Source organism: Larimichthys crocea, chromosome XIII (genome assembly GCF_000972845.2).
Source record: "Larimichthys crocea isolate SSNF chromosome XIII, L_crocea_2.0, whole genome shotgun sequence".
NCBI classification, from domain to species: Eukaryota; Metazoa; Chordata; class Actinopteri; family Sciaenidae; genus Larimichthys; species Larimichthys crocea.
This window is the reverse complement of record NC_040023.1, coordinates 3,464,179-3,608,357: the sequence shown is the minus strand read 5'-3', so window position 1 is coordinate 3,608,357 and position 144,179 is coordinate 3,464,179. Positions and strand designations below refer to the sequence as shown.

General features: G+C 40.2%; 3 protein-coding genes across 9 annotated transcripts in view; 2 read left to right on the top strand and 1 right to left on the bottom strand.

Moving 5' to 3' along the window:
* ctdp1 (CTD (carboxy-terminal domain, RNA polymerase II, polypeptide A) phosphatase, subunit 1) overlaps positions 1 to 42,289 on the top strand; it is a 59,259-nt gene extending 16,970 nt beyond the window's left edge. For 2 of the 3 annotated variants that reach the window (XM_010740970.3, XM_010740971.3), the window contains exons 12-13: positions 11,904 to 12,211; positions 40,049 to 42,289. In XM_010740970.3, the coding sequence (XP_010739272.3) occupies positions 11,904 to 12,211; positions 40,049 to 40,238 (498 nt within the window). In that variant the 3' untranslated portion in view covers positions 40,239 to 42,289. Of the gene's footprint in view, positions 1 to 11,903; positions 12,212 to 12,403; positions 12,925 to 40,048 lie in introns of those variants that run through there. The other variant, XM_027286846.1, reaches the window with a different exon arrangement.
* Positions 42,290 to 61,314: 19,025 nt separating this feature from the next.
* On the top strand, positions 61,315 to 86,342 carry kcng2 (potassium voltage-gated channel, subfamily G, member 2). 2 transcript variants are annotated; one of them, XM_010740981.3, is made up of 3 exons: positions 61,315 to 61,880; positions 69,419 to 70,317; positions 83,763 to 86,342. In XM_010740981.3, exons 2-3 carry the CDS (start codon positions 69,529 to 69,531, stop codon positions 84,588 to 84,590), a joined length of 1,617 nt encoding a protein of 538 aa, XP_010739283.1. In that variant the 5' UTR covers positions 61,315 to 61,880; positions 69,419 to 69,528; the 3' UTR covers positions 84,591 to 86,342. The 2 variants fall into 2 exon arrangements, with proteins under 2 accessions (XP_010739283.1, XP_019115324.1); XM_019259779.2 differs by lacking the exon at positions 61,315 to 61,880 and adding an exon at positions 62,786 to 62,850.
* Positions 86,343 to 89,069: 2,727 nt separating this feature from the next.
* Positions 89,070 to 133,552, bottom strand: slc66a2 (solute carrier family 66 member 2). Of its 4 annotated transcripts, none has more exons than XM_010740973.3 (6): positions 133,441 to 133,552; positions 132,694 to 133,345; positions 131,789 to 131,922; positions 129,186 to 129,236; positions 120,307 to 120,523; positions 89,070 to 91,656 (listed from the first exon to the last, which is right to left on the bottom strand). In XM_010740973.3, exons 2-6 carry the CDS (start codon positions 132,894 to 132,896, stop codon positions 91,446 to 91,448), a joined length of 816 nt encoding a protein of 271 aa, XP_010739275.1. In that variant the 5' UTR covers positions 132,897 to 133,345; positions 133,441 to 133,552; the 3' UTR covers positions 89,070 to 91,445. The 4 variants fall into 4 exon arrangements, with proteins under 4 accessions (XP_010739275.1, XP_019115338.1, XP_019115337.1 ...); XM_019259793.2 differs by having other exon boundaries at positions 133,416 to 133,521; XM_019259792.2 differs by having other exon boundaries at positions 132,694 to 133,473.
* Positions 133,553 to 144,179: the final 10,627 nt, after the last annotated feature.

Sequence of the window (144,179 nt, the reverse complement as noted above, 5' to 3'; positions counted from 1 at the left end):
TATTGAACTAGGATCAATTACATTTACTGCATATGGGAGCAATGCTTAGTGACTGTTGATGGAGCTAAAAGGCAAAAACAGTTTCCCAAAGAGCCTTTTGCCTTTTTATACGAAGAATGCACACAGTGGATTTGGGTGAATATCAATAAAGGAAAAACATTTTTGTAGCTGTGTGGTCTTCTCTTCCTAAACCTTTAGATTTAACACTGGTTTAAAACCCTGCAAGGAAATGGGACTAGTTAAATTTAACTGAATGAGACGGATGTCAGTGTGATTGGTCATGCTTTAAATGACGTACGGACTTCTGTTTCTGGGATGCAAAACAGTCTGCCCGGTTATTAACGCAGTTGAATTCGGAGGTTAAGTAACTCTGTAGCTGCAGGCGACGGCTCAGTCTGAGAACTGAGCCATGCTTTTCTGGAAATAGATTTTCTTCTCCTTTTTCCTCCTGCACTTTGTGTGTTTTTGAAGAAGGCTGAATCCCATCATATCCCTTTTTTATTTTATGTCCATATATCCAAGGATGATAAAAAATTCTTTTGTGTATTTGAGGAAGGTGCTAAGACATAATCTATTGTTTTTTCCATATGTGGTAACTTGTAAAAATAAAGACTAGTTTGTCTAATGCTGAAGCTTCTTTGGGTGGAGGTGCGCAATGTTATCTGCCATAGAGTCTTTTTTTGGTTCTACTACTAGAGGGCGCTATACCTGTCAAGCTTACTGTTCTCATATGGGACATACGCAATTTACAATGATGAAACCTAAGAATTCATAGGTAGATAAAAGCAAGTTGCATTTGCACTTAATGGCCACATACAAATCGTTTAGACTAAAAAAAGTCACAAACTTCACCAGTTGATAATCCATAATTAAGAAATGGTTATATAGAAATAGCTTGTTCAAATTACAGTGGAAATGCATGTTCTACAGTCGACATCACAGTATTTATTACTCTATATCTCCCAGTGGCACCATAACATTATTAAACAAGACCACCATTAGCTACAATGATAATGCTGTCACTCCATTTCAGTTACTTTTTTAGTTACGAGTACTGTTTACACTTTATGTTAGAGTAGAACCAATCTAATCCATAATTAGATCCTAATCCATAATTAATCCTTCCATTTTACACTTTTTTTTGGTTTTGGAAAGTCTAAAAAAGAAAGCACCACCCTCCAAACTCTTTAAATACTGCCTGTGGCTTGCTAGAACCCTTTGTACACCGCTTGGATATGCTGACAAATCCAAAGTTTGACAGGCCTGCCATGCTTAGTTTCAGTTGCTACGATAAGATTGGACAATTACTAGTTGGGAGACGCGTATGGCGAGCCGATAATTGCTGAGTGAAAGAAAACCTAAAATAGAAAGTCATTTTTAAAATCTGGAATGTATATTTTATCAAAACGTCATGGTATTTGAACACGGGTCCTCCTCTTCTCAACGAGAGATGTAACCATCATCCTAAATTGTTCCTGGTAGAGCTCATATACAATAGCTATGGCAAAAGCAGGACATATATTCAAAGATGACGTCTGTGTTTGTGCCTATTAGACATCATGATGACTGCAGCAGGAAGCAACCTGGAAATTGTGTTTCTATTATTAATCTGGAAATGGTACATTATGTCAGTAGTTGGGTCAGGCCTTCTGTATGATTGCGTTTGAGCTGAGGTGGTTAGACTGAAAAATGTTCTCTGTGCCTCATTTTATTGGAGAATGTGGGGTAATTTAAAAGGAGAGAATGTGGCATATTCGTCAAGATTATTGGACAGAATGCAAATGTTCACAATATATATTGTGAACTTTGCAAATGACTGGTTGATTGATTCATTGTTTTAGGGTTTTTTCATCAGAGAGGATCAGTTATTTGCCCCCACTTATAACTTACGTTGTTTTATGCCATCCAAGGGTTACCCTCTTGTGATGATTTGCCAGTTCACAAAGTTGAGAATTGATGCCACTAATGTGGTAATCATTTACCTTCTGTGCACTACTAGGGAGACGAGATGTATGTATCTAACCTTCATAATCACCCCAAGAACTACTTAATTTATCTCTTCTTGGAACCACAAAGGCCAAAGCACTGTGCTTTTATGCTTTTGTTAATTAGAACCATAAAACAATAAAACTTCATGGTAGCATGGACTTAACATTAATTTTCAATCTTAAAATTAAAGGCCAGCCTCTTTGCTAATGTAGAACTAACATAGTTGAAGATCGAATTGGTTAATGATGTGTTAAGCGCCAGGCATTGTTCCCAAAACACCATCAGCACTTATTGTGTAAATGTGACCTTTTAGATTGCTTGAGCTTAAAGTTGAGTGAAGTTCACCAGTAAGTGGAGAAGATGTGATCACGGTTTGTCCCATCAGGTTGCCTTTTTTACGTAAAATGGCACTATCCCCATCTATTTAAAAGCTCAATCTCTTCGTCATGTTTACCATACCTTGTAATATATCCAAAATAAAATCTCAGGCATATTTTCAGCCGCTCATTTTTAACGTATTATAGGTTCTGCATGGGCCTAATAGTGAAACACAAACTTATCTGCGTCTTTAAGATTCAACCTGAATAAAGATGTGTAGTCCATAAACCAACCAAACACCAGAGCTAAAACATCTACTTTATTTTACCAGGCTCTGTATGCCTCTTTCCATTACATTTAGGAGAGAAAATGGTTCATGAATTTGGGACTCAGAAGCTTCTGTCCGTCTATCATCATTTAGAAGTAGGACTATTTTCTTCTTGCAAACACAACATATTTTGCACTGTCGATAAAGTAAAACATTTGACTCATAGGGAGGCTCCTTTGTAGATACACTGCATTTCAAATGTCATCTTCCTCGGGCTGCCTTAGCTAAAGGGCAGTCTGTGACGTTCTTAAACGCTCTGGTTCTTCAGGGCAAAGGGAAAGAATCAGTCTTAATTGGCTGGAGCAAGGTACACATCTGAGTCAGATAGACAGCCTCACATTTAAATGTCACCAGTGGTTACATGGTGGTATGTGTCAGTTTACCTGGAGCATCATGTGCAGAGTTGCCCAGCAAAAGAACAGCAGTGTACCAACTAGGTGACCTTTCTTTGGAATTGCTGTTCCCTTGTTGGCTTTGTGATGACTGGTTTTGGCTGGAGTCTCTTTCATCTGCTGCTTTCAGTAACATGATAATGCACCACATGCACTACCAGTCCTTTGTTAGATATCATTATTCAGGAAAGGTTGCCCTGTGTAGTAGTCTGACAGTCTCTATGACTGTCACTCCAATTACTTCTTCACACATCTGAACATACCCAGCATTGTCTAATCCAAAACTAGATTGTCATATTCACATCTTTCTGTTCATTTACAAAATTAACTGTTTTGGTGGTCTATTCTTAACCATACAATAGTTATACAGAAGTGACAACTGCACCAAGGAATACTTTGAGACTCACCATACTGTAATGACAGTGAGTCATTTGGTGAAATGTTAATAATCAAAAGTACTGCATTCTTTTGCCTTTACTTCTTTTAGACGTGAACCATGTAAGAGCAACAGCTTTTCGTTTAAGTAAAAAATCGCACTCGCCTATACAGTATGAGCTTAGATGATTAATGATGCGTTTTACTCAAAAGACAATATTGCCTTGTGGGTTTATTGCCTTGTGGGCAACAGCTTTTATAATGATGGATTTCTCCCTGTGTATTTGCATTTAACACAAGTACCAAGGGATGTAAAGAAGCAAAATGGAAACCTATAAAAAACAGTGTCTAAGATGGATATTAAATATATTATGAGCAAACTCTAAGTTAGTAATAATGAAAAGTAAGAACTAAACCACCAAAAGATGTGTGTTAAATATATATTGATTAACCTGTGATATGGCAGGCTTTTGCAAGAGGCTGTAATGTCTGAGAGTATATCATGTGATTTCACATCTTTGCCTGCACTTTTGATGTTTGCATATTAATCACTTAAAACTCTTGAATTTGTCATTGTGTTTCTGTTTCTGCCAAAATTTAAATATTCCTCTTGTTGCTCATTACTTGGGGGGGAAATAAACTAATATTGTGGGCTGTAAAACTAAAACACTGAGCAGAAAGATGATTCAATTCTCCATGGAGTTGAGGGCAACTGCAGAGTCAGGTGATGGGTGTGTTTGGAACATTGTGCAATAACACTATTGAGGGCAGGCGACAGAGTAAGGTGAACGCAGGGATGAGACTCGAGAATAGGTTTCAAGTTGTCCAATCAATCGGGTTCATGTGCCTCTGAGCTTATTGATTCTTTTTTATCAATGTGTGCATGTTTTTCTTACAATTGCACATTGAGAAACAACTATGTCAAACATTTATTTTTATTCTGCTGGAGGCTTGCAATAAAAAGTCAAAGAGGAAGAAACAATTCAAATGGTGGTGCTTGTTGAAACATCTTTTAAAATGACCACGTGAATGAAAGTAAGGGTGAAAACATCTAAAAACATCTTTCCATGTGACATGGGCTTCAATTCCAACAATGTATTTGACACTACACGAGAGTGCCATTTCAGTGTTATAATAAAATAGTTGCATTGATGCTGACATTCTGCATAGGCCTACTTTTTTCCATACAGAATATTGATCAAGAGTCAATAAGAGAATCAATGAAGGACAGCACCACTAAACAGAATCTATAATGACACTGGAATCAATAAAATCACCCATGAGTCAACCTCATTGGTATTCTTGCAGTGGACCGATTATTACATATTATAGTACATACATATATTATTACAAGATAAAGAAAAGATGATTGCAGCAAGCACTTGATTGCTCCATGGACAGTATAATAAAAAATGTAAGAATTTCTCTTCATCAAAAAGAAAATGTTCTGATAAAGAAGATAAAGGGCCTTGTTCATATCAACATTTTATTATAGCAGGAAAATCACAGGTTTCATTTCCACTAAAGTATGTGCAACCCTGTAAATAGATCACAGCCGTATATAATGTAAAAACCTAAAACCATATATAAACATCTGCTGGATTTGAAGTCCTGCTGGACTTAATATTGTAGCTGTCTTCGTTCCAGTAGAACGGTAGATCAACGCGTTTCAACAGCTCACGGCTACACGGGTGAATGATTTTTATACAGGTGAAGATTTAGACACAGGTCAATGTTGGTGTGACATGTGTGACGCCACAGGGCCATTTGGAGGTAAGGCTCATTAAGTCTGGGATCATAGGAGATCTACCACAGTCATAAGTCACAGTGATCCCATGCTCTCCTTCCACCTGCAGGTATCGATCTCCCACATTGTTGGTGAGATATAATCCTTTGGAGGCTTATTAGGGAATGTTTGTCATATTATTAAGATGGATATAGCATCACAGATGACTTTCCTTGTGTCTTTGCTTCTTTCTTAGTTGTGTTTCTTCTGTCCAGTCCAGACAATTTTTTTTTTTTATAGCTGGTGTTGCGCCCTGCCACGGCTAAAACGTATAAAAAGAGTCAAGAAATCCAGAATGCACTATATGGAAGTCTTTATTGTTCTGGGGCAACAGATTTGTAATTACAGCTTCAGAGTGAAGAGTTGCAGCAATCCCAACAAAGCTTCCACACATTGCTTGAAGGATTTGACTCGGCTGATAAAGCGATTTCTGTTGATTTAAAAGCTTCATTTAATTTTTTAAAGCCCCATGTTTACTCTATTGTGATGCTCTGTCTCAGCTGACCACTCTGCCCGGGCCTGATATGAGCATATGAGTGCAACTTGTCAACATAATGCTTCACAGACCGTATCAACACAAAGCACCAAGCTCTGATAAGATGCGAAGGCCATGGCATGTGGAAATGCTCGGATGATAATTGCATTTGTTTGGCGTGAGGTCCGCAGAGATTGAACATGGCAATTGATGCTTTTTATAGGCCTTGCAGAGCAGATGTGTAGGAGGTGTTATGATGTGACCATTCCATGTCATTTGGACTGTCCGATCAAATGGTGTCAAGTGTATATTCCATCAATATGTTGGGAACGAGAACACTTCCAATAGTGGGCAATGATATGGCTGAAAGTAGTCGTCATATAAACCACTGTGTAACCTTTAGGAGAATCTTTTGGCAGAAATTGACACACTTAAAAAGCGAGAGTGAGGTGAGGGGTATTGAGGTAGTTGTAAACTCCAGCCTCACAGCTAGATGCCACTGTATCTCACACACTTTTATATGTTACTTTAGGCTGTCTAAGGCTGTACCTACTGATTATCTCATTATTAATGTAAAATATCTTTTACTAAGTTTTCTAACTTCTGACGTGGTGTGTGCACGTTCTGCCCGAATTTGCATGGCTTCTTTCCGGGTACTCTCTTGGTCCATGATATTTCAGAATTTAATAAGAAATGGCCCAAACTTCACAAGTTCCTAAGGCAATATGTATTGTATCGTCCAACCAACCCAAATATATTTTAATGAAAAACAAACATGTTCACCTCAGTGAATACCTGCCGTTTTGTTTTTGTTTTTTACAGAAAAATTGAAATAACCAGTCTGTGGTGCTGTCCTTGGTCCTCAAACTGTCCACCATACATAAGACTGTGTTTTACTGCCACATTTTAAAAAGCCCGTGTGAGTTACAACATATCGGACCAGTTCACAACCTGCAAATTACTGCTCTCAGGCAAGCCACTCCATCATCCAAACCAGACTCTATCGTCTGCCCTTAAACCTGGAGCACTATGAATATTCCCCCTTCTCTTCTTTCCATTTGGTCACAGTCTTTGGCAGCCTGACAGAAATATCTTCAGTCATCTGACTGTGACAAGAATGTCCAGTTTTGGTCCTCTTCCATCTGTTCTACTTGGTGTAATTTGGTCAGGATTTTTTCTTTCTTAACCATAGAGGTTTAGAAAAGAACAGAATTAGTATAGAAATCTTTGAATTAACTGAGTTTGAACATGTTCGACCGCAAAGTCATGTTTTCAGCTTGGCCTTTATATTACTACCCTTCAGCCGCAGTGTAGTACATCTTTCTGAGATCATGGGGAGAAAAAAAAAAGAAGCCAATATTTTTCTGTTTGCAGAGTCTCTCAAGGATCTCTGTCTTGAAAAGATGCTTGTATCTTCTACATTTGACTGTTTCTTCATGTAGGTGTAGGCAGCAATGGAGAAAAGAACTCCTGTTATGATTGTTTCCACCATAATGGGACTTGACCTTGACTCAGTAGCTGTATGGCATTTGGCCCTTGGTGCAACCCTGAATGAACATCTCAGATGAATTATGGTTATGAACAGGAGGTGGTTGAGGTTTTTATGCTCTTGAATCAACGCTCCCACCATTGACTAGTAACACACCATGTTCCCATGTCTACCTCCCTCCTTATACATTTGCATTCATTTCCTCCTTCGCTGGACCTCAGGTGAGATTTTCTCTATTAATACAAAGCCCCCTCTCTCTGCGCCCACATTAAATGACCCGTCAACGGCCTTACTCCACTCAGCAATCAACTGTCTGCCCCATTACCACCTCTGACTACCTTTCACAGAGGGAGACAGTAATTTTGGCTGGGAATAAAGCTTGTTATAAACCCCCTTCAGTGGGAATTGGCTATTTTTTATTTCTCCCAATGCAGTCCTCTGTCTTGTACAATAACACGGTGCAAACAGAAACTGGTCTGGACAATGAGCGCTGATTGACTGGCTGCATGGAAATGTGTTGAGCTTTCACTGTGGGTCTCTCCTTCACCTATTCTGCTGCTGATTTTAACAGACAGGTATGCTATTGTTTCTATGTTAATGTACCAAGACTAAGTCAGACCTCAGGTGAAGCTGTGCTCTTCATAAACTTTGAAATAAAAAACAATAAACTCCTTTGCATGCTTGAAATTTCGTCATTGCAGGTGTTGACTGTGCAGCTGATTGCTATGACAGCTGGCAATGCCTACTGCAGGTTTTCACTTGTTTGTCTTCAACTTTTGATGAAAATGTGTTTGTCTTTTCTTTGCTTTACTCACATTTTACTCAAGTTTTGTTTGTAGCTTGAGACAGTTTAGGCTTGTGAAATGCAAGTCGTTTTTGTCACACTTTTTACTCTGGCTGTTGTGCTCCTCTCTGTTGTTTACTATCACACCGAACTGTTCTGTCTTAAAGAGTCTGTGTGATCATTCAGAGGCTGTATTCACTCCCTTGTTAGCTGTCTGGGCTCGAGATCAACAGCTAAAACATCCAATATTAGTATTATACTTGAACTTTTCCCTTACAGTAGCAGATAAACTATTTTTTTTCTACCTTTATACCTTGTTGCAGCAATCCAGCTGCTTTCTCCTAGATGTGTCTAGGACATCACTGATGGGTGTGGTTACAGATGCAATAAAGCATCTCTCTGTCCACATGCAACCACACTAATATGATAAAATGTCAGTGATGCTGGTTGTTTTCAGAGGTAAAACAGTGTTACTCTTTAATGTTCACTCATCTTTATATAAATGTCTCCATGCTTTCATGGCCAGGCTGCTCCAGCTTCTTGTCCAATAAACCAAATGATTAATCGATTAAGTAAATCAGGATCAAATTACAAACACTAATAGACTTCAAGGCTCCAAACTGTCAAACCTTATGTGATGGCTAATTTTCTTTCTCAAGTTGGCCTGAGCTCCAGCTGAAAGTCATTGCTGTGGGCAACAGCAGTTCGCTGCTCCCACAGTAACAGCTACTGCTAATTGCCGGCTTCCATTTAAAATGAATGACTGTCAGCTTCTTTTGCTGCGCATTAATCTTTTAGTGTGAGTAACACCTCAGGCCAGATTTGAGTCTGAAGTTAAAATATCTATGTCCAGAGTTTAGAAGTAAAATCTTAATAGCTTTAGTGGACAGGAAACACAAGTAATTGTTTTATCGTTAAAAAAAAAAAGTTTTGATGTGTAAAATCAACCCCATTATATTATGTCTATTATGCAAAAAAGGCATGCGATGAAAAGATAATAAACATCTTTTCGAGTGCCCATGGCCAAAAAACATCTGGTACATCTTCTCCCAAGCAGAGAAATCATTACAGTAAACCACAGGGTAGTTACAAACCGTGCCGATCACAATAACAACAAAGCCTTGAGCCAAAAATGAATTCCATGCCTTAGAATTAAACTTGTGCAAAACTCTATTTGCAGCTTGCAGTGATAAGACAGTACCCTGACGGTAAACTTTCTTTGAGGGGGGGTGCCGTGCTGTGCTTTCAAAAGTTTCATGGTGGGCTCTTTGCTTGGCCTTTGATTGCAGCCAGGAGAAGGATGCCGTGGGAAGTCTGCCACGCTGTTTGTGGGGATCGGTAATCCTTTCATTTCTGCTAAGGTTATAAGACCATTTCTGACATAGTGAACTGGAAATTGGTTTTTAAAGGGTCATGATCAGAATGGGATACGACTGCACTGACCATATACTGTATAGTGCCTCGTTTGATTCATACATAGAATATGGAAGTTTTTGATCTTATATTTTATTTATTTTGTGCTCAGAAACCACTGCATGGTGTCAGGGAATCAGACCAAAACCAAATGCTTTCCTTTCATCTTTCGGTATAAAGTCCTGCTTGCTCAAAAGTATGACAAAATAGTATTCTTAACAATCGAAACTATCATGATCTACTCCTTAAAGTCAAATTGGAATATGAATTCTCTTCCCCTTTTGTTGAATAAAATATAATCCATGATACTCATACTGTGGGGATTTTTCCATTTTCCAAAAGAACTATTTTTGGAAATGTTAGTGTTAACGCTGTCAAAGCTTCAGGGTTCTGGCTGGCTGTGTCCCATGGCTTTGGTGGACTCTCAGTTGAGAGGTGCGAGATACGCTGTCTACTTATGTGACACATTACTGACTAAAGCACATCATAGCTTTGTATAGAAAAAAAACCCCAATTGATAATGTTCCAGTCCGCATAGTGTTGGTTATGTAACATTAGCAATTTAAGACTTTCTTAAATAAGTCTCAGTGTACCCCGCTGCCTTACATTTGTCTATATCCAGTACTCTTTTATATGGTCACTATACTGACAGAAAAATAAAACTCAGCTTTGAAATCATTTAACATTTATCAGCTGTCACAAAGGCACTCTTTGGCTGTCCACATAACCATCAACAAAGGTTGTAATGAGCCCGGCTTGATGCCAGTAATGATCCAAGCCCCAATAGAGTCCCACTACATTAATCCCAGCTTTCCCCCAGCTACTAATGAAACCATGGAAGAGATGATACATGTTTGTTGTGGCAATATTCACCTCAGACTTCCATTGATCTAATGATTACCAATTGGTTAACATGCTCTAATTGGTCAGTAACCTTGGGGCAGTATAAAGTATGAGCTGCTCAAGGAATACAAAACTGATGAGCTGGCAGGATATCTAACACTGTCAGATCTATTTGGCTTATTTTTGTACAACACAACATTATGTATTGCTTTTTTCCAAGATCATTTCCTCATGGTCGAAATTTGATGTTGATGTGATGAGTTTATTACCCTTTCTCAAACATGATTCTGTTTGCGGTGGCGGGTGGACAAAATCAATCAACTGCTGTTCAATGCGCTCTGCGTTATAATAAAGACAAAAGAATTGACTCCTACTAACGTTTGGTCTGAGTTTAGACAGTCTTGCACACGCCTAGAGTGTTTGTTATTCCAGATTCTACTTGTATAACTTTACTGACATTGTGTCTCTGGGACTACTTGTTTAACGTCACTAAGATTACCATTTTGTCAATGACAATTACAACATAAGTTGAGTCCAATTGCCAACTTATCGTTAACATTATTTTCTTTATTGTAAGATCATGTTAGCAAGGCTAATACTGTCATAGCCACAACGTAATTATACAATTTGCAAATGGATTTCCCATACTGTATTTAGTTATACTGTTGCCCAAATCAAATGTCCCTTTGGGGACAGAGTGTACTTTTTCTTATCTTAAATAGTTTATATAAAATTACCACCTGGAAAGGCCCATTTCTTGTTACATTTTACAATGGTATGTAAAGTTGCAGCAGAAGTCATTATCTTCTTCTGTCTTTGTGATCCTATCCTGTATGATATGCTGCAAGGGAAAGCTCTCTGTACTGTTTGACATGATTGTTGTCAAACAGCTGTTTCTAATTTTTGTGCTAAGCTAACCAGCTGCTGGCTGTAGATGTACTGACATAAGACATGAGAGTGTCTCATGTCTCAAATTAATTCTCAGAAAGGAAGCCAATTAGAGTATTTCCCAAATTTCTAACTATCTCCCTCCCTTATCCATTAGTTTTATCTTGTGTACTTGTGCAAAAAAAAGGTTGGCTTTGAACTCTCAAACATCATACGGGATCAGTATTAAAAATCTTTTATCGTCAGTCAGTCTCTAGTTTCGTAAATGAGACTCTTAACTGTTAGCTTCAAGTTTAATCACCTTCCCAGATTACAGTACAGTATGTAACCCAATTATTTCTAGAAGGAAAATCCACTTCACAGATATAATTAGATGCATAATTGGAATCTGCAATGCATCAAGGGATTGGCCTAATTCACGTGATTCCTCTTTATGACACTTTAAGCAGACATTATTCAATGAATTTATTTGTAGGTAATCATTAAAAATAAATAATTACAAGTTTTCATTAATTATTTTTAATGATTACCTACAAATAAATATTAATTCATGTAATTTGCCAAAAGCTATCTTATAGTTTTGCTCTGATTTTTCCACAAAATAATGAAAGCTTATCGGCATTCAGTGGAAGTAGAGAATGTAATTAATCTTATCCACACTTGAGAGTAGGCCATATGCAAAGATGCCATGCAGTATATGAATCAAAGCTGAAAATGTTACATAAACTACAAACAAAACTGAAAGTAGAGAGAGAATTTGACTGCCCCAGTCCAAAGCCTAAAACAGTATCTCACAGAAGTGTCTGTTTCTTTTTCAAAACAGGTGGACGACATCTTAGGCGAGGAGAGCGACAACGAAAGTGAGGGCCGAGGGAAGGAGAAGCCAGGTAATGAGGAAGTTGAGGATGAAGAGGAAGAGCAGCAGCAGCAGCAACAGCAACACCAACAACAGCAGCAACACCAACAACAGCAGCAACACCAACAAAAACAGCAACAGCAACAGCAGCAGCAGCAGCCGCCACCAGGAGCTGGACAGATAGCAAGAGGAGGGCCCGGTCCTCAGGTGCTTGGCATGGAGGAGAGGATCCAGACACCATCCAGTGAGGCCACTCTGCCGGTTAGCGTGCCAAGGTGAGACACTTCATGGCAAAATCCACCTTTCTATCTAGTGTAGCCATTCACCTTTTGCGTCTTTTCTACTTTCTCTGGTCCTTTTTTATGTCTGTGTTACTACTTCAGCATCTTTAGTAAGTAAAGTGGTATATAGATATAATATAGCTCTCTTCAGCCCAAATATGTACGATCAAATGTTTCTCTCTTCAGTTCCTCAGTGGCATTACTGTTGGCAAGCTCCTCTTTCACTGCTCATCCTCTGCATCTTGCATAAACACCTCTGGGCGAGAAGGATGCTTAACTTAAACTGCACTTGGCAAGAATCGAACTCCATTGAGAAATGCTCTGAGAAATTGCAAATGCACTGTATATTTTCAGGTCCTGCTTCTCCAATGACTATTATCATAACACAGCACTTAATCAGCGTGGCCATGCTGAAGCCAGACGGTCTTGTCCGTTGCCATGGAGACAAATTTCAAACAGACAGCAGGCAGTCGAAAGGGTTCAGAACAGATGAGAGCGTTTTAGTGCTGAAAGCAGAGCCTGGGTTGAGCCGAGCTGTTAGATTCAGGCTCTACTGGCAGATTGTTTTGCTGTTGTTGTTGATTATTTTGTTTCTAAGATTTGTCCGTACATTCATTTTATGTCTCCTGTAACACAGTGTGCATTTCTACAGTTACTAACATGTGCATTTCATTCATCATTAAATATGGCACACCTGACATCTGTGGACATCAGTGCTTTAGTGTTGTCTGGAGAGGCAAGATATAACGTGTTGCTCTCTGAGTGGAAGACAAAGTGGCATGGCCAACGTTTTATTTCCTATTATTTATAAGTGAAGGGTGCTGAAAATATCAAAAAAGTCTCTGCACACCTAAATATGTGAAAGGAACATCGGAGGAAAGCACAACTTGAATTAGAAACGAGAAGAAACACACTGTCTCGCTTACTGCTGGTATACTGAATTTACACGGTTTCAGCATTTGTTGGTATATGGGCAACAGATATTTATTAATTTATTTTTATTTATTTATTTATTTATTTATTTACAATACGAGGACAACAGAACTTAGATCAACCAGTGAATGAAGCACACACTCACCTTGCCATCTAGGTTAGTAAAAAAGTACTGTAGTAAAGATTATAACATCATACCTAAAACATTACAGCACCATTAATATAGTATCATAAAACAGATATCAGATATCTAGAAAATCCATGATATCTATAACTATATCAGTGGTTTCCTTATTTTGTCATCCATCAATAATTAAAGCTGAAAAACTTTCACAGCCGATTTACAGCACCAACGCTGGAGAACCCAGTAACACAAGGAGCCAAAGGGAGACAAACATAATCAAGAACATGGGCTGCATGTTTCTTTTATTACGAATGTTTCTCATTAGTTTGTGGTGTGTACATGAAAAATCAAAATCAAAATTTTCTCAAACCACCAAATCTTTTACACATAAAGACACAAGATGTGTTCCCTCGTTATACAGAAATTAAACTCAAGAGTGAGATGGGCTTTTCTTGTTACTTTCAGGCATGTGCTGGATGAGCATCGTAAGTTTCTCTTTTCTTCACTTGCAACACTCTAAATTAGCATTTTGAGTCTTGATAGACTTGCTTGCATCTCGTTTCTTTATTGTTCCCGAATGAATCAGATTCTAACGATGTCTCTAAAATCCCTCGCCACTTTCATTTTGTAGCAGATGCTCAATAATTTACTCTACAGTGGGCAAAGAAAATTGCAATTTTAACTTTCAGACTTTTTGTTTCATTGTTAGAATTTATGAGAGTACTCTGTACTTCTAACTGAAAAATCAGATGTACTTGTCATAGCAGGAAAAGCACCGGTGAAACTGATTACATAATGGTTCTAGCAACTATCGCAGTGCAGCAAGTGATAATGTTATTAGTTACAGTGTTTAACCAGTCCAAATGTCTGCTAGGAAAATTATCTATTCACTCCAAGTTTCAAGGGAGCCATCACACTTTGGTTGGCCAAGCAAAAAAACACAGCCTGTAGTCTTGAGCTCCACTCTGATTAACCTAATGTTGGATTACTGCACCTCTTCTTCCAGACTTGGTTTTCCTGTCCCTGTTCACGCTCACTGCTCTTATTGTAAGAAAAAAAAAACATGTGTGGGGTGTTTTTTTCCACACCAGTAATTCTTTCAGAAACATATTTTTCCTGGATGGTTGTGGCTCAGTATCCATGGCTACCCAGGCGTCAGTAGGCAGCAGCATGATTCCTCCTCGCTTCCCTCTTTTGGATATGTCAGTCCGTCTGTCACCTGATCTGACACCTGCTGGTAATGAGTCAAGCCTGAAATACACCGTCCGCCGTGTTGTTTAGTCGTTAGGTGTTGTTGAAAACTCTGGAAGTCCAACTCAAGTTGGTGCAGGGGTGCAGGGGAGCGGTACACAATGAGACAGCCTGATGCACAAGGAGAACAATGTTTGTTGATTCAGGAAGTATTGTCCTTTCAAATAAGGAGAAATACAGCAGGGACATAGTCTCATAAAATGACAGCTCACCTCTGTGTTTCTCTTTTCTTTATATTTTTAACAACAATGATGCCCCAACAACTATTTTCTGGTTGTAACTCACATTTAATAGTCTTTCTGTTAAAAAACAAGAAATTGCTTTGTTCTGCGCTAACTCACTTTACTATAGCAGCCCTGTATAAATAAATGAACTACAAAAAGAACTGAAGTCCTTTCATACTGTGAAAGCAACATAAAAATTAAAGATTTAAAAGCAGGAAAGAAAGACATGATTGTAAGATACTTTGTACAAGACGAACCACTATGTTTTCCTAAAGGAATACTCAAACTAAAAATATAATTTCTTCAACAATTATGCATCCTCTTCCAGCCTGGAATGAAGGACAGATGAGTTTTGTATTAATACTTATATTTTGTGTTATAATGTATTACATTTCTTCAAAGAACATAGAGCATATATAATAATGTTACACTTCTGAAAAGTGGAGGGAACTCACAAGAGACAGATTTTTAAAAAGAATGGTCAAAATTGAAGCAGCACAGTCCAAACTTTTAGGCTGGATCCTACATTTCCCATCATTCCACCTCATAGTGTTTTTCTTCACAGTGTTTCTTGCCTCCTATATGCCCACTTCTTTCAAATCCCTCACCCAGAGTTTGTAACGCAGGCTACATGTTCCCTCATCAAGGTTAATGTATGATGATCTTTAATGTGTAAAAGTGCCCCTTTTAACAACAGCAAAATAATATTAAAATATCATAAAAACAAGAAGTATTAATATGTTGGCATGTGTAAGAATATGTAAGTCACCATTTGTGTGTTAAAAGTACATTTCCGAACACATTTTCACATCAGAACATTCATCAAATGTTGAAGAAGAGAAGTTTAAAACTTTACCTGACTCAAGTGAGAGCGTACCTTAAATTCACAATGACAAGTACGAGTACATCGTATATTCTCTCAGTATTAACAGTGTGATTTTCCTGTCTCACAGAGAAAAGCATTTCTTTACTGTTGCCCTGTAGGCCATTAGAGGCTATTTAAGATTCATACAGGAAACCATATAGCCACTTCTTGATTTAGTCATGACTCTGTGGGACCTTCACTCCCTCAGGAGCTGGCTTAATAGTTGCCGTTCTGTCAGTCCCCGTCGCTGGCTTCACCACTTTCTTATATTTGGCACGAAATAGACATACATCCGTTGCTAAGATACTGTAGTGATGTGAACGTCTCTGTTTTGTTCTCACCATCATTCAGTATCCGGCTCCTGGCTTTCTCTCTCGTGTCCGTCTGAAGTGAAAACAACGGTGCTCTTATTTATGTTCTTTTCAAGCTTTCCACTGTAATCCATTTACAGACACAAAGGAAGCAGTGGAAATGCAGCCATATCCACGTTCACATGATGGATTAGTTACCTTGTATGCATCTCGGATACAGTCAGGCAACTAAACATGCTTGCAAATAATCACGTCTTGGTTATATTTAATTATCTTTTTTTTGTCCCAATTGAGACCTATCTTGCTAAACATAGAGGAATTTACACCCACACTGTCAGATTAAAGCAAGGAACAATCTGGTTTTCTAAAAAATTAAGCAGCAGTGTGCGTCCCACAGTTAGCCAAATCAAATAATTAGGCGTATTTGAACCCAGCCCCGGTAAGGATTCAGCCCTCATATGTGGTGTGCGCTCTACCCAGCGAACTCCTTGTGAGCCCCACAAATCATTTTACTTGAATAATTACATGCTGTCTTTTTGAAAGCCATGAACACACGCTGGGTTAACAAGAATCTGCCTTGGGCTGATGTTTTGTTTGTTTGTTATTTTAAAATTCTTTATTTTGATAAATCAGTTTTCTGCCTCATTGCACACTCCAGGCATCAAGTGTGTGGCACATACAAGGGTATCAGCGGACCCTAAAGTCTTTAAAGGTCTTCAATCTGAGGTCATAAAATGTCTTAAAGTCTTATTTTAATGATGTCTCACATTTCGAGATGATTCCCAGACTGATGAGAATCTACAGGATTTAACGTTGCGTATTTAAAGTTAAAATTTATTGTTCTGCAGTCAGCAAGGCCATTTTTGTCCTCATTTTATAATCTTCTCAATTAGAAGCAAAGGACACCAAACATTTTGTCACGATGCAGTGTTATTTTCTGATCTTGTGTTGTGTGTAACATTATATTGGCGATTTAAGAGGAGATCATTGAAGCAAACAAGCTTTTTGGATGTAGTATTTGTGCAAGCTGAACCTAATCAATTAATTTTATAAAGTGAATGCTCTTAAGATGATTCATTATTTTAGAAGAGGCAGGAACGTATCTTATTTTGATAGATGGAGAATAATGTGGCAAACATCTTAAGTGTACATCCTGGGAGGACTTAGTCTTTAAAGGTCAAAGGCCAATCAGGTAAAGAGAAATAGGCCATTATCAAAAACATTCAGTGTACCTCCCGCTGCCTCATTATGATATATTCAACTCTGCAATAATGTGATTATAAGGGTAACTGTGTCTTTAACATTGGAATGGCACCATTTTTGTTCATCTTGTTGTTGAGTGTCACTCTCATCTTGGATCTGTCTCGTGTTCAGTCTAAACCCACAGAGGTGTATTAAACATTTTGATTTTTATTATAATAAAATCGAAAATGATTACAGAAGCCCCATTGTGCATTCGTTTCATCTGGAACGTGTATCACCCTTTCTTTGTTGAGGTCTTAAAAAACCTTGACATCCAGGAGACAAGATTAAACTCGATTGTCAGTAGGTACGTGTACAACTAAATACAGTTTTATGTTTTGAAAAGAACTCGCTTCCAGCTCAATAGTTACAGACCGTATCCACAAAAATGGTTTTATCCTTTTGAAAAAGAAAAATATGCACAGCAGCTGCAGTGGCCTTATAATTTGTATGGTCAGGTCAATGTTCTATAGCTGTAATAACCTCACACACAGTTGAAGATTTGTCATGATGTATTCAACAGGGTCGGCTTTGACGTACAGGCAGCACAGAACAAAGACACAAAGAACAAAGTTCCTTGCCACACCATTTTTCACTTTAATTTCAACTAAATAACTTTCAAATTTTTTTAATGTATTCTTTGGATGCGTCTTGAGCTAATACATCATTGTTTGTTGAACCTCACAAAGCTCTCGTGGCACATAAAAACAATGAGTGTATTTGGGAATTAGGTATGATGCAGTGCAGAGTCATTGCTAATGTGTTTTAATGCCTTCCATTACTGTCGCCTCTAAGTAGCCGCTGAACAAAAGGAACCGCTTACTGACCTTGTTTAATCAACAGCATCCTTGAATTGTCTCTTCCCCAAACCGTCTCAACTTTCTGCCTATTGTGCTGCTGCTTGTGCTTTTTGACATTGAATTGCTTTAATACAAATTTGACGTATCTGTGTGACTCAGAAATGAGGTAGATTGCCAGCAAGCTGGCCTACTTGTGGATGTGTTGGTATTCATTAGCTGTTAGTCTGGATTGATGTGAATAATTTATGGTGAGCAGTGGCACTTAGGGCTCTAACAAATTTTAAGATTTAACAAGGAGGTTTGCAAAGTGGATGAACTTTTATCTCCCATCAGCTCACAGAAACTCTCCTCGCATCGCAGTTGAGGCGGTGCAGTCGCAGTTCCAGGCCATTGCTGTAGTGCGCTTGTCAGGTTGAAGTGGTTTGATGTGCCTTACTTTTAAAAGTTTCTCACATTACAGACATTTAGACATTTTCTATGTTTCATTGTGTGTCTCATACATCAGGCATCGGACAGTAGAAGTATTTAACTTAAGTTTTCTCAAATTAAGTTATTCTTATAGTAATATGGACAGTATGAATAACTGATAATCTTCCCTGCTAGGAACCGCGACACTGAATGGCACATCGAACAAGGCATATGTAGGCTTTTAACCAAGGCTGGGGTCACCTGGAGAGACATTTCCCCCTCTATTCTTGTTTTTAATAAAGCTTACTGACAGATAAACATGTCCAGCCTTATTTTCTTGGACACGCAGGCATGGTAACAATGTTTACTGTACATTCGCTTTACAAGTTTAAACTGTCGTGCTCAAATCATACCCGAGGCACTGAGACAATGACGACCTTTAAAGCAGAAAACCTTCCTGCACCCTGAAACTAAGGGTGAAATCAATACTGGTAACAGGCTTTGTATAATACAGATGATTTTAGATGATATCTGATATCTTCAGCTTCAATTCCAACTCGCCAACAGTTTCACTGTGTATTTGTCCACTTATGGTAATAATGACAGTCACCACTTAAAACAAAAATCATTTTTATGTGCATTATAAAAGGCGTGTATAATTTCAGTACTATTTTTGTAGCACTCATCGGTGCAGAGTTTTCACAATATTTTTTTTATTGTCCCCCTTGGATGGAGAAGTGACCCTCAGAAAAGTACTAATGGATCCATTTGGCCTCCTTCCAGACAGTCCTGGCTCAAACACGGATTCTGATGTCTTTGTAAAGTGGTTTAAAATGTCACCCAAGATTGGGTCTTATCCAGGGTGGATTATGCGTCTTTAATGAAGTGATTAAGTTTATGTATTTATTCCATTGGCTTTGGCTCTAGTTGCTCCCATTTGTCTTATGTGTGTATTATAAAAAGTAGTTTTACATTGCGAGGGATTGCACAGCACTAAACTCCGGTTCAGACAGACTAATTATGGAGTTGAAGCCAAACAACAAACAAAGGCTTCCAGTTGAGGATTAGAGTGTGTGGATCTTTTTTTTTGGTGCCAAGTGATGCGCAACTCGGGGGATTTACTCCTAAGTACCGCTTCTCTTTGACTAGCAAGATAATCACGAATGAATGTGTCTACAGATGCGCACTCGCTGTGCATGTAGTGGAAGGCAGTGTCCTAGTCAACTGGTTCAACTGATTTGATTTAGCTTAGTCAACAGAACATGTAGAAATACTTTAGAAATGGTTCGCTGCCATGCTTTCTTCGAGACAGTTGAAATGACGTTCAAATAAATTTCAATTATGTTTGCCCTGCCTTGACTGCACGGTTAGGTTCGTGTTGTTTGTCTGCTGATGTCGAGTTGCTGAGATGTTAACTGTACAATATAGCAGTATAGGTTTACAAAGCTTTCATTATTTTACTGTCTTTTCATCTCACCATTAACCATTGTTTTCCTTCCAATACGATTGCCAAACATTTCACATCACATTTTATGTCATGACTTTTACAGCGATTGGACCCCATTCACTGCTCAGACACATCTGCCGTTATCAGCTCTCCTCACTTTTAATTTCCTGTGTTTGGAGCTGACACACATTCAGATGCTCCGTCACTCCTTCTTTCCTGCGCCATGTACCTCTGGAGTGTATTTATTTATTTCTCGAGTGAAAATGAAAGTGTGAAACGTGTCAGCTTGAGTAAGCATGTCATTATAACATCGCAAGAGCGGGGGTGATGCATGAGGCAAATGAGTTGTAAAGTTTTCCATTCAGGTTGTCAGTCAGCAAAGTGTGAAATTTAAAATATGTTTTATCTTCTTTCACATTGTTCAAGGTGGCCTGATTTGTTTTCGGCACTTCATGCATGATCAAACCTGTATTTCTTATGTGTAAAGCTGCTTGTACAACAGCCACACACATAGTATTTGTCGATAGACAAACCTGTGTTCCAAGTGTCAGCCTGGGAAGATTGATAAAAATTCTCAAATCTTAAAAAAGAAACCTTTACTGTAAAACAGTGCAGATTTTTTAAACTTCTGCTCTAGTGGAAAACATTTATACATATATGCAGTGCTTCTCCACAGACGGTCTAAGGCTGCAATCAGCCGACAATCAGACGATCACAACGGTCAAACATGTCCACAGTCAGCCTGAAATGTCTCTGAAACTGAGCGTGATCCAGGTGGATTCATGGACTAAACTCTTGATACTCTACCTGTTGTGTTCTGGCTTTGTTTATTTCATGTAAAGTGAGTCTGTTATGTCACAGTTATGTTGCAAAATGTTGACACGAAGAAGTTGGTTTGTGTCCGATGGTTTGAGAAAGAGATGGAGAGAGAAAGCATCGGTTGAGAGACATATACAGTGAATGAGAGTGAGGGATGGGCACATATAGACACACACCCAGCAGTCGCCTCTCACACCCCCCACACCACCGGACAACTCTGCAGTGATTCGACACAGCGCCTGATCCTTTCTGAAATAAGAACTGGTCTTCTCTGACTTTTTTTAGTGATTTAATTGTGCCCTCTAATTAATCAAAGGATAGATGTGCAGCGGGGGCAGCAGAGCATGAAGTATTGCCTTTTTTTTCTCTTTTCTTTTTTCTGACTGCAATCCACTGTGCGATATCAAAGAGGTGCTTCGGTCTGAGAGCCGATTAAACATGAATAAAACACAGAAGCAGGAAAACGCCCCTGACCTACCAAGAAGCTGTCACTATTTCATTTAAACCTTTCAAATTAATTTTTGACTCCAGTGACGGATAAAAGCTGATGATGCTCTAATTTACTCTTATAAAATAGTTAAGGTCAGGCGTACCGGTTAGCTCACCATGTGTGCCGCATGTACAAAGACGCAGTCCTTGCCGCTGCAGCCCAGGGTTCGATTCCGACCTGTGGACTTTTGTTGACCCATGTCACTCTTCAGCTGCCAGTAGTTCCAGTTGGACTGAACTTAGTCATTAACTGCTCAGTCACAGGCCTGTAGGCTGTTGGATGAGCTGATGAGGAGAAAACTCCTGATAATGAAGCAAGCTTTCTCTCCTACGACGGAGATGACACAGAGCGATTTACTGCCTGTTGCAGTATCTCTCTCATTCTCCATCGTTCCCTGCTGCAGATTCCCCCTCAGGGATAAATAAAACTAATTTGGCCTGTAATATTTTCTCAAATTCTTCAGTATTAGAAATGGCCCAACTGTGAAATAAGATTTAGTTTTGAGGATTGGGCTGCAACCGGCAATAATTTTCATTATAAAGTTGATTTCTTTTATGCTTTTTATTAATTGTTTAATTGTGTAGTCTGTAAATTGCTTCTCACATTTTGGAAACTGGAACCAGTTTTGTGTGATAAATTACTAAAACATATTGTTGTATTTTTGAGTAAGTAAATTGAGTAATTGTATGTTGATCAACTAATTGATTAATAGTTTCATTGTTTCTCTTAAGATTATGCGTTAACTGACTAAATTTGCAAGCACCAGTTGTGAATGTAGCCTGAAGGTCAGCGACTTCACTTCTCACAGCTTGTTAAGACATTAAGTCACTTCAAATAGAAAAAATAAATAGTCCAAGTTAATTTTAATTCAATTGAAAGTGGCACATCCAGCTCTGGTGTGAAATCCACTTGCAGTTTTACTGATAACTCTCGCTTCGGCAAGTAGACGTAGAGGCTGTTCTTAAGTAACATGTTGTATGTGGGTAACGGGCGCCCTGGGAAATATTTCATATAATGGTGCATGTCTACTTTATCTCAGTCGAAGTTCTTGGTTCCACAGCAATATACCTGAGGCGCATTTTAGAAATGGGTTCAAACAAACGGGCCACTGCTGTTTAAACTAAAGGGAACACAGCACAGCGTGGGACGTATTCTGCCTGCGGCACCATAACCGACCGTGAACAGCGCTCCTCTGCGCACTGTTGTGCTGATTTAGCAGTATTTGTTACATGGCAGTTTTCAATTAATTCTCAAAGCTTTCACATCAGTGTTTTGACATACAGTGAGGGGTTCCCTTGTGCCTTCGTATGTGGTCATGAGATTTCATATGGCCCTATTTTTTCATTACATTAGACACATTAACATGCTTGGAAATCGGTGCAACACTCTGCAGTGTCATTCCAAGTCGAGTGTTCTGGGCCTTTTACTTTTCTCTCTGATTAGCCTGATCCGGAGACCATATGCACCTTTGAACGCCTATGCTCTGGATACCTCTAAAAGTATGCTGTAGGCTCAGCGGAGGCTGCTGAATTGTTCTACAAAGCAAACCATTCGTGTAAATTTCACTGTATGTTGACTCAGCTTCTAATATAAATCAGTGGTCAGACTTGGTGCCTCCTACGAGTATAAAAAGAGTCCATATCTTATTGCAGCTGGTGTGCCATGGTGCACACATGGGAGGTCATGGTGAGGATATATTACAGGCTGTGTAACGCAGGACACCTTGATGAATGGGGCCCATGGTGTGAAATAAATTTTACTATTCTGTATCTCTCAAAACCATTCACTCCCACCACTTGTCATCTCTTTCTTGCTGGCATCATTACTAAATTTCTTGGGAAGTGTATATTTCCAAGAGCAAGTACAGCCTGTTGTTCCTGGCACCCGAGATTCATTAGAGTAAAATTGCTTGTAACGTTGGGCAGTTTGTCAGGAGCATCAAGAAAATCACACTCATTACTGCTGAAAAAATGCAGTCCCCTTGTATTGCATGTAAGCTGTTCTTGCTCACAGAAGAGGCATTAGTTGGTTGAATCTGTTCGTTTTTTTCGTGTTTTCCTGGAAGATGATCCCTGATTTCTCACTTTCTCGTGGCCTTGAGCTAAAGGCAAAGCAGTCCAATCCAAACCCCCGAGACAAAAACTCATTTAGAGCCAAATACACCTTATCACTCAGCACTGCTTTCATATGTCCCCTGGTTCCAAAGAAAAAGCATTTCATTCTCTGTGCAACACTTTGATAAGGTGCAGATTTTCTTCTTGGGTAAAATGTTTGACTTCTATATTCTCCTGACAGCTCAGGATATCTAGACTTCACACACATTGATCCTGGTGAAGTTTTAGACCTGGGCTGATGTGTTGATTGCACCATTGTCTCGTCAGGACTCCACAAAATTGATTTGCAGAGCTTTAAACTGGTTGATCCCAAGTGGCACCAAGAAAAGTTCAACATCATTTCCAAAATGTATCCAGTGTGACGTTAGTGAGCTGAAAACAGTGTGCCTGCCAACTCAGTATGTCTGTAATGCCGGACAGAACTTTGTCTTGTTTTCCGTACAAGGGACAGTTTGCACAGCATTTATGTATTCTCTACATGTGGATCCAGAGTTATTTCTGATCAAATTAGGTAAATCTACAGGATCTCAGGGTGGAATAGAATAATTTACCGGCTACACTCCATAAAACATGAAGTTACCTATCTCATAACATTCATATCGCCACCATCCTACTGTCGTTCATTTACATTTTTACCATCATATCATACATTAGCAGCATAATGATTTTTTTAGAAAGCTGTTACCGTTGCCGATCTTATCCATCCATTAACATCATTGATCCATTGACATGGGGGTCCCATGGGTCACAGAGATGTTGTTTGGCCTGACATGATTCATGGTGCCCTACTTAAATATTCAGCGTTTGGGGCAGGCCAGTGTTAGATGTAGCTATTATGGAAGCCAGTCTGCTTTGGTGGCGGTTAGTACCTGACAGTGTTAACTTGGTCAATTGACAGCAGCTTGTTAGTTTCACGGAGACAGCTGACACGCTTTCTCAAAGCCTGTTCTTTGCTGAAGAATGAAGACGATGTTGGCTTACTTGATTGGTCTGTTAGCCAGGCGTTCGCATTGGCAATCGGAAGAAACACAGAAGATGTCCAATTATAGCAGAAAGTTGAGTTTTAATGAAGCTGCGTCAATCTCTTTAATGGAGAAGGTTTACGGCCTTGATGTGGGTGTCACGCTTTATAGCCAGTTGGCTTAAGCAATAATGTAGAGGCCTCTGATGCTGAGAGAGCATTCATCATATTAAGACACTAAAACAAATGTACATAACATTTACATGTATATGTATATGTTGTATTGTTGCAACCCTTACGCTTGTTGCAAAGGCTGATTCTTTCTCAGTTTTTTGTAATTCATACAGGGCCAGTATATATATATCCACTCAGGCATAATCAGCAGTATAATGAGCTGTGTTATAAAAGTGAATTCAAAGCCCCTTTCAAGCTAATGATAGAGATATTACAGTACTACCATCAGTTCCACGGGGCAGTTTTGTCTTCAGTGCTTTCATTACACTTGCATGGAATTATGCAAAAAGGGTCTAAATGTTAATTAGAAGTCAATCTGGTACGTCTGAAATTGATGTTTTACTCAGTCAGTTTGCTGAAATGTGTTTCTCTACCTCTGATAGACACACAGTGTTCAGGTGGTGTTTCAAAATGATATAACACTTGCCTACTCTACAGTTTACTATATCTAAATGCTGTTTTGATCCCATAAAACGAAATGTTAGTACACATTGTGAACCTATATCACTGTATTGATGCCCACTCCCTGTGTCTTACTGTAAACTGTCTGCCAGCGATGGCTTGTTTGTTTGCAATGAACGCTGACCACCCACCAGAACTCAAATTTCCCTTAATTAAATAATAGATGCTTTCACACCGTGGAAGTTCTCCAGTGTCAACTTTTTCTCAGTAAACAGTGTGTGCAGTTGCAGTAAATTACCATTCTTGACATCACCTCATCAAATTGCAATGCAACTGCCCCCTCACGGCTCAGCCAACACGACTTCAGTTGATTTTTGTTGTGGCCTGAACATAAGTGGTACTTAGAAAAATAAGATTAAATGAGCTTTCCGCATTCAGTGTGTTTTATTGTTTGAAAAATGTATAAATGTACACCTTTACGCACACATACCATGACTGCTGGTGCTGGTATTCCTGGTGTTTACAGCTGCCGTGCGTTTTTGAAAACACCTCAGCCTTGGTAGTGGCATGCTCACATAACATTTTTTCACTCCACATCTATGAGTAAACATTCATAAAGTATGATTATCTTATCACATGTCACCTTGATCTTAAAACGCTTAATATGCCGTCGTTTTGGAGTAAAAAAAAGAAATGTAGAATCACTGAAAAACCTGATTATCTAAATCTCTAAGCTCATCTTCCTCCTCACCAAACAACACGAGCTGAAACACTGTCGGGCTGGTTGGTCTCATCAGCATTTACCACCTTTTGTTCCGTGTGTGCTTTGACCGAGACGAACGGAAAAAAAACAAAAATACAGCCCATCTTGGCTTGTACTGTGAATTGGATTCTCTCACTTCTCTTCCTCTCACTCTCTGTCTCTGTCTTGTCTTGCTCTTTTCTCCCACCCCAGTACTTCTTTATTCTTCAGGCTATAGTTCTGTGCGGAGCTGGCTATCTAGTCTGGCACTTTGCCTTTATCCTGGGGATTAACAGAAAGCCTTGTATATGGACTACATGTTCTTATGAAACGTCTGTCCTTGTTCTTCTGTTTTTAATCATTCAGTGTGAAATCTCAATTCCTTCACAGAGCCGGTTATATAATTATTGCTGGTCTTCATTATTCCCATCTTGCTTAGGTTATTTGTGGGCATTATAGAATAAGCAGTATAGCATTTATCTACAGTATGAAAGCTTAAATAAATTCTAATGTCCTAAATATTCCACTTTTTTGGCTTTCTTTGAGGTGTTTGTTTTTGTTTTGTTTTTATCAGAATTATTGGGTAAAATGTGCAACAGCCTACACATCCAGTCTTATGTATTCTGTGACAAATGAGTAAGAGATGCAATTTTGTAAAGGCCAGTAAAACCTTCTTCCCACAGTGACTGCTCCATTTTAAATGAACAGTGCATGCAGATAAACAGCCAGGGCTTTCTGCAAGTTAATATTGGAGCTGTTGGCTGAGATGCACAACTGATATGCATCTTTTCTGTGCCTTCTTTGACTGCTTTCCTCTCTGCCCGAATGTGTTTTGGCCTTAACACAACAGACACGAATCCAGAGTGAATAAGTCAGCCCCAAAGAATAAAGAATGTCTTTATTCATGGTAGTTTTTAAACTGTATTTTTAATCAGAGTTTTGTCTCTGAGGCTAAATAAAGGCTGCATTATCTTCTTGGTGGAGGTTGTTGGGGCTAGCACGACACAGAACTGAAAAAAGTGCGTGCGCTTGTAGTAGTGCGAACACATTATTGTTACTCTTATTTACAGTTTACATACATGCAGCTGTTTTGTTTTTTTTTGCTTTTTTGGTCTGGTTTTACTGAATACAAAGACAAGCAACTGAGATTCATGTCATGAGGACGAGCGTGGGCAGACTAAGAATTAAAGACAATGGGATGATGTTTTTAGTTGTGGCATGTGTCTTTGAGTTTTGAATGAAGTTTTCCCAAACTTTCAATACAGTCTAAATTTATTTTTATTTTTAATATGCGAGGGGAAAGTCAAGAATCGGATTTCTGAAGCTGCACTGCACATTTCTTTCTGTTAAATATAGATGATCAGTGTAATTTTTTAATTTATCTGTCGGTCATTAGTCGTTTGATCCATAAAATATCCGAAAATTATAAAACATGCTCTTACCCAAAGCCTCAATCGATTATAGTTGCATTCATTTAATATTTAGTTGCTAGCTCAATATCTGATCATTGCAGCTCTGCTGTCAGTTCTTTCAGATCGGTGTTTGGGCATGCAGCGCATGAACCTTGTTAACACGGTTAAATGTAAAGCAATAGCTCCTAAACACTGAGGATCACCATGATGTTCATTACATTTGAATAGCTGATGTTTGGGAATGCTTGAGGGGGGTGTAAATGGGAAAATAAGGCTGTTATCTTCGTGCCTCTATTGTAAGTTAAGAGTCCATGAGCTTTCCAATTAGAACGTCTGCACCCGAGGGTCCTGTTGTGGGTAATTGTTTTTAAGGATCGACTGCTCTATGGTACTGTATCTCTCCGGTACGTCCAAATGATTCTGTTAACATTGATGGAAGCTGTTGTCTTCAGCTCATAGATAGACTTTTTAGAAGTGAGAGCCTTCTTCTCCATCCTGTCCTCTGCTGCAGGGCGCGGTGATTGCTTGCTGCAGATTCATTAAATGTCTACCATTATAGCTGGAATTTATGTCGGTCTGACTTCCAGGTTGAGAGTGAAACAAACAGACTAATTGAATTTAGCTTGTCACTGGAAAAAAATTTCCAGTCTGACACGCAGTCAGAGTTGCTTCCGTTAGACCGTCCTCTGTGATTATGTGATTTGTCAGATGCGAAAAACTCTTGGGCAGCGCAGTGAACAGAACCTCTGTTTCCTTCTCAGGGTATCCGCGGGGTATTAAAGTCTAAAAAGGTAGTAAATCAACTTAGTAAAAATAAAGGCCTCAAAAAGTATTAAATGTCTGATTGCAAGGTTTTTATTTTTTTTAAAGAATAGCACGTGATTTTTTTTTAAAGTTCGCCAGAATTTATTACATAGACTGTACAGTAGACCGATTTTCCATAGCGCACAGCAGTAGACTCAGGATTGTTCTGTGTTCTTCATGCATTAGAGTCTGTTGCTATTTCCATCATTTAGAGTTCACAGAGGCCATTTATGAGATCAATGGTATATGATGTTTTTATTGGCACATCGTCACACAGCCAGTGGTATTGTTTACAGCGTGCGTGTGACTCATTTATTGATCCTGTTTTTGCTATATGACTAGTTGTGTTGAGGTTTTAAAAACATATTTAAAAGGTATTAAATGGTATTAAATTTTACCTCAGGATTCCTGCATGAACCCTGCTTCTGCTACATGTATGCTGCTTGTGGTTTCTATTCAAACTCAACTCTAGACAAACTGCTGCAGGAAAGGTGAGTAAGAGTGCTGGAGTCACTATAAGGTCAGCTGTCAGATTAGTTGTGGAGGTAAGATGTGAGAGGATGTGCACAGTGCTTTCAATAGACATTTATTGTTACCGGATCGTACTGTCGGGTGCTGAATGGTAGAAACTCGTAACTGTGCTGCAGCAGCTTTTTCCTATATGTTCCTATCAAAGCCATGCCAATACATCTCCATGGCCTATATCATAGTCAGTAAGAATAAATATGTGTTTGGAGTTTGTCAGACCAAAAAAGAAAGTGAAATTTTATCGACAAGTTTATAAGGTTAGGTCAGGTTGGCCTCAGCGTGTCATCGAGCCACCCTTTAAGGACGGCCCACAAAATCCAGGACTGAAAACTGGTGAAAAACTGTTTTAATCTCTAACTCCACATTTCAGTAATATATCGTTCTTTTCATGTTTTCAGCGACTATTTTCCAACATATTTAATGTATTTTGAAATAAATCTCAGAATGCTGAATGCAGAGTCATAGCCTTAGTATAATTTGTAGGATTAATGGTGTTGTTTTCATTTCAATGTGTTGATAGCTGAGGATTTTTTTTGTAAATAATGGAGGGGTCGCATTGCAGCTGTTGACAGGTGGGGACTAGGGTTCAAGTATTTGCAATTTGTTTTTTATGAAAGGAATTAAGCCTCCCTCATTACCTCCACTGAGATGCCCTGGAGCAAAACACTTAATTCCCAACTGCTCCAATGGAGGAGCACTTCATGTGGCCCACAGATAATGTAATGAGAATAATAAATATTATCTTTCAAATTATGAATAATTACTTACAATAAGGCAATTATAGATAAGACTAGTTGGGCAGTTGGGTGTCAATTCATGCATCATAGAATTGGTGTTAGCGAACCTAAATCCCTTAATGCTGAGCATAAGGTTTCCTGTAGTAGTACGAACCTTATTAGTGACATGATATATCACCTACGTTCATTTGAAGATGCATTAAATGAAATTAGAAGAGACTGTACAGTAGATATTCTTAAAGGAAGTCCATTGGTCCTTATATAGTTGGATAAATGACCATACATTTTCTTAAATGGACATTTGGAGCTATAGTTATATATTGGTACACACTGAAAATACTGCTCCTTGTGCTCTTCAGTTGTTGTTTCTTCCTCTGATGTTGTGTTTTCCTGACAGTACCTAAATATGTTAGTCACATAAAATAACAACATATACGTGACAGCCCATTGAAGCTGACAATATTAGTGCTCCATTGCATAGCCGAGTCAGTCAGTATTTGACAGTGATTGTCGTCTTTACTGGTTTTCTCAGTGGCGTGGAATACGGAAACTAAAAGCCATCAAGTGTGCATTTACATCACTGCGTGAATGTGCTGTGAGGGGATAATTTGAAAGCCTTGTCTCGCCTCATGGAGTCGATCAGATCCATCAATCTGGCCCACGGGATATTTTGTCAAGTAACACCCAGCTGTCTTGTCTGTCTGACAATGAAACCCGACACCTGAATCCCAAAGGTGCTTTGAAAGATGCCACGTGCAGGAAGGGAGGATTATGAATGTAACACAGGTTACGCTGAAACCCGGCAGTACGTGTTTCTCAGTGGAGCAGAGCGAAGAAAACAGCACAGTGATCCCCCGTGCTCCCTGTACCCAATAAACACAGCCCAGCAACGCGAGAGAGAGAGAGGTTAGGTTGCGAGGAATAGCAATGCTTACTCAGGCTTTTCACATATATGAAGCGGGGAGGAAGGATGAATACGTAAGTAGGAAAAGCAAACTGCAAGTAATCTGACCCAGTTTTTCATTTTTTTCCACTCCGCTCGTGGCTCCAAGCTGGTGATGCAAGCAGTTTTTCTATTTATGCTCTTGGATTCGGATTGATCTCACTATGAAGCAAAGAGATGCATCTCAGGGGGAAGGCTGGCCTGCTAATAGCTATTGTTTATCACTACCCATACACACATATCAAAGTTTATACAGTATGTTTTTCTGCATGAGCAAAAGGAGCTTTTGCTATGCTTGTGAGGATCTTCCATAGATTTTATATTTAACTTAAATCACAAACCTTTATCTCTTTTACTGGGAGGTTTTACCAGGTGCATGTACAGTGCATATAAAGGGTTATTTTGTGAGAAAATGTTGAATTTATTTTTGTCGTCTTTGCTCTTTCCGTCAGCCTCACTCACATACTTCTACTGTTAAATCATGATTGACACTTTACCCAGAATAATTTTCAGCATTTTCAGAGAACCAGCGACTTTCAGATGTACTGTAGGTATGTGGAAAGAGTAACCGCAAGAGCACGTTTTTACTTTTTTATCTTTTATTTTAATCAAGAAAAATCCAGAAACGCGCCCCACATTTTTATCTACAAGTGTGATGTCCAAGGAAACTGGGCTTGGTTTATTTTCCTGAAGGCGTTATCCAAAAGGCTTTTGACTGACCTGAATGGATAGGGAGAGTTCAAATATGTTGAACTTCAACCTGTGAATTTAAACTACTGATCTAATAGCAAGCTGTCTGACCTTTTAAAGGATGGAGAGTTGGAGGGTTCAAAATCGAGTAAGCTGCGGTACAGCAGTACTTTTGTCTGATTTTCTTTTTTTCCTTGGACCAGCCAAAAGAAGCTAATATAATCAAAAAAGACTCACATCAATATCAAGTATTGAAATTCAAAATCTCAAACCTTTTTTCACAACTTAATAAAAAAATATAGGCTTCCAAGCTTAAACCACGGCCAGTGTGGTCTCTGCGTAGGGCTCAGCATTCGTCAGTGGACAGCTGCCAACAATGGATGTGTGAAGAGAAGAGTACCTCATTAGGAGCCACCTCGTCATGGTGGGGGCAATTAGACGGCTTGGGAGGAAATGCTTTGAGCTCAGACACTGCTCAGTGCTCTCCACCCACTGCATGGACTGATGAGGAGAACATAGGCGGTGGGAAGGTGGGAGTAACAAAGTAGTCATGGTTTAAAGGCTGTTCTGTAGCTTTGTTGTAAAACCTCCATGTTAGGGTTAAAAAAAAACATTTAAACCTGAACCATGATTTCATTTTATTTGAATGCTGATATTATATTTGTCAGTGTTCATAGCACAGTGCACCTTATCTTAAGTAGCCTCAGTCAGGTAAACCTCATTCAAGATCATTTATTTTGGCATCTCTAGACCACTACCATTTTTCTTCTTGAATGAGATGTTTAAAGTTCAGTTTGATGTCCCATCAAACAACATCCATCTGGGCTTTATGCCACAGCAGGTGTCCTGCTTCAGACAAAGTGGAAGAGATCATTTTATTAAAGCTATAAATCAACATCATAATTACCTCAAACCCCTTGTATGAGCTGATGGGGTCTCAGCCAATGCTCTCAATACATTTCAAGTTTTTAAAGAAACATTTTTCACTCATGCTCATGTTGATATAGTACAGTTGATGATGGAGTCTGATCATCCCCATTTCAGTACATTTGCTCACACCCAACACTCTAGAAATAATAGACAGTTTGGAAAATACAAGTATTTGCTTTCGATACTATTGTCATTTCTGCTGGATAAATACAAATCTGGGGCTAAGGGACAGTACCGGAAACAGTTCTGGTCTGTGCAGAGGTAACAGACAAGCACCTGACCAATAGCACAACAAATCATCTTCAAAAGTTGTTTTTTGTAAGAATTAAAAAAAAGTTAGTAGGAAAGGAAGTTAGAAATGTTGAATTCAATGTTTTGGGACTTTGAGACCAAAAGAATATCTTAAGCTGAGCTGCTTCAATTTAACGCTTGTTTCCTAAATGTGTCATTTTTAATTCGCCCAGCATTTTTAAAGTGCAGAACTAAATCACTGGGGTGCCCTTTTAAATATTCCAGTCACACAAAGTCCTTCCAACATAATGTTTTGGTGACTGGGTTCTTGACACCTCGCCTTTACATGGATTAACTATTAACTTTGAGCTTTTCCAAGTGACTGGACTGAACATAGGAGTACCAAGTCACTTCCCCAATGAAAGAACAAACATATGAATCAAGTGAAGCGTGCTGTTACTGTTGATACGCATTGATTATTTTGTGTGACATTCACACAGCCTGAGTAAGACTTTTCCTTTTGCCATCAAGGGCACTCGTGCAGAAAATTTCTCCAAGCTTTCAGAGCTTCGGGTTCAATTTCTTTTCGCTCTCCTATTTTGAATTTCATTCCTCAGCCTACTGTAGCTCGCAGGTGTCACCTGTCATTGTTGGCTTGCTTGAGTAAGCTTTAATATTTGGTAGATATGAGAGTTAAAGCAGACAGCCAGGAGTAAACGGGTTGTTTACATAGCTCTGGTAGAGCATTGAGACAGAAAACCCCAAAGTAAAATCTCATCTTTAATATTTTATGAGCAGGAATACCCCAAGCTTATGAATGAATTAGCAGAATTGGAACTGGTCCAAACAGAAAAAAGATAAAAACAAAAACAAAAAAAAAGTTTTCTGCCTTTACTCAAAGACAGTTGGACATTTTGTTGGCACATTGGCCCAAGTCTCTCCTTCATGGGGGAAGTGTCTTTAACAAATATCCTACCTCTGTCAATCCATAAAATGTAACGAGACACTTTTTTTCCCCTCTGTACTCTTTGAACCAGCTGCAGGGTTCAGAGTTCTGAGTCCAAATCCATCTTGAGTCCCTGTGAAAAGATCCCTATAGCCTTGTCAAAACTGGTGCTGCCAGTAAGCAGACAGAGGAAAGAAGTAACTTATTAGAAAGCACGCCTGGGGGCTTTCATCTGATTCTGCTGCCAGTGGCAGAGCCAGAGATGGGGTTGGTTTGATGCAGACGTGGGTGACTGGGGAGATGTGGTCTAGTGAAACTGTCACTTTAGTTTACTTTAATGTTGACTGTTTTATCTGTGATACAGCAAGTATCATATTAAGTATTATATACAATACATTGAAATACATTTTACATTCGCTGTTTATAGTTTTATTGTCAAGGCCACAATGAAGGCAAAAACCAAATCTCTAGGTAACCTACACACATTTTTTGGTCTTTGTAAGACAACCATATTACAACTCACTGCAGCACACACTTTGTGCCAAAAAACAGAATGCCATTTGTAGACTATAAAGTTTCCACCATTGCATTAAATACAAGCCACAAGACTTCAATCCTCGTATGAAAAATAGCCATAATCATTAAAGTTGCAAGGGATAGATATGATAAAAACAAAAAAAATGAACACCTCATGCCCAGCACCAAACAGCAGACAGACAATGTTAGTGACTACTAACCTGGAGCTGAGAATACCTCTCATTTCTACCCAATTTTGACACCTAATTTCATAAACTTGTCCATGTTTAATCATTAAAATTTGTCTGGGTGGTTAATAACTCTTTCCTCTTTTGGTCTGACAACCTAACCTAGAAGCATTTTGCATCAAAAATGACTTGGTCTATGTTTGAGACCTTGTTGTTGCGCTGTCATGCATTTGAAACACAGTTGAAAGTCAAATTATTTTTGAAACACGGTTAAACAAAACTGACACGTCCCACGTTAAAAAACCCTCCCCTCCCTAGCTGCTGCGCTCGGCGCTTTTGTCTTCCCGTTTGTCAGTTTTCATAGTAAGATGATATAATGAGGGGGCAGGCAAAGATAATGTCTGCATAAAAACAATCGTTACGCTGCGCTGCTTATCAGCTCGCTGCATATGGAGCTGTTGAAATCATGAGGGATGCTAGTGAATATATCTCACCATCTGCATTTAACACATCTGCTATAAATGATACGAGGGGTATGGGAACAATATGGTATGGGACTGAGGTGACAAGCATGGCTGAGTTGTATCCTTTCGGCCCTTGTTAGGCTACTTTTTCCAAAGCAATTACTCACTAACAGTAAAGACCGAGTCTGCAACTCATTTGGAGCTGGAGAATACAGAAATAATAGCTGCTATTGGAACTAATTGACACAAATAGATAGAAAACAACTGAGGACTGTGGAAGGATGCTTCATTTATCTTAGTAGTGGTCAGTTATTTGGATCATTATTTAATAAAGATCAGTTAGGGTGAGATCTGTAGATGTTAATCGTCCTACACCGGAGAAATGTTTATACGAAACCAAATATATTTGATCTGCTTCCTAAAAGTGCAGTTCATTATTTAGTTAGTTCCTCACTGCACTGCGTTCCATGCTCTGTTTCCTCCTTCACACCTAATTTCCTCCATTTACCTTTTCACTCCCTCTTTCCCTCAACCCTTCCTTCTTGCTGTAAGCAGAATTGTCAGAGGCATTTAAAGTCTCCACCTTTTTACAGGGATTCCTCCACTCCTCATTTTTCTCTTGGATAGAGTTTGCAGCCTGGGACTTCAGTGAGGGCTTACTTCTTTATCAGACTGCAATAGCCACTCTCCATCACAAGATTAAACTGTAGTCTAGCCCGTTCTGTAAAATCTTTTCCTAAACTTGGCTCCTCTGAGTTCTCCCTTGGGCAGCCTTAAAGAAACAGTCTCATAGAAGTGTATATCAACTAAGTACAGATGCATTGTTCCTGACTTGTGTTATTCATTTTGTATCTCAAATGTTTCTCTAATGTGCTGATGTGGTGAAGCAGGTGTAGCTGCAGGCTATTTGTTCACCATGTCCTCTTGACACCCTTAATGCAATCATACTCCCATAGTACACACAGATAATAACATTTCAAAGTAATGACCTCAGCATCTGTGTCTGTAATAATGGAAATGTTATTATGTTTTGCATCCTAATAACATTTCCCACAACTGAACTTTGTTCCAGAATTTTATTTCGAAAACCATCTGGAGAAACCAATAAACCAAACAGCAGACAGACAGTGTTAGGATCTTGAAACCAAGACCCCAATAGTTGTATGAATATCTACTGTAGAATGCCTGATGATTACTACCCAACAGTTCAAACACGCCTTGCCTCTTGCATCATCAGCGGGAGCTTGATTTTAAGTGCTCTCTCAGGGCTTAGGGCCAGCCTCACTCTTGGCTAAATTCGAATTTATTTTATTCTTTTATTCAAGCCATTCTTCCTGTATTATAAAACTTCCCTCAGTGAAAAATATAACTATGTTCTAACACTCCAAAGTGCATTGTTGGCAACTGGCCCCTGAAGTTGTGATATTAGATTGTCCTTCACAGCCACATCTTCAACTTAACTTAACCAAAATGTTTCATAAGATTGATGACAGCTTAGCACATTCTTGGTATTCTCTCAATCAGCTTCATTAGGTTGTCACCTGGAATTTTTTTTCCAATAGTCTTGAGGGGGCTCAGGAGGTAGAGCTGAACTAACCAATCAGAACTAATCAGATGATCGGCATGTGGAAGTGTCCTTGTTTGTTTTGGGAAACCCAAATTGCTCCTGAAGGCTTCGACATCGGTGTGTCAATGTGGATGAATGGTTATCTCCTAAAATTGATGAGCACCCTGCATGGCAACTGTCGTATTGTCAGCCACCACTACTGAGATAAGTAGTGTAAAAACACTTTGAGTGGTCAGAAAGGCCGTACAGTCTATTTACCATTTACAAGGAGTTTCTCCATGCTACATGGTGGGAACCACACATGCATACCACCTATTCACCTTCATGAGACAGTGTGTCCTAACATTTGACTTACCTGCAGTAGTGTTAAACTGTACTGCGTTATATTGAAAGGTACTTATAATATTTTGGCCGCCCCATTTACATACATGAGGGCCATAATATTAGAAACTCATTTCAGTATAATGCAGTCCAGTTGTTGTATTGGATCACATAGGATTGTACAAGTCTACCTAATGAAGTGGTCGGTTGGTGTATAAAAGAAAATAATGGGAACTTTCAATTACAGAGCAAACCTGCTGCTGGAAGTCTTATCTATTCACTATTTTTTTTAACCTTCTCACAGTTCTTGACTTTTCCTGAGAAGCAACATTGGAAAACAAACAATTGGACTGCACTCCCTTAAGAGGGAGGGCTGGGGTGTTGTACTATAGTGAGAGCTTTGAAGAGCAAATTTTTCAAACCCACGCAACTCTCAGGTCTTTTGGAAAGGTGAGCTGCTAATGATTAAATTAGAATTCAGATGCAGCTGTAGTGATGGTGATTGTTTGTTTCATAATATTAGAAAGAAAAAGTGCCCAATTAAAGCTAGAGGGTCATCAGTTTGGCCAATTAGCCTCCTCGGGTCACATTGGGACGTGCTGTAGCGATCAGCGTCCTTAAGCACACAGCGAACATCTATGCCGGTGTGTATTTTTGTTCGCTTCCTGAGAATTTGTTTTTGTTTTTTTCAAACTGTATCACACACTGTGATCATCTTTTAAATTATTGGTGTTTTCTACTTCTTCTCGTCTGCTAGTGCCTTTTTGAATTACCCTGTTGTTGGTGATTGTTAAGGCATGTATTTAAAGATTTTGCACCTGCGCTGACAGGTACAGAACTAAAATATTGTCTTTGTCTGTAGTGTAACTAAAATGTAAGTGAAGCTGATGACTACAGGAAGCTCTCTTTGCAGCAGTGCGATTTAACAACACGTGAAACCAGCAAAAATCTAATATAAGTGGATTACAACTGCAGCCTGTTTTGGTGCTGACATGAGTGAACGTGATGGGGAGCGTATGCAGTGTGTCCCCGTGGGTGGTCGGATTAATAGACGAAGATTTAGATTGAATGTAATGATGCAAAGCAAATAGCTAAGGAGGAACTCATCCCCGCCACCGCCCGCTGTTTCAACTGTTAATATTTGGAAAGAGGAGAGAGATGGCGGGCGCGGGTGTAAAATCACACACACACACACACACACAACTGCAGTGACTCATACAGTGTCGCCAACCAGCTCAGGTACCAGGAAAACTCATGGTTTTCTCACATTATTGACAAATAAATCATCATTAATTTCTAACCTCCACTGTTGCCATTGTTGCCATCAACCTCTCATTACCCTCTGACCACTGAGCCTTGATGTTGTGGCTCTGAAAATTAAACTTCTTGTCAATTTGGAGGATCAGAGCCGCGCTGTTGTAACACAAACACAACCATCTCCCTCCCACACAGGGGTCCACTGTAGCTGACATGTCACAGAGCCTCTCGGCTGATATTAGCTGGCATATGACCTTTTAATGAACACACAAACCAGAGACCCACTGTTGCGGCGGCGGGGGGGTTAGCGCTGCTGTCTGACAGCGGTGTGGTCTAATGAGAGGCCCCTCTCACCAGAGCTGTTGTCAGACCTCCACAATAACCATACAACCCCCCCTACACACCTCATTGGCATCATGCTAATAAGCCACTCTGCAGAGGATCTCATGCAGAAGCTAAAACAGAGGGGGGAAGAAGGATGGCATGTTTATGCAGCCGTAGCAAAGAATTCTTTAGGCACTTGTTGTTTAGTTTTTTGCTCCCTTGAATATTTTGGGTTCATCTTGAATCCTCTTGAGTGTCTTGTTTGCAGCAACAGGTAAGATTTATTCCAGTTTCCAGTATACACATCTCCAAAATTGATGTATGTTTTCACCTTAGGCGAAACGTAGCAACCTCACTACTTTTTACTGACTTGAAATGTGTCACAGACTAGTGTAAAAAAAAGTGAATGTTTGCTGAGATTCCTACTGTTCTTTTCCTTGTTTCACTTTATGATTTGAATCATGTACCAATTATAGACTGCATTTCGTTAAGGCAACGTTTTGGTATTGCTTGAGATGTGAGAGTGAGATTAGAGGATTGATACGATATCTAGAATAGCAGAGAACATTGCAGACTATGAGAGAAAGCTAGCTTCCCTCTTGACCAAAATAAATATATATACATATCAGCAACTCTAAAGCTCACTGATTAAACTATACATGAAAAGAAATATTAAGCAAAAGTTCAAATGAGCTGCTTTCAGTCCAAAGAGCGACAGCCCAAAAGTTCACAAGCACTAAAATTGGCAACATTGCTCCTTGCCCATAATTTGTTGTCTTTACATCTCTGGTTGTCTTCAGGTTAAACAAGAAAAGATACACATGATTAGACTAGCTTTAGTTGGTAGACATATATTTTTTCTCCATTTTTTATGCTAAGCCAGGTTTACCACATCCAGACTCCTCATTAAACACACATGACGTAAGATCATTTTCATACATGCATCTCATACGCAAATCATGACATGAAAGCAAATCGGATGCCTTTGGTCTGTTTGATTTGAAATGGCTTCTTTATTAGAAGGTTCTATTTGTTTCTGTAATTGTGAAGTTAATTGAGACACATCACTTGATTTTAACGTTACCATCTCCAGAGTGGTTTGGATCTTTAGTGCGCCCTGGGCCTCATTTGCGCTTACATTTTTTATGAGCGTTTTCTTTTCCCAATTCACTTTCTTCTTTCTCCCAAAGGCGTTACTGTCTCGTCTCATTCTCTTTGCTTTTTCAAGTAATCTTTACCCCTCTCCCGTCTCTGTCCATGCATTCATGTCTCCTCCATCTCTGTGTCCCTGGTTTCCTGATTATTCCATATCCCTCATCACCACAGTATCACTGCTTTGTTCTTTAACATTGGAGGGCCTTCAGATCTCCTAGCAGCTTCTGTTGGTCCTTTGTGAATGTCTTCAGCTTGGAGGGGAGGGGGCACATTGGATACAGTCCTAGTTAATTGCTTTGTGATATTCTCAAGAGAACATGCTGTGCTGAACAAGCAGTACAGCAAACTATTCCCTTTCTTTTTATGTTTTCTATTCCGCGGAAACAACTTGTTTTGTTTTTATTATTCAATTGTTTGTTTATTTATTTTGTTATTTACTATTGAACACTATTTATTTATTACATCTCGGGATTCACTTCTAGCTAGAAAACGTTCTCCAGATTTCATTTCTAAACATTCAAGGCCAATTGGCAAATGCTGATGTTTGCAATCTACTGAACGTCTCTAAAAAAACATTTTATTACCTTGCATTTATTCAGAAACCGTTTTTATGGGTGGTTCAGAAAATTAAAAGCAAAGGCCAATGGCAGGCGATAGAGCCGCAGTCATTTGATCGCATATGAAAAGGGTTCATGAATGTCTTAAAGGAAGAATTTGTATTTTCCAACCTCTGTCTCATAATTATTCTAATAATAGTGCCAATTATGTACTCACCATCTCCATGGTGAGATTCAGAAAATGTGACCCCAGCAAAACAAGATGTTGAGGCAAGCAAAATCCAAAACAAAGTAGACCACTGGATTAGATTGTCAGCTCATTTGTTTTGCTGACATTAAAGTGAAGGCCATCTCATTATCATGATGGTCGTGTCATCAGCAAACTTTCCGATGGCATTGGAGCTGTCGGTAGCCTTGTAGTCATTCATCTAAAGGGAGTACAGGAGAGGGCTGAGCATGGAGCCCTGTGGGACGCCAGTGTAAAGAGTCAGGTTGGAGGATGTGGTGTAGGCTGTTTGTCAAGAAGTTCGAACAGTTAGAAGTGGCTCAGACGGGACAGTTTCTACCACTCAAATGTCTGTATGCCAAGCTACAGCTAGCACAAAGCCTGGAAACAGGGAAACAGTTAGACTGGCTTAGCTCTGCTCAACAAAGTCCAGCTTCTAGCAGCTCTAGTGTAATTACCAAAATAGTAACAGAGCAATTTAAGTAAGGTCCGTGACTTTAGTATTATTTGATTTCTGGATTTGTTCTATCTTGTAACAAAGAAAAAATGCAGGTGGCACTTTGGCATTTTATATCAGACATTCATACTGTTTAACAGTAGAGCAGAGAAGTTTTACCGGTTAAAGCTTTACACTTCTCTTTCTAAATAATCTTTTGTTATCTCTGTAGGGGACACAAACGTAAGCACGATGAAGCCAAGGAAGACGAGGAGGAGGACGAGGATGACGAGAAGAAGGAGGTGGCGGAGGAATCTGCTGACGAGTCTTCGAAAGACTCCAACGAGGAAGAAGGCGGCAGCAGCTCCGAGGCGGACGAGATGGCTGCGGCCTTGGAGGCCGAGCTCAATGACTTTATGTGACATTGAAAATGAAGGGACTTTTCACAGGAAAAGGACAACAACAACAAAAAAATCAGCCCTAGTTGCTCCTAGAAGTGGTACGAGAAATCCTATTTTTCTGCTTTGGAATCTGTGTGTACTTAGGATGTATGAGCCATGAGTGTGTGTGCTGTAATAAAAATGAATGTCCTGTACAGAAATGACTTGTTGCTGTGTAAATAAAGGCTTAGATTTTTTTGTAGCATTGATATATGGCCTTTTTGGCATAAAAAAACTTTGATGTTAACATTTTATTGTAAGATAACAAACCATAGGAGACATGAAATTTGATACTTTTTGTTTTTGTTTTACTCTTTTCTATTTCAATTTTTATATTGATGAGAAAAAGATAAATGAAATTATAAACCGTACATTTTGCTGGTCGTACATGCCAAAGAGTTTGGAATAGGTTTGCCAAGGGGTGCAGCTAAATATTTTACTCTGGACTTCCAGTTTAACTTTTCTTTTTTTTTTTTTGGCCTCAACAGTTTTTTAGGGTCATAAATGCAACCAGCGGATCTAGACATGTGAATGTGTTTTCTTGAACCATTTCTTCCTCCTCGTGGTGTTTGTACTTTTCATAACATGACGGTAAAGTCAGCTTCTCAGCCTTTGTCATATAACCAGACACTTGGTCTTGGTGCAACCACCACTGTGAACTGAATCCAACTGAACTCCTAGTTCACACGTGTGAAGAGCAGACACTTGCTAGGCCTCTGCTTATGTACACTGGAGCTTATATCTTGTTGAAGCCCTGTTGCCTCAAAGGGAAAGTTCACCCAACTTTTAACGTTTAGTGTTATCTAACTAGGCAGATAGTTTTTTTTGGGCGGGGGGGTTCCCAAGGTTTTTGAGTTATACGTCTCTGAGGTTTCAGCCTTTACCCCAGGACAATGGTACTGGAACAAAGCAATGGATGGTGATTTGTTTTCGAGATATATCATGTTGTTCTGTATTGTTTTCCATCTATTAAGTAGAACAGAACATGGGATATTGAAGCAGCAACCTACCTTTAACTACCTGGAATTAGAGGCAACATGTTTTTGAGTAAATTAGGCACATTTATCTACGGCACTAGCGCCACGGGTTGTAGTCTGGGTGAATACCACTTCAGACTTTTCTGGATGAAACAAAGCCAAGACCATGAACTTTCTCTAATCTTAACCAAGTGCTGCCAGTGCCTAAACATAACCATAAATTGATACCCTTAATAATGCTGTAGTATTTGTGATCTTAAGAACTGAAATTTGGGATTTTTGATTTGATTCAAAAGAGACTTGAATTTAAAAATATCATCTTTTTTTATTATTATGAGAATGTCAGAAATTCTATTTGTGGCAGTAGAAATCTCAGAGACAATAATATGTGCATGTTAGATACCAGTAGAGGTAAGCAAGTTGGGTGAACAGACCTGTGTGAGGCAACATGCTTATACGATAAAAAAAACATCTGTAGTCAGCCCAAATGATTATTAACAGTGAGCAAAGACAGCAGGACTCACCAGCATCTCATCTTTTTGGTGTTCTTTGTTTTCAACCAGCCTGGTTGGTAAATATGACCGTGCTGCGTGCACTTTACTAACAGCACACATTACAGGATTTCTGTGTATTGAAGATCAAACGCTTCCATCTCACCATCGTCTTTTCAAACCACCATCACGCAGTGTTGCCTAGTGCGACTAATGGAGCATATCCAGTATGTTGCACCAAGGTTGCTTATATTCACTGGTAATGTTTGTCGTCTGTGTAGACGATGTAAACCAACAGACTGTTCACGCCTCACTCAACAAGAGTTCTACACAGCGACCTTCTGCATTTTGGGTGTAGAAATAAGTAACTGGAGAGCTGATGTCGCCTTCACTTACCCAGACAAAATATCAAAATGTTCCTTTTACGGTGACAGTCATCCTGTTTTTTGTTTGTGTTGATGGTGGTTTTATCATAACATGTAAAGTATTTGTAAAGTCTATTTCCTACTTGACCCCGAGAGAAAAAGATACTTTGATCAAATAAAGATGTTTCTAAGTAACGCAAGTGACTTGAGTGTTGTTTTTTTCCTTGCATCCCAAAGCGAATGGCACGTATGAAACATTCTCTGTATCCAGTATTCCCTAATCACTAAATTGTACTCCAGATAAAGCCCATTAGCTTTTTGCTGCCTCTTCTATGTTGGGTTTTAAACATTAGGATCATAATGTGATGGCGCTATGAGACTCCCACCAGGACACGCTACTCAGTTAATGGGTTCTGTGTCATGAAAGCCATACCAGAACCATTAGGCCTCATTCCATATTTGACGCTTGGTTTGATACACATGTAGCAAAATGTGCAACCTGCAAAGAACTTCTTATTTTCTTGTTATTACAGAGACAAGCGGCCTCTTTATTGGAGTGCACAGACAGCACGAGTCATCAGTTTTGCAATTTTAGATGCAGTACATGAAGGAGAAAATAAAAGGACAGAAAGAACATCTGTCAGCTCAAAGCGTGACATTTCACTCTCAACTGTGATTTTATTAATAAACACAAAAAAAATCTGTGCTATTACTCTATCATCTTGTCATTCAGTCAAACTCATTGGTCTTCAGGTGTGATGTTGATTGCACAGCTGAATAAATCACAGTCATAAAGGTCTCTTAAAAGCATGACTCTTGCAGCTCGGTTGTGGCGCTTCGTGCGTTTCTTTCCCGGAACGCCAGCCTTAAAAGCCAAAGCAAACAGCAGTAAATGGAGAGCTGTTTATCCTGTCATAAAGCTGGGTCATTTGCACCAGGGTGATCCACCTTTGAATGTAAATAAATGTAAATTTAGCAGCTGCGTTTTGTTTATGATCCGCAGTGGTGACTCACCGTGTCTTACAGATTAAAATATGATCTGAAGCTGGCGTGACCTTTGTTCAGTCAAAAAGCAATAAACAATCTTATTTTCCCGCCGTGGTGTGAGCCCAGGTGAACACATTTTTATAGCCAAACAAACATTTTTACGGGTGTCATTTGAGGAAGCAACAACTCCAGCGTGCTGGGAATAAATGCTATGACACATGGGTAGTTGTCATGAGCAGTGATAACTACTCAGTGGCTGAACACAGAAAGAAAGAAGCAACGCCTACAAACACTTCCACACACTGCTTCCAACAGATAATCCAAAGAGTACTGAAGTGTGTTGAAATCTTACAATACAGGTAGAGAATGCAATCGGGCTTTGACTTTAGGCTTAAATATCCAGACTCACACGTTCCAAATTCTTTTCCGTAGTTACATTAGTGTTACTTAGTTACAACCTTTTTTTAGAAAATATACCTAAACTAAGACATAGCAAGACCTCTGCAAACACAGAGAAAGTGAGAGAAAAACTGCTTAATAAAGGTCAGACAGGATGTCTTGCCCGTGGAACAAACAAAAGTTGATGTTCAGTGTTACTCACCAAAACACGTGTAAATCCTCGAGGTCTATCAAAAGTGCTGAGTGCATTTTCAATCCTCATAAAACATTCACGAAGCCATCTTTTAAAGTATTTTCAATTATGCATGCAGCATATCTTGATGTGATACCACCTCAGCCAGATTATACAATGGGCATGTTGGGCACGGCACAGGCAAAATGGGTACACACCAAGTGGCAACTTCTATAGTTGGGAAGTGAAGCCCATGCAGAAGTGCTAAATACTACCGTATATAAATAATCTCCATACGCCCCCATGTTAATGTCAGCAGCCAGGAGCTGTCGCTCTGGTCTGAATTATTAAAGAAAGAAAAAAGCTTGACCTCCAAAGTTGGCTAGGGGCTCATCAGAAACAGGAAGCTACCCATAGAAAAACTGCTCAACTTGTCAATGGTTTGTTTTTCTTATCAGGATGTAAGAAGTTCAAATAATTTTAAGAGATCACCCTTCTTTCATGGAGCATTTGGGTGTTCCTGCAAGTATGGTCACTTATTCTAGTGGAACAGGGTCATATAAACACAATAATAAGCTACGATGACTTCCTCCTCTCTTTCCAACTCTCTGTTGTCGAGGCAATTTGTTAGTCAATGTTGCAAATTTGCATGTTTAAGTTTAGCAAAGTTGACACAATGCAAAAGATTTGGATTTCACCACCGTAAGCAAATGTGCTGATGCTGTTAAATCGGTTGAAATAAATACTGCTGTGACCAGGATTCAAGGATGAATACAATGAGATGTGGTTAAAAGTTTTGGTGACTGGACATTAAGATGACATTATTCTGTCAGACTTGTTTCTTGTTTCTTTGTTTCGGAATAACCTAAAAACCTCTAGCTGTTTAGCTGGACTTGAAAATGCAGACGAGGCTCGGGATCTTTCGCCCTTTCATCAATCTTCTCTCCAGACGTTCCTTACACAAAAGGTTGGCCCAACATGAAAAATGCTTTCTTCACTGGGTGAGTGACAGCTGCTCCCGCTGGTGCATTCCCAAGGATACATCTTCATATCTCTGATCTTTCTGCTGAGCGTGATTCTTTTCGTCTTCGCCCCCCCAAGGTGGTGAGTCATGGATGTGATTGATAAGCCGTGAAGCCAATAAGAAGCTATGGTCTGATTGGCACTTGAGGTCGGATCTTTGTTCCACTTACAGCGTCTCTGTATTTAGTTCTGCTCAGGGTTGATAGATAAGAGATTGAATCTGAAGAGAGGACCTCGAAGGTGAACACCAGTTCTGATGGATGGGTGGTGGTCTTTCTTTAACACAAGAAATAGAAAGGAACCCTCAAGGTCTGTTAGCCATTTACGTGACCTTCTACTGGATCCCACCTTAACAGGGGTGTCAGCTACAATGTCTTGGTTGTATGGCAGCATCGCTCCGCATGATGTGGTGTTGTTTTATGGCCCTGAGAACTAAGATTTTCTATAATCATCTATCCTGAAGAACTTTTCAGAGATAAAGGACAGTTTGCTAGAAGGTACAGCCCTTAAACCATCATATAATGAGTCTTAAATCACACAACAAACAACAGTTTTTGTCTTCAGGGAGACCATTAAATCTGTTTCTGTTCTGTCTGTCTTGGTAGCTAATGGTACAGTAGTATACCTGAATGTAACAGTGAACATAAAGCCTTTTGACCTGTACTTTAGTTTGTACACCTGACCATCTTTCCTTATACATAAGCAACAATTTGCTCTGAGCATAATGAATATTACGGTGTAACCCATATAGTGGCATTAATGTGTTGTAGGTGGTAGATATAATAGTGAAATAATTATCATACTCATCATTTTCATAATCATCCCTATACTTCTACATAATGTGCACCTATACGCAATGATGGATTATAATTAAAATCTGAGCGATAATGATATTCATTGTACTGATTACCATTATCGTTATGACTGTCATCATGATAATTAACATCTATCATGGTCATCATCTCCATTGCCAAGTTATTAGTGCTTACTGAGACGAGCAGGAATGGGAATAAGAATAAGGGTGAGTATGGAGGAAAAGAGAGAAAAAAGTCTACTTACCTTCCCTGCATGTAAACGCAGTGTTGCCACATTTGATGGCCAGTTTTCAGTGATTGTGCAAGGCAAAAATATTTACTGTTTTTTGTACCAAAAGTCTGTTCAGATAAGCAAAGACGTTTGTTTAATGTAATATTGTAATTTTGAGTTTGCCTAAATGTAAAATATTTGAACAAAACACCAACCACACATTTTTGAGCTCGTACGGAAGTTCTGAAGGGCCAAATTCACAGCGTTGATTTGTATGCTACATTATTATCAACCTTGTGTATCATCATAATGTTTTCTAAATGCAGGCAGGAGTTATTTCAACATAAAAAATATATAAGAAAGACAGTGAAACTCTCTAAAACAACTAAAACAAGAAGAGTTTTATAATGTTGGGTTCAAGGGTTAGCTTTGTGCAAATCTAAACAGAATTTTCTGAAAAAATTGTCATATCATAGATGATCTACATCTACGATTATTATGCAAATATTAGTTGAGCATTTAGATAAACAGCTGGTGGCGCTAATTCTCCAGTCAGGTAACATTAAACCATTGCAGAGAAGATGACGTGATTAGAAGAGAACCTCAAATGGCGGAAAGCATGATGTAAATGTGACAAATGTTTGTTTCAGGTATTCATGTTCTCATCACTCCTCTTAGACGTGATGTGCAAGAGCTTCAGTGGACGTTGAACTTACATGCTGATTTATTTGCTTTATTTATTTATAAGTCTGTTTCAATTGTACCTTATGTTTTTTATTTTGAGTCATTTTTGATAATATTTTAGAAAAACAAGTGGATGGAAACATACGTATAGGCGCAGGTAGTCTGTCAGTAGACGTGACCATGGGCTCAGTTCATCTAATATCAGACATTATTACACAGCTTTGCTGAATATCTGAGTCTGATTGGTCAATCACAGCATCCTACTGTTATTTCTGTATCGCTGCAATGAATAACAGACTGTCGCTATGGTCGTAGTTCTGATCCTGGACCACATTGGACGCAATAAAATCATTTTTAAATCAATTTTTTGCCACAAAATGTTGATGATTGCATTGTTGGGGAGGGTTTTTTGGAACAATGTTCGACTCACTGGTCATTATCCCTCATGTGGAACATTAATGTGTCGATTTCTACACCTCGAATCATGCAAGTGTGTCTCAAAGGTGAAACAGTGTGAGGAATAATAACAGGGCTCAGATCAAAGGTTGTCCACACCTTTCACACCTTTCATTACCAGAGTGCAGACATGCAGCAGATGTTGGAGAGGAGAGTATGTAGGGCAGCAGGGGGGAGGTGACAGTGACAGTGGTTGTAAATTGGTGAGCGTGTCCTTTAAAAATTGACTGATTACTCAGATTTTAGCATTCATTACAGTATGCAGCATCCACCATTATTGACTATCTGCTAAATATGCATGGCTTATGAAAATAAATTATGTAAACCTTGTCATACACTTGGTATTAGAGCACTATTTATCATATTTTGAATAACCACCACTTCAGTGAATCCCATCTTAAGTTATTGCTGGTTACAGGGAGCAAACTAAAGCCCGTGAGCTCCAACAGCAACTATCTGAGCAACGGCAACTTGACTGTGTCGCCTCATTATTATTGATGTACATAGTCTGCATGATACATACATGTTTCCAGCCATGTAATCCTTCAGCATCTCTGAAATGGTTTTACGAGAAAGTCGTTTCACAAGGTCTACGAGCATGCTAATCAATCACCTCCGGTGTAAGTTACCAAGATAGATAACGGCACGAGCACAAAGCTGCATAATGAAACATGATAAATCAAGTCAGTGATTTCAGCTCTTGAGGGCATGTTCAGAATAACAGATATGTTCCTACTCCAAGTAACTTTAAGTCAAGGAGGAGACAGGCTGTCAGACTGAAGCCCATTTTTTAAAACAGGTCAATATAGTTACTAATAAGGTTTTTAATAGGTTCCAGAAATAAATGTGCAAATCGGGAAAAAAAAAATATATAGAGCTGGTATCTGGGCCAGGTCAATGCTAACCATGGCATGAAAAGTGTCCAATTGTTCTCTTTGAATGATGAGTTTGAATTTGAATGGTCTGACACTTTAAAGCAGGCCTGGACAATCTGTTCCACAAAGAGCCGGTGTGGCTGCAGGTTTCCTTTCCAACCAAAGCAGCAGTACACCACCGGACTTGACTCATTTAAATCAACTGATCTCAGTCTTCACAGAGTTGATTGGTCAAACTGTGTGCTCTTGGTTGGTTGGAACGAAAACCTGCAGCCACACCGGCCCTTTGTGGAACAGATTGCATAGGCCTGCTTTAAAGGAACAATAAGGCATTTTGGGAATTTTTTTTTTTGCTTTGCTTGTTGGCTGTGAGATGAAAAGATACCAAATATAATACCAAATGTGAAGCTAGAGCCAGTCAATGATTAGACAAACCGCCTCCTAAGGTTTGAGTGAATTTCAGTCCACTTTGAATGCTTCCTGGATTCATTTACACATCTAAATAAATCCAGCATCTCAACTCTTATTTTTAACTGGTAAGACTTCAGCAAGCTGTCTTGTTTAGCTCAGCATAAAGACAGTAAATAAGGGCGGGCGGCTAGCCTGGCTTTGTCCATGGGTACAGTAACAGAATCTAGCACCTCTAAAACTCACTAATTGACACATTATATCTTTTTGTTTGTCACTCCTGGCCAAGAATTCATTTTTTTGTTATTCTAAGCTTAGATAACTGACCGCTGGTGTAGTCTTAGCATATCTCAATCTACTCATCTAACTCTTAGAAACAAAGCAAATAGGTTTTAATTTAAAGAAACAAGATAAACATGTTAATGACCCCTGACTTCCAGCCTTTATGCTAAGGTAAGCTATCAACTCCCGGGCCCCAGTTTTATTTTAAATGTACAGACACTCGAGACTCGTATCGATTTGTCTCTCAGCAAGAAAGCAAATGAGCGTATTCCCTCTCGTGTACATTCTTTCGCTGTTAAAATAAATTAGTATCATAAAAAGAGAAGACACTGCTGGATTGCAACAAATCACTATGACTGAATGTTTCTTCATATATCCAGATCTCACAGGATTATCTGGCTTTTATCAGCCAATAGCTCTCTGGTCCTTCGTCATTAGTGACTGAGAAAATGTATCAAAATCCCACACCTCAGCTAATTTCTGTTCCTCCAGAAATACAGCACTCACTAATACCTGGGGTATTTTGGTCCATTGCCATGTTCTGTTGATTTCTCCAGCTTCTTTTCTAAAAAACATCAAAGACTTTTATAAGTGATGTGCTGTACTGGCAGATTTCTGTGTATTATGCACCGTTTATGTGGAAAGGATTTTCAAAACGCAGCTTTGCAAAAAGCAAAAATATCCATCCGAGCATGTCAATTTGTCCAGTAATGAGTCTTAAAATTTTTGTATGCTGTATTATTTCAACTGTTCGCAATGCAAGTCAACTCTTTTCAAAGGATTTCCTCCCTTATCCCCACGCAGCTGAAAAGGACATCACTGCATATCAGTATAATCCAAGTAACAAAGCTCTTTTACATTCATCTGACGCGACTAAAATCCAATATTTCTGTGTCAAGATTTCTCAAAAGATGACATTTTCTGCAACAGATGGAGTCGGCCATGAGGTTTAATAACCAAATAAACAGATCTGGAGGAGCAGGATATTGGAGGAAACAAAAAAAAAACAATGCCAACAGCAAGTATACATGCTTCTTATCAGCTGTTCAAAGAAAGCCTTCTGTTCAAAGACACATTCAGATTTGTTTCCAGAGAAAACATTGTTGCCGCCGTCTGTAGGCAAAAAGAAAAGCTCGTCCCTGGTTACTGTATTTCTTTCAGAGTGTGTCGGATTTATTAATGGCAAGCATGTTATTCGTGGCGGTGAAATGTTACTGCGTTCACCGATGTGGACATCTGGGTCGGTTGACAGCTTTATGGTGACTCAATTGTATCTTCCTCCCCTCTCTGACGGAGGGATACGAGGCTCAGCCCGGGATCACTGACTCACAGCTTCTTCGCAGGCTTTCAATGTCTGCTTCCAGATGACCTTTAGATCCAGGATCTGTATCTGTATCTGTATCTTTTTTTTACTGTTTATGAGTTAACCACACACCCTCAGTGATATAAACACCGTTATGATTTGATTAGACGCCTGATATTTAATGATAATCATGCTGGAGATAATATATGTCACTAATTATGATTTCACACAGCAGATGGGATGCCAACCTTGATAAGAAGAGAGGGGGGGGGGGTTATATCATCCGCACCATTAGTGATAGACAGGACAGAGTTGATGTTTTATTCATTGTGTTCTCACCAAAAAGAGCAGCAGGTACACAACCGGAACAATTCATTGCAGCATTTCTCCGATAAAAAACAAAACTTCACGACTTACTGAAAAAATTACGTATCTGTGCCACTTTGATTTACAGTCCTCATAAAGCCATTGGCCCCCGGGCTTCAGCGGGAGCCACAGTGCACTCTCTCTCATGTCTCAGTCATGGATATAACGACATGCAGACCACGGTTAATTAATCAAGAAGTGGCTTTACTGCAGCAGAAGCCGGACTTTACCAGCAATTCAAGTCATGCTTAATGCTGAGTCCCGATTGCCTTAATGTATGCAGTAGTTATTGGTTTGCTGTAAAAAAGTTTATGACTTCAAAACTTTATGACTCTTAAATGCAACAGCAGCATAATTGCAAGTTAATTACATAGTTCTCTATAAATTACCCTGATTATTATAAGCAGCTTTGCTGGACTTTTTTTTTTATTAATCTGAATTCCAGCCTTATAAAATGTGAAGTAGGAAGGAAGAGGACATACTGTACGAGGAATGCTGTTTGTGCACATGAGGTTAACTTTGTATTTTCAGCTATTGCTCAGTGTCTTTTTGAAAAAGCACTAGAGGCACAAGGTCATTTTCCATGACATCAGGCCTGAAGGTGTGAAATAACAAGCCTATTCGAGTCCACAGCCATGAAGGCAACAGTCTTCATGAAGGACCATCTTCTTTGTTTTAGCATGTTAGCATTTGCAAATTAGCACAAAGCACAGCTGAGCTTGGATTTCATAATAAACTAGATATTAAAAATTTACACCTGAAAAGTCAGAAGCTCCCCAAAGTCATTAGGATACATAATCTGTAAAAGAAATCCAATCTATCTTGTATAATTTGAGATATTTTATTGGATAAGTGAAAGCTTTGACCTTCTGGAGTTTCGAGATCGTCAGTCATGAAATAATAATGAAAGATGAACCCAGACAATGAATGTGTAAAATATATAAAATTTCATAGCAATCCGTCAAATAGATGCTGATATATTTCAGAAGTCCAAAGTGGTGGACTGACCAACTTTGTTATTCATAGTACCACAGAGCTGGTAAAGCAGAGGAAGTCAATGAAAGTGAATCAAATCTTTCACTTAGGAACATTTTGACATTCTGCCAAGATGGAAATGAGCACTTTGTGAACTCTGATCCATGCACTCTCGCTATAAAAAATAAGTATATATGGTTCTTTAGGAGGAGGAAAGTTAAAATGTTTCTTTTCAACACTTCCAGAGTTTGCAAGTCATCACGCTGTATTCTTTGCAGCTCTGACCGTCTTTCAAAGTCATACAGCAACAATGAGCAGGGGAGCAGACAGTGTGGAGACGGGGATGATGAGGGGAGGTGTGTGGGTAGGTGGTGGGGTTGAAGGGTGTTGTAGGAATAGGCAAACCTGAACGTTGCTCTGTGACATGACGGACGTCCTCTGACACCCACAGCCCACTCCATGTATGAGATGTCTCCTGCAGCTGGTGACAGGGGTAACAAATGTGGCAGCCAGTGCCACCCTATGAATCCGCCCCGCACGCCTCTCCGTGGCTGGGTGCTGATTGTCTGTGACATCGGAGCCATGCTGACGATGAAGGGCATGGAACACAGATGCTCTCACAGGCTGGGCGGAAACAAACCCTGAGATATCCATCCATAACTTTGACAAAAAAGTATCTAAATCAATGTTTACTCTTGTCCGCTATGATCTTTACAACTTTTACATTTCATGTTCTATCACTGAGTGCATAGAGTCAACATAGTAGTACTCTCATTTATGTTTAGTCCTTACCTATATACATCTATTCAGCACATGCCAATCAGACTATCATCATCTTGGTATTCATCTTGCCTCTTCTGTCTCCCAGCTAACCATCTACGAATCAAAGCTGCCATGCTGATAATTATGCATAACTTTGAGCCTTAATATAATTTGAACAGGTGAGTTATAGAGAAATTCAACCTCAGTGCAGTGTCATGAACGTTGAATTTTTTTGTACCAGGCTGTTTATTTCTGCTGTGAAGTTGGACATTTTACTATGGGGACTTATGGAGGTTGACTCGTTCTGTAGCCAGCCTCAAGTGGACGTTTGAGGAACTGCAGTTTTTGGCTTTTCTTCACAGCCACACAGGTTGCTGCTTGGGTTTACCAAGGTTTCCATCTTAGTTTGCATGATAACATTTGATATATATCAACCTCTTAGGGAAAAGAGATTACGACTGAACATTGGCAACAACAAAAGTTTTGCACAGTATTTGTCAAACATACAAGGCTCTCCAAATATCACCATTATGACAGACGTTAGCATACAGTACTCTATTCAGTCACGGACAGGAGGCAGGCATTCTTTATAAGAAGGTGATTTACTGTTGTTGAATCCTGAGTAGAGCTGACTCAAGAACCAGAGCCACTTTGATGGTCACACTATTCTAACATTTGGAGCCACTATTACAAAATCCCTAACTTATTTTATTCCAGTGATCTCACAGTTTATTCATTCGAAATGTTTTATGTTAAATGTTTTAAATCAATTTATTTCCTTTTTTTAATAAAATATTATCTCAGATTCCTCCATGTACCACTAGAGGGAGGTTGCGTACCACAAGTGGTATACGCGCTAAAGTTTGAGAACCATTGGACGAGGTGGAGGCGGAAGTGTTTTAAATGTTTCCATATGGGCATATATTTTTGCGATTAGGTGTCAGCTGGTAGCCAAGCAGCTGATAAATTAGCAACAGAAGCATGAATGAAGCCGTTCATGTCACTTAATTTTCTGTTTTATTATTTTTATTTTCATGTCATTATACTGATAATAGATTTAGTCATTTAGTCGACCAATGAGTCCCCAAATCATTGCTTCCTCCAAAAAAGTAAATCATTTTCTAGTTTCGAGCACACTGATCTGCCGTAATTCATCTTGTCTCGAGTGTTGGTGCTCTTTCTTACATGATTCATAGTATAACTGCACTGACAGCAGGAGGAATTACCCCACTGGCAACCCTTTTTTTGTTTCAAGAAAAATAAGTCTTAAAAGCTCAGTATGAGAACTGTTAAGGCAGATGTTTTTGCAGTGTATGGATTTTCTCTCATTAAGCTCTATCTGCTGCCAGCGAAGTGTGCCAGCATGTGTGTAAAACAAAGCAGTCAGCGGTCAGAGGTTCATCCAGAGATCCAGCTGCTGCTGAGGCTGCTCTCTGAAGCTGGCAGGGCTCCTCTTAGTGCACACTGTTTGACAAGAGATGTCAGATCGGGCACGCAATTCCCTTTTCATCTCTGACTGGCTGCCGTGGCACGTTGAAGACGTGCTAGTAGAAAAACTGATGGAAACAACGCCGTAATTGCCGTGTTTCGACGTTCTTTAGATGCTGGAGCTTGTTGTGATTCTTGGTGGACACATTGACATTTTTCCCCTCCTGCCTGTTTCTTTCCAAATCAAATAAAACCATGCACAAATCTAATTCAAATTGCTGTCTTCTTCTCTGCAAATCAAATCACATGTCATTATGGTAATATGCTATGTGCGCAATACGTACACCAGTGCACTTCCAAGCACCGTTAAGAAAGTTCCTTTACAGCTCTGTCTGTGGTGGATGAAGGAGGAATTGTTTCATCCTCCAGACTTTATAAAGATTGGATTTTTCCATCTGAGGGAGACACAAAGGGAAAAAAATGTATTGTAGGATGGAAGTTGGTGTGGGAATTTCCTCCTTTCCCCTTCTCTTTAATATTGCACAAGAGCAGCAGAGCACTTGTCAACCAGATGGGGCCAATAAAGAGAAGAAAAAGACCCGTTCCCTGATGGGATTTGATACCATGAAGATTCTACAATATTTACTTTCTCCAGTACCCTTATCTCTGACACTGTAGATGAAACAATCAACAACACCTGAGATTACTGTGAACTGAACTACACTCCATGTTTCTCGTGCCAAAAAAAAAACCTACCATTCCACATCTTTAAGACTTTGCACGTCACCTTCTTCAAAGTGCATAAACTCATCTTGAATAATATAAATCTATCATAAAAAAAGGTTGTGACTACAGAGACTCTCACCAGTATCTCCCCAATTTTTCAAGATAAAGGCATCAGCTCACCAGGCACCTAATATATTGACTTTTTTCATCCCAATACAGCTCGAAGGTATTTCTTTTAGCAAGCAGTCCTTAAAATCAGAGAGTTTAAACAAACAGACCATCTGCTTTTGCTGCGGGTCAATGAAAGGTTTTCAATGTTTCTGAGACACGAGACTGAAACAGTGTTCATCTGTTTTTTTGGCCGCTTGGAAAGGGGCAAGCTATAAACACAGCTTTGTTTAGACATTTTATAAAGTATGTATAGTTATATGACAAATATGTTGTTGTTACACATCGAGCGAAGCAAACTTAGCATTTATTTGTTAACGTTTTTCTAGTTACTATACGGGCACTTATGGAGATTGACTCACTTCTTCTCGCAAGCAGCCGCTCGAGGAATTATAGTTTTTTAGTCCGCATTGGCTTCATTTCCCAGCCACAGAGTTTGCTACTTGGGTTGTCACTACTAGTAACACCTTTCACATTATTAATGCAGCTTTAAATGTTGCATATGGATGAAAAACAACATAAAATCTTGCTCTACAGAGCAGGATTCAACTCCTAACCTCTGAGTGATACTTCCTGAACCCAGCTCCTGCTCAAAGTCGAAAGACATTTAAGAAACGGGTCTATAAAAGGGGAAAGAAGTGCCTACAATGGAATACATTCATGTAATTTATTCAACTCTTAAGTGCCTTTTTTCTCAAACGATTTGACCATTATGACTCATTATCTCATAATGATTTCCGGATGCTGGAGACTTTCTGCAGAAGGTAGAATATATCTTTTCGCTCAAAGAAAATGCAGCAAGAAAGTCGTGGGAATAGATGCCAATCAGAGGTGACATCTGGCTTTTTAGCACTCAGTATAAGTATGTATTTTACAGCTTTATTTCTGCTCCACTACCCATTAGCTGTTGCCCCAGTGACTTCTTGTCTCGCTCTGGTCTACAGAATGAAAAAGTAATGGAACGGCTCTATTCCATTATGTTTGACAAATTATAGCTGCATGTCTATTTGTGTTTAGATCTCGGTGTCTCTGCCGTGCTGTATTGTACCATCTACATGTGTGTGTGTGAGGCAATGAAAATAAGTACATTGAATCTTTCCTGTGGCGACACAGCACTGCAAACTGCACTAACAATAATAATATAATGTCATTTTAAATCGACTACCTGTGCCACATTACACTTGGCATTTATAATGTAGTTTGAAGGTGGGTTGCACTGAAACTGAAGAAAAAAAAGCAGTCATTAATTATTTTGCTTAAATTCATCTTTAATATAAATTTATCATAAAAAATGTTGTGACTATGGAGACTCCCACCAATTTTGCACAATTTATCAGAATAAAAGCAGCTTAGCTCACCAGGCACCTAATATATTGACTTTTTTTCCATCCCAGTGCAGCTTGAACGTATTTCTTTTAGCAAATACTGTAGTCCTTAAAATCAGAGACAGTTTCCACATCTGCTTTTATGGAAAAAAAAAAAAGCTTGTCAAGGTCTTAAAGCAAGACAACACTCTATTCATTGTTTGCCAGGCAGGAGACTGAAACAGTATTCATCCATCCAAGCAACAAACACGACATTGTTTATACATTTTAGTTGATATGGCAAATGTGTTAGCGAAATGTTACGTGTTTCTATCTCCTTAATGAATCCGGTGTTCCCTCTCCTGTTAGCTTTCGATCTTTATCGACATACAAGAGAAATGTGTGTAATATGTTGTTTGATGGCTAGTCATTTCATTGTTTTTGAGGCAAGATTCTGAAACTGCTCTTAATCCATTGATTAATTGATTAATCTTGTCAAGAGTGGAATGAAAAGATGTCCAGCAGCTCACCTGGCTCTGTCCAAACAAAACAAAAACTGGCTACCAATGTCTCTTAAACTCATGTATTAATATATTATAATTCTGTTTTAGTCTGTGCTTGATTGTTTCTTAACTCAATCTTATCATTGTGATATTGCCTTAATGCAGAAAAGGGCTGCAGCCTTCGTGCATGGAGCGCAACCTCTACCAAATCAGCTACTGGGGCACCCCATAAAATGTTAATTAAACTAGATTGAGTGGAGTTTATATGGAGTTTAAAAGTTTGGCACTATTGGACAATATTGGTTTAAAAAAAAAAGATTTAAGGAAAGATATAAATATCCTAAAACATATTCAAGACTTTAGTGCAACATACTTTTTAGAAAAGCATCCTTTAACCAAGATTTAAATTTAAATCTAACCAAATGATTAGACATTTTACATAGCATAAAATATCTTGTCTCATGTCTGTATAACTGAACACTGGATTATATCAGTAACATTGTAAAAAAAAAAGAGTCAGATGAAGATCAACAAGAAGACATCCCGCCAAGAAAGAAAGAGGTGAAAGATTCAGATTGAAGACTTTACCTCTCTGTAACCTTTGTCGTGATCTACCTTCTGTGATTTCTGGTGAAAGAAACATGAAGGAATAACTATTAACATTGCACCTGGCTGGTCTACTTTCCAAAGACAGAGCACAGTTAGGTGTTTTCATACCCTTTAATGCGTTTTCAGGTCACTTCCTCTGTTAGTTCCTCTCACTTCTTGCAGCAGCACAGCAGTTCTCCTGAAGGAAGGAGATATTTTAGACTTCTCATTCCAGTTTTGAATGAACCAAACTTGCCTGGTGGGCACCAGAAAAAGCAGATCTAATTAGTCTGTGATCTTAGACAACAACTCTGAGCTCATTCTTTTTCTTTCAGCAGAAGGTCTCTGCTCCGCCTGATATCAACAAGCTGTGAGATGAGCCCCAGCGGACTGACAGGTAGACACAGCAACAGCTTGAGTCATTAATATTGAAGCCCTCTTTGCCGGCCTCGGGTCAGGACGAGATCTTCCACAAGGTGAGCATCTCATTACGACAGCAGATCATAAGCATAAGGCCAAACCTGGTATTAGCTGATTCATAATTTACATTGTGCAAGAAGGCTGCACGTGTTTATTCAGGTAGAGCTGCAGTGCCCTTGGAAAATAACCTGTTGTGTAGAGAAAATAGATCAATACCTCCAAGATGACCGAATAATCCTTTACAAACATTGTTACGACCAGATATAGCGGTATGAGGCAGTAACATAAAACCAAGGTGTTGTGGTTAATAAACAAAGGTATTTATTAAATGAACAGTTCAAATTGTTTTAACAAAAGGAGGTGAGGCAAAAGGGAACGAGTGCTGTTTAAAAGAACAACCAAATATCACTAAAGGAGAACTCTAAACAGAGCCTATAATATTCTAAGTTGAACGAAAACTAGAAAGAAAAACTTCAGTATCTTAATCTAATACTTAATAACAAAACACAAATCAAAAACAGCACCCCTGAACTAATGAGTCTAACAGAAATATTCTCACGTGTAATCAGTACTATAAACTAAACTAAACCCTGTCCAGTCCCTGTAGTTAAACACAACACAAACCTCCTCAGACAACATAAGCTAACCAGAGTTAACATTCAGTTCAATTCAATTGATCCCTGCTGATTGGCCGGCCGGGAGAGGATGCAGAGGATGTCGCCCAATCCCAGTCTCCTCGGCTTCTAGGCTCCGGCGCCATTGGGGCCACACCTCCTCAGCTGAGATCCAATCTATTACCGGCAACCACACACCTGGATTTACATATGGGGAAAACACTACACACAAATCAATCCTGTAAGAAAAACAGTATTATTAAAAACTACAGTATAACCTATAACCTGCTTTTAACAACTCGGATAGCAACAAGACATGACAACTACAAAGCTCATGAGTTTTGATTAAGTAGCATATTTGGTCACATATGTCAGTGACCTAAGTACCTTCAACTTTTCTACTATGAAAAGTTTAAGGTATTTAGATGTGTAATCAGATGAATGGTGTCCCCAACTGCAACCTGTTTCTTGCTCTATAACATTGCTTTTCTGCGTAAAGTTTGCATGTCCCCCCGCGACATCCAAAGATGCAGGTTTAAAGGTTAATCTGTGACTCTAAATTGCCCTAGGTGTGTATGTGAGTGTGAATGGTTGTTTGTCTCATCATCAACTCTGTGATGAATTGGTGACCTGTCCAAGTTGCACCCCGTCTCTCACCCAATGTTAGCTGAGATTGGCTTATGGATAAGTGGTTATGGAAATGGATGGATGGGCCATAACAGGTGGAGGGGGAAAACAAAGTTTAGAAGCCCTCTATGGTCCTTAAATAAAAACCAAATGACCCTTAAAGATCAAGGAAAGACAAGACAAAGTTTTCATGCACATGAGTTAGAACAAGCATCATTAACCGCCACTTCTTAGTCTTGCTTTGTGTGTTTCGGCTCTACTCTTCCTGCAGTGGAGATTCAGGTCTGAGAGGATGTTACACTGAAAACATGTTGTAACCATAATCGCAGGTTTAGCAGCTCGTTATTCACGGCCCAGTCACTTCATTCCCCCGCAGAGGGAAGGAGAGAAGGAGAGGAGCGAGATGATGAAGTCAAAGTTTATTATGTACCCACATGGCTGATGCAGCATATTTGGAGCATGGTAATTCATCAATGTCAGGCGCTTGTGGAGAGCGGCAAATAGCAGTATCAGTGTAACTTAAATCTCATAGTGCTGATGTTGTTTTTATTTTGTAGGCGTTGTCATGCAATGGATGAAAACCTAAAATAGCTTCCTGACTCCGAATGATTAAATTAAACATGATTTTACACAACAAACTTCCATTTTCATTTCGTCAAGTGACGTGACCTGAGAACACCTCGATTAATAAGTTAACACGCAGGGACAGGAAAAGTCTGGAGTTTGGCCTACGAGAGAGAGATGAATACAAGAGAACGGATGACAGATTAATATTGTCTGTCTGTGTACAGAAGGAGCCCAGGAGGATCTTTTACCTAGATGTGAGTTAGAATAAATTGTACAAACACAGCATCTAAAGTCACAAACAAAGAGAGGAATTGACTTGCAGGGTTCATAACTCCTTAAGGGACTTCTAAAGGTTTTCTTTTTTTCGCTGACTGTGGGAGTTTCCCCACTCCATTAAAAAGTCCAATTAACTTTTCCCAATTTTAAAGGATCTCTTGCAATCAAATCTTTATGGTCGGTCTCTTTTCCCTAAAGTCTCCTTCTTGGGTTATTTTTTGACTTGAGTAAGGACATTTTCCACTCATTACTTTGCAGATAGTGCAGGATTCAACATCTTTATTCTTTCAATGTCAAGACTTACCTATGCAGTTTTTCTCCAAAGTCAGGACAGGAGTGTCATGACGAAGAGAAGTCACTGAAAAAGAATAAATGCCACCATTTCAAAACATTGTTTTGACACTTTATGTGGGGATGCTTTCTTTTTTTGAAAAGAGAAATAGCACATTCTTCCTCTTCTAATGAAACGTTCTCGCCAATAAAGCACAAAATTGCTTGGCTTTGCTGCTATAGCCTCACTTGGTCTGGTATGACCAGTAGCTTATGGTGGCTATTGTTAGTTATAGTCATATTACTAAACTTTAGATAGATATTGTTCTGTAACCAACATTACTGAGGCAGTTTGTTGCCATTTTGACTCTTCTCTTGATTGACGTCCTCTTTGGCTTCTGCTGTTCTGTCTGTATGTAGAAGTTGCTGAGTTTCCTGGTTACATTGCCCAATTATACCAGCATGATGGAACCGCTGTGCTACGAGTGTAAACACTAACCCTAACCCTAACATTGAACACCTGGTCTGGGCAGTACGGCTAACTGCACAGAGCTAACAGCGGCTACATTTCACAGCAGTTACTTTACTGTCCATCAGGAAACTCTGTAAGTCGAAAGGCTCATTCTGAGGTAACAAAAACACATTTTAATGTGATTACAAACTGATGTTATTCATATTATATTCCACTTCTGCCATATTCAGTAGACCAAGCACACTAAATCTTATACACTTAAAGTCAATGTGTCTCATGATGATTAATGTATACATGATGAATGTAAACTAATGGGAAATGCAGTTAGTCTTTTTCCACTACCCGAGCTACACTCTGCATAGGTCGCTGCAGGTGCTTTACTTATACTAATGACCAATACATCATGGTGTCATGCTATAGGCCGTAATGTAATGACATGATTGAAGCAGAGGTGATGCAGTTTTGGTGAATTTAAAAACTCCTTTAAACACAGGTGCATTTACTCAGCAGGCACAGATTATATTGCTTAATGTTGCATTGCATTATGGGGAATGTAGGTATTTTGGGTGCTTGCTAAAAGTCAGGATGCTGCTTCACTTTTGACCTTTTTTTTTTTTTGTTAATCTGTCTCTAACAACCAAATTTATGGAAGATAATGCTGGCGAATGACAAAAAACAAACCGATTTTAAAAGATGTCTTGTCTTGATGTTTGTCAAAAGAACCTCAGTCAATAAAAGTCACATTTTTAAAGGGGAACCCTCTTCTATTCTTGCTTCTATTCTTGCTTTTGACGTAGAGCTCAGAGGTCAAACTCACACACGCTGGCGTTCCGTTAGTTACACAAGGACACTTCAGTGTGATGAATGGGAGTTTGACATCATATCATGTTGCTGATGGGTTATTTCTGCAAGCAACATACAGTCACTAAAAACACCTGTAAACACATCACCTGTCCTTCAGTCAGTTTAAAATTGTTCCCACTTAAAATCTGGCATCAGTCATTTTTTATGTCACCACATTTGTCACTTTCACTCCGAGCTGTTAGCAGACATTTAGTAAACCAGATATCCTGCAAAATGGATGCTTCCACTGCCATCACCACTGTTTACTTTGGAATCAGTCAGACTCCTGCAATTATTGTCTCTCTACTGTCTCTCATTTTGAATGCTGAGCTGATCTGTTGACAGACCCAGGCTGAAATTAAAGAGGAGCTGCAGCCAGTAAGACAGGCTTTCAGCTGGTGGCCACACCTACTAGTATCAGCTGGGTGTTTCTGCTTGTGACTCTGTGGCATGTCCAGTGTGGTGGATACCACACTTTAGAAATCTATTAAACTGGATCTCTGCGAAAAAACAAACATCCAAGCAGTGAATGTGTGTGAGTCTATATTTAAATAAAATTACATATGTGAACATCCAGCTGAGCTAAGATGATAATTAAATCAGATTTCACCGATAAACTTTTACAACCCAGAAATATTTAGGTGCCAAATGAGGAGTATGATGAGGATAATTTAGTCCAAATTACTCACATGGTAAGAAAAACATCATTACAGTCCATTCTTATCTCATAACAGCCAGAAGACATAACATAACAAACACTCCCCCTGACGCTGTGAAACTGTACTGAAGCAGTTCGTGGTTTTCCCAGAGACGCAGTTTGGCTGAGCGCAGCGCAGCGCACCGCGGAGCGCGCAGCTTCGGACGCACCTGAACAGCCGGAGCGGTGTGACCACCAGTGAGCTGGAAACAGCTTTTTCACCTGCTCTGAGCCACACACACACAATGCTCTGCAACATCTGCCACGTCGTCTTTAAAGAAGAGAGGAAGAGTCTGAACGGAGTCTTTGTTGATGTGGAGTAACATGTCTACCTCTTTGGCGTCTCTCATGGACCAAATGATTCGTTTGGGACTTAAATCCGCCGACGTTTAAACGCGCTTTATGTTGCAAACCTTAAGAAAACCGCATGTAAGCGCTGCAAAAAAAAACTCATTGTACTACAATGTACCAGAGCATCTGCGTGGAAAACTTAAAGGCATGCTGCATATTGAGCGGTGCGAACCTGCGAGCGAGCTGAAACAGATGGACAGGAGCTCAACAACACACTGGGTAAGTCTGACAACTGTACTAACTACTACTGGATGTTTTTGTTGCTTTGAGGAACTGAAGCACAGTCTATCGCATGTGACAAACTTGTTCTTTCCTATAATTCTCAATTAATGTTTTCATAATGTCCTCTTGGTATTCTTTATTCATTAAAGTCCTATAATGATCCTGGAGTGCTTCCAGAAGTGTCCTTATGATGCTTAATGTTATCTCCTCCAGTACTCCCACTGGGAGCATTAAAGCTGATTCCTTTCATATAGGGATGTCTCCTTGCATCCTAAACAAGCTGCCCTCACCTTTGCTTTCTTTGACTCCCAACATGGCTCTACTTTAAATTTCATTACATCTGTGGGAAAGCACTGCCCACTCTGCTCATCAGACATACCGTACCTCTCTGGAAGATGGTTCAAGGATAATCAGATCTGCTTGTCAATATTTGAGTAAAGGACTTACACCTTAAGTAGATGAGAAGCTTTTAGCTATCATGCTTTTCAGAGGTGACCCTCCTCCCCTCCTTCCTCTTCTTGTTTTCTTGTATGGATTGACCATACATGTCACTGCCTCCCTGTGCCGGGGATCATTAACCTGTTGATGTGTGGAGACGGATGCTCATGTCTCTCCTGAGCAGTGAATTCACGTATCAAAGCATGCAGGGGGAACAAACTAATGAGAACAGATTGTGCCAGCCTGTTCTGTATCATGTTGTGCATCAGGTTTGCCTCGTAAAACCAAATACTACAACATCTTATTTCACACATTAGTCCTCCTCCTCCTCCTCCTCATCCTCCTCCTCCTTCTCTGTGGCTGAAGGTGAGCTAATAGGAGCAAAGTGTTTGGTGGGCAGAGAACCTGCAGACTCAAGATAGGAAGCCGCTGCTCCACTTTTTTGTTTATGTGATGGAACATAATGAAGAGGTAAAACAGAGAAAAACAGAAGCGAGAGGGGGAGATGTGCCATGCTCTTCATGTGTTTGTAAGTAGGCGTCCGTTCTTCTTTTTTGTTTTCCGCTGTGATCTCTAAACTCTCTGTCCTAATAACTGTGCTTCCACACAAACAATGCTCTGCTATTCTCTGCTTTCAGGCTCTCCATCAAATAGATCCTTTCCCTTTCCCTGCAATTTATTCAGCCCATTATCTCCTTCTCCCTGTCTAACAAGCTGTTGGATCCAAACCTTTGAATCAACTGACTGACGGTCAAAGCGCAGGTTTCATTTTCAATTAGAGACGGTCATGCTACTTCTGAAAAACTTCTGAGAAGCAGTGCTGATGTAAAGTGCGACACAGGGAGATCTCCAGCAGTGTTAGCAGAAGGCAGATATTGTATTTTAGGTGGGCTTAGGCAAAAGTGAGTGGGCTAATTTTTCCAAGAAAAACAAACTTGAAATCTGCTGAGTGCATCCAGAGACTCGGCTCCTAAGAAAAACCTCAGCATCAGTCATTTTCGCGAACACATTTTACTGTAACCATGATGATAAAAGTCCCCTATCACAAAATTAAAAAAACATACAAAAAGTCTAATTTCTTTGCCCAACCCTAAATTGATCCAGCTTTAATCTTGCACTGTTTATCTACAATAACAGTCCAGTTTTATCATTTTTGTATCTAAAACACAAAATCTGGAGTGGGACCTCTAGAGCACTGCACTGCTTTATACTTAAACAAAGTGTCAGACATAAAGCATGGAAGGTGTTGACTTAAAAGAGAAATTAGCCACATTTCTCTGAGTAAAACAACAGTTTATTGCATCATGCCTCATTTGATTTAACTCATTTCCCCAGACTCAAATCCTTTTAGTGAGGCGAAATCCGACTGGCCAACAAAACTCATCAGTTCCTCTGACTCAGAGTCTAAAATGTTCCCTCCATCTCTGCCCCTATGACTATTATGTTTGTGATTATATTGTGAGAAGTACTCTCTCCATGCTTATTGCAGTTCAAGAGAGACGCTTTACGTCATTCTAGGTTATAAAATCATTTTCTCTCCGCTGATTGGTGCTCTGCTTCTGCAGACGAGAAACTTAATTGTCCTCATATTTTTGAGTACACACTGTCATTGACAAAAATGAAGTCATTCTCGAGGAGAACAAATCCGTTTAGATTCAGCATGAGGTCAGGTGATAATTCAGTGTCATTCAAGATCTCTGTGTCCGAAAATAGAGTTGTGCTTCAGGTCTTTTAGAAAAGATGAAGATTGAGTGGATGTGAGGAGGCAGATGTATCATTGATGCATGTGCTGCAGATTTATGCAAAGAGGCATGTAAATTATATTTGCATGAGCAACTGGTGGAAGAAGAACAATGCAGAATTCAACAGTGCCCCATCTCTAACCTCCAGCTTTGTGAAGAGGAAAACAGGGACTAAGGGATGTTTTTAACTGACTCTTTTGTCATAGATCCAGATACACAAACAACACAGTGGTTGAGAGGTACTGGTTACAACAGCCAACAACCTCATATGCTGTACTCACTCCATCTAATGAGGATGAAAGGGATGCAAAGTACTTGAAATAAAATAGCTTTTCCACTCAAAATAACATGTTATTGCTTTATTAATGACCTGGTTTGATGCATTATGAAGTTGTTTTTGTCTTTGCCTGGGACCCCTCAAGCTGACTGAGGGTAGATCTGAAGATTTTACCAGATTAGTGAAAGGGTATGAAAAACCAAAACATATTTAATGTCACTGACTTTGTTTTCCAAATCGAATGAACCCCCTTAATTAAAATCAATATTTTAAAACGTTCACAACAAATGACAAATTCAATCAGTGGAAGAAACATAAAACAGCCTTCAAATAACAACTGATATTACTTTTCTCGGTCTGTGTTCCTACAGAAACAGTCCAAGAATACATAACTGTGGGCACACAGGTATTTCAAAAAGGATAATTTTAGAGAGGAGTTTCAGTAGCCTACATTTTTCCCAAACCCTGAATCTAGATACATTCGTACATTCCTCTTAAGAAAAACAGTATAAAGTATAAATAAGTAAAATTCAGTGTACACTTCTTTTGCTAAATTGTCTTCAAGGCATAAAACTTAAGTTGTGGTATGTTATGCTAGTAGTTGCTCCCCCAACTGACTCAAGTGACATCACATGAGGCAATTTATCATGGCTATTTGGATCACTCCTTTAAGTAGAAACTACTTAAAATCACCGGCTCTGATAAATATTTATGATAAACTCTGCACTGTAAATATGAAGCTGCAGCCAGGGCATGGTAGCTTAGCTTAGCTTAGTTTAAAAACCGGAGCCGGCTCTTTCCTAAGGTTAAAACAAACCTCCTACCAGCACCTCTAAAGAAGGCTAACGAAAAGCTAAATTGTCATCAAACGATAGCAGATGGGTTCCAAGATTAGATTTTGGCCAATGTGTTCCACCTCTTTTGCTCTCCACAATACAATCAATACTAATCGGACTACAAACGGAAACCAGAACACTTGTGGGGCCAAAATGTTGCTCCCTTGTCGACAGGTATTGCATTCATATTCAGATATCTGCTAGAGATGAGAAGAAATCTGTCTTTCTGTGTAACAAGTTGCTAATCTGAGGAATTCTTGGAGTGGGATATTCTTTTATCAGACGATAGCCAAAGGGTTGCTGATGAGTTGCCAATGGATTGCTCTAACGTTGACCAATAAATACAACTTTATGTTTTTACACTTGGCTTTTTGTCCGGATTAAACAAACAAAATATACAGTTTCGCCAACTGTACTGTTTAATCCATTTTATCCGCTTTAGAAGTGTTGGTTAGGTTTTTAAAATTTTATTTATTTTATACCCCTTTCTTCCAATCTTTATGCTAAGCTAAAGTAACCATCTATGAACTGTAGTTTAGATCAGATTATCAAACTACCCACAAACAAGACAGTCAATAAGCATATTTCCACCACTATCCTGCAGGAAATGGTGTCATCTTGCATTTATTTGAACATAAATGTAAGGTTTCCATGACTAAACCTTATTATGAGCTTATAAGCCTTATTTCACAATGCTCCTATGTGAAGCCTCCTATATAACTTGAAATAACTCTCTGTGAAGCCACTGCTGGGTGCAGTGTCATGCTCAATAAACTGCTCTTGTCAGAATCACTTTGCTGAGTCGCGGTGGAGGTGCTGCTCTCTGACCCCCTCCCTCTGAGAGACTGGCCTGTTTCAAAATGATTGGCCTCACAATAGAAGGAGAGCAAACTCTGAGGATAGCTGGAAGGGTCCCACTCTTAATTTGTTGTGATGATGTGCCCAGCCTCCTTACATTGGCTCCACTGCCTCAGGTCCAGTACAGTCATTCTTAGTAACTAAAGAATCACTGGCCTGTTGCTGTACTTGCAGCCTGTATTCAATGGATTGTGTATCCAGATGATCATGTTAAATAAAACAAAAAATGTCGGGGCTTGTTAAGGCAGCATGGCTTCAGAAACGTGTAATTGGATCCAAATAGCATTTAGATCCATACAGATGATACTATATTTGTATGTATTGTCTGACACAACCGATGTGGTACCCAAACACAATGGCACCAACAAGGTGTGTTCACTGTTGCTTTACCTGGTCTGTGTTTGTAAAAAAGACTACTACATATCTACATAATAGTGTAGTATTTAGTTTTATTAACATTGGTACTTTAGATACTATCTAAAGTTAAATTAACTGAGATTGTATCACTTTAAACACGTAGTATCGAAAAAGTATCAATACCTTTGACAACCCTAGATTTTGCTCTGAATAGCAAAAACAGCAGGTGGTCATACGCCACTTTCTTGATGAGGTCAAAGACTTCTAAAAGTAGTTTAGTTGGTTGATCATTGTTTTTTTTCATGCAGCTTTTAACCGTTTTTGGAAAGGTGTGGTTTCTTCAGCCTCTAGAGTAGTGGTTTCCAAACTTTTTTAGACCACAGCATCCCTTTAATGGACATTTGTTTTTGCCATGGCACCCAGAGCTGACCAACCTCCAACAACATGCAACATGCCTCACCGAAAAAGACTGGAGGCATTTTAATGGGACATGTGAGCCTGCTTTGGCAAAGACAACACAGTCAGTGTCAATGACTCAGGAGTTTTCTTGTGTGTTGTATATGATGTTCGCAATGCTCAGTACCACAGCAAACCAGACAGGGATGGATATCCGTTTTTATACAAGCAGCCAAAACCTGCCCGTTAAGCCATTAGCCAAGCAATGCTCAGTCTGATTTTGGTTTTGTTGCTCGGCTCAGGTTCAGAAGCGTGTTGTGTTACCATGACAACTGGCAAGAGCGAGGTGTCATGTCATTAGCGGTGGCATAACTGCATATTAATACAGTGATTTTGGTATTTGCTGCTTTTTTCCCTCTGTTTTGTTATGTTATGTCTGCAAAACGTAACACGCCCTTGTGGTAAGTCGTAATTAGAAAGAGGAGTGGAGCGCTGAAAGCCTGTATTGGTGAACATAGAGGCACTGTTAGATGCAAAATGAATTAATTATCCAGCAGCAGCACATTTTATTGAATTCAATAACTCTGTTTCCTCTCTAAGATATTGACGCTGAGGAGGTATAATTTCCTCTAAGAGGGGATAACTTGGAGGGAACCAACGCTGTCACCTCATGAACTAAGTATAGATTATGGTAGTTTTTGTAATGTACTACAAACATTGTACTCATCTAAATCTCTATATGTGGTATCAGACATAGGGTTTCTTGTGATTTTGTTTGAAGTCATTTGATTTGCTGCAGACACTGTAAAGTTTTGATCCGCTGAAAGTCTCTTGATTGTTCCTTCTCACCTGCATGGTGGGACGTGATTATTTAATCACCATTAGATGTCGAAATAGGATGTGGTCTATATAACAGGCTGTGTCTTAATATGATTATTGAACTTGAAGGAGGACTTAGGACTTATAAAAGGATGAAGCAAAATAGATGTGGTGCCAACACTTTTTTTCTCCTCTTACGTCTACTTACAGTGATCAGCACCTCACTTTATTTTTCTATATTTGTTACCATGTAAAGTGCATTTGAGTACCTTCTAAAGAGCTATATAAAATACATGGATTATTATTATTGTATATTAAAAATGGTTGATTGATTTTCAATGTGGTGAAACGTCATTAAAATTCGTGCAGCACTCTTAGCCATTCCTCAAGGCACCCCAAACCTAAAACCATCACCTTGTGTCTTTTATACATTTTCTTAAGCTGCTGTTGTTGTGCCTGAAATATTCTCTCTGCTAACAGCAAAAGTACATAAATCACACAGAAAACGTCAAACTAATGTTGGCAGGAAAGCCTGGTTTGAATAATACATCTTCACAGAAGCTTTGTGTTCATATAAAATGAAAAATGAGCAAAACATTACTGCATACAATATGTTAAACATCAAACATATGTTTACTTCACGTTTTCATATCTGGCTCATTGTTCTGTACATCCCCCACAGTTTGTTACGCGGTGCTTTAAGTTGTATCGTTCCAGTGCCTTGTGATGCAGTAAATAGAAAAACAGCTTTATTAATTTCTCTGCACCGGGTTCAGGCCACAACTTGACATCAAGTTGCTTTTCTTTGAACTTGCATTACACACATTAGACCCGAGGGAAGTTGACTGTTTTGACTTGTGGGTATTCTTTAACGGTGTTTTCAGTCCAACAAGAAAGCCTTAATGTCAGGACTCTGTGGAGTCTCACTTTAATACAGTTTTCATGTTTGAGGATAACATGTTCTTAGTGGGTTTGTCTGGGTTTCCACTCACAGCACGACAATATGAATCATTAAACAAGTGTATAGTGTTTAGTTGGATGCAGTGGTGCAGTCATGTTTACTACGGTGGCTCTGAAACAAGCAAAAAACACAACTAGAGCCAGTGTTTAGTTCATCTGTTCTAGGGTACCGTAGAAACAGTTCAACATGGTGGACTCTGTGTCATCTGTAGATATAAAAGGCTCATTCTACGGAAACAACAACAACAAAACAATTCTTTTTTTAAGGCGATTATACACTGATGAAAACATACTTATGTATTTTATATTCACTTTCTGCCACATTCTGTAAATAGAGGCCCATAAATCAACAATGACACACTGGACCTTTCAGGCCAAACAAGCTACTTTGTGCATAATGTCGTCTGATTACATCCAAATGCAAGGTGAGTCAAAAAGGCATGATTACACGCTATAAAGTGGAGCAGCAACATTAAGCCAAACATCTATCCAAAATATTTGGTTCTAGGCTTGGTGACATAATCACCACCCACACGGCTAGATGTTAAGTGCTGTGTAACAACTGCTCTAACTGTTAGACAGTCATTAAAGGGACTACAAGAGGAGGGTGAGGCAATATAATCTTTAAGGCAGGAATGTCGGATTCTGAAAGTTGCAAAAATTGTTGGATGCGGCTCAATTCTGACATCATAAAGATGGGGGTTATTAGACATTGTTTGACCATCTAACAAGCACTTTAGACCTTTAGACCTTTCATTGACTTGACTTGTGTGCAATGTTTGATAGATTAGAAATAGAGAGATAGAAGCTCTCCAATCATAAAGTTGTTGACTTGTCTTTTTTGTCCTACAGAGACATGCTGTATTACTGAATGGGTGACAAACTCCCAGTCACCTTAAATACCCTGTGAAGCCCTTTCCATCGCATTGTGCAGGACAGGGTCCCCCAGCAAAGTGGCAGTCATGTACCAGGAGGTGGCCTTTCTGGCAGGCAGCACCGAACACCAGTTTACCACCTTCCACTTCAACCCTGTGGAGAACCCGCAGGAGGTCACCTCCAAGAAGGGCCTGTTCTACAAGCGAGCCCAGCTCCTCCTCCAGCCTCAGCCTCGCCAACAAGATGGAGATGAGATTGGCCTGGCTGATGGGGCGGCCATTATTAACGTGGGGGGGATCAAGTACCGCATCCCCTGGTCCACGCTGGAGGAGTTTCCCCTGACAAGACTGGGCAAGCTGCGCAGCTGCAGCAACGAAGCTGAGATCATGGACGTATGCGACGACTATGACGGCAGCCGCAATGAGTATTTCTTCGACCGAAGTCCATCGGCTTTCCGTACAATCGTCACTTTCTTGGCAGCGGGGAAGCTGCGGCTCCTGAGGGAAATGTGCGCCCTTTCCTTCCAAGAGGAGCTGCTGTACTGGGGCGTGGAGGAGAACAACCTAGACTGGTGCTGCCTCAGGAAGCTGCGCCTCAGGCAGGAGGAGTACAAGGAGCAGCAGAGGTTGGAGGAGGAGGATGCCGAGCTGACCTCACCGCAATCCTGCGAGGAGAGCCAGCAGCCTCCAGGAATGGGTTCACTGGAAGAGACCCATACGGGGGGCTGCATGCAAAGACTGAGGGACATGGTGGAGAACCCCCACTCTGGGCTGCCAGGGAAGATCTTTGCCTGTCTGTCAGTGATATTTGTAGCCATTACCGCTGTGACGCTGTGTGTCAGCACCATGCCAGACCTCAGAGAAGAGGAGGAAAGGGTGAGTTCAATTTATCTTTTCACCAACCAGTAATAACTTTATTTAAGTATTATTCACAGATTCAATTTAAAGTTATATTACCCAGAAACTCATATCTGGTCCCCAGATTTAGTTTCTTGAATTAAATCCTGACAATTACTGAATTGGAATCATTCATTCAAGTCAGTATCAAAATCATTCATCCAACCATGACTATTCACACAGCGACTCCGGAGCAAGGAAGGTAAGACAGGATCAAATTACCAATTTTAGGAAAGAAAAAAAACAGCCTTAGGTAGGGATGTGAATGCTTCACATCTGCTACAGTAGAATTCAGATTATGTTGATGCAGCAGCCCACATATCTTCCTGGCCTTTATTGTAAATCATCGTGACAGAGACAGAGGCAAAGGCTCAGGGACAACCAGGCTTCTCCTCCGTTCACTTGAATACCAGATTATTGTGGAGCCTCTCACTGCTTTTTTGCAGCATACATTCCTTCACAGCAACATGAGATCCATGTTCTCCCAAATACATGCGGTAATTGACAGTGCATACACAAGGCAAAGATAAAAAAAAATACATATTCACACAGTTCTGTATTTGCAAAATCCCACAGATGTTCTTCCCATGCAGTTGGTTTTACTTGACCTTCTTCCAAAAATGAATATGAAATAAGCTCAAATGAATATGAAAGAAGCTCATTATTGTTATGTAACATGATGATTATGCAAATTGTAGCCATAAAGTCTTAATCTTTACAGTTAAAGGCTTGTTTACTCGAACCTCATCTGGAGCTGACCAGTAAACAAACTGGGAGCCTAATATGGAAAATACATTGATCTATGTTATGTAGACTTTGATGCTTCATATAAGATTAATTTTAATTGCTAAGTAGACTGTACATAGCATTTCAGAATGCATCTTTGATGTTATAATACAAAGAAAACAAGAGAAAATGTAACACCCCTGAGGATGAGTTCAACATTTTAGGAACAGGCATGTTCACTGGGGTATAATTAGATTAGCCTAGCATAAAGACTTGAAACTAGGTGGAGCAGCTAGACTTGGCTTGGAAAGTGAAATGAAAAGTAAAATACCTGGCAACAACTCTAATGCTCTAATTAAAATGTCAAATTTAATTTATTTAATGTAAAAACACTAAATTGGCGAAGTGACCAGTCAACTATTTTTAATGGATGGTAGCTAGTCTCTACATTTTTTTTAAAAGGCACTATAAAATATGTATATGTTGATTTGTATATACAGTACGCAAAGTAGCTACAGTATCGTCTGGCTAAAAGGTTGCTGGATTTGTTGTCAGGCCCTGTTTTCTTGAATAAAAGGCACAAAAAGAATCCAAATAGTCACCAGATCTAGCCAAGTTAGCAACAACTGACAGAAATGCCTTGAGGTTCCCTGAGGTTTCTTGAGATAAATGAAGTTTCCACTCCACCAGGAACAGTGTATGGTAACCCACAGTGTAGGTGTAGATGCTGCAAGCAAGTACTGGCCTAATGGATAAACAGTTGTTTATCAAGGAACTGTTACGCTATGATACTCACCATAAAACCAGAAACTGTTGTTATTTCTATTTGTGTGTGTAATCAATAAAGCGAGACCCATTATGTTAATTAGTGAGGTTTAGAGGTGGCATGACAGTCACTCTTAGAAAGAATATTTCCCAAATGTTGAGCAATTCCTTTAATAACAGTATCCAAATATGATTATAGCAAACATTATTTTGGAAATCAAGTCAAAAGAAAAGAAAATGCAGCTGATAAAGCTGGAACCTGTTAGGTAGGAATGTCTAGATAAAATGATGATACTCATAACGTACGGTCCCCGGTCTCTAATTAGGTCCGAAAAGTGAGAGCGGAGCACATCCACTTGTTGCCGTGTTTAGCTTTCATCTTGCAGGAAGAGAAATATTTCTACCTCAGGCTTTTGTTCCCACTAACTACACATGTTGCCACAGTCTGACAAGTGGAGCAAAATAGCATATTAAAGCCGATGATGTCTTCCTCCTCAGCCTTTTCATGTCCGCCTTTGCCTTCAGAGACTTCAGAAAGCCTCTGATATCTGACTTCAGAGCGTCTTTGTATTGCACTAATTCACCTCTTGAATGACATCAGCGGACCATAGCATGATTAAACAAGAGCCCAGCACAGCTTCTCCCGCTGTCAGAGATATGTCTTCATCAGTAGGCTGCATGGGAGGGGGGTTGTCTGCATGAAGTGCGTAAGCTTCAAAGGGAAAATCAATCAAAAAAACAAAGTGGGTGAAAGCTGAACGAGGACCCACTTAGCATAGTCCAATCTTATCTCTAATTGTCATCCGTCATTACACGCCTCTACGAATCTGCAGTTTTAATTATCAGAATCAGAAGAGCAACAGGTGTGATTAGGGCTATGTTTCTCAACTCAAACAGCTGAAAACAGTGTCATTGTTGCACCAATTAACCACCCAGAGATGCCTGCAGAAGTGAGTCTCCTCTCCTGAGTGAGGAGTTCATTAGAAGAACCCAACCTGAAGCCAGCAATGGGAGGCAAACCTCGAAGACGCAAGGGTTTATGGGTATAATGAGGTGGCTGTCTTGGAAAACGTTACACAACGCAGGGAGGCAAACCGCAGTCTGACACTTCTTTGCGTTTTCTTAACCTCCACAAACGCTAGAGACGGTGAAATTAAAAACAAAGTGCCATCCCCAAGTGCCAAAGTCTGTTAATATGAGCTGACACATTACTCCGTCCTGAAAATATTGTGAGTACACTTTTGTTTACAACCTCTGGCTCGCTGGTAATTAATCTGCGTGCACATGGATGGATACCGAACACAGAAAGGAAACTTTCTCATAATGGTTCAAGAAGAAACCTAAAGGTGTGATTCCCAGCTGACATGTTCTCACCAATCATTGTGTCTACCGGGGTGTCAGAGCGTCTCCTCTCTTCATTACCATGTTAGGAGAAGAGTTTGGCCTTGCTCTGAAAATGTATGCATCTGCTCTATGAGTGGGTTTTGCTTCCTGTATTGTCCTCATTCAAGCTGATGTCAAGCATTCCAGTAGCTGAACACTTTGATGAATCCAACTCAAGTTGGTAAATTGCCTTTGCTAATTACCACATCTCTCTCAGTCGAGTCCGCCTACTCATCCTCCTCCATTACACAGCCTCCTAATATCCATTAGTTTTGATAGTCAGTCTTTTACATCTGTACAGATCCTCCCTATGCTAATGAAAGTAATGAAATGATCATTTCCTCAGATACCCATTTCAATATTGTAATATATTGTGTATTTGTTATGTATGATGTTTTTGAGACTTTGAGATTATGGCTCCAGTGTTGCAGTGTAAATGCAGTAGTGCTTTAAATTCAACACATTCTGATGTTAACGCTAAATCCACCTCAACTTGTCAGTCTTTAAGTGATACATGCCATTATAAACCTTTGGATTTGACTAACAGAAGTCAGTAATAGTGAGGTTCTGGAAATGAAAACACACATCATATCCTGAATTGAGTTTCTGCTCTGTAATTCTGTGGCTAATAAGTTACATTATATTCTTTTAATTGTATTTACACACTTACAACAGGTTTAGCCAGTGAGTTACCGCTATGTGTATGAACTCTATGATTGTTTACATTATGTCCACCCCAAAGAAAGTGCTTGTTTACACATCCAGCAATGAATCATTAGCACTTACTTACGTCGTTTAGCGAATGCAAGTCCAATATTCACTCAGTTTTTGTTATATTGTACTAGATAAAAATATGTGTCTCTTTTACTACTAAATCCACTATGTTCACCAGCTAGTTGCACATCCTATCTTAGTCTAATCTTCACTGTTTGGTGTAGAATTTTTGAACTCAAGATGAATGCAAGTCACTCTACCTCTCTGTTTTGGTCCTCGTCAATTTTTGGGGGAAATATCCAGGTGATTTAGCTGCTAAATCCTATGATATGTTCACCAGTTAGTAGCTAACTGTGGCTATCTTTGTTCTGGGCTGGTAGTAAACTTGGTTTTTAGGGTTTTTTTTGGCTGAAAACAGCTGCCTGGTATAGGTGAAAACAATAAGGTGGTAAGAGTTCACCAAAACAGTGAGCTGAAAGATGCTAAAACAGTTCAAGAATAGCAGAGCCGAGTGATGTTTTTCTGTAGGTCCATCACATACACATGTAAGACGCTCAGAGCATTTTCTCAACAATTTTATTTGCCAGTAAATGAAGTCATGTTAGATGTGTCAGATGTGGATTCCGGCCTAAATTAAATTGTACTGCTACGCATGAGGACAATGCAACTTAAAACTCAGGAAGCAGACATCTTTATGTGATGGGTCACTTGAGCCGGAGCATGTTCGGACAGAAACCAGAAGTTTTTAAGCAGCTGCCTGAAATGGAAAGCACTTAGCCTGACTCTCTAATCTAATGTGGCTCTTAGAGAAGCATTCAGTAGCTGGGAGACCTTTCTATACCCCCCTTCTCTCTCTCTCCCTACACACACAAACAAAAAAGAAGAAGCTATATTGCATTTCACATTTCATGGTCCCTCTTCCACTCTGGATGAATAGGGGATTAAACATCTCAAGTGTTTTGTCGATTTCTTCCCTCACTCTGTTCACATACGCATCTTTGAAATCTGTTTTCTTGTCCCATTTATCTCCTGTGAGAGCCCCGACTGTGGATCTAACCTTTCAGTGACTCTGCTCATGCCTTAGAGCCTTATACACTCCATTCTCATGTAAATCCCAGTCACTTTAAAGTAGACCCCAATCCCGGTCATACATCATCACAGGGGAGCAGGGAGCCATAGCTCAGCGGGTATGGACAGGCGAAAGAGAAATGTGTGCAAATGCTGTAGGAAAATATAGAGAATTGCCTTGGTCTGTGCTGAAAATAGGAGGTACGCATCACTCTTTTCCTCCTGACTGTGAGTTAGGCATATACGGCTGTTCATGCTCAGAGAAATGTGCAATCCGTCACGACGGTGATGATTTGTGTTTCTCATCCAGGGTTCGGTGAATAATTTCTGCTGAGTTGAGGAATGATTTCTTTTGAAGTACAAACTGTAAATCTGACATTGGAATAATGTCCTGTGTTATGCCAGAACTTCAGCACTATTCTACTGTCAGTTTCAAAATGCGATACGTGACTTCGACTTTACAAAAAGCGAAGGAGTGGATAACGTCAATTCAGATAGGCACAACCGCACAGTACCATGCACTTGCCACAACTTTTTGATTTATTCATACGTTTAAGTTTTCAAGTGGATTCTAAAAACAAAACCATAAAATCCCCCTAAAATTATATTATGCTACTGTATTGAACTATCTGGAGAGCTACTGAGGGGGAATTTGTTTTTGTGATTTGAACCTCCACTGAACAATATCAATATTTGCTTAAATCAAGAGACTGTGTACGAGACCAGACTAGCACAAAATATCATCTCTTTTTCAAGGATAGAAAACAGAAGATGATCTATAGATGTCGAGTTGACATGTGCTTGGATTCCTTTTCTATTTGTTTTATTCATGTCTTATATTTATTTTTGCAACCTTGCCTGAATCTCAGCATCAGCTGTCAATGCTTCTTCAGTATTTCTCTGTCAAGAATGATTAATGACCCAACAAAGTGGCCAGACATTGCTTATCCGGACATCTATATATTGAATCACCAGCTTACATTAGGCTGAATGTTGCGGGCTGTAGCTGTCCTTTGAGAGTCTTCAGTCTCTCTTCAGGAGCAAGGAAACAAAGACCAGGCTTAAGATTATAGAAGTTTCACAACTTGGAGGCACCAAAACGTCACGGTATAGGTTGCAACAGGTTCATCTGAGGTTGTCTGTCCTCTCTGATTACATTTATATCTAAATCCCATTATGACATGCCTTCAACAAACACTAAAGCCAAAAGCTTTTTAGCTTCAAACTTTCACCACCACAGATATCTAACTCTCCACCATATGCTTTAGCAGTTTTAGAATTAATTGAGAACCAACAAACCTAGTGTAAAAGTGATTAAATAATGTATTTCTCCAACCCTGTTTACTGCTTGCAGAAAAAATGCTTCAGCTGGGCTCGCTCTAATTACTCCTCCCTGTGGAGTTGCAAATACATCCGACTGAACAGCCTCTCGACACATGAAGAGGAAACACCATTGACTTAAAGTATTAGGAAATTCGTCTCCTGTTACCATAGAAGCATTTGCATTAGTAAACATTTGCAACCAGAGTCGTCTCACTGCCAGTACTACCCAATATTTTAAAAATATTTCTTCCAGCGTGACCGCAAAGGAAGCACTTTGCTGTGCTGGATTTAATGACGGATACTGACCGAAGATTCTCCGGGGACATGAGGGTAGGCTTGTGCTAAAATCTAATCAGAACGTGGAGAGAATTTGGAGTCCCCGAAGATTGAGCTTTTCAAGTTGTGTTCGAATGTTCTGCTTAAGTAGAATATCACTCAAAATGTATATTTTTTTAAGGCAATCATTTCCAGCCCAATTGAGCTGCATCAGCCTCGCTCATAAATGTTAATGCAAATCAACTCCTGCCTGTAATGGGTTTGTGTTGAAACAGCAGTTTGGAACAAATGAGTTCTTACTAAATCAAAATAAACTTCAGCAAAAACTAGATGCTAACTGGATGACTTTTACTAACTGTTGACTTCTATCAGTTATAGTGATGGATTACATAGGGGGGCAGAGAGAGAAAGAGTGAGAGCATACACTTTACAGGGCTTCAATATTGATTCTAATTTAGATTAGGCTCGATCAGATGAAACTGTAACGATCCCCATGGGCAATTTGGGTTCCCACAGCAGCGGAGTGCCCAATATAAATAACCGTGTATGGGCATATAGTGTAAAGACACAGTGCTCCTATTGTTGTAGGATGAAGTGAATAGTCAGCTATTTAGCTCTGCCATTATCAGGTGTACAGATGGTGTACAGTGCAAATACCCAGCAGAGCAGAGCACTAGTCAGAGGTAACATGCATGCACTAAGGTGCGTGAGTGGCTTTGACAGTGAACAGCATGTATGTATCCTGAAAGCTGCTGTAGAGATTGCAGGTTGAAAGGAATAAAAACTAGTAAAAAAAAATAGTTTTGCCCAGCAAAGAGCAGAAAGCATCGGCCGTAAAGTTCTATAGACCTCCCCAAAGAGCCGACTATAATAAATACATATTGACAAGCAACAAAACTGCTTGGGTGGAGGCCAATGCCCCGCGTGTGTGAGTTATAGCAGTGTTTTCAGGCTATTGAAAAATAAATAAATCTACCAAAGGATTAAAGAATTTGATCAATTTCCATGACGGAGGTGGATTAGACCTCTTGGATGTTGTTTATTTAAAAAGTTCTAGACAAAGTATTCGTGATTATTGAACCGGAGCAGAACATTTTGCCTGCTAATCAACACTCTGCGTCTTAATCACACACACAAACACACAGAAGCAGTGAGGAAATTCACTAAACTGTAAGCTAAGACAGCCTGGTTTGTAGGGACGGAGTGGAGGAATGACTGATATCATTTGGTCGTTTTCAGAAATGATTGGACACACAGCACACACTACACTATTGGGTACATTGGTCATATTCGTTAGAACATTAATAGAGGAAGCTTTCATCTGCTTCCTCCCTGAGGCAGGTTTCTCTGTTCCACCCCGTCCTTCACATTTGCCCAGACATCCTAGTTACTTCCAATCATCTCGAAATCCAACATTCAATGTCACCGATTTCAAATTGAATGAAAGAAGAAGAAGAATTAAAATGAGGATAGAAATATACAATTGACTGACAGTGTTTGGATATACAGCAGACAGGCATTAGGCCCTGTGCTGACGGTGAAACGTAACAGTTTAAATAAGCACTAGGCTAATGGTTATTGAGTACATCGTTAACTGTGGTGGACGGCAGCCTATCCCAGCATTCACGATGTAAGTGGCAGGGTACGCCACGGACAGGTCGTCAGTCTTTTACGGGGCTAAAAATAGACAGACAAATACATTTCCTCTATGGGCTGTGTTGGGTTACCAATTCACTTAACTGAAACCAGTCTACAAATGACAGGAACTGTGTTCATTACCAATACAGTTTCTTTTTTAGCTGTGCACAATTATCGCCTTGCACGTCATGAAGATGCTACATTAATAGTAACCTTCTGACAGGGAACACCGTCACTGGATTTTAAATATTGGATGGATTGCAATGAAATTATATACAGGAAGTCATGGTCCCCAAAGGATGACGTGATAACTCTGCTAATCACCAAATCTTACCTGCTAAACATCAGTGTTTTGACGTTTTTTCTTATTGATATGCTGCCATGAGCATATTTTAAGCCAATGTCTCTCACATCTATAGTGTGTGCAGTATAATGTGAAGCTGGACTAGCAGCTCTACTATATATAGCAGTAGGTAGCCGTAGCCAAGCAGTTTCTCCGTGCTAAAATTACTTTTCGTCAGCCCCAAATATTTCATTCAGCTCTGAATACAGCACTGCTGTTGGCCTCTCATTCATGTGCAACGTCGTCACGGTCCACGAAGGTTTGCTTAACGTAGAGCTTCTGTTTAAGCATAACTCTCATGTTTGTGTGGCTGGTTCAGTGTTGTTTTTGAGTCAGTAAGTCCAAACCACGGACTCACTGTTGCCTTCTTGCCTGATGGTAAAAGTACCCTTCAGCCTCAGGGGGCAGAAATGAAAACAAGAATGAGGCAAATCGCATGGTTCAAATGGATCAAAAGTGCCAACATGGTTGGAAAATCTACATTGATTTTACGCATTTAACAAAAATTACATTGTCTAAAACTGCCTAAATGTAAAAAACAAAAAAAAGTCTCTAACAGTAAGCAACCTAACGATTTTGTCTTCATAATTTGTTGAACTGCTGCAAGTTCTCATTTGTCATGTTGGCATTAATGCTTGTACCCTGGTATTATCTTTGGAGCATCAGAGCTACTGATCCATGAATAGTTGAGTTAATGTCGTTGTGTAACCCGTGTAAGAAGCAGAAAGAACGGCACGTAAAAACAAGCCTTTTCATTTTTGTATGTATTTACTTCATCTTCAGCTCCGGCTGTTGGTAACAGAGCTCTTTTCATCCTCTGTGTAACTCTTTTTAAATATTTATGACTGAACACAACTTGCCTTGCAGCTGATTGCTTAATGTGTGAGAACGTCTAAGTGTGACTTTTTCTTTTGTTTTGCACATTTAGACAATAAATTCACAACCCAAACTTTGTTCCTATGGATGGGAATCCTAAATTGTTCTGTAATAAGATTCTCGCTCTATGGAGAAGCATTTTAAGATGGTTTCTGGAAGAGAGGGAAATGTGTTGAAACTCAATCTGGCAGGCAGAACAAACACTCAGTACACACAGCAGAGCCCAGCGAGGTGAACAAATGAGAGCAGTAAATAAACCCATTAAAAGCATGGGTGTGCCGAAGACACAGCCACTTCAAGTCCGCCTGTTTGTGAATCACACCCACTCCAACCTATCTGTGGGTATCAGAGGTGAGGCTGTCGCTTCTTGGATTGTTTGGTTTACATGCTTGTCTTCAGCTGTGACCGGGGTCAGAGTCCCCTGATCGCTGAGACGTATAATTGTGTGCTTTTAATTTGATCCTCTGTGCATACATCAGAGGCTTTTCAGCGTGGAGGACGGGTGAACAGGCAGGCAGGGAGGGAGTGGAACAAATGCACTGAGCCAGAAAGCCTGTGACAGACAACAATCCAAATACGCTGGTCAAATTCAAGGAAAAAGGGATGGTGTCAGTTGCAAATGTGTTACCAGCAGACTCCCCTGTTGATGCACGAGAGCAAAATGATGGAGGAAGTGTGAAACATACTGGTTAGCATGTGAAAATGAGTGTGCTCCTTAAGGATTTGGACAGTAGCACGTTTATTTGTTTTGGCTTCCGACTCTTATTACTTTGGATGTGAAATGGCAGCATGTGGTTAGAGGGTGGATTTCAGCTCAGATCTGAATCACTTAAGTGCGGCAGCAGAGCTGTAATATCCCTACAATTGAGCTAAACTGGCAAAAAAGAAAGATGCTTTTGCAGATTCCAAAAAGGTTTATGATAACCCAGACATCAGGCGTATAATCGGTTAGAGGAAGAAAATATGATACTGAGAGCTAGACTGTAGCAGATATACTTTACCCCAGACTGGACAGAGAAGCTGTTTTATTGAATAAGACAATATTCAGCAAAGCACTGTTGCCTCTTAAATCTATCCAAATGTTTTTGGCATTCTGCAAAAAAAGAATATGAACAAAAAGTGTTTTTGTTTTTATATTTCACATCCAATTTGGCTTAAAGTCCATCCAAACCCAGGTTGACAATCTGTGCTCTTAACCTCACAGTTACTTTATTATTTCACATTTCAAAATAAGAGTATGACGGTTTGTTGACAGCTGGTCAGAGACCTGTGGAGCTGGGCTTAGGGAGATAACTTACTCCTTATTGTTTATTTTCAATTTAACTGTGGACTTCAGCCAATGGAAACTTTCTGATGTGACACTGACTAATAGAAAATAAGACTCCATATGTCCTCCTGCTTTGTTTGTACTCCAATTCAAGTCTGTATACTGTAGATATAATTTAAGGGTGGTAGGTGGATTTAAACAAGCCTCCACTGCTACAGTGGCACCTCACTTGCACAATAATGTTATGATGTTTATAAAGGATTTTACTTTTTAACCACTTTTGACCAGCTGATGTCCAAGGGATCATTGATCATGAATGTCTGTACAATATGTCATGGCAATTCCTCGCATAGTTGGCCCACAGACATTGCCATCCATCCATTCACACTGCTTGCAAAAATCTGCATGTCACATTTGTGCAAGCAAGGTAACTTCAGGAAAGGCCCAAATATAGACGAGACAGAGGAGTTAGTGCAGTCCAAAATTATTTATTAACACAGGTGGTGAGACACGCCAGGGTCAAACAATACAAAAGAAAAGGCAAGGTCCAGAATAGCAAGGATACCAACGCACAAGGACAAAACAGGGCTAAAGGCTTGACACATTGAAGGACAACAAGCTGACAATAAAACCAAGGAGCTGTCAAGTGACGGCATGGCGACAAGACACAGATGAAAACTCACGAGGGTGGAACAGATAATTAAACCAGGCCAGAAACACAGCAAAGGCAGGAAGTAAAAGGTACTGGCGCACTACAAAATAAAACAAGAAACCCAAAAGAGAAAGAGATTTTGTCTGATTTAAAAGATGGAAAGCTATCTTAACAATAAACTTGTGGCAAGTCGTCTTCCCCCCGTGGGTACTTCAGCAAAGGAACCAACACAAACCGAGTTTCTCTTTGTTCACTACTCTCTACTCGCTGCCCGACGTCTGTTTCATAGTTGCTGCCATTTGTTCCACCTCTCCATCCAGGTCCAGCATGCTACTGTTTTAAAGGACAGTGATTAACCAAATGGTTACAGGTATTCTAATCACCTCAACTGGTGCTGCTCCCCTGGGTCATCCCCACACCTCTCCCCTGCAGCTGCTGCAGACAAAACTTCAAGTCTCACCATGCACCATGAAATCAATGTTCCTCTACGTCACAGCTAAAAATGAGGGCTGATGGTTAGCTGTAAAGCTGGTGTCACCACAGTGTGAATATTTTTAAATAAATTCTGTATTTTATCTGACGACAATGTATGAAAACCATAAATACACAGCACAGCACTTGCACAGAAGCGAAATTGTCATTTTTCTCAAAGCCTTTGACAAAACCGAATTTTAAACTATAAGTATTTTAGAGACTTTACACTGAGTAAAGACTATGGAATATGCTCGAAACAGCTACCTTCATCTGTCACAGGGGCAAATCCTGACTGCTTTTCCTGTCAGTGAAAAGACGTAAAGTTGAGTAATGGTGCTACTGAAGAATAAAGCACATCAATCAACTGACGGATCTATAGCACTTTTGATCATGATGACGACTTTACTCTCTATTTTCTCCTGCGCTCTCATTTTCTTGGTCAGCCTTGACTTTAGCAGTTTATTACTGCTGCTGCCGCTGCATGAAAGACTGCAGCCGATAAGTGATTTACATGGTCCTTAATAGGCTTAGTAAGTCGGATATCTCAAGGGCAAAACCCATGCTACATGCAAAATGAAGTGTGTACTCTGAAAAATGCATGAGGCTCAATCTGAGAGGAGGGCTTTTTTTTTTTTTTTTCTGTAAGGGCGGTCAGTTGGAATGACGTCTCAATGGAGCAGTGCTGTTGACTGAGCAAATGCTGAGGGAAGTGGTTTGCTAATATATAAACACTTGTGGACGTTCAAGATAAATTTTACAACCGGTGTATATTGTTGTTACTCTAATGGCTCACTAATGTCATCATATGTCTCCACACAACCACAAAAGTCTGAGTTTGAGACACAACAGGACTAAGTCTGCAAAGATGTTTTTTAGAAATGTAGAAGTAGGTTAAAAAATCAGCCTACTTGGATGGTCTCAGTCTCGAAATCCACTTTATTTTTACTTCTTGCCTTAGTCTCGGACAAAGAGGACTCTGGATTTTATTTCAAGACTGCTCAAGACCACAACTGATGAACAGCACCCAAAATAGAACAGTAGTCATTCTGTGAGGTTTACTGAGACTATTGGGACTGTGCCTCAACCAAAGCGATTTGGAAGACTATAGCTACATATTAGCTACCAAAGTAGGCTATATACTGTCTGGTCTTAGTCTCGACTTGGTCTCAACCCTTCAAAGTCTTGGTCTTGTCTCGTTCTCGATACACTCTGGTCTCGGATAAGGTGGTCTTGACTACAACATTGTCAGAAATCTCGAAAAGATTTAAAAGTGTCTTAAGAAACTTTTCTTTGTTGCTTGATCATCTCCATACATTATCAAATTCTACAAGAAAATAATCTGTTTTGTTCATTAACATTTAAGCAATTGAAGAAAAAATGAAAATCATTTTCAAAGTTTTCCTCCAAGGGCGACTTAATGACCAACTAATCTCTTAGAATTACGATTTCAAATATTTATGAGCGGTATTTCAGCAGTCTTCAAAAAATAGATTACTATTAAAGTCGAGAATATTTCAGCTGCAGAATCCACAGTATCTTTCTTATGTAACATCGTCTGCACATGTACACCTCTTGATCACTCAGGTGTGATGAGTCAGTGAGGTTTACGAGATGAGATAATCAAAGCCTTCGTTTTACACTTCATGAATCTTTCAGCAACGTCTCTGCTGTGTTTTGTTCTGCGAGCGAACAGTCACCTTTTTGTTTTGAGATCAAACGCATCAAGCTCTCCTGTCACAAATCAAACAGCAGGATTTGAAATAGATTTTTAATTACTGACTTCATGCTGCGTCTTCTTGTCACCCTTATCTGAAGCACCTTTGGGGTTCACATATCTCTCGCACTGAAGGGTATTATTGCTGGTGCATAATGTAACGCAACCCTAAATGTCTGTCTTTATGTCTTTATTTTATCCGCAGGGTGAGTGCTCCCAGAGGTGCTATAACATCTTTGTGCTGGAGACGGTGTGTGTTGCCTGGTTCTCCCTGGAGTTCCTGCTACGCTTCATTCAGACCCAGAGCAAGTGTATGTTCCTGCGCACGCCTCTGAACGTCATTGACGTGGTGGCCATCCTTCCCTACTACATCACCCTCATTGTGGACTCTCTGTCAGTGGGAGGGAAACCTGCAGGCTCAGGGAACAACTACCTGGAGAAGGTGGGGTTAGTTCTCCGAGTCCTGCGAGCCCTACGGATCTTTTATGTGATGAGGTTGGCCCGCCATTCCTTAGGCCTGCAGACACTTGGTCTCACAGTGAAGAGGTGTACGCGTGAGTTCGGCCTGTTGCTGCTGTTCCTCTGCGTGGCCATGGCTCTTTTCTCCCCACTGGTGTTCCTAGCTGAGAGCGAGATGGGTGCCAAGCAGGAGTTCACTAGCATCCCTGGTAGCTACTGGTGGGCCGTGATCTCCATGACCACGGTCGGCTACGGAGACATGGTGCCCAGAAGCATTCCCGGCCAGGTGGTGGCGCTCAGCAGCATCCTGAGCGGCATCCTCCTCATGGCCTTCCCTGTCACGTCCATCTTTCACACCTTCTCTCGCTCCTACTTGGAGCTGAAGGAGGAACAGAGCCGGGCGTTGAGGCAGAAGCTGGACTTGCAGGACAGCACCAAGTCTCAGAACAGCGAAGACTCTCAGGAGATGGACAGCTACCACGGCATCACAGAGGCCGCAGCGTCAACCATACAGCGAAGGAAGTCCATGGCTGCTCAGAGGGCTGTTGAGCTAAGAGCGTCCATGAAAACTTAGCTGCTCTGTCCGTATGCATTCAAGTGGCAGCCGAGAAGGCTCTGACACCCATCACTGAGACTTCAGAGTTGACAAGCTGTGGGATTGTGAGCTGGGAGGAGATTTTCTTCTCTGGGGCTCGATGTCTCTGCTTTGATCGTGTGAAGTGCTTGTGCACCAGAGTGTATCTGAGTTTCTAAAGTTTCTGAGAGCAGTTTTTCCCTTAAATTTGACTTTAAAAGATGGGTAACAGTACAATATTTATAATTGAAGAACTGAAGTCAAATAACATTTAAAAAAGTGACTGAGACACTGACTGCGATTCAGACTTGAGATGAGTCTGTGCAAAAAGGGAAATCTAATACCAAAACATTGTTATTCAGACCTCAGACTAATAATTAATGTTCCTCATGCAACTGCATTTAAGAGCATTATCTGAAATAAAGCTGTTTGCTGATATCATCTCCATTCACTCTGTATTGTATTTGACCAAATCAAATAACTTATTGTACCTGAGGCTCACACATATACACAATGAAGCAGAGCTAATTAATCTCCAACATAACAACACAAGGCTACTTTAGTCTGTCAAAGGGCTGTACAATCAGTGTTGCTCAGTGGCAAAGGACAAGAGGATTAGTCCTACATTCACGTGTCTCCGTTAGACAGCTTCGTCCACTGCACATGCTGATGTTTTAAAAAGAATAATTAGCATTTTGGGAAATATGCCAATCTGTCACACATTGGGACCAGTGACCTGTGGACCAAGTAATTCTTACAGCGAGGTATAATTACAGTTTGATGTCTGTTCAAAAAGGCAACAGCTTCAGGGCTTTGAAAAAGCAACAGATCCCAAATGCCAAAAGTTAATTCATTTTACAGTCACACAGGATTTCCTCATATAACTGCGAATACAGCACTTCATTTTCTTTTTTGACTTGAGTGCCTTGTACTTTGAAGTGACACATTTAAAAAACCTATTTCCCCAAACTGTTGTCAAGTCGGAGCCTACCAAAGCGGCACAAGTGCTTGAGAGTGCAAATTAGGTTTGGATATTTTTAAATATCTAATGTGTGTAAAGTTTGGTCAACTCTGAATCACAGTCACTAGATTAACAGAATCATTAAAAAGCATGAACATATTACACAGAATGATTTAAACTATTATATCTGCAATATTTAGGTTTTAAGGAATGAGAGTACAGCTTTGATGAGGAACGTGTGGTGCAATTCGGCATCATTCGAATAGAAACTTTGCGACATGAATCCATAGCCTGAGGAACAGCCTCTTTTGAAAAATGTAATAAAGATTATAATGAACACAATCCCACGTGGAGAGCTTTGATTTTTACAATTCATTATACACAAGGACAATGAAATTTGCAAGAGAGTGCGTGCTATACTTCTGCACTTAGAACATCCTAAATTGGTCCGTCTGTGGCCTGGTTCATGTTTTTTTCCCCCCACATCCGTTCTAAATAATAAATGAATTTTGTTTCCAGTAGTGTTGGTGTTGGCTCAATGCACTGTGAATTTGATAAATGATGACACACTATTAGCACTGCGAGTTGGACCTGGAAGTGAATTCAACGTATGGCCGAGATCTTGAGCAGTTCATTATAGACTAAAATGTCTTCAGCGTATGTTTCCAGTGCCACGTGTGAAGTCAGTGAGAGATTATTTAGAAAGCTGTAGACAGGAGGCATCTGATTCTTGTCTCGGGGGTGACGTGTTAACGTTAGCATATTAGCTGACAGTTGCCTATTCTACATATGGAGCAGACACATAGCAACATTAGCATTGGAGTTTCTCTGGAGTCCTTTTGACAAAACTATTAACGAAATCCAATATTCACTCTCCTGTTGCTTTGGTATTGTTATGGAATTTTCTATCCTTAGGTTACTTGAGGTCACGTGTGAGCCTTGTGGTCCTCGGCAGTATTAATTGTTTGTCTTTGACTAGGTGCCACCATATCTCAACACTGTGGTGGCCAGGGTCGAAGAGACCTGTTGCTGCATTCCTAGACATAATAGATAGCTAACTGTTGACGTTCCATTAGCATGAACAGACAACAGTGTCTCCAGACTAGAATGTGTTGAAGGTGAACACGAACATGGGTAAATGCATTCCCTTTGACTATTTTGGGCGTAAAGTATTTGTGGCGTCATCTATGAGGGTTTAAAGTGTGACCACCAGCATGAGTTCATCAGAATGCGAGACCGACTCAGGCACTTCTGATGAACTTTGAGAGTGTCTCTAGTTCTCCTTGGCCAAGCGTCAATAAATAATACAGCAAAAGACACCAGAGGCTCCTGAACACTTTCTTCCCTCCTGACTTCACCATTGACCTTTGACTTCAGCAATTTCTCCACAACAGGTATATAGTCGCCAACACAAAATATCTGACTCTTCAGCTGCTAAATGCTGCATGTTCACAAGATACTCGCTAATTTAGCTTAACTAAGCTTATGTATGTATGATACTCCATATAATATTTCAGTTTGAAGGGTTCTTGTTTTAGCCTTTTCAAAACCAGAAACACATAAGCACAAATGTAAGGAACATATGTGTTCGTTTATCTACTGAAACAGAAGTGTACTGACCTACAGTCAGTACAATAGTCCCTTATTTTGTGTGGTTATCGTTAACGTTAAAATAAACTCTGTTCACAGCTAGCCGCTCCTATCAAGAACCAGTCCACGATGTTATAATGGCACATCAGAGATTAGGGCGATGTTTGCAGCTCTCTTCTGATCTTTATTGGATCTTTATTGGACAAACGCAAACACAGACAAACTAATTATCCCAGATAATAAGAATGAGCAATTACACCATTGTCTGTATCTGTTCAACCAACTCAATTATCTGTATCTGTATTCATGAGAGTTGGCATACTCACTTTAATGTCTTCAGAACAACCACGCCCATGTTTTGGGTGAAACAAGCGCTGCCTAAAAGCTGGTACACCACATTTTGCACCTAAAATAATACAAAGAAATCTTGCTTACAATTCTACTTCCCCAAAGACCAAATGTAAAAGAAGAGATCTGTAGCTTCAGGCCATCCCATGGTGTAAATGTAAATGTTAATCTGTGGGACCCAGTTAGTCAATATGTGTACAAAGGTCATTTAATGTTGCCGACTGTGCCTGTAGATTGATGTAAATCAGAAAACTGTTTCATGATGACCCTACCATAAAACACCTTCTTTTAAAATGGAGTTTGGTTTGACAGTCTGTCCACTGTAAAGATCTTCGGGAACAGAGGCCCTTTTATCCTTAATAAATCACATAAAATGAGTTGACCTACCATCTATTTATGAACCTTGTAAACAGCATGAAGGAAGTGGGGCTAAAACCACTCGTAGTAAAAGGTTGCACAAATGGACGGGGGCATGACGGAGGGGCAAATTACCCAGATGGGCTGTTATCATCCATCTGTACTCGGAGGGGGTGAGGCTTTAAATGGACGTGGGTAGGCCTAACCAGAAGTTGTTTATTGATCCTGAAATTGATATGGGTTAATCAGAAGTTGCTATATTTATTAGAAACTATTTGCAGAATTGAGCTTCAGAACATTGCATTTGTAAGAGAAGATTTACAGAACAAGCTTTCGGAATAAAAGTTGCAATATTTATTGTTTATTAGAAAATGGATACTGGCACTTTTTAATTTGATGACACTTGGAAACTGGACACACTGGATAGTCCTCATCCTACAAGTCGAATTTTACTTGTAAAAGTGGAATTATTTGAAAATACAAACAATAAAACATAAATCTAACCTTGGCACCATTCATTTCGTGAGCACAATTCAGAGTTTTATTTTGAGGACGTTTGAGAGCTTTTATGAATTCCTGATATTGAGTTTAAATTCAAGATTGAAATTGAATTGAATGAATGGCTAAACTTCTGTCAGCGAGTTGTGGTAATCTATGAGAAACAGGCATGTCTTGGTTAATGGAACAGTGAAGAGGCTTGAAGGAGGACACATTAATAATGTGGCTCTGCATTTAGAAAACGCCTTTTCAAATCCATCTTTTTACCCTTCTTGGCTGGTACATCTATTATCTGTGCACTGTCTTCTCTTTTGAACCAGTGGAGAGCTTGATGTGAAAGCCCAGCACATTACGATTTATGTGCTTGTTATTTATGCTCAAAGCCCAAAGAAGGACCATGGCCGGTGGGGCTTAATTCTTCCTTTGACAATTGATGTCTGCCAGAGCTGCATCGCTGATGGTCCAACTGTGAATGTCTGCACAACTGACATCATCTTCGTTAAACAAAACATGACGCATGAGTCTCTCCGTGTCCTCTTTATTGGGCGACAATGCCACATCAGAATCCCAACAAAACTTGGTGTTGATGGATGTCAGTTATGCAGGTGGACATTTTGGCAGTATAATAGAAAACATGAAATACAAACTAACAGATAAAGAAACAGTGAAAATAATATTTTGGTACATTAACAAATTAGGTGTGGAATTCACAGATAAGACAATGCAAAAGTTGGCCGTTTTTATGGTAAAACACGTTCACGTGATAAAGCGAATGAAACAAATGATACAAAACACAATGTAAAAAATTTAAATCAGACACAAGTACACTCCGAGGTCACAGCAAGAACCTGTCAGGTATCATGTTATCCATACATCTGTCACCCTCACCACTCGTCCGAATACAGAACAGGCGTACACAATCTTACAGTGGCATTTGGATATTATAAAAAGGATAGCAAAATAAATAGGGCGACTAGTGTGTGCACAAAAAGTGCACATTCGATACTAAGAAACCAGAGACATTCGTACATATCTTTTTTTTGTTAAACTCCTGCCATGTCCCACTGGAACAAAAGGGAAGTTTCCATTTCTTGAGGCTTAGAAGAGGTGGACAGAATCAGGTCTCCTCTGGTGCACAGTTCACTGAAGGGCTGACAGTCGAACACCTCTAGGTTTGGCATTTCTCCTCTTCTCCAGAGAAAAATTACAAAACAACAACAATAAGAAAACCTTCACTGTGTTATGCGGGCTGCTTCTCCATCTGAACAGGAAATTCATTTCTTGTGACAAAATGGTGATAAGCAAACCTGCCCAAAACAGCACCGCACAGTGATGTCGAGTCATCAGCGGGGATACCAGGGGATGTTAGTGGATTTGTGATCTAAATAATAAACCGGCTCGTCAGTGTTACCCACAGCGATGGGAAGTGAAGATTTGATTTTGCTGAGCATATGCAGAAGTATCAGTTTGTACTTTGTGTGCTGTGCTATAATTTCTGTTGGCAATAATAATAATAATAACCACTGTGCTCATCAAAATCTGAGATTGTTTGACCTTCTGGCAACGTCGCTGCCTTCCCAGATCAATTAGCTTGGTGTGTATAATGAGACTGTAATTGCAACAAAGTAATAAAAAAACAAACATTCACACTCGCTTCCTAGCTGTAGGCGAAAAAGAACAACAGAAATGTCAATAAGCTTGGGGCACATTGATTGCAAAGCCACCACATCTTATTCAATTAAGCTAATAGAGTCCACAAGTAGCTAATTTAGACTAATTAAGACGGTGTGACGGCAGGGCTAGCAGCGACTTAGAATAACGCATGAACACTCCACAAGTCGGATAATGCCGGACATTTCTGTTCTTCCCATTTAGCCGACATTGCCGGAATGCAGCATGAGGTTATAATAAAACAAAATGAACGTGAAAGGACATGTTGACCTAGCTAACTCAATTCCAACTCGATGTGTTCAGACTAAAGCTAATTGTTGCCTGGGATTATTTGTGCCAATTTGACCAATGGAGTGTTTTTTTTTTTTTTGCAGACAGCTAATGTACACTGTAGATAGCTAGCAGTGATCAAAATTATATACAAAATCTCAACAGCTTCAGTACAAAAATGTAGGCGTTGGCCAACAACGCTGGTCATGATGTTGACGACGTTTCATGATGTTTCCAACAACTGAATACTTTTGCTTCCAGCAATATTGGCTTGAGACTCAAGGACAGCCCTTATGTCTTTTACACAACCGGATTTCCACCCAGTTTGCTTCAATGCCACTTGTGTTTATGACCAAAAGCCAGTGCATTGCATCTCCAAAACCTTTGGAACGTTTCTTCTTTTGGTAAAAGTTTCTGATTGCCTCTCGTTTCTCGTTACAGTTCGATTCCTCTGTCATCCCACAAGACTGAGCCTCTGTGGCACAGCACATGGCAACCATCTGTCCAACAAGTGGTAGACTGACCAGCATTTCTCCACTGTGTTGGGGGGAAAAAAACTACAGAATAATAAATGCCATTTTGTACATTCAGTCATTAATGTATATCAAGATTGTTTGATTGATTCAGATGTTTATATTGCTGGTAAGCCATGTTTGTATGTGTGTGTTTTAAGGCAGAGGGTCCATGCAAAAAAATCATCAGCTAATGTGGGTGACCAAAGATGGTCCACGCTTCCTTAAGCACAGATTTCAGTGCATACATGTGCAGTTTATAAACTGTATATATTCATGTGTGTGCATAATATTTTCCACATGCACAGGTTGTCTGAAGGATATATTCTTTGAGATGTCTGCATTCCAAGACACAAGCATACCGTCGCATTAGGAGAAGTCAGTAGGATAAATAAAACGAAAAGGTTTGTTTGTAACAAGTGTCCTTCATGTATCGCTGCAGACACCCCCACCACAAATGTCTGTGTATGTTAATGCCTTATTTATGGGTGTGTATGTATTCTTAGAGGTGAGGAGTGAGCAGCCTGCATCATCTCAAGGTGCTTTGGTACTCGTGTATGTTTATACATGTCCACAGCGCCTCGAAAAGTGCTTCCTCACAGGTGTTCTTGAGTGTTGACATGTCCTCGAAGAGCTTGAAGAGGCTTCTCAGAGGGCTTTGGCACTGGTGGTGTGGGAGACGGTGTGGGACACCGGTTTCTGCGGGTAGCGGCTGTAGTAGTAAACCTGGAACAGGATGGCGAAGTCCACGAAGACCTGCAGCAGGCCACATGTCCAGAACTGCACAGGAGCCTGGGTGAGCAGGAAGTAGCCTGTTTTGAAGGTGTCACCGCTGGTCCACATCAGCACCATCTTGATACTGTGAAGGAAGAGGAAGAGAAGGGATGATGAATAAAGGATTGATTGAAGTAAAGCCAATGTGTAAGTGCCAAAAACTGCAGTTCCTTGAACGTCCATTTGAGGCTGGCTACAGAATCTCCATAAGCTCCCATGTTTAAAATGTCCAACGTCACAGCAGAAATAAACATGTTTACAGCCTGGTACAAAAAACAGAATTGATCTCTATAGCTGATGTTCTTGTTCATAACAACTGCACTGAATGTGATTTTGTCTTTAAACTAAAGGCTTAAGTTTATGGATAATTAACAGTGATCCGAGGGGTGGGTGCCATTACAGATGACTTGTTTAAGCAACCAGGCGTCATTTGGCCTGCCCCAAGTCCGTCGATGATCCACGTCTTTGCAGATTTTTAGATTAGCCAGTAGGCGGAAAAGGCAGGACTGCCAACATGGTGGCGACCAGCACCACAGATTTTGAGTTTCAAAATGTCTCTTTAGAGAGTGACTTTACGTATACACCGTCCATTCTTTATATAGTCAGTGGTTAAACCCTTATTCTTCATAAGCTAATAACCAAGCCTTGCTAATTAGCTGCCTGGGCAGATAGTATGGGTCTTCTGTTTGAGCCAAATAAAAACTGGTTACTGTGTGCACTGTGTTTAATTAGTTGTTTTTTGTATTGTTTTTGCGGAAGCTAACTTTTACTAACTTTTAGAAAAGGGGTATTCTGAAGTAAAGAAAATATATATATAAAAAAAAACTCTGACTAAAAAAAATAAAGGAACTAATATGAAAAATTTAATAATATTCAATAGTAGAGTTGAGTTGAATAATTTTTTAGTTATTTCACAAAGTTGATTTTTAGATTTAACATACTTTGTGTCTTATCATACTTACTGATTTATTTCATATTAAACACTTGCCATACATTTCCACTTAGTGTTAGCGCACTGTCACCAGACCCTGCTTCCAGACACATCTTAAACACATTTCCACTTGTTTTTTTTCTGTCTAAATTTAATTTGAAAAAGGGTCAGAGGATAATAGAATTCAGCAAAGAAAGGGAACAGCAAATTCGCCACAATAACAACCGTGGAAAACTGAAATAATGATTTTTCTCAGATCGCAGGCTTCTCCACATCCCGTGGCACATTTTCAACCGTAAAACTCATAACAGTGTTTCCGGTACACGCTGAGCTGGCTGTTCAGGAGGCGATGCAGGGGACGAGTTGCAGTTATATAAAAGAGTTATTGTTTTAGAAGCGACTGAAGAAAAGCGCCCGTGTGATTAGAGAAGGCAGGAGTTATTTAAGCTCAAGCTTTGTCCTCTCGCTGGCACTGGAAGCACTGCGAACCCAACTAATGAGATGGAAAAGGAAGTCTAACAAGAGTAGGAGAAACATAGGAAGAAGAAGAACCGAGCCCCAGGCTCCAAAAACACAACTTTATGTACATGTCCTACTCTCCAAAAATAGACACAGCATACAACGGCACAGAGGAAAGGTGGGGACATCGCCTCTGAGAGCCTGTTAAGTCCCCATTAAAAGCGCTGCTGCTTGCTGTACTTTTGCAGAGCTCACTTCTTTTTCCTCGAGGCAGGTATACAGTGTAGGCAATGTTTGCAAAAAGACAGGAATGAGCAAGCACTGTGTCTAAAATGCATCCGTGTGCACACATAGACACACAGGACCCCTTTCTGAAGCAACTTGCCTTACGACAATTCAAACACACGCTGAGACATTTGAAATGCTCTCGCTCAAGCATGCCGGCTCAGTCAGTCAGCACTATTTGAATAAGCTTTGCAGGAGATTTTGTTGTCACTTCTGAATTTATGGACGTACAGCTTGTTTATTCCCAGTGTTATCCAGCAACTCGGAGATATTTCTGCCTCCACTTGAATCCGGTGCATATTGGTGAGCAAACCAACCTCAGCCCGGTCTGACCTGCGGTGCAGCAGGGAATTATTTCTCTCTAACACATGAGCACTTAACTGTGACTGATTGGGCAGTTTCTACTTTCTCAGTGTAGTTACTGGATGGTTCCCAAACTTTTTAAACTATAGCACCCCCTTTATGATTTCTTTTCCCCCCATAGCACCGTGCCTCGCAAAAACTTGAGTGCTGGAAAGCGTGTTGCTATGACAACTGGCAACTGTTGTCATCAGTCTTAGCTGTACCATAAAAAAAACAGTGCATGGCAACTAAGGTCAGGGTAACAATGTGGTTATGGAAAGTAAACCAGGTTAGGCTATCAAAACACTTGGTTGAGATGAGGGAAAGATCATAGCGCTTAGTAAAAGTACAAAATATTAGTGGTCATCGCATTGGCTCTCCCCGAGTTGTACAACAAAGTACGCGGTTTGGTATATAGAGTCAAAGGCAAGGCACTTGCCAATGCTGAGTCGATGCCGTTGCTCTCTTGTCGGTGTCACTGTCCCAGTCAGTCTGAGATGATGTGTGGTGGTGGGTGGTGTCTCGTCTCAGGATGAAATCCTGTATGGTAAGGGAGTAATCCCTAACAAAGTTTGTTAGTAACTTTGTATTTAGGATGTTAAATATAAAGATGAGATCAGAGTTTAGATCCTAAGTGGTCAGGGTCAGGATGTAGGGTCTGAAGAACTCCAGAGACTAGGTGGTTAGAGATGGGCAAGAAGCCTTAGAGAGGTTAAGGTTAGGATAATCACCTGGGGAGCATTAGGGTTGAGGATGTCCAAAGTCTGAAGGCCAGCATGTGGAGAAGATGTCCGGGTCTGGAGTACACCAGAGACTAGGTAGTTGGGGTTAAGTAAGAAGCCCAAGTGGTTAGGGTTAGGGCTAGATACACACTTATTCACCTCTGTTACTTGTCACCCAGACTACATAAAAAGGCACACCGCTTCCTGCACTGGCACAAAATGTTGCCATTGGCTGCAAACTGTGAGCTTGACCAGTATGAATGTAATTCCTAGAGATGTTATGCTGGACAGAACAAGAATAAATCCCCGCAGTCAGGTTCCTTATCTTATGAAAAGCCTTTTCAGAAGAATGGAGGCTGTTACGGCAGAAGATTAATGCTTATGCTTTTGAACGGAGACGTTGAACGTTGGTTGGTAAATCGAGTGAACTGACCCTTCGGTTAAAAGCACGAGCAGAAAAAGCAGCGTGAAGCAGAATTCACAGTCGCGTGGAAAAGTAATGGAAAGGCCAGTCGAGTCAGTTTGATGACTTTCCTCTCAGCAGCTGTGTGCACAACAATTGACCCGAGGCTAATGTTCATGTTCATATTTCATCGCATCTGATATGTATTCAATGTAATACTCCGCCGAGGTAACAAAGATCAATCACAGCTTTAATCGCATAACACGGTCGCAACCATTAATCCACAGTGAGGTCGAGAACTGTCCATGAATTCATACATTTTGTCCTAACTCATCCTCTGATCCTCAAACAGGACAAAGACTTGGAATCCTGCAGCAGGTGAAACATGGGTTTATGACGATAAAAGAAACGGGAGTCTTTGTGTTTAGCAGATCCCGTGTCTTTCCATAAGCCTCTTAACAGATGTAAAAGGATGGATGAGAGGTAATCTAGTGTCTCTCCACCCAGCAGAGCCGAGTGTAACCCCAACCTTGCAGGGGGGGCAATGCCTTGCAGCCAAAACTGCGTGTGCATTATTCATGTCTCCAGCTTTCACCTTAGTCCTTTTTGATTTCCAAGGCCAATTTGTGCAAAGCTTGCTTTTTTCTCTCTCATAGTTCCTTCATACTCTCTGCAGCATCTCTGAATGTCCCTTCTGGTTTCTGCTTTCTTTTTTCATAAGCCCACTCTCTATTGCACTTCTCTCTTCCTCCCTGTCCATTCATCTTCCCACTGCCTCCTTCGCCTCTCTATACCTGTTTGCATTCGCCTCACCCCCATGCCAACCGCCCTCACACTCCTCTCTCTCAGCAAGGAGCTTGTTAGCTCTGTGGAAAGAGACCCTCCCCCGCCACCTTCCCTCCCTCTCTCCCTTCCAACCTCTGCTCCTGAGTGGCTTCTGTCTGAGTTATGACGATGTATACCTGCAAGTAATGATGAGAGAGGCAGGATTCGTGTTTGATCAGTTCCTCCGCCGATTCCCTAATAAGAGGTAACACGGGGAGGGTTAGGGGGAACAGGGTGTGAACATGCTTGGCTACTTATTTGTCACCTTCTCTGAGACATATATAGCGGGAGGAAGAAGAGAAAGCATGCTGAGCACCGGGCTGAAATGACGCTGTTGGAGAAGCAGAACTGCACTGGACCTGACAATTTGTACAGCAGGCTGCAGATGCATTGTACGGCAGCACCGGCTTTGTATTTGTATTGCTTTTAATACAAACTAAAAAGACTGAAGGTTAAGGCTATTTTAAGATGAATGAATCCCCAACTACGGTCATTTTGAAACAGCTCCAGGATAAAGAAAAAAAAAATACTTGGATGGAATAATATTGACAAAAAGAAGTGGGGCTATTCGCAAATCCATAAATCCATAACACGGTTTGTCTGTTAAGTTGTTCGTGGCTATAAACTAGTTTCTTAGTTGCTAGGAAACATCTGTAGCACTGTCCAATCAAAAGCCACCAACTTCATATGTAGTTATATCTTTCTAAACAGGCTCATGCCGTTAATTTTCGGAATATTATCGCGTATTATCGCCAGCTCTTCTAATACACCACAGCAGTGAGCACGTGCAGGAGCTAACCCTACATAGACATTCACCTTAGACCATAGACTTCATTCATACACAATCAGGGGCAGTTAGGAGTTCAGTATCTTGCCCAAGAACACTTGCAGACAACATGCAGACTAGAGGAGCCAGGATTTGAACTGATTAGTGGACCTCCTGTTTCACACCCATTTTTCAGGTCTGAATCATCATGCACTTACTAAAATACTTTAAAACTGGGAGCTCCTACTGTGGGAATCACTATGGAGGTCAATTCAATTTATTTGGGATGAGAACCGTTTGTTTCATGTCTTAATGTGAAGCAGGTTACAGTTTCCTCATCGCTCCATACAGATTTCTGTGTTTTTGCTTGCCGCTTTTTCTTTTTTTTCACATGCATGGAAACACATTTTGGGTCGAGTAAGGTCAAGAGAAACAATAATGCCATCGATGTACATATGGGCATGTGTGTGTTGTTTTAAGACACTTGGAAAAAATCCCTTTAAAAAGAGAAATGAAAGTGGAAAACTGGATTGTGAAGAGTCATTTTACGTCGTACTGGAGAATATTGAAAGGAAAAGCTTGTGCGATTGTACAAATAATTGCAGATTTAAAGTTTGAAACTATCGCTGTGCCCCTCGCTCAAACTTATCATTCGATTTTCTTGAAATATCGAGGGTCGGGGCTGGAAGAGCAAAAACATTTTGTGGACGAGGTACTTGAGTTTCACCTGCATTGAGTTTCCTGTAAAGAAGTAATTTTTTATTAGTTTTTCTTTTGTTTTGCGAGCGTTTATTTATTTTTAAATTCATTTTACAGTTCTTGGTGGTCCTCGCCTATATCATCAGTATTGCCTCCACACAAATACACTGAGGAAAAACACAACAAACGAAATGCAGATCCATTTCTGAATCTCCAGACTTTTTTTTTTTTTGCCCCCTGAAGCAAAAGAAACAAAAAATTTTCATTTTCATCTACCCTGATAAAGAGGAAGCAGCCCTCCTGAGTGATGTGAGCAGATGGAGAGAGGACGGGTCGGACAGATGATCTTAAGGTTGCCCGGCTGCAGGGAGCCAGAGCTGCTCTGTTCTACAGCCACGCTACACAGAGCAGCAGCACCACACGTATCGGGCCACAGGGGTGATGGCCCAGCAACATCAGTAGTCGATACAGATCTATCTCAGCACGTATGTGTACGTGTGTAAGTGTGTGTGTGGACAGCTGGCTGCAGGCTAAATAAGGCTCTAGCACTCTTATCTATCATACTGGGATGTAGCTCAAGACCACAAGCCTTATAAGGCTTCAGTTGGCTGTCTCCGTGTCCCATCTCCCCGTTTTGTGTTTGTGTTGTATTCTATTTGTTTTATGGCAGGCTGGTCAGTATCAGCATGCAAACTCTGGCTCTGAAAGACTGAGACCATCTAATAATAGCAGTGGCCTGAAAGCTATTAACTTCAAAACCCTCTTGTCCCCCCCCACGCACCACACACACACACACACTTTTCACCAGATAATATCTGTCTTTGAGTATTTACAGTGGCACCGGCTGAGATATCTACTTTCAAATCCAGCTTAGACTAGTTGAAAAGAGACAAGGCGATTCCTAAATTATGCACAGGCAGCGTTAGAGAAAATTAGTGTTGTAAACTTTTAAATTAAATGCTAAGAAAGTTGTGGAAAAGTGAAATTAATGACGGAGACAAATTACTGCGGCTAATTATGGGAAGAGAGCCAGCTTATTCCCCAACAACACAGGAAGCCTCTCTGGGATTCGCTGCGCTGCATTTCATATCATTCTGTAATTTATGTTTGTTGATATCTCTGTTTTCAATTCAGTGAATCGTGACCTTTTTTCTTCATTTTTTTTTTTAAAGGTTGCACTGGCTTTTTTCTTCATTTCTCCAGGGTAAGAATGAGCTGTAAAATGAGAGGTCTGGGCTGGTTGGCTGGCTGGCTGGCTGGCAGTCACTGTATGTGAGCTGTTTGGGCTTGATAACTGCATCGGCATGCAATGTAATAACCAGAGCCTGCAAAAAAAGGGCAGGTCCCTCAGGTAGATGCGCGAAACACAACAACTGGATCGCCTTATGGCACAAAAGAGGAAGATGGCGCTGGTTTTTCCAGCCCAAATATGGGTTTTGAGTTGAGTTTCTGCTAATAGCAACTAATGAAAGGATCTTGAGCCAAAGGGAATAAAAGACTGAGACTGAGGAGGAGGACGTGTACATCCACAAGACCCTCTTTAAATATTAGCAGTACTGACTTATAACAGCTGATACTTTTGGAGCGAACCATTAAGCGTAACACTTGAGCTCAAATCTATTCACCCACGCGCAATTCACCTGTCAATCTTCGGATTTTTCCACACGCATGTCATATGTAAGATGATGCTTTTGCAATCATCTCACAGAGCTAATTTTACTTGGCTCGTCAGTGCGGCCCATTATTCCAGATGGGAAAATTGACGGCCGTTGGCTAGAAATGAGAAGCCTTCTTTTGTCTAGCTCTGTGTGAGATCGTGCGCCCGCTGTTTCAAAAGAATGACCAATTTGTAGTGCTAAATCCGCCACAACTAAAAAGGAAAGGGAGCAGCTGAAAAATACTGGGTTGGATAGGGAGAGGATCATCGCACACGCAGTGTACAGATGGCATGAATGTAAACCTCTAAGGAGCAGTTACTGGTGTCAAACAGCATCAGCGAGGTTAACAGACACCCTGGGACTGAATTAACATCAGACAAATACCAAATGCAGCTTTATCCTCGTGGGACAAACACCAGTGCAGGAGTTATCACCCCGTCCCCTAACTCATCCATATTTCATTAATAGAAACTGCTTTGCCGCTGCCTGTCTGACAGTGTGTCATGGTGCAGCGCTGGTGTGTATACACACCCGGGACATCCAGTATGATTCATTCTACTGGCAACTTTTAGCCTGCTCTCACTCCATCCCCCTTGCCTACTTGGGAAGGTGTATAAAGGCGGTGAAAGCTTCCTACTGTTTGCCTGAGAATGCAAGTACTGGAAGTAGTCTGACACGTTTACAAATGTTATGCCAGTTGGGAGGAGTCGGGGCACACTGGCTGGGCCATTAACAAAGAGGAAGTCAGCATGATGCTTTTTTCACACGGATGTGCTGCGTGGGATCCGGTTATTATAATTTTTTTGTTCTACGCACTTTACAAGAAATACACTCTAGCTTTATATCTCCTGTCTGTCAGTTTTTGTCTCCAGAAAAATGCATTCGTGGGGTTATTCATTCACACAAACACAAATCTATTCCCTAACCATTACCTCTGCATGCCTAAACCATCGAAAACAAACCTCATCTTAACTCGACACCCAAGTTTAGAGTTCAAATATTTTCATTTAAAAACAATTTGCAAAGCTTTCAAAACAGCCTCACACATATCACATTTACATATATATATACACACACACACATACACACACACAGAAACCTTGAGTGGAGTGCCGAGGTAAAGTAACCTAGCAACAGTCTGCCAGACTCAACAGGTTTTGTACAGAGGGAGGAGAGGACACGCAAACAATAAACAGAACTGGAAATGACAATGTCCTCTGCCTTCTATGGCAGCTTTGTCTGCACCGGCTGATGGCTGGCTGCTAAGTTTAAAGTGAGATTTAAGGGTGTCAGTGTGGCTGAGCTTAAAACAAAGTAAAACGGTAAAATACTGTAAAGCCTTTGGGATATAATCCACACAATAACACTGTGCATGATTCAAAACTCCTGCTGGACAATGTGCCTTGCATTCTGCATCTATTGTACTGTGCATTTTTATCCCTGTGGGTTTTTGGCCAAAAGTAGACCACATGCTGACAGCAGCAGGAAGCTCTTTCTCTTTCTTTCTAAAACATCAGTGGCAATCCTTCAGAATAAAAGCGTTTCATTTCTACGAGCTTCAACAATCAGACAGGAAGAAAATACATCATGCAAGTGGCACACACACCCACACACACCAATCTTGGCCTCTAAAGTGGCTGAAATAACGACAAGAAATGTTGCATTCTGAGTATAGGGTACAGCTGTGATCATAGACATTCTCCCATGCTACCGTCTATATTTAGGGATGCCCATATGTCGAGCCTGGCTGAAAGCATGTTTACAACACTGGCTGGGGGTTGGTTGAAATGAATTCTGGGAAAACCATAGGAAGACACCAAAAAGTCAGATACACTCGCTAATCGCATAATCGCATTGCGAAATCCTTCACCCTTATCAAAAGACAGAGTGGACTCCTACTGGACGCACAGACAGAGACAAAGTGATGGGTGGGTAGGAAGTGTAAGAGAGAAAAGAAAAAAATCAAGAATAAATAAGGCATGGGACAGAGAGGGTATGGCAAAGCCCAGCGTGGGAGCTGTCATGGCCGGTTAAGTGGACAGGCAGACCCTGCTGGAGCTCTGTTATCTGTCTGCTGCAGAAAGCCAACCAGCAGAGGGAGGAGGCGGAGTGGAGGCACACACACACACACACACACACACACACATACACAGAGAGAGAGAGCTCTGAGGCAGGACACACACTGCGAGAAACCTTTTTTATCTGGCCTGCGCTGTGGACAATCTCAACCTCGCAACTCTTTTAATACAAACATTATCAGCTTCATCTTTTCAATTATTTTTTTTTTTTTACGACTTCAACATCTACTATATATATATTTTATGTAAGGCCTAGTGTCTACTTCCTTTCTGGCCTCCCCGTCCGTGTTAAAGTCTCTGAAACAGAGAGGGGAGCAGGAGCAGGAAAAATGCGCCCTAAAGTCTTTAGACTCAGTGTCAGATGAATGAGATGAGGTAAGTGAACAAAAGCTTCAGCACACATGACAGTAGTTTTTCCATTCAAGAGGAGCATAGGCAGTCAGCCGTCTTAAAAACAGTGATTGTCCACAACACTGAAAACTCTTCATCCCTCAGAAGCGACAGTTCCAGATGAACTCTTTAGATGTTTGTATGTGTCCATTTGGTTCAAACTAGTTTAAAGTGACATACATTTTGTGAGTGGGAAAACTAACACAGGCCCGGTCAGGACCATTCAAGACTTCTGTAGAAGCTCAATTTAAAGCCAATAGTTGACGTCTAGAGGAAGTATACTTCCAACATTTCTTTCCGCCAAGATCTACCTCCGCCCTTTCATCTCTAAAACATACCACTAACTGTCCTGTTCTATCTTGTTTGTTAATCCGCAAACTCTCCAAGACTCCAGAACTTAATATTACCACAATTGTTTTCCACCTTGCAGAAACATGGGAGTTACTGCTCTAACTGGTCACCTTTGGATCTGCAGTAATTAACATTCTCAGATCCTAATTACCCGTGTTTTAAAACACCACCGTTGCACTAACGCAAACAAACTTAACAAATGGAGCGGCCAGTTGTACTTCCCTGCGTTCTGCTGTTCTGTTGAAATCAATGGTTCTATTGCGTTTTTAAACAGAGCATAGATCGATATAAACCTTCAGTTTCCCGTCAGACAGACGGGCTGTCCTGATGGCAAGGTGGTGAAAATATTAAGACTGATATCAGATTTTCTTTTTGTTAGGTGTGCTCTTTGTAGTCAGCTTTAATTGGTTGCTTAGCCTTTTCATGTCTGCTTAACATATCAAACTGGAGTCATGTTAACGGCCATCTGACTGCCGTGATATGGATAAGACCGCACAATCATAAACCCTGCTTCAGATAACCCAACTAGCCTTTTAAGTGCGAAGATACCAAGGAACTTGACAAACTTTGGGGTAATCAGTCATATAACACTCAGAAATTCATCCTCCCGATGGCCTGAAAAGTCTGACCAGCTGTCACAGAGCAGCGAACAACAAAGTCAATGCCCAAGTTTCAGTAACCGACACGTATGAGGTGTGACCATTTTAGCTTTGCGGTTGAAAAATTTAAGAAAACCAAGCTCTTTTGTTTTTCTTTCCCTTTTTTTTTAATTTATTTATTTTGTTCTGTGCGACAGACAGTAAGGACAGGAGTCAGAATCCTAAGCGAGCTCTTTCTGGGTATGTACATGAAACTCACTGTTGGGGGTCTGCATTTAAACATCAGTTTTGTATGTTCTCTCCATCTTGTGTCTCTTGCATGATGACCCACTGTGGCTCTCCCCCAGCCCACCCAGGCTCCTAAATATTGATGGACTACTCACACTGCCTACCACCTGTTTTAGATGAAGCATTGAGCCCACCCCACAGCGCCATGTAGTTCCTGTCGTTGCATCACGCCTGTGAGTTCATGAAACGTATTTGACTGGCCGTCCATTGTAGCCACGCTGTGATGCTTTCAATGCATGTGACACTCGCACTAAATAGAACAACAGTTTCATTAAAGATGTACAGGAGCCCCAAGGGACGTGGGAAAAATAAGACAAGTAAGTGATTTTGTTCCGGACGGAGTTTTTTTGTTTTTTTTTTTTTTGGCCCATGTCCCCTTAGTGGCTCCGATAGATGTGGATTTTGCATGTAGTATTTGTGCTCAAATCTGTCATTTCATATAAAATGACGAAGAAATCAAAGGCTCACATTAGACTAGTTGAGAAAACGATTTGAAGCCACTTACTGACATCTATGTAGTTCTAACTTTATGCTTTTGTTTTTGTGTTTGAAATGATTGAATATGAGCTCTCAAACCAAAGTGTTTTATTTCGTATGTGGTGTTTGACCCTTAAAGTGTGCATGGCTGATTAATCCTGCCCTGAAATCTAACGTAAAGCATCTCTTAATGCGCTGATTTAAAATGCAAGTCAAATGCTAAATGACTTGTTAAATTGATGTTGTTCTTCTAACCGCTTTTGAAAAATCAAGTCTTTGAACTACACTTGGTTCAACACAATGCCATTTTCATATGGTGTCACACAGGAAGCGGCCGTGTCTGACCTCACCCACAAGTTGATTTCAGTCTTTATTCTGTGTTTGTGTGTGTGGCAGATGTTGTCTTTGTTTTCCAGCAGTAGTTGAATCTTGTCGAAAAGATTTGTCGGCTTTATATAATTTTTAACGCTAGGACATCTTGCCATGATTTAAAGCTTCCTGAGAGGATAAGCAGGTTTTAAACCATGATCTGGTGGCATGAAAGAATATTGTTGGGGATATTCTGCAACTATCAGAAGTGGAATGAAAATGAACGAAACCACCATGAAATTGATCATACTAGCAAGTCTATGGTAGTCCACAAAGATTGATCTCTCTCTATCTGCACCGAAGAGCTCTATAAAAAAAAACAATCAATGGGTCACACTTGCACTGTGTGAATGTTTCCTTCATTACGATGAACACACACTAACTAAAGTTTATCAGTAAGTCAGTTCCTCTACAGACATCGTCCTGCGTAAAACATAAAAACAGTGTTTATTAATCCCAGCTGAAAATCCTTAACAATGTTTTAGTAACGTTTACTACAAAACTACAGTGCTCATCTTTTTCTAGGAAATTTTTGTTTTTGGTCAGCCCTGGTCACTATGTCTCATGTCAGTTTAGGAAAAAACCACGTGTGGTTACTAAAACACATAACAATGGCTCCCCTTAAAGTGTCCGAGGATCCTGGAAACTGAACTGAAACAGCTTGATCGGATTCAGCCATTCATCATATTCACTTTTTTCACTTTTGGCTTGATTGCAGCTCATAAGTTGTGTTGTGTGGTACCACTTAAGAAGCTTTGTCAGTGTGACCAGCAAAAAACCACAGTGTCGATTAAATCAAACACAACACAGACTTTGTTTACCATGTTTGAGTTAAAACTGTCAAGGTTATTGATATTTAATTCTAAAAAGCACTTAAGGATCAGTATACGGTTGCTCACTGTTTAAGTAACTAAGCACTGTGGAAATTAGGTACACCATCAATGAAGAAGGGGCGGCTGTTGTTCCTGATGTTGGAACACTAGAGGCAGTAGGAACAATATTGTTAGATGTGAGTGTATGAAAGATTCTCTTCGGGACTGGATAATGCACAAAAGATGGCTATTTGTTGGCTCGATGTTGATGCTATTTAGGTTGGATGTTTTTAAATCATTTGAAGAAGTAGAACCATTTTCACCAACTTGGTCACTTCCTGTTGGTTTCATCCTGTCTGCTTCTGCTCATTCGGGCATCAAGCTGTAGAAGCTGGCGTGTTTTCAGCGCCAGGGGCTCGGAGCCCCATGACGGTCATCGATCAGTGAGCGCGCCAAGAGGCCAATTAGGGCCGACCGAAAGCCATGTCTTCTTTGATCACGGGGCTTTGGTCGGTCTATAAAAACGGCCCAGCCTCATGATTTCAGTGGAGATATCAGGCGTAGCATGTTGTTAATTCTATCGATAGAAGCGTTTAAAGGCACTAGGTGGAGGGTAGAATAAAAAGTAAAGGTGCTGAGCTGAGATGGTTAGACCTTAGAGGCCTGGAGCAAACTGTGGTCACGAGGTTCCATGGGTGCTGGAAGCTAACAGTTAAAACATATAGCACCAAACTGGGTGCATCCATCATGGTTGGAACAGCTTCACTTGTAGCTTTTTTTGAGTGTTTAGTCAGCAAGACAAAAACTCCTCACCTGTACATTTCTCCGTTTGTTCCCTTCATTTGCTCAAGCCTCATCACAGACCATATTTGGTTCCATGGAGCAGCACAGTGTTATTATCTCCCAGGCGGTTCCATCAAACAGCTGGACATTTGTTCTCAAGGAAGAAAAACACAGGTGTGTGGCTGGGACTTTTAATAGAACTTCCCAAGGATGGCCCAAAAGAGGCTGTATTCATGTATTACAGACATTGGGAACCTAGCATGCTGTGAAACATTATATGTGGAGACATAACTGTACTTGTGTATATCACTGAGATCAATGTCAGAAACTGAGAGCAATACAAAGATCTGAAGCCTGGTGCGTGCCGCAATCACAAAACTGGCCACAATGTGTGCTTACAGCATGTCCTTTTTGTAAGGCTTTGTAGTTTTGCTTTCAGCCAGAAGAAATCATGTGACTGTGATAGCAGCTCAATGTTGATTAATGGAAGACTGCTGCGCACTCCTTTTAAGGAGAATTAAAAGATCAGATCAACTGACTTGTGTCAGAACCGAAATGCGGTGTCACACTCAGGTGCAGAGTAAAAGGTTTAGGGAAGGGGAAAAAAGTCGATGGAAAAAGGTGGTTCTGACCAGCAACAGTTTGGAACAGTTTCAACTTTGGTTTATAGTTTCACTTTTGAAGACCTGAAAGAGGGAAGGAAAAAAGGCCCTGAATGTGATTTTGAAAATCTCCAGCCGGTATGATAAATTTGTGTCAACAAGCAGGCCACCAAAACATGGCCTGCTCCATGATGGGTAATTGTTGATGCAAAACTTCAGGCCTGTCTGTGATTTTCAGACTACTCCCGACTGAGCCTGTTTTGTTTCCTGAAAGGCAGCAGCTCTGTCTGTCACAGCCACCATCCATTTTCAGCTCAGTTTATCTTTAAAATTTAGTTTTTGATATTTTTCAGCCATAAATGTGAAGTGGGAAGTTCCTGGGGAAAGGGACACCGAGAGAAAAACATTTGTGATTGAAAGGGAAACATGACTGGGTTGAAACCGTAGGGTAGGGTGTAGTGTCGTCAATGTAATTCCGGGTATGAAATATGTCATCTGGCCAATTTTTGCAGTGGTCTCCAGCCATATTTGTCTTGAAGTGTACTGATGGAGCAGATAACCACCATATCTGTCTGAAGATATTTGATTTGATAATTGTAACTAAAACGTAATTTATCAGAACTGATTTCGTTGGGTGCACGAAGAGCCGTTTTTCGCTCGCCTACCTTCTCTATGCTGGACTGTTCAGTGCGTATCTCCGGAATCCTCACGGTAGCGTTTATCACAGTTGTCAATTCCATCATGGGTGTATGTGTATTTGCTTAGCTGTAGGCTATGTGTCGCGTATGTGTATATTATTTGTGGATGAACTGCTGCGATCCATTGTGCCTCTCTCGTGCCACTAGAGCTGCTAGAATTATGTGATCGAGCGTGACGTCTCTGCGATTAACTGCTGGTCTAAGGGTTATTCCGGCGAGTTTCTGATATCTAGGTGTGCGGGATCACCAGAAGGGGTTTTAGCCGCCTGTCGTATAAGTAGGTGTTGTGGGCTGATGGGGAGAAGAAGAAGTCCATACGAAGTAGAACGTTACTTTACCGTTAGTCGCCATCTCTCTGAATCTATCCTGAATGGTGCATACCTGCTAAGCCTTTTGTTTCTTTTTTGGGCCCCGTTTTCTTTTCTTTTCACGTTCTTTAACTATGCTGAAGAAAGGGTTTGTTTTTTTTTGAGAGAAGTTTGTCCAGGTCTCAGTCCAAACACCAGGTGGGGCCCCACATATATGTGGGTGTGAAGGGCTGTGCAGGAGCCATGAGTCAACTTGTAGTTTTGGTTTGGTTTATTTTCAGGCGTTAAATTTCTTCACAAGGATTTTACCTGAAGCGGTTGTGAGTGACGTGAATGAATGGGGAGGAAGCATATGGGCCGCTATTTTAAAAAAAATGGTGGTCACCACTGAGCTCAAAAAAAGATAACCTTTTCACAAAAAGGGTTTCTGAGAACGGTGTCAAAGTAATCTTTAGGAAACAGATATCTGCCACTGTGGCAGTCGGAAAAGCATTCTGGTTTCCATTATAGTCGAGGATTGACCATATGATGTTTGATCATTGATTAGCATGTAGGAAAACAGTTGCGTGGGAAGGAAAGCAGAAGAGAGCGGTGGCACATATTCGCCGAAATGCAGAGTGGTGCAAGTGGCAGTCTCAAAAAACCAACAGCTATATGGTGTTGTTTGGGCTCTTGTCAACTTATAAAGAATCAATATGTCAGTGAGTGTAATTCTGAATAAAGCAGTATTGTTTTAATGTCTTGCGTTTCGCATTCAGCCGCCAAAGAGTAGCGGCATGTATATTGTTCGCAACCTGCAGGACTTTTACTTTAAATGGTGACCTCATCATCCCAGTAATCCATAAAATAAGGGCCATAGTTTCAAGCTGCACTTTCTGATAAGAAAAACACTCAGTATTCTTGACAACGTTTATACCTCCCTATGTGCATGTGGACGATGTACTCATCTCCCTTGTCTTGACTTTGCAGATCCCCCTCCATGATAAGGTTTTTAATTACTTTTTCCGCAATTGCCAAGAAGCCAAGTGGAGGTAGATTTATCCATTTGCAACGAAAAGACCAAACACTTTTGTTGGTGGAAAGTTATGCCATGGAAAGCTTATCTGAATGACTGACTACACTTTGAAGATAATTTAAATTCATTTATTTGGAATGGCAATCCACAAATTGTGAAATATATCCCCATTTTGTCGCCCTTTACCAATAAGAGTCAAATGTACTATTCCTCGGCACTGTGTTGTGGATTGACGTCTCCAAAACATAAAATCTGCAGTATCTTAATGTGTCACAATGACTGATCCATACCAGCAAGGGATAACAATTGTTAACAGAGGTACAATGCAGTACAACAGATTTCTTTTCTAATACTTGGTTTTTGGTTCATTGTTCATTCTGGTCCCTAGGGTTTTAGTACTCTTCCTATGATTCATTGAGTTTGTCAGCTAGAAATAATCACTCTGTCCTGTAGGTGCAGTTATCTCCTCCTAGGGGCAGGTAGAGGCCGAACTTTTAGCCTCAGTTCTTTCATAGAAGAGACGTAGAAGCATGTAGTCTATGTGGCAGTCAGAATTAAATTGCTGCTTTTTTTTTTGGACTGCCAGTGAAAGCCTATTAGTCATTGTAAAATAGCTTCCTGTCTAAAAATTTCAGAAATGAAGCTAGCTGAAATCTGAGTCACATTTTCCAAGCTGTTATACTCTGTCCCTCACAATTATGTTCGCTCTCTTTATGGGTACTTTTGATGACAGCGAATCATTATTTCAACTACCCCATAGACTTTCCCATGGCCTAACTGAAGCTGGCAGGAAACAGTTGCCAAACAAGTGATGTGAAATCTCTAACTCTGAACCTCTGACTTCCTACACATGTACCACAACTCTTCAAACCAAGCTGTGCCACCATTGGCCACTACAGGGAAGCCTATTGTATGCAGCTCCTGTCTATTCCTACTGCAGTGTTACTGTGGCTGTCACAAGCACAGGGATTAAGAGGAGGAGAATGCCTGAGGGGGTACACAAGTGGCACAGCAAGAGAGGGTGTTGGCTAAAGGTTGCAATAAACATCCCTAGTGTCCGTCTGAAATGTGTGTGTGACACTGATCTGCCTACAAGACACATTTACACGTGGCTGCTGGCCAGAAAGCAGATTTGTGTGCATCTTCAAAGTCTGCTCACAGAGATTAAGAGGATGACACTACAGCACTGCCGAGGAACATAATACTAAATCAGGGGGCTGAGACAAGGCGGCCACATGTAATTGAAACGCACATCTTATCACAACCTTTTTTGCCCGAGCCACGGGTTCTCATAAGAATGGTGTTCTGCTCCTCTCCTACCACCAAATTAAGTTCAAAGATGGAGAAAAAAAAAAAAAAAGATTAATTTCACCACAGAGGAAATTTCATGTATTATCAACTCCCTGACCGAGAGCGGAGAAAAAGGTTTTGAGCTTACAGAAGGTCATTTTCAACAGGTGTGTGTTGTAAAGTAAAATGAAAAAGGTCAAATCTCTTACATTTACAAAAAAAATGGAAGAACAGACTCTGTTAAACGTAATTGTTCTGCATCCCAAAGGGAAAATATACTACTACACAACTTTTATCCGAAAATATAATCTAAAACTTTTATACATTACACCAGATTAGCTTAGCGTTAGATATCATGTTTTGGCCACCTGACAGTTTGAGTATTCACTCTACGTTCGCTCTATGTTGGAGGCTTTTTAAGGAACTTTTACACTGTTGATAAATGTGTTAAAGCTTTTTTTTAAACACGTCTGACATTGTTATCTAGCTGGACTAACAGTATTGTAACACTGTAAATGATGCCAAATGTATTGTGTGCACTTTTATGGCCGGGGTCTGTCGAAATCATCACTTAGTGCCATATCATAAGTTCGCTTTTGAGTTTAATTATTGATGCTGTGCGTGCCTTTAGCAGCCAAGTTGTTGATGAACACTTCTCTTTTGCCCCTTATTGCTTCCCCCCTCTGTGTTTGGTTGTTTTCAGCCAGCGTCAGCCTGGTGCTAGTTGGCCCAGATTCACAGTCCTCTGGCTCTGCTGCCAGCACGACTCCAACAGCCACACCAGGCATCTGCAGCCACAACACCTCAGGATACACACTGCTTTACAGCACAAATAACAGTTCTCAAAGGATATTCTTAGTGTTGATTATTCTCTGAACAAGAATACATGCCCTGTGTACCTTTTTGAGAACAGCTTGTCTTTTGTTCGCATTGTGTTGCCGTCCTACATATTCTAAGGTTTTTGCCTGGTGAGTCTTGGTGTATGGAGTGTGCGTGGGTTTACAGAAGGCTCTGACCTGGTTTTAATTGCTCCTTTGAGATTTATTTGGTTACATTTATGGGATTTGTTTATACTGTCTGTGAGAAAGGACAATTGGATTGGCTCAATATTGCAAAGCCAGGTTACCTCGCACGCATTCACGGCTGCCATGCGCATTCATGTAGAATGCCATCTAAATGTCAGAATCGGTCACCATTAATTCTCTAATGAAAAAAATATTTTATAAATCATGAACTCAAATGTCAAAAAACACTCCTATCCATTCACTTTGATTACATCATGTCTTGAAAATAGCAGGTTTGGTATTTAGCGTGTTCAGTGGTGTTCTTTCAATTGCTCACGCGTTGAACAAGCAGTCACATATCTGTTTTTTTTTTCCTTAGCCTGTATGAAAACATATGTTAATAGAAATTGGAGAGGTCTTGTGTTGCTTATTGTACCTGTTTCTCTCATCAGTGCCTTGACACCTTGCAGCCTTGAGAATATGATCACAGTATGATTCGTATTGGCTTTGCTGTTTGTTACAGAAAGCCAGTGTTGTTGTGCTCAGAATCGTTATCTAATCATTTCCTTGGAGAAAGAACGCCACGTGAGGTGTTAGGAGTGGAAAAACAAGTAAATTCATTCATCAGTGTCCAGATTTCCACCCAGTCCATTACTACCGCCTGGAAAATACTATAACCTGTCACCCTCCCTCAGGACTTCTCACCACATTCACTCTTTCTCACAAAGCGTGACCCTGAATTAAAAAGCTTCTGTTTTTTTTTTTGTTTTTTTTTTCTCGTTTTTTGAGGGGGTACGAGAATCTGAATGAGTCCAAATCGTACATAGGCCTATTTGTGGCAGTGACATAGTAGTTTTTTTAAAAATACGAGAACAGGATAGTGGGAGACGTGTGTGAAAACTCACAGCTCAAGTGTGAATGTTTAAAAATGTAATAAAAGATTTTTTTTTATCGTTTTATTAACTAGACAAGAAGTGATGTGAGCGGGAAAACCATAATTATTGTTTTTTTTATATATATACTGTCAGACTGGATGACCTTTTCTGATATTTTTAATATAATTTTTGTCATCATGGAACACATCCCTTCCCCATAGATAATGGACCTTTTCTCTATTTTAATACATTTCAACGGAGTTACTGTGAGGCTTTGAAGAAGAGCTTGTGAAACGATTCAGTATTGCGCTTTCAGGAAGTTCGAGCATGCACGAGAGACAGATTAAATCAGAAAAGTCGAATTGAAGCAGTAGGGGGCCAAGATCTGACTTTTAGTTCCAGTATTTGCCGAGCATCAAAAACCATTTGATCCTACGTTTCTCATGATGCAACCAAACCCGTCATTTGATCCTCCGTGCTTATGTAAATATTCATGTCTTTAATCGCCACACTGCGAATTTGCGTGAAGCTGTGTTAAATGTTTTTTTTTTTTTTTTGTCTCCAAATCTAAGCTGAATAATCCGGGTGACTTCATCCATTTGCATCCACTTTGTTTGTTTATCCTCAAAATTTCAGAATGAATTTTCAGTGTGATGTGACTAAAAAAGTGATTGCTTGTCTCTTTTTTTTTTTTTTTAGATCCGCTTTGCTTTACTGGTGTTTTTTTTTTTTTTTTTTTTTTTTTTTTACAGCATCAGTGCACATAAACCTTGGTGATGTTTCTGTCGCTGGTTCAGGACTCTTCTCTTTAGCAGCTATTTGTTAAAAAATATTCATTTTGTGGACTCACTTCTGGTTTCCCTGTGTTTGGCACCTTTTTTAGACTTCGACTGGAACCCCACTTCTGGTCATGGAGTCACTTCGTGGACTACTTGCAGTGCGTGCTGGCCTTCACGCTGGTGGCGGCCTACATCACCTACCTCCTCCTGGACTCTGCGTTGTTCGTGGAGACCTTGGGCTTCCTGGCCGTTTTCACAGAAGCATGCTGGGCACACCGCAGCTCCATTGCAATTATCAGAATAAGTCCACAGAGGGCGAGGTATGGATTTATTACTCAACATCCTACTTTTAATTTGTATACTTTCTTTTTTGGATTTTGCCCTCAGGGGCTGCGATAGAGACAGATGGCTGCACGTCTAGCCAGCTCACAAGCATGCTCTGTTCTGGTTTCTATCAGCTGCTCAGCTGCAGACTCAAAGAGCTCTGTGGAAATATTCGATTTCAAAATGTAGAAAAAAGGAGTATTTTCTTTACATGTGTCGCAAGTAGCCAGTGGTGATGATTGATTTCACAGTAGACTCAGTCACAGGATATCAACAGTCAGGTAAACAGGTTTAAAGCTGTGTTACTCTGTATATGTAAACAACAGCTGTCACAGTGTGTTTCATTTACTCGCTAGTTCCTAGTCTAGAAAAAGATTTAATTGCAAAACTGTGACAGAACAGAGAGAGATGTTATAACTGAGAATGACACAGAATTCACAGATCACATCACAGATTGTAATCAAAGGCATTACAATCTCTTTATACTTGTGGATAGTTGTTTTGAAAGAAGACCCATCATAAATGTTGAGTGTTCTTAAAAACAAACCACGACGATGAATTATAGCATGAATTATAAGAACTGTAAACTGTATTCAGAAGTGGTGCTTATGTAACGTCACGCAGGTCAGTGTATTTGTCATATTCTGTTTGTTGCTTTGTACAGTAGACGTTATTGACAGTACAGCCAAAGACAACAGGAAGCAGGGGGCAGAGAGAGGAGGAGTGACACGCAGTAAATTAGCCGTCCGTGCGGGATTCGAACCGGGGCCATCTGCAGCGAGGACTATAGCCTCCACACACGGGGCGGCCGCTTAACCCACTACACTAACAACCACCCCGCAGCAGTCAGAATTTGTCCTAAATCTCTGGCAGTGTGAGAATTTAAGCACAGGTCGTCTTTAGTCACTAAAACTCCAAATGGTTGCCGTACGTGTCTCACAGCGCAAACACACTTTGAAGGCAGAAATCTTGATTTACTGCCACTCTTTTTTGGCCTTCAGGTATAATTCCCAAGTCAGTCAGATCACAATCAAAATAAAGCCAGTCGCTCCTTGATTAATGACATGTCTTTATCCTGATGAATGCTGCTTTATTTATGAGCGCCACTTCCATCACAGGCAGCTCTGAGGGTGCGTTGTCCTGTAGCACACACACACACACACACACACACACACTCGTGAGTAATGGCACCAGATTATATTGTCTCACATATGATCATTAACACTGACACATGCTTATTAAGTATTTCTGGCACCTGTCTGGCAGGAAGTGAGGACGGGGCTCCTGCAAACTATTTATTATGTCACGGTGACAATTGGCCCACTGACGTTTCTCTGAAAATCAGCGTGATAACGAGCTATTCTGTCATGCTGTATCTATTGCCCAAGTGTCTTTTCAGCTAATTAATGTTGATTTGCATCAAGTGGTGGGCTGTTATTAGCGGCTTTTTTGAAAGCATATATACAGTTTGAAAATCAATTCTGGTAGCTTTATGAGCTGTTGCCAGGCCCTGGAAACCGCTTTTTGAAAAATATATTATATAATATATAACTTTAAGTTTACTAGAAGAAGGAGAGAGAGAGAGAGGAGGAGAGAGAGAGAGAGAGAGAGATATAGATATAGATATCGATTATAGATATAGTAGATGTTGAAGTCATAAAAAATAAAATATGAAAAGATGAAGCTGATATGTTTGTATTAAAAGAGTTGCAAGGTTGAGATTGTCACAGCGCAGGCAGATAAAAAAGGTTTCTCGCAGTGTGTGTCCTGCCTCAGAGCTCTCTCTCTCTCTGTGTTATGTGTGTGTGTGTGTGTATTGTGTTATGTGTGTGTGTGTGCCTCCACTCCGCCTCCTCCCTCTGCTGGTTGGCTTTCTGCAGCAGACAGATAACAGAGCTCCAGCAGGGTCTGCCTGTCCACTTAACCGGCCATGACAGCTCCCACGCTGGCTTTGCCATACCCTCTCTGTCCCATGCCTTATTTATTTTTGATTTTTTTTTTTCTTTTCTCTCTTACACTTCCTACCCACCCATCACTTTGTCTCTGTCTGTGCGTCCGTAGGAGTCCACTCTGTCTTTTGATAAGGGTGAAGGATTTCGCAATGCTTATGCGATTAGCGATGTATCTGACTTTTTAGTGTCTTCCTATGGTTTTCCCAGAATTCATTTCAACCAACCCCCACCAGTGTTGTAAACATGCTTTCAGCCAGGCTCGACATATGGGCATCCCTAAATATAGACGGTAGCATGGAGAGAAAGTCTATGATCACAGCTGTACCCTATACTCAAAATGCAACATTTCTTGTCGTTATTCAGCCACTTTAGAGGCCGAGATTGGTGTGTGTGGTGTTGTGTGCCACTTGCATGATGTATTTCTTCCTGTCTGATTGTTGAGCTCGTAGAAATGAAGCGCTTTTATTCTGAGGATTGCCACTGATGTTTTAGAAAGAAAGAGAAAGAGCTTCCTGCTGCTGTCAGCATGTGGTCTACTTTGGCCAAAAACCCACAGGGATAAAAATGCACAGTACAATAGATGCCGAATGCAAGGCACATTGTCCAGCAGGAGTTTTGAATCATGCACAGTGTTATTGTGTGGATTTATATCCCAAAGGCTTTACAGTTTTTACCGTTTTACTTTGTTTTAAGCTCAGCCACACTGACACCCTTAAATCTCACTTTAAACTTAGCAGCCAGCATCAGCCGGTGCAGACAAAGCTGCCATAGAAGGCAGAGGGACATTGTCATTTCCAGTTCTGTTTATTGTTTGCGTGTCTCTCCTCCCTCTGTACAAAACCTGTTGAGTCTGGCAGACTGTTGCTAGGTTCTTTACCTCGGCACTCCACTCAAGGTTTCTGTGTGTGTGTATGTGTGTGTGTGTGTGTATTATATATATATAATAATATATTATATATATTTATATATATGTATGTAAATGTGATATGTGTGGAGGCGTGTTTTAAAGCTTTGCAAATTGTTTTTAAATGAAATATTTGAACTCTAAACTTGGGTGTCGGGTTAAGATGAGGTTTGTTTTTCGATGGTTTAGGCATGCAGAGGTAATGGTAGGGAAGATTTGTGTTTGTGTGAATGAATAACCCCACGAAGCATTTTTCCGGAGACAAAAACTGACAGACAGGAGATATAAGCTAGAGTGTTTTCTTGTAAAGTGCGTAGAACAAAAAAATTATAATAACCGGATCCACGCAGCACATCCGTGTGAAAAAAACATCATGCTGACTTTCTTTGTTAATGGCCCAGCCAGTGTGCCCCGACTCCTCCCAACTGGCATAACATTTGTAAACGTGTCAGACTACTTCCCGTACTTGCTTCTCAGGCAAACAGTAGGAAGCTTTCACCGCCTTTTACCCTTCCCAAGTAGGCAAGGGGGATGGAGTGAGAGCCAGGCTAAAAGTTGCCAGTAGAATGAATCATACTGGATGTCCCGGGTGTGTATACACACCAGCGCTGCACCTGACACACTGTCAGACAGGCAGCGGCAAGCAGCTTTTATTAATGAAATATGGATGAGTTAGGGGACGGGGTGATAACTCCTGCACTGGTGTTTGTCACGAGGATAAAGCTGCATTTTGATTTGTCTGATGTTAATTCAGTCCCAGGGTGTCTGTTAACCTCGCTGATGCTGTTTGACACCAGTAACTGCTCCTTAGAGGTTTACATTCATGCCGTCTGTACACTGCGTGTGCGATGATCCCGCCTTTTCCCTCTCCCTATCCAACCCAGTATTTTTCAGCTGCTCCCTTTCCTTTTTAGTTGTGGCGGATTTAGCACTACAAATTGGTCATTCTTTTGAAACGGCGGGCGCACGATCTCACACAGAGCTAGACAAAGAAGGCTTCTCATTTCTAGCCAACGGCCGTCAATTTTCCCATCTGGAATAATGGACCGCACTGACGAGCCAAGTAAAATTAGCTCTGTGAGATGATTGCAAAAGCATCATCTTACATATGACATGCGGTGTGGAAAATCCAAAGATTGACAGGCGAATTGCGCGTGGGTGAAATAGATTTGAGCTCAAGTGTTACGCTTAATGGTTCGCTCACAAAAGTATCAGCTGTTATAAGTCAGTACTGCTATATTTAAAGAGGGTCTTGTGATGTACACGTCCTCCTCTCGACTGTCTTTTATTCCCTTTGGCTCAAATCCTTTCATTAGTTGCTATTAGCAGAAACTCAACTCAAAACCCATATTTGGGCTGGAAAAACCAGCGCATCTCCTCTTTGTGCCATAAGGTGATCCGTTGCTTGTTTCGCGCATCTACCTGAGGGACCTGCCCTTTTTTTTGCAGGCTCTGGTTATTCACTGCATGCCGATGCAGTTATCAAGCCCAAACAGCTCACATACGGTGACTGCCAGCCAGCCAGCCAGCCAACCAGCCCAGACCTCTCATTTTACAGCTCATTCTTACCCTGGAGAAATGAAAAAAAAGCCAGTGCAACCTTAAAAAAAAAAAAATGAAGAAAAAAGGTCGATTCACTGAATTGAAACAGAGATATCAAACAAACATAAATTACAGAATGTATGAAATGCAGCGCAGCGAATCCCAGAGAGGCTTCCTGTGTTGTTGGGGAATAAGCTGGCTCTCTTCCCATAATTAGCCGCAGTAATATGTCCTCCGTCATTAATTTCACTTTTCCACAACTTTCCCCGCATTTAATTTAAAAGTTTACAACACTAATTTTCTCTAATGCTGCCTGTGCATAATTTAGGAATCGCCTTGTCTCTTTTCAACTAGTCTAAACTGGATTTGAAAGTAGTGCCACTGTAAATACTCAAAGACAGATATCATCTGGTGAAGGTGTGTTGTGTGGTGCGTGTGGGGGGGACAAGAGGGTTTTGAAGTTAATAGCTTTCAGGCCACCGCTATTATTAGATGGTCTCAGTCTTTCAGAGCCAGAGTTTGCATGCTGATACTGACCAGCCTGCCATAAACAAATAGAATACAAACACAAACACAAAACGGGGAGATGGGACACGGAGCAGCCAACTGAAGCCTTATAAGGCTTTTGGTCTTGAGCTACATCCCAGTATGATAGATAAGAGTGCTAGAGCCTTATTTAGCCTGCAGCCAGCTGTCCACACACACACTTACACACGTACACATGCGTGCTGAGATAGATCTGTATCGACTACTGATGTGCTGGGCCATCACCCTGTGGCCCGATACGTGTGGTGCTGCTACTCTGTGTAGTGTGGCTGTAAAACAGAGCAGCTCTGGCTCCCTGCAGCCGGGCAACCTTAAGATCATCTGTCCGACCCGTCCTCTCTCCATTGCTCACATCACTCAGGAGGGCTGCTTCCTCTTATCAGGGTAGATGAAAATGAAAATTTTTTGTTTCTTTTGCTTCAGGGGCAAAAAAAAAAAAGTCTGGAGATTCAGAAATGGATCTGCATTTCGTTTGTTGTGTTTTTCCTCAGCGTATTTGTGTGGAGGCAATACTGATGATATAGGCGAGGACCACCAAGAACTGTGAAATGAATTTAAAAATAAATAAACGCTCGCAAAACAAAAGAAAAACTAATAAAAAATCACTTCTTTACAGGAAACTCAATGCAGGTGAAACTCAAGTACCTCGTCCACAAAATTTTTGCTCTTCCAGCCCAGACCCTCGATATTTCAGGAAAATCGAATGATAAGTTGAGCGAGGGCACAGCGATATTTCAAACTTTAAATCTGCAATTATTTGTACAATCGCGGAAGCTTTTCCTTCAATTTTCTCCGGTACGACGTAAAATGACTCTTCACAATCCAGTTTTCCACTTTCATTCTCTTTTTAAAGGGATTTTTTCCAAGTGTCTTAAAACAATACACACATGCTCATATGTACATCGATGGCATTATTGTTTCTCTTGACCTTACTGGACCCAAATGTGTTTCCATGCATGTGAAAAAAAAAAAAAAGAAAAGCAGCAAGCAAAAAACACAAAATCTGTATGGAGCAATGAGGAAACTGTAACCTGCTCACATTAAGACATGAAACCAAACGGTTCTCATCCCAAATAAATTGAATTGACCTCCATAGTGATTCCACAGTAGGAGCTCCCAGTTTTAAGTGTTTTTAGTAAGTGCTGATGATTCAATCCTGAAAAATGGGTCTGACACAGGAGGTCCACTAATCAGTTCAAATCCTGGCTCCTCTAGTCTGCATGTTGTCTGCAATGTTCTTGGGCAAGATACTGAACTCCCTAACTGCCCCTGATTGTGTATGAATGAAGTCTATGGTCTAAGGTGAATGTCTATGTAGGGTTAGCTCCTGCACGTGCTCACTGCTGTGGTGTATTAGAAGAGCCGGCGATAATACGCGATAATATTCCGAAAATTAACGGCATGAGTCTGTTTAGAAAGATATAATACATATGAAGTTGGTGGCTTTTGATTGGACAGTGCTATAGATGTTCCTAGCAACTAAGAAACTAGTTTATAGCACGAACAACTTAACAGACAAACTGTGTTATGTTTATGGATTTAGAAATGCCCCACTTCTTTTGTCAATTTATTCCATCCAAGTATTTTTTTTCTTTATTCTGGAGCTGTTTCAAAATGACCGTAGTTGTGGGATTCATTCATCTTAAATAGCCTTAACTTCAGTCTTTTAGTTTTGTATAAAAGCAATAAAAATACAAAGCTGGTGCTGCCGTACAATGCATCTGCAGCCGATGTACAAATTGTCAGGTCCAGTGCAGTTCTGATTCTCCAACAGCGTCAAGCACGGTGCTCAGCATGCTTTCTCTTCTTCCTCCCGCTATTATGTCTCCGAGAAGGTGACAAATAGTAGCCAGACATGTTCACACCCTTTTCCCCCTAGCCCTCCCCGTGTTACCTCTTATTAGGGAATCGGCGGAGGAACTGATCAAACACGAATCCTGCCTCTCTCATCATTACTTGCAGGTATAACATCGTCATAACTCAGACAGCAGCCACTCAGGAGCAGAGGGTTGGATATAGATAGATAGATAGATAGATAGATAGATAGATAGATAGATAGATAGATAGATAGATAGATAGATAGATAGATAGATAGATAGATAGATAGAGAGAGAGAGAGAGAGAGAGAGAGAGAGAGAGAGAGAGAGAGAGCTCATAAAGCGACCAGAACTGATTTTCAAACTGTATATATGCTTTCAAAAAAGGCGCTAATAACAGCCCACCACTTGATGCAAATCAACATTAATTAGCTGAAAAGACACTTGGGCAATAGATACAGCATGACAGAATAGCTCGTTATCACACTGATTTTCAGAGAAACGTCAGCGGGCCAATTGTCACCGTGACATAATAAATAGTTGTCAGGAGCCCCGTCCTCACTTCCTGCCAGACAGGTGCCAGAAATACTTAATAAGCATGTGTCAGTGTTAATGATCATATGTGAGACAATATAATCTGGAGCCATTACTCACAAGTGTGTGTGTGTGTGTGTGCTACAGGACAACGCACCCTCAGAGCTGCCTGTGATGGAAGTGGCGCTCATAAATAAAGCAGCATTCATCAGGATAAAGACATTGTCATTAATCAAGGACGCGACTGGCTTTATTTTGATTGTGATCTGACTGACTTGGGAAATTATACCTGAAGGCCAAAAAAAAGAGTGGCAGTAAATAAGATTTCTGCCTTCAAAGTGTGTTTGCGCTGTGAGACACGTACGCCAACCATTTGGAGTTTTAGTGACTAAAGACGACCTGTGCTTAAATTCTCACACTGCCAGAGATTTAGGACAAATTCTGACTGCTGCGGGCCGGTTGTTAGCGTAGTGGGTTAAGTGGCAGCCCCGCGTGTGGAGGCTATAGTCCTCGCTGCAGATGGCCCCGGTTCGAATCCCGCATCGGACGGCTAATTTACTGCGTGTCACTCCCCCTCTCTCTGCCCCCTGCTTCCTGTCTGTCTTTGGCTGTACTGTCAATAACGTCTACTGTACAAAGCAACAAACAGAATATGACAAAATACACTGACCTGCGTGACGTTACATAAGCACCACTTCTGAATACAGTTTACAGTTCTTATAATTTCATGCTATAATTCATCGTCGTGGTTTGTTTTTAAGAACACTTAACATTTATGATGGGTTCTTCTTCAAAACAACTTATCCACAAGTATAAAGAGATTGTAATGCCTTTGATTACAATCTGTGATGTGTGATCTGTGAATTCTGTGTCATTCTCAGTTATAACATCTCTCTGTTTCTGTCACAGTTTTGCAATTAAATCTTTTTCTAGACTAGTAGACTAGCGAGTAAATGAAACACACTGTGACAGCTGTTGTTTACATATACAGAGTAACGCAGCTTTAAACCTGTTTACCTGACTGTTTGATATCCTGTGACTGAGTCTACTGTGAAATCAATCATCACCACTGGCTACTTGCGACACATGTAAAGAAAATATCTCCTTTTTTCTACATTTTGAAATCGAATATTTCCACAGAGCTCTTTGAGTCTGCAGCTGAGCAGCTGATAAAAACCAGAACAGAGCATGCTTGTTGAGCTGGCTATGACGTGCAGCCATCTGTCTCTATCGCAGCCCCTGAGGGCAAAATGCCAAAAAAGAAAGTATACAAACTTAAAAGTAGGATGTTGAGTAATAAATCCATACCTCATGCCCTCTGTGGACTTATTCTGATAATTGCAATGGAGCTGCGGTGTGCCCAGCATTGCTTCTGTGAAAACGGCCAGGAAGCCCAAGGTCTCCACGAACAACGCAGAGTCCAGGAGGAGGTAGGTGATGTAGGCCGCCACCAGCGTGAAGGCCAGCACGCACTGCAAGTAGTCCACGAAGTGACTCCACGACCAGAAGTGGTTCCAGTCGAAGTCTAAAAAAGGTGCACAACACAGGGAAACCAAAAGTGAGTCCACAGAAATGAATATTTTTTTAACAAATAGCTGCTAAAGAGAAGAGTCCTGAACCAGTGACAGAAACATCACTTAAAGGTTTATGTGCACTGATGCTGTAAAAAAAAAAAAAGTAAACAGTAAAGCAAAGCGGATCTAAAAAAAAAGAGACAAGCAATCACTTTTTTAGTCACATCACATTGAAAATTCATTCTGAAATTTTGAGGATAAACAAACAAAGTGGATGCAAATGGATGAAGTCACCCGGATTATCTCAGCTTAGATTTGGAGACAAAAAAAAATAAATAAATAAATTTAACAGCTTCACTGCAAATTCGCAGTGTGGCGATTTAAAGACATGAATATTTACATAAGCACGGAGGATCAAATGACGGGTTTGGTTGCATCATGAGAAACGTAGGATCAAATGGTTTTTCATGCTCGGCAAATATTGGAACTAAAAGTCAGATCTTGCCCCCCTACTGCTTCAATTTCGACTTTTCTGATTTAATCTGTCTCTCGTGCATGCTCGAACTTCTTGAAAGCGCAATACTGAATCGTTTCAAGCTCTTCTTCAAAGCCTCACAAGTATACTCCGTTGAAATGTATTAAAATAGAGAAAAGGTCCATTATCTATGGGGAAGGGATGTGGCTCCATGATGACAAAAATTATATTAAAAATATTCAGAAAAGGTCATCCAGTCTGACAGTATATATATATAAAAAACATAAATTATGGTTTTCCCGCTCACATCACTTCTTGTCTAGTTAATAAAACGATGAAAAAAAAAATCTTTTATTACATTTTTAAACTAACTGCACACTTGAGCTGTGAGTTTTCACACGTCTCCCACTATCCTGTTCTCGTATTTTAAAAAAAACTACTATGTCACTGCCACAAATAGGCCTATGTACGATTTGGACTCATTCAGATTCTCGTACCCCTACTCAAAAAACAAAAAACAGAAGCTTTTAATTCAGGGTCACGCTTTGTGAGAAAGAGTGAAGGTGGTGAAAAGTCCTGAGGGAGGCTGACAGGTTATAGTATTTTCCAGGCGGTAGTAATGGACTGGGTGGAAATCTGGACACTGATGAATGATTTAAACCTTGTTTTCCATCCTAACACCTCACGTGTGCGTTCTTTCTCCAAGGAAATGATTAGATAACGATTCTGAGCACAACAACACTGGCTTTCTGTAACAAACAGCAAAGCCAATACTAATCATACTGTGATCATATTCTCAAGGCTGCAAAGTGTCAAGGCACTGATGAGAGAAACAGGTACAATAAGCAACACAAGACCTCTCCAATTTCTTATTAACATATGTTTTCATACAGGCTAAGGGGGAAAAAAAAACAGATATGTGACTGCTTGTTTAACGCGTACACACATTGAAAGAACACCACTGAACACGCTAAACTTACTAAACCTGCTATTTCTCAAGACATGATGTAATCAGAAGTGAATGGATAGGAGTGTTTTTGACATTTGAGTTCATGATTTAATAAAATATTTTTTCATTAGAGAATTAATGGTGACCGATTCTGACATTTAGATGGCATTTCTACATGAATGCGCATGGCAGCCGTGAATGCGTGCGAGGTAACCTGGCTTTGCAATATTGAGCCAATCCAATTGTTCCTTTCTCACAGACAGGTATAAACAAATCCCATAAATGTAACCAAATAAATCTCAAAGGAGCAATTAAAACCAGGTCAGAGCCTTCTGTAAACCCACCGCACACTCCATACACCAAGACTCACCATGGAAAAAACCTTAGAACTATGTAGGACGGCAACACAATGCGAACAAAAGACAAGCTGTTCTCAAAAAAGGTACAACAGGGCATGTATTTCTGTTCAGAGAATAATCAACACTAAGAATATCCTTTGAGAACTGTTATGTGTGCTGTAAAGCAGTGTGTTATCCTGTAGGTGTTGTGGCTGCAGATGCCTGGTGTGGCTGTTGGAGTCGTGCTGGCAGCAGAGCCAGAGGACTGTGAATCTGGGCCAACTAGCACCAGGCTGACGCTGCCTGATAACAACCAAACACAGAGGGGGGAAGCAATAAGGGGCCAAAGAGAAGTGTTCATCAACAACTTGGCTGCTAAAGGCACGCACAGCATCAAATTAAACTCAAAAGCGAACTCATGATATGGCCCTAAGTGATGATTCGACTAGGCCCCGGCCATAAAAGATGCACACAATACATTTGGCATCATTTACAGTGTTACATACCGTTAGCCAGCTAGATAACAATGTCAGACGTGTTTAAAAAAATAGCTTTAACACATTTATTCAACAGTGTAAAAGTTCCTTAAAAAGCCTCCAACATAGAGCGAACGTAGAGTGAATACTCAAACTGTCAGGTGGCCAAAACATGATATCTAACGCTAATGTTAATTCTGGTGTAATGTATAAAAGTTTTAGATTATATTTTCTGGGATAAAAGTTGGATAGTAAGTATATTTTTCCCTTTGGGATGCAGAACAATTAAGTTTTAATGAGTCTGTTCTTCCATTTTTTTGTAAATGTAAGAGATTTTACCCACACCTGTTGAAAAATGACCTTCTGTAAGCTCAAAACCTTTTTCTCCGCTCTCTGTCAGGGAGTTCGATAATACATGAAATTTCCTCTGTGGTGAAATTAATCTTTTTTTTTTTTTTTCCTCCATCTTTGAACTTAATTTGGTGGTAGGAGAGGAGCAGAACACCATTCTTATGAGAACCCGTGGCTCGGGCAAAAAAGGTTGTGATTAAGATGTGCGTTTCAATTACATGTGCCGTCCTTGTCTCAGCCCCCTGATTTAGTAATTATGTTCCTTCGTGCCAGTGCTGTAGTGTCATCTCTTAATCTTCTGTGAGCAGACTTTAAAGATGCACACAAATCTGCTTTCTGGCCAGCAGCCACTGTAAATGTGTCTTGTAGGCAGATCAGTGTCACACCATTTCAGACTGACCACTATGGGATGTTTATTGCTACCTTTAGCCATACACCCTCTCTTGCTGTGCCACTTGTGTACCCCCTCAGGCATTCTCCTCCTCTTTAATCCCTGTGCTGTGTGACAGCCACAGTAGCACTGCGGTAGGAATAGACAGGAGCTGCATACAATAGGCTTCCCTGTGGTGGCCAATGGTGCACAGCTTGGTTTGAAGAGTTGTGGTACATGTGTAGGAAGTCAGAGGGTCAGAGTTAGAGATTTCAATCACTTGTTTGGCAACTGTTTCCTGCCAGCTTCAGTTAGGCCATGGGAAAGTCTATGGGGGTAGTTGAAATAATGATTCGCTGTCACTCAAAAGTACCCATAAGAGAAGCAGGAACATTATTGTGAGGGACAGAGTATAACAGCTTGGAAAATTGAACCTCAGATTTCAGCTAGCTTCATTTTCTGAATTTTAGACAGGAAGCTATTTTACAATGACTAATAGGCTTTCACTGGCAGTCCAAAAAAAAAAAAGCAGCAATTTAATTCTGACTGCCACATAGACTGCATGCATCTACGTCTCTTCTATGAAAGAACTGAGGCTAAAAGTTCGGCCTCTACCTGCCCCTAGGGAGGAGATAACTGCACCTACAGGACAAAGTGATTTATTCTAGGCTGACAAACTCAATGAATCTATAGGAAGAGTACAAACTCCTATGGGACCAGAATGAACAATGAACCAAAACCAAGTATAAGAAATCTGTTGTACTGCCATGTACCTCTGTAACATTGTTATCTCCTTGCTGTGTGGGATCAGTCATTGTGACACATTCAAGATAACTGCAGATTTTATGATGTTTTGAGCAAGCCACAACCAGTGCCGAGGAAGTACATTTGACTTTATGTGGTAAAGGGCGACAAATGGGAATATATTTTCCAATTTGTGGATGCCATTCCAAATAAATGAATTTAAATTATCTTCAAAGTGTAGTCAGTCATTCAGATAAGCTTTCCATGGATGAACATTCCACCACAAAAGTTTTGGTATTTTGTTGCAAACGAGATAAATCTACCTCACTGGCTTCTTGGCAATTGCGGAAAAAGTAATTTAAAAACTTATCATGGAGGGGGATCTGCAACAGTCAAGACAGGGAGATGAGTACATCGTCCACATGCAAATACAGGAGGTATAAACTGTTGTCAGAGAATAGCTGAGTGTTTTCTTATCAGAAAATGCAGCTTGAACTATGGCCTTATTTTATGACTTACTGGGATGATGAGGATCACCATTTAAGTAAAAGTCCTGCAGGTTGCGAACAATAAATGCCGCTACTCTTGGAGGCTGAATGCGAAACGCAAGACATTACAAACATACTGCTTTTATTCAGCATTAAACTCACTGACATATTTGACTTTATAAGTTGACAAGAGCCCAAACGAACACCTCTATAGCTGTTGGTTTTTGAGACTGACCACTTGTCACCACTTGCATTTCGGCCAATATGTTCCACCTCTTCTGCTTTCCACGCCAACTGTTTATCTACATGCAATCAATGATCAAACATAACTGGTCAATCCTCGGACTATAAATGGAAACCAGAATGCTTCCGACTCCAAAGTTTGCAGATATCTGTTTCTAAAGATTACTTTGAACCGTTCTCGAAAACCTTTTTGTGAAAAAGGTTATCTTTTTTTGAGCTCAGTGGTGACCACCATTTTTTTTAATTAGCGCCAATTCTTCCCCATTCATTCACTCACTCACAAGCTTCAGAAAATCCTTATGTGAAGAATTTTACGCCTGAAACTAAACCAACCAACTACAAGTTGAATCGTGGCTCCTGCACAGCCCTCTACACCCACATATTATGTGGGCCCCACCTTGTGTATTTGGACTGAGACTGGACAACTGGCTCTCAAAACACCTTTTTCTTCAGCTAGTTAAAGAAACTGGTGGGGCCCACGGCTTAGAGGGATGCACCTATTCATAGAAGATGGAGATACGGTAAGTAACGTTCTACTTCGTATGGACTTCTTCTTCTCCCCACAAGCACAAACACACCTACTTCATGAGAAATCAATAACCTGTCCATAACTTGCAAACGCATCACAGTATATTATGTGCACAGACAGCAGAGACACCATGAGGGAATGAAACTTGAAAACCTACCGTGAGATTCAGAGATACGCACTGAACAGTCCAGCATAGAGCAAGGTAGGCGAGAAAACGGCTCTCCGTGCACCCCCCCAAAAAAAAAAATCAGTCTGATAAATTACGTTAGTTACAATTATCAAATCAAACATCTGAAGATATGAGTGGGTATTCGCTCCATCACTTCAAAAACAAATATGACTGAGACCACTGCAAAAAATTGCAGATGAATATTTAATACCCAGGAATTTACATTACAGACACTACCGCTACTAGGTTTCAACCCAGTCATGTTTCCCTTCAATCAAAAATGTTTTTCTCTGTGTCCCTTCCCAGACTCCCATTCACATTTATGGCTGAAAATATCAAAAACTAATTTTAAAGATTAAACTGAGCTGAAAATGGATGTGGCTGTGACAGACAGAGCTGCTGCCTTTCAGGAACAAACAGGCGAGCTCGGGGAGTCTGAAATCACAGAAGGCCTGAAGTTTGCATACAGATTACCCATCATGGAGCAGAGCCATGTTTGGTGGCTTGCTTGTTGACACAAATTTATATGCGGCTGGAGATTTTTCAAAATCCAATCAGGCTTTTCCCTCTTTCAGGTCTTCAAAAGTGAAACTTAAAAATAGTTGAACTGTCCAAACTGTTGCTGTCAGAACTTTTTCCATACGACTTTTTCCCCTTCCAAACCCTTTTACCTGCACCTGAGTGATCACCAGCATTTCGGATTCTGACACAGTCAAGTGATCTGATCTTTTAATCTCCTTAAAAGGATTGCAGCAAGCAGTCTTCCATATAAATCACATTGAGCTGCTATCACACCATGATTTTTTCTGTCTGAAAGGCAAAACTACAAAGCCTTTAACAAAAAGGACATGCTGTACAGCACACATGTGGCCAGTTTTGTGATTGCGGCACCACAGGCTTCAGATCTTTGTATGCTCTCAGTTTCATGACATTATCTCAGTGAATTACACAAGTACAAGTATGTCTCCACATATAATGTTCACAGCATGTCTAGGTTCATGTCTGTAATAATAATACAGCCTCTTTTGGGCATCCTGGGAAGTTCTATTAAAAGTCACAGCCACAATGTGTTTTTCTTTCCGAGAACAAATGTCCAGCTGTTTGATGGAACCGCCTGGTGAGATAATAACACTGTGCTGCTATGAGAACAAATATGTACTGTGATGAAGGCTTAGAGCAAATGAAGGGAACAAATGGAGAAATGTACAGGTTGAGAGTTTGTCTTGCTGACTAAACACTCAAAGAAAAAGCTACAATGTGAAGCTGTTCCACCTGATGGATGCACACCAGTTTGGTGCTATATGTTATACTGTTAGCTGTCTATCACCCATGACTGTGACCACAGTTGCTCCAGGCCTCTAAGTGTCTAACCACTCTACAGCTCAGCATTACTTTTTCATTTCTCCCTCCACCTGAGTGCTTTAACGCTTCTATCGATAGAAGTTACAACATGCTTACGCCTGATATCTCCACTAGAAGATCAATGAGCGGGCGTAGACCAACAAAGCCCATGATCAAAGAACATGGCTTTCTGTCGGCCCTAATGCCTCTTGGCAGCACTCACTGATCGATGACCGTTCATGGAGGCTCGAGCCCCTGGCGCTGAAAAGCCAGCTTCTACAGCTGATGCCAGATGACAGAGGCAGACAGGATGAACCACAGGAAGTGACAAAGTTGGTGAAAACTGGTTCTGCTTCTTAAAATGATTGAAAACATCCAACTAAATAGCATCAAATAGCCACAAATAGCCATCTTTTGTGCATTAGTCAGTCCTAAGAGAATCTTTCATACACTCACATCTAACAAATATTGTTTTCTACTGCCATCTAGTGTCCACATGAGGAACAACAGCCCCCTTCTTCACTGATTGTGTGACCTAATTCCACAGTGCTTAGTTACTGTAAACAGTGAGCACCGTATACTGATCCCTTAAGTGCTTTTTAGAATGTAAGATATCAATAACCTTGACAGTTTTACTCAAACATGGTGCAAACAAAGTTGTGTTCCTTTGATTTAATGTGACACTTGTGTTTTTTGCTGGTCAACTGACAAAGCTTCTTAAGTGAGTGCCACAACACTCAACTTATGAGCTGCATCAAGCCAAAAGTGAAAAAAGTGAATATGATGATGGCTGAATCCGATCCAGCTGTTTCAGTTTCAGGATTCCTAAAACAGCTGAGCACTGTAGTTTTTAGTAAACGTTACTAAAACATTTGTTAAGGATTTTCAGCTGCAGATTAATAAACACTGTTTTATGTTTACAGCAGGACGATGTCTGTAGGACTGACTTAAGATAAACTTCAGTGTGTGTTCATTGTAATGAAGGAACATGTCACACAGTGTGTGACCTATTGATGTGTTTTTTTTTTATAGACCTCTTCGGAGCAGATAGAGAGAGATCAGATTTTGGATACATAGACTTGCTAGTATGATCAATTCATTGTTGGTGTCGTTATTTTCATTCCACTTCTTGATAGTTGCAGAATATCACCAACAATATTCTTTCATAGCAACCAGATCATGTTTAAACCGCATTATCCTCTCAGGAAGCTTGAAATCATGCAAGATGTCTAGAGTTAAAAATTATACCGACAAATCTTTTCGACAAGATCAAACTACTGATGGAAAACAAAGACAACATCTGCCACACACACAAACACACAGAATAAAGACTGAAATCAACTTGTGTGTGAGGTAGACACGGGCAGCTTCCTGTGTGACACACATGAAAAATGTGCATTGTGTTGAAACCAAGTGTAGTTCAAAGAATGATTTTCAAAAGCCGGTTAGAAGACAACATCAATTAAAAGTCATTAGCATTTGACTTTGCATAAATCAGCCATTAAGAAGATGCTTTACGTTTAGATTTCAGGGCAGGATTAAATCAGCATGCACCACTTTGAGGGTCATTAAACACACACATACAAAATAAAACACATTTGGTTTGAGAGCTAATATCAATCATTTCGAACAGCAAAAACAAAAGCATAAAGTTAGAACTACAAGATGTCAGTAAGTGGCTTCAAATCGTTTCCTCAACTAGTCTATGTGAGCCTTTGATTTCTTCTGTCATTTATATGAAATGACAAAATTTGAGCACAAATACTACATGCAAATCACATTCATACGGAGCCCCTAAGGGGACATGGGCAAAAAAAAATAAAAATACTCCTTCCGGAACAAAAACTTACTTGTCTTATTTTTCCCACGTCCCCTTAGGGCTCTGTACATCTTTAATGAAACTGGTTGTTCATTTATAGTGCGCGTGTCACATGCATTGAAAGCATCACAGCGGTGACTACAATGGACGGACAGTAAATACGTTTCATGAATCAGGCGTGGATGCAACGACAGGACTACATGCGGGTGAGATGGGCTCATGCTTCATCTAAAACATGTGGTAGGCGGTGTTAGTTAGTCATCCAGTTAGAGCTGGGTGGGCTGGAGGGAGAGCCACAGTGGGGCATCATGCAAGAGACACAGAGATGCAGATGAACTACAACTGATGTTTCATGGCAGACACAGTGAGTTCTGTACATACCCAGAAAGAGCCTCTTAGGGATTCTGATCTCCTCGTCCTTACTGTCTGTCGCTACAGACGAAAATAAATAAATTAAAAAAAAGGGAAAGAAAAAAAAAAGAGCTTGGTTTTCTTAAATTTTTCACCAAAGCTAAAAGGTCACCCATAAACGTGTCAGGTTACTGAACTTGGGCATGACTTTGTTTCGCTGTGTGACAGCTGGTCAGACTTTTCAGGCCATCGTGAGGTGAATTTCTGATTAGTTATATGACTGATTACAAAGTTTGTTCAAGTCTCCTTGGTATCTTCGCACCTTAAAAGGGATAGTTTGGGTTATCTGAAGCAGGGTTGTATGAGGTACTTATCCATAGTCGGCAGTAGATGGCCGTTAACATGACTCCAGTTTGAAGAAGCAGACATGAAAGCTAAGCAACACAATTTGAGATATCTACAAAGAGGCACACCTAACAAAAAGAAAATCTATATCAGTCTTAATATTTTCACCACTTTACCTTGCCATCAGACAGCCCCTTCTGACGGGAAACTGAAGTGTTTATATCGATCTATGCTCTTTTTAAAGCCAACAGAAACATGATTTCACCTCGCAGAACACAGGGATAAGTCCACCGCCGCCTCCATTTGTTAAGTTTGTTTGCGTTATTGTGCAACGGTGGTGTTTTAAACACGGTAATTCAGATCTGAGAATGTTAATTACTGCAGATCAAGGCGACACTAGAGCAGTAACTCCCATGTTCTGCAAGGTGAAAACAAGTGAGTAATTAAGTCTGGAGGCTTTGGAGAGTTTGTCTGGATTAAACAAACAAGATAGAACAGGACAGTTAGTGAGTTTTAGAGATGAAAGGTGAGGGTAGCTCTTGGCAAAAGAAATGTTTGAAGTATACTTCTCTAGATGTCAAACTATTGCTTTAAATTGAGCTTTCACAGAAGTCTTGAAATGTCTGACCGGGCCTGTGTCATTTTTCCACTCACAAAAATGTATGTCAACTGTAACTAGTTTGAACCAAATGGACACAACAACATATAAAGGAGTTCATAAGTCCATCTGGAAGCTGTCGCTGTCTGAGGAATTAAGTTTTCAGTGCTGGACAATCACTGTTTGTTAAGACGGCTGACTGGCCTATGGCTCCTCTTTGAATGGAAACTACTGTCATGTGTGCTGAAGCTTTTGATTAACTTACTCATCTCATTATCATCTGACACTGAGTCTAAAGACTTTAGGGCTCATTCTTCTCCCTGCTCCCGTCTCCTGTATTCAGACTTTAACACAGACGGGGAGGCAGAGCAGAAGTAGACACTATGCCTTGACATAAAACTCCAGAAGCATATGACACGCACATAACTTTTTTTTTTTTAAAAACCACAGAGGACTTCTCGGTCCGTTTATTGTAGAACAAAGGCTGGATATCAAATAACAGGATTCGATGTGTCAGCATGGAGGGAATACTCAGTAACTTAATGTGGCTGTTAGGAAAGATACACAAGTTCTGTTTCCAGGAACAGCGACAGCTTCAGTTTCAGTTAGATTTTACTGCGACTAGAGCTGCAACCATTAGTTGATTGATCTATTAAGTTAATCAACAACTATTTTGATTTGATCATTTTCTTTGGAAACTACTTGTTTGTGGACTAAACAAGACACTTTTGGGCATCATCTTGGGTTTTGAGAAACAGAATTATTTCACTATATTCTGACATTTTATGGACTAAACAACAAATTTATTAAATTGAGAAAAGGTCGAAAGATTAAACAATAATGTAAATAAAGGTTAGTTGCAGCCTCTTACTTTGAACTGTGTACTTTTTGAAAAATATATATATATCTTAGTTGGCACATGATCTGATTTGGATCAGTTATGTTTATCTAATTTGTAAATTAACAGAATAATAAAAGTGCCTATATATTCAAATCTAAATTGCTTTTAATGTTTAATGTCTAATGTGTTTTTAGTGCACTCTTATATTGTTTTGACGATTTAATGTTCTTCTCTGTAAAGTGTCTTTGAGTACCCTGAAAAGCACTTTTAAAATAAAATGTATTATTATATTATATTACATATATTCCCTACTAAACTTATTAAATTAACTAAATGTACTAAACTTATTATTAACTTAAGTATTAGATGTTTGATGATCAATATCAATAATTTTCCAATAAATTGGGCATCTATAAAAAGATTTTAGACAGGTGTCTTCTAATTGAAAATAGTAATATTCAAAAAAAAAAATTTTTTAATTTGTGTTAAGTGTGAAGCCAGAGAATTATTATAGTTTTGGATCATCCATTAACAAACATGTGCTCAATCCTCAGTTTAGTCAAGGGGCAAAGTTCACCTCTGAGCATAGTTTAGAGCACTTGTGCGAGTGTTGAAGCAGGTAATACTGGATTAATCAAACATTACCAGTTTAAGGAGCGGCCCTGAGGTCATTTACACTGGGAATTAAAGAAACCTGTTAACATTATACTCACACAAGGTCACATGCTCTAACCATTCACTCCCACACACTCGCTCTTTCAGGCACATGTCTTGATAACACACACAGTGTTGATGTAAACTGAGCTTTTATCTGCGCTGTCACAGAGGCCCAGCAAAAGGCTTTCTGACCTATGAAGGAGCGTCTTTTGGTGTTGAGTTCAGTGGCCATGCGGACGTTGGTGCACAGATTCAGCATGATGAGCATGGTGGCGATCATGATGATGCTCTGCCATAGCAGAAGCGTCTCGAAGTAGCGGCCAAATCTGATGGGGAGGAAAAAACGGACGAATGTGTGAACACACTATGCAACACGTAGCAGGCATGAAATAAGAGTCAAAGCATTGCCACCGGGGACTACACACATACTTGCTTTTCAAGTTCTCTGTACAGATGATTTATCTTGTTTGTTATGGCTTGGAACCAGAACAAGTTTGTGAATTTAGGTGTCAAAATCGGGTCAAAATGAGCAGCTCCAGGACTGTGGGGGTGTGACCACTGAAGGCACTGAAGCAAGCAGCCATTTTGAAGCCACTCAAACATGTCAAGACGAGTTGAGAAAATGACATGACTAGCTTTGAAACACTCTGAGCCAGATGAATTAATCGTCATCTCTTTGCTAAGGCTGCAGGGGTATGCTCAGGGTGGCCTCAGCGTGTCATCGAGCCACCCTTTAAGGACCGCCCCCAAAAAATCCTGGACTGAAAAACAGTTTTTTCACCAACTATTTCCCCACATATTTAATGTGTTTTGAAAGACGCAGAGTTTTAAGACGCAGCAGGTGTTATCCAGTCAACATGTGTCGTTGGGAAGGCGTGTTGTGTCAGCAAACAAATAAGGACTAAATTTAAAGTTATAACACATTTGAGGATGATTTCTTTGAAGCCGAATTTCACTGAACACCCCACTGATTCTTGTGACATCCTAAACCCAGGTTACATGAACATATATATTATGATTTAGAAGCAAAAGTGTTAAATTTACTGATTTTCAAAGGGAGTTTTGTACACCATACAACACAGGGGAACAAACATTACCTGAAGAGTATCCTTAGGATGTTTGCCACCAAGAGGACCAGGCACACATAGGTGGAGAAGCCCTCTGCATTCTGGGTCCGGCGGATGTCTCTGTATTGGGGTATGTAGGGTACAACACCACCAAACACCATGGCACCAGCAGCTATCCATGCCACCAGGCTGTTAAACACGGCCACAATCTGCTCAAACACCTCATCATCCATGGTGAGCAACAACCAGCAACCAGCAACTCAGGGAAGTGATGTTAGCCGGCTGTCACTGCTGCTGTTCCTCCTTTGACAAGCACAACAGGAGTAACACATCCGTGTTTGCCGTGCATAGTCCTGACACACACACACACACACAAAACAAAGAGGCAGCTGCAGCTACTGCCACGCCATCATAAGCCGAGCTGTGGATCAGAGACGACGGATGGTGGAGGAGGAGGAGGTGGTGGCGTTACTATGAACAAGAGACTAAACAGTGAGAAAGCATCTATATGTGAAGCTACAGCTACCTACTGACCCACAGTGAATCACTAAAGTCAGCGGTAGTTGCAGTGAAGCAGCAGCAGCAGCAGCAGGAGGAGGAGGAGGAGGAGGATGGTAATCTTCTTCCGTTTCCCTGGTTTTAGACTTCTTCTGTTGCCGGAAGAAGAAACTCCCAGCGGTTCCTGAAATATATATATATATTTTTTAAAGCTCTTAAAATCAGCAAGGAAACCGATATAACCACAGTTTTACCTCCACGCACTAACTGGCCCCTTACTCAGTTTGTGTTTCTGTCTTTTGCTCGAGCTTCCTCAATCGTCACGAGGTACAAAGATAACCGACTGAGTCAAGATAGTTCACACACCACAGGTCCGAGATTTTAGTTTTTTTGAACATGCAGCTCGACTCATTAGTTGATTGACTAGTTAGCATCTATTAAATTAACCAACAACTCATTTGATAATTTGATAAAGATAATACACTGCCAATTTGCTGTATATACTTTTGTACAATATATATTATTAAGTATAGTTTGGCCTTTATATTTTTATTCTTATGTTATCGTCACTGTGTGTGATGCTGCTGCTGCACTGTAATTTCCAATCTTGGGATGAATAAAGTCTATCTATCTATCTATCTATCTATCTATCTATCTATCTATCTATCTATCTATCTATCTATCTATCTTTAGTCTTCTGTGACATACAACTGAATATCTCTGGGTTGTGGACAAAACAATTAATTTATTTTTGTCCTTTTCAGTATTATTAATATTTGAATTATTATTTTCATTACTGCCATATGTTTAGGATGTTTTGACTGTTGGATGTTGTTGTATTAACACAAAAAACAACAAATATATGTTTAAAAAAAAGAAAAAGAAATACACATGTTTACAGCCATTTTATGAAAAAAAAACGGTTTCGGTTCAGGCATGTCCAGAGGCCTGCTAGGATTATCGGATACTGTATGGCTGCCAGATTTGGCTTTTTTGGTTGACATAACGAAGCATTTAAATGCACTAAACACTGATGGTGTTATGTACCTGTAGATGTAACATAAAATATTACTTTCTGAATGATCTTATGAAAGAGAAAAGCAAGAGTGATATGTTTTAAACTTAAATGTTTACAGACTTTGCTTTCATCATAATAAGTCATGTTTAAAATGAACATAAGGTTAAGATTTGTATCAACTTAATGCAAATTCTGTGCATTTGTATGTAACGTTTATTGTTTTTTAATTTCTAAAATGTACACTGTCCATTATCTATACTTGAACTGTCTTTTTATTACGGTAGCCCAAAATGGACAAACTAAATACTGACTTTAGATAAGGCCTGTCATGGTTTTTGTTACCACTGTAGTTTGTCCTTCATGCCAGGGAGAAGACAATCCTACACACCAGTCCTTTACATCACAAGACAACATTTAGAAATGTCACAATGACGTTTTATTGAATATATTTTCCAACAATACTCCTCAGGCTGGATTACTAACCATGTAAAGTACTGGTAAAGTACTGAAGCTTAAATATTTCATGTAACCTGGTTTATTTTAGTTGACTTGCTTAGCACATCATGCAGTGTCATACAGACCTCTCTAATTCTGTTACACAGTAAAGGTTTTGCATTGAATGCAGACACTGGCACAAAATCCAGATTCATAAAAGGCTTAGTGAAAGTTATGTAACCCTCATGGCAGACCCCTCATCTGTCATCTGTCACTGTGATCCAGGATTATCTCTTATGTAAAAACCAGAGCTTCAGATCAGGGAGAGGGAATTGTTCCTCATCATCTACATAACACAAGTAACACTGAGCTGTCTGACAGGATAAACCAGTTTCCAAAGAGTAGTAGTAACACTGCTCTGTCTATATGCAACCGTGCATAAATACCACTACGGATGTTAAAGTCAAGCTGGTCAAAGTAAGAAAGTCAGCATGAGACCAGATATTCAATCAAATGTACCTTCATAATAAAAGCGTAAAACATGTCACTTGAGGGAAAAGTGTCCTTGAATGTTGCAGAGGTCAAAGTAACTTCACATTTTCCTTTCACAGATTTTAAATAGTGTAATATTTCCTTTTATATAGTATGTACTGTATATCCATTTTCTGTAACAGCTTATAGTAAGGCAGCGTACACCATGGACAGGCTGACAGATCTTTAGTATATCCTATATTTTGTATTTTATATTACTTATTCAATTTTTTATTTTTTAACCTAAAATATTCTCTTGATGCTGAGCTATTGTCCAACACATTTTATTGCATTGTTGACCCTTTGTTAACCTGCATATTATGACAAATAAAACTCATAAGTAAACAAAAATACAGCTTGACATATTACATACATTGTTACATTTTTGAACATTATATTTTATGTCACAGCTGTTCACTGCTTCAGCACTGAATACCAACATATACACATCTATTTATTTATTCTCACTCGACTTTTATTTTGAAATGATGCACTACTACGAGCGGAAGTCACACTGTTTTGACTCTGCCGACTGAAATTACCGCAAAGTTATGGGAGTCACAGCTGACGGCTCACAGGGGGAAGCTAAGTTGTGACATTTCTCGTCGTTGTCACGGCTCAGTTCATCCGGACAAACACACCAAAGAGTCCGAGATTTAGACTCCGTGAGAGAGTGAAGAAACCATGTCGAAAACAGACAGCAAAGCAGCCACAGACATGACAGAGGCGGTAAGTTTGGTGCACATGAGCTACGTGTCCTTTTAAAAATACTTTATTTATTTATTTATTTAACGTTTTTCTTCCACCTCCACCTTTTTAGATGGAGAAAACGATGCAGCAACTTCACGGGAGGTTTCAGGCGGTGTCTGCACAGCTGGAGTCTAAAAATATCCTTTATGTTTGTGTGTGTTTCACTGTGACTGTTTACATCCAGACTACAGCTGATAACACCACCTTTACACCACCCAGACTCAGTGTGTGTGTAGTCTCTACCTCTAAAGAGGTGTCATGTTAGTTTAAAACACACCTGAGAGATAACTAACTAGTCAAATCTTATCAAACACACACCTGTGTGCACCAACATGCAAGGCCACCAGGGGGTGCTCATGCACTCCTTGTATATTAGGTATATTAATAAATAGCAGCAGATACTTTAACTTGTGTATGAGCCAAATACATGGCTGTAAGGACCAGAATGATGATGAAGATGCCATGTGATAACCAAATCCACACTATAAGGGTTATTGCTGTATGAAGAAGAACGTGTGGACTGCATGCAGCAAAAGTTAAGCGTGTCAACCAGGTCGTTCCTGGGTTAGACGCCTCAGTAATGGGCTAAATTCCTCTAACGGCTTCACATAGTAGGAAAAGACATGACATGAAATAGTTTTGAAGTGTTACTAAACCCTCAAACCAACTTATTTTCCAATGAAAACCCTTTGCATACAGGTATTTACTGGCGGTGTCGATTAATGCAAAGGTTGGGTTATATGGCGGCACAGTGGTGCAGGAAGGTTCCTGGGTTCTCTCCGGGTACTCCGACTTGGATGATTTTGGAGGCAGGCAATGTATGGTGCCAGCTTTTGTCACCAACCAATCAATAGCCCCCTCCCCCCATGACCACCGGCAGCTGTATTCGTGCTACACTGAGTGGTGGTCCTCTTCTTTCTTCTTCTTTCACTCTGATCAGATGGCGTCACATGCTATGTAGTCATGAGGCCATGTCCTCTATAGTGTCTCTCCTCCGCCCGCTGCTTTTTTGCATTTGCCCGGAGAGAGGGAACTAGCAAATGGAGGGTCTACTCACACGTTTAGAGGCACAGTTTCTTGTCAGGATGACATCTTGTGGATGTGGTATAATTAAGATTACTCACTGTATTGTGTTGTTGCTGTCTCCTTCCGATTAGAAAACATGTACAGCTCCTGTCAGATTGTCCTTTACTTCTGCACTAGATGAGATGGGAACCCGCATAGGTGACCTTGAGAAGAACGTGGCTGAGCTCATGACACAGGCCGGCATGGAGGAGCAGGCCATTTCAAAGTGACAGCGGGACCCCCGTTCATCTGTTGGATGTGTTTTTTCCATGTGACCTCCAAAAAACATGAGAGTTCATGTTGTTTTGCCAGCAGTGATGTTGCTTAAGTCGTGACTGCAAAGGTCCACATGCACATGAAAAATCTTGAAATGGGACTTCTGGCTTGATGTCACTTGTTATGACTTTAAAGTTTTTCCAAGGTGCCCCTGCTAATAGATTCATAACTAACACTAAACACACAGCCTGATGTCACTGACTGGTCTATTATTAACATGCCAATGTGTCATTTTTTGTGTTATCACAATGGATCTTTTGCTTTTCATGTGTTTACTGAGTTATATCAGTGAGAAAGGGTGTCATTGTACCTGCAAATGTCAGAGAAAAATGTGTCAGGTGAGCATGAAAGTCTTTTTCTAAACCAAAGTAGTTTTGTTGGCCAAACCTAACATTCAGTGACACTCGAAAAGTTTAACAGACCTTAAATGACAAAAAAAAGGTGCTTCATGGTATCATGTAGAGATTTATTGTAAACAGACATGGTTTACTTTGCATTCAGTGTTTTCTAATGCATTGAATGCATTTACTACCTCATACAATACTTTCAAAGCCTTTTTTAAAATGTGTTGAAACCTGCATTTATTACATGTTGTGGTCTTCTCCTCTTTTACTGCCACCAGCAGCCTGACGTGTTTGTGCATCGGGTGCACATTATGTGTCAGATCATTGTTACAGTGCTTCTAGTGGTCAAACACTCAACAGGCTGCCCTCAAACACAGGAAGGAAAGATCTCAACCACCAAACTAAAAGTATGGTGTGCCATCTCTATTGTTCTTTAATCAAAATGTGTGTGCGTAGCATGGATTTATAGTCCTTTGTATACACAGCAGAAGATTTCTGTCATGCTTTCTACAACCCAGCACTGATCTTTGCTTAGATCAACATGTGTAGGTTGTTTGTATCCTCAAAGGCACTTTATGTCATTTAAAATACACACACTGGCAACTAAAATGAATCACATCACTGGGAGAAAGTCTAGTTTTTGGAAATGTCTTAACCTACAATCATTTCACAGAATATCTGTTCCAAAGACAAAAACACCAAAACCTTTTGGTTAAAACTGCTGCCTAAATATTGTAAATTAGAAATGTAATGCAAGATTTTTTTTCTTCTGGATTTCTGTTGATCACATCTATGCAATTGATTTCTGGGCATAATATATCATGTAACGTACAGTTGTAAGTCATATCGTGTCTTCCTTTATCTTCTTACCTGTGTACACACAGAATAGCCATCAGATACTGGAGTTCTGTGACTGTTAATCACTGTGCACCAAAATGAACATGCCATTGACAGCCAAATAAAGATTTTTAAAACATTTACACTGAGCACTTGTTGAAATGAAAAAGCAGTTGTCCAAAGTGTGAGAGTTTTCCAGCCCAGTCCCTTCTTAATTGTTGTTATTTTTGTATCATATGGTGACAAAGTTGTATTTTTGTTTCCTTGGGAATAAGTTTTCAAAGATGATCAGCCATAACCTGGAGCTATGGAAAATGTGGCAAGTAAATTAACATTTTAATTCATTCTTAAATCATTGATGTACTTGGATTTATTTTTTTATTTATTTTTTTTATCATATTTTACCCAAGTCTGTCAAACATATGGGTAAAATAAACCCACTGTGTGTCTTACAGGCGCCTGCTTTTATTGCTGAATGCTAATTGCATGCAGGTTATCGTTCATTTTTTTAAAAGCTTCCACCGACCCTTGTCTTGCATGGCAGATGGGAGATGGTTTTACCCATCAGACGAGATAATGGGACGTGTGAAGGAAAGTGAGACATTTGCTCACTGTGATCACAAATGGAGACACTCAAAGCGCGCCGTGGCACAAAAAGGCTCAGGCTGGCAGCTCATCAGGCTGCAGCACATTTCAAGCTCGTGGGTGTTTTTCTTCAGACGGCAGCAGCGAGAGTTATGCTGACATGTCTGTAGACATAATGGAAAACAGGGAAATGGCATCATAATTACAGCCAAACAAAGACAGTGGGAAGCTTTCAAGCAGAGCTAAAACGATCAGGCAATTAACCGGTTTGTTGATCGTCATAAGAAGAATTAGCAGCCATTTATTTTGTTAATCATTCAATAGCTGAAGTCTGATATCCGACTGATAGCGTCTCAGTGTTGAAGATTAGCTGATTTTATTTGTCATGCATGATGATAAATTGAATATTTTGTTTTTGGATTGATAATAGAAGAAAACAAGCAATCTAAGAGCATCACCTTGACCTTTAGATCATTTTATGGATGTTTCTGGTCGGTAGCGTAGTGGGTCAAGCGGTGGGCGGCCGCCCCGTGTGTGGAGGCTATAGTCCTCGCTGCAGCTGGCCCCGGTTCGAATCCCGCATCGGATGGCTAATTTACTGCTGTGTCACTCCCCCTCTCTCTGCTTCCTGTCTATCTTCAGCTGTACTATCAATAAAGGCATAAAAAGCCAAAAAAAAACAATTAAGTGAAACTAAGACTGAGTTGCAGCAGCTACTTTCAACCACTTCACACCTTTTACCGGATAGAGCTGATCAGTTGTACACATAGAGTTATTGAGTGTAAACATACCTTGATTCAAAGCATGTCAGTGAGTAAGTTAACAGCTGTAGTGAGGAGAACATTCATCTATTCATGCACTGTATGTAATCTTCAGACATAAGTGATTATGTTAATGATTCAAAGACTAAAACTTTTTTTTCCTCTTGCATCCACTCCTCAGAAAGGTCAAATGTCCTTGAGCAGCCCTGGAGAGAACTAGGTTTCAGTTCTTGCTCAAGGACACTTCAGTGGGATGGAGATTTTGCTGCCAGTACAAGAAAAAGTATCAAAGACAAATCGCCTGTTGGCTCCATGATGGCGGTGGTGCTGATATGAAGCTGTAACGTCCTCTAGTGGTCACATGAGCTCATTACAGGGATGTTTGTGTGTCGCTGACCATGGTCCTGAATTTTCCTTTGCTCAGCTTGTGTCTGAACGTTTGTTTGTTTGTTTGTATGGATTCATTAAACACTTGTTTCATAGTATCAGTAGCAGAAATATTCAACATGAAGACATTATATGGACAGAAGTATTTGCATTACCCTCCTTATACCTTTGTGCACTTTTGTTGTGGAGCTGAGGTGAAGCACTTTAGTTCCAGTGGTAGGAAATCTGATGTATTGCATATAATATTATTTTAGAAAATACCATAACTTTCAGCAGTTTGCGATGAAATGGGTTCAACATCTCTTGGAAAACCTGAAACCAGATGAGTGGCTTCCCACTCTATTGGAACGAGATGTTCAATACTCACATATTATAGATGTAAAGTTTAGGTGTTTAGAAACTTCTGATCATTGTGTCATCATCAGTGCGTGTTACGGGTCACCGTGGTTGTTGATGCATATGCAGTGTTTGCGCTGTAGATGGCAGTATCTATTAATGTTGCCACTGCTGCTCTCTTCTCATGTTAAAGACCACCAAATCATCTTAAAGACCAGCAGAAATATGACAAATGAATTCAAATAAACATTGTCCATCCATATGACCTGGATCTGTGTGAAATGCATGTGTGTGTGTGTGTAAAGAGGGAGGTGAGTGTACTTCAGACACTGACTATAGCCTCGCTGTCATGCCCATCGAAAGTCAAAGAGCAAGAACGCTGCTGACCGCGTTGCTATGGCAACCTGTGCTGAAGCAGACACTTGTCAGCTTGTGTACTTGTAAGTGTATTTGTGTGTGTGTGTGTGTAGTATATTTGTGTGTTTACCCATGGCTATGTGTGCTTGGAAGACGGCCAAGACAGGAGAGAGAGGAGAACAGGAAAGGGAAGAAAAAAAAGTGTGTTAAGCTGATGTATTCTGTTCCTTGCACAGTGTGAGTGTGAGCGGCGAAAACACTTTCAGCAGTGCACGATACTACTTTAGCTGTTGGGGCGGTAAGTGGAGTTCACACACTCCTCTCCCCTCGGTGGAGAGCTGAGTGGGTGTGTGGAGAGCCGTGGCCGACAGAGAAGGGGAGGCTGAGAGATTGAGCCCTGTGGCCCACGTCGGGTGCTCTCCACTGGGAGGGAGAGGGCTCTAATGGCTGTATGCATGGTTCATAGGGGAAAACACTTCAGAGTGTTTGTGTGTGTGATTACATGTGGGTGTGTACACTTGTTCGCCCTATTTCTCCCTCTGCCTAATGCTAAAAATGTCAATAGTCTAAAGTGGCTTCCTCTCTTCTCTCAGTATCCACAGAACCATCTATCTATCTATCTATCTATCTATCTATCTATCTATCTATCTATCTATCTATCTATCTATCTATCTATCTATCTATCCATCCATCCATCCCTCAGGTCACACACCCTGTCGTATTTTCACGTCTCTTTACCTACTTTTTCTCCCAATACTCGAGCTCTTTTTGCCTCTATTGTTCGTCTTTCCATGAATTCATCTGATCCAGCCTGATGGAGAAGAGTTCACTGAGTAGAAGGGCTTCTATGTGGATGTGCATATCTTATTAAAAAATGATGATCAAACCAAAAGGATGAATAAGATATTTGGCATCAAGTTCCAGTAAAATCAGATCAAAACAAAGTTCTTAATTTATTATCAGTAATTTATGGATATCTAAAAAAAATTCTGTGTTGCAACCACAAATGATTTTATCTAGTAGGACCTACAATGGTGTGTAAAGACTTAATCTGAGATGCAGTAGCATGTACAATGGCTTTTTAATACATTTTCAATATAGTAATGATAGTTTCACTATCAAATCTAAGACAAACATTGCTGGAATGCTGTAAACAGTCTAATCACATACCAATACTGCATTCAAACAGACATGTGGTCATTAGCAGTGGAAGGAGTAGTAGTTGTAGAGGCTCCAGTTGCAGTAGCAGTGTACAATGGTTGTCCATTTACTCAAGTACTGTACTTAAAGCAGAATTAACACATTTACTGGCCACTTGGGGGCTGCGGACACAAGCTATGAACACACAACACTGACGAATTATCGCGTAAGAAAGTCCATGTAGCAAATGCGTTGGGGCGGCAGTAACTTAAGTCTGTGGGGACTTGGCTTAGGAACTAGAAGTTGGGCACAGCATGAAGTGTGGACTGGTGCCAGTTCTGTCGAGTTGCCCTTGAGCAATGTACCAAATCCCTAGCTGCTCAGGCTGCTCTGTCATGTGGCTCTAATATCTCCTCTCTTTAACATTGCTGTGTGGGTCTATGTATGTGTAAACTGTATAATGGAATGGGAAAAATGTAAATTCCCCCTCTGGGATTAATGAAGTAATTCTTTTTTCTGTGTTACCCTATATACAGTACTGATATAGCAACAGAGTCGTGCTTCTAGTCCTAGTCCTTCTAAGTCCTACAGTCATTCTCCTTTTAGGTCTGTTTTCATCCTCACTGACTCCAGAGAGAAATATTTGGGTCATTAGCGGCTAAATGTTCCACTTTGTTCACCAGCTAGTCGCTAACTTTGTTTGACTGCTGTTTGCTGCTGGGCTTATAGTTTGTTGTGTGTGTTTTTTCTTTCTTTTTTTTTTTTAACCAGAGCTTTTCTGCTGAAAACTGCTCTCTGCTATATCTGGAAATGAGGTTAAACGGTAAAGCTGCGGGTGGTAAAAGCAAAACAGTGAGCTGAATGCTGCTAAAACCAATAAAGAAGAGCTGTAAGATTTATCATTGCTCTGAGCAATATAATCCACATTACACATTTATTTATAATCATTCAGTCTCTTTGGTCTGACAAACTCAGAACACATATTTCTTCTTACTTTACACAAACTTTAATAGATTCTGTACTGCAGATTTTGAACGCAGGAGTATTTTTATACTGTTCCAGAGGTCTGAATTTCTCCTCCATCACTGCAGTAGTAGTAGGAGTAGTTGCACTAGTACCACCAACAGTGGCAGTAGTGCCTCTCTGTGCACTGTAAAAGGTTCCTCCAACGTTGCATCTTCTGTTGACGTCTACAAGGTCACGCACAGACAGACAGAGAGAGCAGCTCTCGTCTGTGATTTCCTTCCATCTCTGACAACAACACTTGCCGCGTTGAAAGGGCTGTATCGCGCCGACTAACCAAAGAGAGCGAGAAAGGTGTTGGCAGAGATAAGAGGTAAAAATAGATGGGCGCTCTCCTCTGCAACACACACAAACACACACACGTACATATGGGGGACACCTGTGTGTTGCCTACCACCTGAGGCCCTTTGATTCCTGGTGTGCTTTAATCTGTGCTGTGCTCTTGCCTGTCTTTGAAGTGAAAATCCTCGTCACCATCGCCTCTCTCTCTCTCTCTCTTTCTCCCTCTCTCTCATTCACTCTCTCTCCACACACAAACAAACGACAAATGACAACCACCTGTTATCTTTGTCATAGTCGATGCAAACTCACAGCTCATCCCAGAGCTCTCGGCTCTCATTCATTCTTTTCTATTCTATTCTAATCTATTCTACTGCACCGGAGGCAAGCTGCGCCTAAATTAACCCCAGCAGTTATTTTAGGGCCTTTGTAACATACATCACCTTCTGTCTGCTGTAATATATTTATATCTACAAGAATAGAAACTGACTTCCAACTTTGTCCTGTCGCAGAATTCTTTTCATGGTGGGAGGAAAGAGCAGACAAAGGTTTGGGTGAAGATGGAAATAAAGGTCTCTAGGGGAAGGGAAAAAGTATTTTTATTTTGTATAGATTCCTTTTCATTTTTAACCTTTAATACCTCTCATAAATTACATACAGAATATAATCGTATCATATCATAAAACAAAAAGAAACCTTATAGCTAAATCTTTTCCTCCTTTTTTCATTTTTTAAAATGTACGTACTGTTTGCAGGTTTGATAAGTAAGATATCAATATTTGACTTGACCACATAACTGACTTGATTTGCATTAAAAATATAAGCAAATGTGATAGCTTAAAAACTCACAATGTGACAAATATTTGCATGAAAACTCAACAAGCACACATGTAT

Coding starts and splice junctions, on each gene's coding strand:
- kcng2 (XM_010740981.3), top strand. CDS start 69,529: ATGTACCAGGAGGTGGCCTTTCTGGCAGGCAGCACCGAACACCAGTTT. Junction 70,318..83,762: donor TCAGAGAAGAGGAGGAAAGG/GTGAGTTCAATT, acceptor TTTTATCCGCAG/GGTGAGTGCTCCCAGAGGTG.
- slc66a2 (XM_010740973.3), bottom strand. CDS start 132,896: ATGGATGATGAGGTGTTTGAGCAGATTGTGGCCGTGTTTAACAGCCTG. Junction 131,923..132,693: donor ATCCTAAGGATACTCTTCAG/GTAATGTTTGTT, acceptor CCTCCCCATCAG/ATTTGGCCGCTACTTCGAGA. Junction 129,237..131,788: donor CAAAAGACGCTCCTTCATAG/GTCAGAAAGCCT, acceptor TTTCGTCTGTAG/CGACAGACAGTAAGGACGAG.